The sequence below is a fragment of the Copadichromis virginalis genome, linkage group LG14 (genome assembly GCF_057382275.1).
Source record: "Copadichromis virginalis isolate Kocher_CV1m ecotype Utaka linkage group LG14, C_Virginalis_male_GT1.1, whole genome shotgun sequence".
Taxonomy (NCBI): domain Eukaryota; kingdom Metazoa; phylum Chordata; class Actinopteri; order Cichliformes; family Cichlidae; genus Copadichromis; species Copadichromis virginalis.
Window position 1 is genome coordinate 35,064,187 of NC_140631.1, and position 132,920 is coordinate 35,197,106.

At 39.5% G+C, this 132,920-nt stretch overlaps 6 protein-coding genes across 12 annotated transcripts in view; 4 read left to right on the plus strand and 2 right to left on the minus strand.

The window, feature by feature from the left end:
- gbe1b (glucan (1,4-alpha-), branching enzyme 1b) overlaps nucleotides 1–11,465 on the plus strand; it is a 104,081-nt gene extending 92,616 nt beyond the window's left edge. Inside the window, exon 16 of the mRNA XM_085430615.1 lies at nucleotides 9,445–11,465. Within this exon, the coding sequence (XP_085286741.1) occupies nucleotides 9,445–9,507 (63 nt within the window). The 3' untranslated portion in view covers nucleotides 9,508–11,465. The remainder of the gene's footprint in view (nucleotides 1–9,444) is intronic.
- Nucleotides 11,466–16,328: 4,863 nt separating this feature from the next.
- Nucleotides 16,329–35,908, plus strand: LOC146694441 (high affinity cationic amino acid transporter 1-like). 3 transcript variants are annotated; one of them, XM_085430616.1, is made up of 13 exons: nucleotides 16,329–16,417; nucleotides 16,758–16,831; nucleotides 26,132–26,538; nucleotides 26,617–26,775; nucleotides 26,860–27,031; nucleotides 27,132–27,265; nucleotides 27,345–27,567; nucleotides 28,662–28,801; nucleotides 29,383–29,485; nucleotides 30,893–31,092; nucleotides 31,193–31,344; nucleotides 31,832–31,940; nucleotides 32,045–35,908. In XM_085430616.1, the coding sequence occupies exons 3-13, from the start codon at nucleotides 26,169–26,171 to the stop codon at nucleotides 32,215–32,217; spliced, it is 1,935 nt and encodes a 644-aa protein (XP_085286742.1). In that variant the 5' UTR covers nucleotides 16,329–16,417; nucleotides 16,758–16,831; nucleotides 26,132–26,168; the 3' UTR covers nucleotides 32,218–35,908. The 3 variants fall into 3 exon arrangements, with proteins under 3 accessions (XP_085286742.1, XP_085286744.1, XP_085286743.1); XM_085430618.1 differs by lacking the exon at nucleotides 28,662–28,801 and adding an exon at nucleotides 29,066–29,202; XM_085430617.1 differs by lacking the exon at nucleotides 16,758–16,831.
- Nucleotides 35,909–37,033: 1,125 nt separating this feature from the next.
- mtus2b (microtubule associated tumor suppressor candidate 2b) lies at nucleotides 37,034–64,566 on the plus strand. 3 transcript variants are annotated; one of them, XM_085430620.1, is made up of 15 exons: nucleotides 37,034–37,179; nucleotides 42,336–44,338; nucleotides 44,704–44,890; nucleotides 45,537–45,743; nucleotides 50,050–50,196; nucleotides 51,381–51,479; nucleotides 52,036–52,232; nucleotides 57,753–57,819; nucleotides 58,277–58,491; nucleotides 58,779–58,884; nucleotides 58,971–59,044; nucleotides 59,127–59,225; nucleotides 59,340–59,459; nucleotides 59,746–59,846; nucleotides 61,129–64,566. In XM_085430620.1, exons 2-15 carry the CDS (start codon nucleotides 42,539–42,541, stop codon nucleotides 61,334–61,336), a joined length of 3,627 nt encoding a protein of 1,208 aa, XP_085286746.1. In that variant the 5' UTR covers nucleotides 37,034–37,179; nucleotides 42,336–42,538; the 3' UTR covers nucleotides 61,337–64,566. The 3 variants fall into 3 exon arrangements, with proteins under 3 accessions (XP_085286746.1, XP_085286747.1, XP_085286748.1); XM_085430621.1 differs by having other exon boundaries at nucleotides 59,749–59,846; XM_085430622.1 differs by having other exon boundaries at nucleotides 44,707–44,890.
- stoml3a (stomatin (EPB72)-like 3a) lies at nucleotides 64,072–68,452 on the minus strand. The gene is made up of 7 exons (XM_085430626.1): nucleotides 68,248–68,452; nucleotides 66,161–66,264; nucleotides 65,936–66,008; nucleotides 65,726–65,808; nucleotides 65,407–65,610; nucleotides 64,990–65,124; nucleotides 64,072–64,890 (listed from the first exon to the last, which is right to left on the minus strand). The coding sequence occupies exons 1-7, from the start codon at nucleotides 68,321–68,323 to the stop codon at nucleotides 64,696–64,698; spliced, it is 870 nt and encodes a 289-aa protein (XP_085286752.1). The 5' UTR covers nucleotides 68,324–68,452; the 3' UTR covers nucleotides 64,072–64,695.
- Nucleotides 68,453–69,278: 826 nt separating this feature from the next.
- slc25a15a (solute carrier family 25 member 15a) lies at nucleotides 69,279–75,211 on the minus strand. 3 transcript variants are annotated; one of them, XM_085430624.1, is made up of 7 exons: nucleotides 75,021–75,211; nucleotides 74,763–74,838; nucleotides 72,623–72,881; nucleotides 70,684–70,824; nucleotides 70,416–70,591; nucleotides 70,171–70,329; nucleotides 69,279–69,452 (listed from the first exon to the last, which is right to left on the minus strand). In XM_085430624.1, the coding sequence occupies exons 2-7, from the start codon at nucleotides 74,815–74,817 to the stop codon at nucleotides 69,331–69,333; spliced, it is 912 nt and encodes a 303-aa protein (XP_085286750.1). In that variant the 5' UTR covers nucleotides 74,818–74,838; nucleotides 75,021–75,211; the 3' UTR covers nucleotides 69,279–69,330. The 3 variants fall into 3 exon arrangements, with proteins under 3 accessions (XP_085286750.1, XP_085286751.1, XP_085286749.1); XM_085430625.1 differs by lacking the exon at nucleotides 75,021–75,211 and adding an exon at nucleotides 73,735–73,821 and having other exon boundaries at nucleotides 74,763–74,823; XM_085430623.1 differs by lacking the exon at nucleotides 75,021–75,211 and having other exon boundaries at nucleotides 74,763–75,009.
- A 1,821-nt stretch (nucleotides 75,212–77,032) lies between these two features.
- On the plus strand, nucleotides 77,033–102,367 carry foxo1a (forkhead box O1 a). The gene is made up of 3 exons (XM_085430627.1): nucleotides 77,033–78,001; nucleotides 97,638–97,829; nucleotides 98,204–102,367. Exons 1-3 carry the CDS (start codon nucleotides 77,378–77,380, stop codon nucleotides 99,389–99,391), a joined length of 2,004 nt encoding a protein of 667 aa, XP_085286753.1. The 5' UTR covers nucleotides 77,033–77,377; the 3' UTR covers nucleotides 99,392–102,367.
- Nucleotides 102,368–132,920: the final 30,553 nt, after the last annotated feature.

Sequence of the window (132,920 nt, forward strand, 5' to 3'; positions counted from 1 at the left end):
ATCAGTTTTTGTCATCATGAACATGCCACACAATACTGGAGCATGGGTGTGTTCTAGTTATTAAAAGATCCAGAGACATCTCTGTATTTAAGGGACAATGCTGAAAACCTGCACTGAATGTTTGAGATGTTTCGGCCCTCTCGAAAGTGGACTCAGTTGTGTTATGGAAGTCAGTGCATGGGCTCAGGAAGATTTCTGATATCCATAGAACACAGTTTTATCACCACGTTCACACACTGGCCCCACTGTAGCCACTGCAGGTGGGGCAGAGGTGAAATGCATAAATCAAAACTAAGTTGAATGAATGTGTTTTGGGTTTTTTTTTCCTTTTGCTTTTTTCGGGGGGAGATTGGGGTTTCATACCAGCTTTCAAATACATTGAATTCATCTTGGATCCTTTTATAATTAAGGTTTGATATAAAAACTAAGGTGTTAATGGCACGAGCTTTCTTCATCTTCTGAAGGGGTGTATGCACTGGGACATTGACAGCTCCAGAATGTCAAATGTCAGCTACTCCTAGAATGGTCATTGCGGTAAAATTGCTTTTGAGTGTTTGCAATAGTTTATAACATAAAAGTTATCATTAGGGTTTTTAAAAAAAACAAAAGAACTGTAAAACTATAAAGTGATATAAATTACCCGCATTGTTGGTTGTTTTTTGGTTCTCTGTCAGTTGCGTTTCTTTTTTTTCCACATTCATCACATTTTGTTAATTGCTCACAAAACGTGTTGAAAAAGCTGTCTGTGTGTTCATGTTTGGTCCTTTTATGTTTTATGTTTAATTTCACAAATCATTTTAATTAGCCTGAAATGGGTTTTGTAGTGAGAGGATCTTTCGAAGCCTTTCTAATGAGGTTTAAGTGTGCTGGGATGAAAGAGGGCTGCTTGTTCTGGCAAAAAGCCATGGTCTCCCTGGTCTGGGACTCTCAGCTTAACAACAGCAGTATAATTTAGTATCTGGTTCATTAGGATTATTATTTTTTAATACAATATTTAATACAATATCAAGAAAATATATTACAACATTAAAAAAAAACTGTGCCTCTACCAGGGGTGAGCTCCCATTGTTTGTGGCCTCCACAGTGCTACATTTTGTTTTGTGTATATCATATTTGGCTTCTATGCGTTCACTCCGCTCATGCTGGCAGTTATCCTGGAGTCATTGAACATTATGTGAATCTGATATCTACAGCTCCTTTCACATTTCACAGCAAACAATGTGCATTATTCATGGCGCTAGAACTTACCTTTTCATGTGCACACCGCTTAAGCTTGCATGGCATCATGGAGGGGAGAAAAATATCTGGGAGAATGAAGCACTGGGCTTCCATCAGGAGGACTGCTTAAGGCTAATACCATGAAATAAGTCTGTCCTTGAAATATAGAAAGAAACACTGATATGCATTTTAAGCAGAGTGCTTGAGGATCTTCCTCTTGTTTACGTCCCCCCTTTTTTCCCAGTTTATTTATTTTTTTATTAAAATGCTGAAAGCCAATAAGATGTTTATTAATAAAGTCAGGAATGAATTAGTGAGGATCAGCGCAGATGGATTGCATGCTACATCTTATGTTAATGATTTCAATTAATGCACAAGGACAGTGATGTCTCTGAGGTGGTCTGCGGAGTCATCATCTCCTGTTTTTGTTTTTCAGTGTGTTTATTGGATTAAACGTTTTGAGGCGGTACTTAAGTCGTTTCACTTGGTACCAGAGTTGACGTAGCACCTGATGAGGTGTTTGTGTATCTGAACTCAACTTGAACTTCTTCAGATCAATACTGAAAGTGTTGCAGTTAATGGATAGAGGATATTACTCGATATTAAGAGTTGGACGGCGCACTTTAATGCATCAAAAATGTGTTTGGCAAAGCTCACACTGCTATTAAGAGCATCAATTCAGCTTTATTTAAGATTCTGTCGACCCCAGTTTAAAAGCCTCTTCTTCTTTCATGCAGACACTGATCCTCCGTCGTATTAACTTAGGTTTCATCAGTTAAGGACGCAAATTCCACAATCTCTTAAATCTTTCCTAACTCTTATTAATTCAAACACTGCTGCTTCACCCACATCCCTCTTGGCCAAAATGTGAAGTTTAGTTAACAAGTCATCTGCTAATTTTGGCACCATCATAGATTAATGGGGAACGACAGGAAGTGAGAGGAATGGAGCCGACAGAGAGGGAGGAAGAAGGCAAGCGGGGACCCTTCTGTACATACTGTATATGCTTTATAGGCTTCTTCGTGGAGATTGCACAGCGAGACTGTAGTCTTGCATAAAGATGCTTTTCTCCTCCTCCTCCTCACACCTACCTGGTTATGACAAGAATAATCAGACAAGAGCCTCTGCGGGGGCTGCGAGAGGTGCCCACACCATCCATGTTTTATTTAACAACTTTTGCTTTCAAAGTCTGCACAAACTTCTTTTCTCCTGTCTTTTTAATGGGTCTGTCAGTTCTCCAGCTTCCTCGTTACAGTGTGATAATAAACTCTCATATCCTCCAAGAACGCATCACACCTCAGACTGAGAATGCACATAATTGGATTAAGCTAGCAGAGTCTTTTGCATCCTGGTAACATGTTAGGCTGTGGCAAGTACCATGTGGCTGTAATACCCTGTGTTTACAAATCTGCTCCTGGACACTTGTCATCCAGCATCTTTTTAGCGCTTTCAGTCTTGTCTGAATTATTGAATTACTTACAAAAGTGACCCCTTTTGCATTTTCATCATATACTATATTTGCAAGTGATATAGTTATATACACATGTTGAACCAAACTCATTAAGTGGAAGAAAAAAAAAAAAAAAGACCATGCATGCAAACAAATATTTTTAGGGAGAGCTTTACTGAAAGGTAATAGGAGATAAGCCATTTCTAGATGTGCTTTCCAATCTCTTCTGCTTAGGCACAAAGAAACAGGCAAGGACGGCGACCAGAACCATTAGCCATGTTAAGTGCATTTCTTTCAAAACTGTGTAAGATTGCCATCACCTCACAACTGGCAGAAGACCGAGTCTACTCCACCCATGTACAGTCAGGATCAGACCCAGTCTTTATAGGAGAATTGTTTCCAAGAGGATATTCCTCTGATGTGGAAACAAATAAATTTGCTTTGTCCACCAAAAGGCTAGAAAGTGCGCTAAAGGAGCAGTCCCTCAAGGAAACAGTGAAGCCTTTTGGCTTTTTGCAAACCAAAAATTTTGTGCAACAAGCAATACTGTGAAAGAAGTCTCTTACTGACTCTAAATTCATTCTGCAGACAGAATTTGGCAGCATCACAATAATGTCAGACAGAATCATAAAAAGCTACTTTTAGAGAAAAGACGGTACCCTGCAACGGCATGACCCACAGCACAGCTCTGATCTCAACTCATGAAAAGACATGGCACCTACATCCATCTCTATTTAGGACTTACTTGTCCTATACCATACAATACCATACATCTTGCATGAGTATAGATGAGTTTAGATGATAAACAAATACTATCCATAGCGTTTTTACATTTTAAAAGCACCATCATGTAACAAGATTTTCTTTCACAAGCTCTTAAAACCTTTCCACAGTACTGTATGTTTAAACTGTGCATATTTAAATGGCACATATTTATCACTGAATATTAAAGTACTTCTTTGTTTCACATGTGGGACATCTTTAATGTTGTGTGTGCACCCGCGTGTGTGTGTGTGTGTGTGTGTTTGTATTCAGCTGTATTTAATTTTATCCACTATGTGAAAAGAGTGAATGTTAGAACAGCTTGCCATGAAGCTGAATAAAAAATGATTTTAAAAAATGCTTTGTTCTCCTTATGTGGATTAAAAAAAAAAAATTGACACCCCGGTATCCTCGGCAGGCTTTTTATGGGAATTGCATACATCAAGAACTACTGCTGTTCAACATTTAGAGTTTATTCATTTAGCGAGACAAATTTTAAATAGTCACAGAATAAAATGTCTCAGAGAGAGGAAGCTTATTTTAGGTGGCCCCCTTTGGGTACGTGTCACACATATAGTTTTGTTTGAGTGTTATAATGTCAAATATGTAATGCTAAGAAAGGCTGGTGAATAATTAGCTGCATCAGAACCTTTTGATAAACTTCATGTGCTTCAAAGGGGATGTCTTCTTTGACAGCTTCAAAAAAAGAAATTAAGCTGAAATGAAAAAGAAAGTAAGAGAAAATAGCGAGCTTGTGGCAAATGATCAAAAGATGTACATTTCCATCAGTGAGATGTAACACCTGATGCTGATGAGCATGAAGTGTGAACTAACAGACAAAAACTGTGACATGACATAAGGGGACCCACTTAACACTTTTACATGTATATAAACTTTAAAAGACAAGCTCACACTAGTACACTTTGGTCAGTATATTTTTCTGAACTGTACCATTGAATATGTACTTTGAGACCAGACTCGAACATATTACATGAACTCTGGAGGAATTTCAGCCATCTTTACTCACAGCCATGTGTATAAAAACCTTAACCCTAAGTATCACTGGCAGCTTATCTAATCAGCCAATCACATGGCAGTAACTCGGTGGATTTAGGCATGTAGACACGTTTATTGTGGCCTGCTGAGGTTCAGAAAGGTATTGTAAGTAACTTTGAGTGTGACATGGTTGTTGGTGCCTGACGTGCTGGTTTGAGTATTTCAGAAACTGCTGATCTACCACACAATCATCTCCAGGGTTTACAGAGAATGGCTTGAAAACAGAAAATATCCAGTAAGCAGCAGTTCTCTGGGTGCAAATGCCTTGTGGATGTCAGGGGTCAGAAAAGAATGGTCTGTCAGGCTGATAAGAAGGAAACAGTAGTTCGCATAATCGGGCCCACTTTTCACATTTTAGCACCGTTTGCATCCACTAGTACCAACTAAGCACCGTTTAAACACTCCAGCCTACCTAAGTGTTGTTGCTGATCATGTCCATTACTTTACGACTGGTTTAAACTGGTTTCTTGAATGTGAAAATTAGTTCATTGTACTCAAATGGCAAAGTCACCAGCTCTCAATCCAATAGAGCATCTTTGGTATTTGGCGAAACAAGAGCTTCACATACTGTAATAGAGGTGCAGCAACTGTGTGATGCTTCTCAAAATTAACTAAGTGGCCAGTGAGTCCAGTGAGTGTGTGGTGGACAATTCATTCAAAGATTGTTTCAAGCAAATAGTTTGGCCTGCTTTTTGATATTTCAGGTAAAGGTTCTAGAGATTATCCGACGTGTGTCATTTATTTTTATTGTTATTATTATTAATCCTTTGTTTGCCCAGGTAAAAATCTCATTGAGATTTAAATCTCACATCCAGGAGACACCTGGCATTTTTTTAATCTAATAATTAGAGCCTTTCAGGTTGCAATTGTTTTGGAAATTCTAATATTATAAAATAATACAAAAGCACAAAAAACCAGAGAGAGCCTTTGTTTTGTTTTTTCTTTTTTTAACAGAGGCTTTTTGTTACTGGAAATTTTAGGAATGTAAGCTCTATGATCAAAAGGATTATATTTAATTATGAGCAGCAATATTCTTTTTTTTTTTAAAGTGATGATCTTTGAAGTACTAAAAATCAATACAACAGTCTTTCAGAAATGATGCTGCTTACTGTGAGGCTCGGCTGAAAATATTCTTTTGAAAATAATGGCCTGCAAAATCGTGTCTCAGCTGAAAACGAATCAGGTATAGTTCTTTAGGTCGTAGTTTCAATTAACCATCCAAGTCAGGTTTGTTTTGTTATCCTGTCAGATCCTTAGACTTTGCCTGAAGTACAACCAACATGTACACAAGTGTTTACAGGGAGCTGATACTTGTTAAGTGAGTAAAGTGAGCCAAACAGAGACATGTCTGGAGAGTTAAAGTGCACAGAGAGCCTATAGTCAGGCAGTGCTCTAGCCTAGGTGCTGGGGTCTGGAGACAGGGTGGATGATATGTTCCTGCGAAGCAGCTCATGAATCCTTTATCGGTGTGTTTGAACATTGATCAGATTTAGTATTAGCCCAAAAGGCTGCATTCAGTTCTGCAAGGGAGTATAAAATCTAAATTCTCATATGTGAGCTTGGTGTGAGGCGATACAGAAGAAGTCAAGAAAGGACAAACGGCTAAGCTGTTCTTCCTACTAATACAATATTTTGTATTGTGTCCTATTGTGTACCACTTTGTCCTTTTCATCACATTTTGTTTTTAATCCCTATTGTTAATACCTACAATAAATTATCAAATTAGTTATTGCATTACAGTAACCATTACCTGATCTGGCAACAACTGCTGGCTACAGCAGCGACTTTGTGGTTGTGATTCTAAGATGTGTGTTGCACACGTGGTCATATTGGCATATACATTGCTGCAATGATCTGCAACTTGCGGAAATATTGCATGTGTCGTTATTAGTTTTTATTTTTACGTGATTTTAAGTTTTTCTTTTCATTGCAGTTGAGTTCAGTTGAGTTTCAGCTAATTTCCTGAGTGGATTTGCTCATTTAGGACCATTTTTAGCTCATCCAGCAAAGAACGATGAGCTCATGCCACGGTGAGGCATCCATCCACAATTCACAAGAATCGATACTCCTCCTCATTGTGCGGAAGTTTTATTGAAACTTACACATCTAATGGATCTTCACCTAAATTGTGCTCATGGTCAAGGTCAGATTTGTCATTTTTATGGCCACTTGTCATGGGTTCACATATTTTCATGCTTTTTATGTCCATGGATAATACTGACCATGCAATGATAATACTCCTGAAAAAGCTTTCAATTGATGGTGAATGAGATTAATTTGTATTGGATATGACCGTTGGCGATCCTATTTAAATTCATAGTGGATTTTAATTCTCATTAGTTTGTGTAATACAAACAAACAGTGACATTCACAGACATTCTGGTTATTGTTTGAAAATATTTCATGTTTAGTTTTTATCAGTTTTGGTCTTAGTTGTAGTTTTCCTAATTATTTTAATATGGAGGAAATTTGTTAGGGTGTATTATTCAGAGATTTAAATGTGTACCAATACAAAGACAGCACATGTTGAAGGTCACTCAGACACAAACCAAAGCTTAATCACACTGGTTGTGGTAACAAATTTGATCACACTGACAAAGACTAAATATGTTTCCAGTAATTTCCACAATGTTTTAGCTAATTACGTGAGTACTTGATAAGTTTTCCTTTTTCACAAATTCTAATTTGTTTGTTTTATCTCACTGTTATTAAATTGTGTTTTTTCACAACTAGTTTTATTAATAACCAAATTACCTTGATTGGCAAATGCTATAACGTCTAATAACGCAAACTTGATTTTGTCCTTAAAAAAAAAAAAAGGTTCTGCTTCCATGGACAGGGTTTCACCTCATTTTGTACCTAGTAGTTTAGTTCAGCTGGCCCTGTGTTTGATGAGATAGAAATATAGATATAAATGAATAAGTCAGGAGCTGTGTATATATACTGTAAAGGGAATTATTTTTCACAATCTAGTCTCTCAGTGTTAGTGGATGGGTTCAAAACAGTATGTCAAGTATGTATGTGCCTAACGTTGCAAGGAGTAATATGTTAATTAGAATGTCTTCCACTAATTGCTGTGCCAACACTTGAGCGTATCTGCTGGTCCTTTTTTCACAGATTAATTTATAATTTGTCACTATTTCTGTCTGTTTGGTGGAAATAAAAGCTGTTGACATATTCCAGGTTAGACGCAGTGGTAGCTTTTGTCTAAACAGGTGCAGCGATTCATTCTGCCTTTCCTTCTCTCCGCGGTGCTTCTATATGGAGACTCTCCCACTGTGACTGTTTAATTAGTCACCAATGTCTGTGTCAGTGTTTCAGCGCCGGGCTGTATGACTCCCTCGGTGACAAACTGTTGCCAGAGAAGCACATCCACAGTAAGCTTAGATCCACTGATGCTGAGGGGCGACTTGAAGAGTTCAGGGAGTGATTGAATTGTTTACAGCTCTGCTGGCTTTTTTCGTTTTCTGTTGGGAAATATAGCATCATTTATGCCCGCTTGGCTTTTCCTTTGGCATAAATCTGAAATGACTAATGGTACACAGCAGCTTCCTGCTGCCAAATGACGCTGTGAGTATCAAAAGGATTGATCAAACACTTTATTAGCTACTTTTTGAACTATATATGTGTATGTATATACATAAGGAATGTGACATGCCACGTTTTTTTCTGTTTGTTGTTTTTCCCTGACTTGTTTCTTCTTTACCCCAATGAACTCAAAGATTCTTTTGAAATTACATTATATCTTTACAGAATCACACATTTCCAATTGATTCACAGTCCAGTGTTTAGAGATGATGATGAAACTCACAGCTACTGCATTGATGAGAGAGTTCAGAAATTAAAACTAGCAGCGTGCCTCCACTTCTGGCAAGTTTACTCATTTGCAGATTGTTCAGTTCACTGAACATGCTTTGAATAGATTGCAAATTTAATTATATGTTTTTAGACAGATGAAGTCCACCACTTCATGGAGATATGTTTAAGAAGTTGAAGACACCTCTCCTCATTGCAGATATGCTGACACCACTGCCACCCAGAGGTCTTTGTGCAGTTGCAATTCTGTCACACTTTAAATATTCTTAAAAGATATTATCCTCCGAGTAGTCTTAGACCACCTTTTCCCTTATATATCATTTTAAAATTGCATGTTATCCTCCTTGCATTTCTTTTTTTTTTTCTCTATCCTACTCGTCTTTTTTTAGCCATTATGTCATCCTTGATTTTGAGAGGTGACCATGTCTAGTCATGATTTCTCCCTCCTGAAAAGGATAAAACTTAACACTCATTAATCTTCAAAATTAATGATCTTATATCAGTTATATCAATGTAGTCTTTGTAGTGCTTGAAAAAAAAGGCGAAAGGACTTAAATTTGTGAAGTTGTTTCGCCTCTCATGCAAAAAGCTTCTTTAGTTCTTAAACACTGAGCCCATCCCGTGGTGGATCGATCCCAAGATACTGAACCCAGAGTTATTCCTGATGCATGCAATGGTGTTAGAAAGCAAAAAAGGCTTGTGTAAATGAGCGAATAACATGTTGTATAAATTGTTTTGAGTGCTCAAGTAGAGTAGAAACGCCATATAAGAATCAGTCCGTTAACCATTTAAACAACTGACAGAGTGCCAGATATTTAACCCCTAGTAGCAGTTGTCCCTTTGGAGGTGATTGTGTGAGTCCCCACATGGGAATAGTCCATTCTTGTGCTCATGTGTTGACTCACATAATTAATAGCGGGTCAACAACCCTCAGGGCATTTGTTTTAGAACTAGAGAAGCCTCTTGGATAGAGGCAAAATGTCTTCATGAACCTAAAGAAGTCCAGCTGCCTTCTTTCAAACACGCATGAATACTGTGACCTGGATGACTGAGACACCTTGTTAACATCATTAATCTTCAATTGTCATCTCACTTTTCTCCCCACTTTCTCCCCTGCCACTGTGTCTCTCTTTCTCTCTCAGGTCTACATCCCCTGCAGAACAGCTATTGTCTTGGCCAACGAGGAGATAGATTACTGTTATTAGAGGATGATTGTCTCCACAGAGATCGGGATTGAGAATGGATTCCAAACTCTGACTGAGTGTTAACAATCACCTTCATCTTAATGTCAACCTTGTACACCACCCAAACCTACTTTTTTTGTGTTCGAGCCTTTTTTCTAAATGGGGGGGAAAAAGCATTGCCGAGCTATGTGCTTTCAAATACCATCTGCAACCTAAGATGCTGTGTAACCCCATTTACCACAGATTGGTCCATTTGGGAAGTGTCCAACCTAACCAGCAGCTAGATGCTAAAACTCCAAACCCTGCCGAGTCCATCCACCACTAGCCAGCAGCCATTTATAGGTACTCCTGCATTTGGCATGACATCTGAAATACATGACCGGCAACTGTGGCAGAGGAAAGTGGTACCATAAAACCAGCATTCATTTATTCAAAGATAATACAAGCTCAGGAATGTTAGGCATGTTTAAATACAGCATACAAGGTTTATTATTTTGTATTTAAATATAAATAACATTGTAGTTTCACAGAGATGGCAAGCACTACAGTATTACTAGCATTTAAAATCAAAATATTCAGGTAGGCTGTTTAATCACTGGTGATGTGTCTTTGTTAATTTGCATTGCGGGACATTATAGGTGTAAAATGTATTGTAATTTGCACAAAGCATTAAACTGATTTGAATTACTGTACTTTTTAATGAGTATCTAAAACAGTTGTGTTGTAATGTTTGAATTTATGCAGCTACTGGGAGCATTTAAGTGGTTATTTATGGTTCAGTTATTAAGCTGGTAATTTGCAGCTAAAGCACTGATAAAATCACTTAATTTGGAGTGTTCACAGTGTGTTGCATAATACACAAGCAACATTTGGCTGAATTAGGCCGTTTTTACCCACTTTGTGTAAAGTATTGCATAGTTTTCTCCCACACTAGATCGCATTAGAGTAGTTTATGAATTGTATGTTACACTGTGTTACAATCGACAAGAAGAACTAAACTACTGAAGACCAGTGTGTCCTTTTGTGTTAGAAAAGACAAGGATGACTAACACACTTGACTACTAGGATATGATTTATGTGCACCCTGTTCATTAGGGATTCCCCTGGGAATATTCCAAAAAAACACCGAAACGGCCTAAATTCATGCAGAGCGCCACACGTGCCTCCTCCAATTAGCAGTGACTTTTGTGACTTTAGTCTCAACACAGTTGATGATTGAACATTTCAAAGAGCAGCCACAGTCCTCATTCTGTGTTATAGAATCCATCACAGTACCTATGTGAGGAGGTTATTAATTAGCTAAAACATCCTACCGTCATAATAGGTGACATTTGCAAAATGTCATAATGCGTTTTACAAGTGAGTGATATTTGGTCTGCTTCGAGTCTTTACGTTGTCTTGTTTTTCATCCTCCTGAAAGTTGGCATATCATCACCATTTGAAGCACTTTCTAAATGTTTTATCGAATCAGCACGAGTAAAAAGGGAAACGAGGTTGTTATGTGCATCTCAGATAAAGCTCCGAGGTTGTGCCATCCTCTAGAGCATTATTTCAGATTCGGAGTCATTTAACCACCTATTGTAGCTTATGGCAGGTTTTGATCTGTGTCCCGTGCAGCTGGAGGAGAAAAAAAAACACATTAATTTTCAGGACCACCCGTCTGTGTGCAGCCAAAAGTGTCATGAACATGTCATTTCTTTTTTTGTCTAAAAGCAAATGCGTTCAAAAAGGCCTTTTCTCTCTTTCAAGGAGTACAGAGACGATCACTCTGCATATATTCTAGACAACGAGGTTGTGAGACTAAATTGGAGGGTATAATCATCCCTCATCTGACCCAATGTCATTGTCATTTTAGCACTGCCAAAATGAATTTTCTGCAGTTGTTCTCAAAAGTAAAATTGATGTCTGATATACTGTAACAATTTCAGCATATTTCTTTCATTATTGCTAATGATAATAAATCAGTCCCTGTCAAACCACGAGAATGTGAATGAACTGAATTTGCTCTCTGACTACTGATACTGTCCTATTGCGCAGTTGGGGAAATGTGGAGGATTCCACAGCAGTATGTTGTAATGGTACTTTGTAACCTGATGCAACAAATGTGCAGTTTGGTCTTGGTAGTGTGGGAGGTCATCGTGATATTAAATGTAATTTTAAAATGTTAAAAGTTGATCTACTAATTATGTACAAAACTGCCCATACTTAATAATTTTTCTTAGTCTTCCACCTAAATCAATTTAAAATGGAATTATTGTAGCTTCCAGACACATTTCTTTTCATTTTTAAATTGTAATACTGCTTTGAATTTGGACATAATTTGAAGGTAAGTCAAGTCCCAAAATGACTAGTACCTCCCACAAATTTGTACATTTTTATATTTGCAAGTTGATACCTCACTTCTCTTCACGTTGGTCAACAAACTATGGGATTTATAATAATAGTCCCAAACTAAATAAATAACTGTCTTTTTTGAGAGCAGCTACAAACCTGGATTGCGTGTGTACTTGATACTGGACCAGGAAAGGCCCTGACATCTTTAAAACAACAAAGGAAGGAATCTACTTTTCACTCTGCGCTGCAGAACATAAAGTTTCCATTTCCATTTGGTGACTAGGGGAGCTGTGAAATCTTGTTACATGACTATACAGAGCAATCACCTCAGTGATTCCCACAACATGATGTAAGGGGGATGAAAGACATCTCATCAGACAATAATACTTCAATTTCCATTTCCTAGGCATCTGCAGTTTGTGCTACTTACACCAGATTATGTGTCTTTGTGCGTCGGTATTGATACAAGCAGTAGCTTCTTATTAGCAGCTGCACCATGAAAAGCAGTTTGGGAAGATCACAATGTGGCGTTTATTGAGGCTTTTTCACAAAGGTACTGATTCAATTATTTGTTTATTTTTGAGGCATGCGTTTTCTGGGTGTTCTCTCTGGTATTTCTGCAATTGGCTTTCTACCCCGCACATGTTGAGCCTGTCTGTCTGAGCAGCTCGCTGGTTTTGGATTCATGTTTTGAACCTGCCCGACATGTCCCATGCAGCTTTTCTGTCTCCAGTAAATTGCCAAACATAATAAGCTTTTCCTTTCTTTTCATTTTATAGTGGATGGCTTTCATAATGCTATACAATAGAATATAATAATCATGCTGATTTCAAATAACAGAAAAATGCTTTATAGACTAACGCTGTGGCACAACAAATTATGGCCTCAGGTTTGTACTGAACCCATCCTGTCATTCCACACGAGCACTGAATTTTACAAGTGACATCAAGTTCATTCATATATATGACTGCTACAAAATATACGTTTTTTTCCCGTCATGAGAACGTTTCACAAATAAACCTTGCACCAATTTGTCTTCTTGCATTTATTAGTGGTTCACAAGAAATGGATGTGTGACATTGGCTTGCACAAGGAGGGACTGGCTCAAAGCTATTGAACCAACTATCGTATTAGCCAGTATTTCGTGTTAGCAAGGAATATCTAGTTTAAAGCGATGATATATGAACGGAAGATGTTATTAAATGGCTTAATCAAAGAGCTTTGCCATTGCTTTCTTCACCTTTGAATGACAAAAGTGTTCAACACTAGGCAAACCGCTACCTGAGAATTATGCCAGTGAGTTGTATCATATTTGATTTGATAGTTTCTTAAATCAGCACGATCAGTATTGTATGTGTTGCATGACACGCCTTCTGCCCTCTAGTGAATGATCTGTGCACTACAGGCAGGAACTGGATGCCACATGCAAAATGGCTGCTGTCAGCTTTGTTTTATTTTTTGTTTTGCGTAGTATGTGTGTTTGAAGTTATCCAATAATATCTGGACAAAAATTAAAATATGTTTCTGCTGTACTGAGGCAACTTAAAATTGCTTAATATTTTATATCTCATTAGTGCATAAAAATGTGCCCAGCAAATCAATTTGGGTTATTTAATTCCTGTTTACTGTGACCGAATTTGAGTGTTGCAGTAGTCCCCTACTAAATAGAAATAGAAACACCATGTGATGCGTCTCCCTATCCTGTTGCATCCATGTTGTATTCCTTATGATAATATTTTTAAAGAGAGTGGAAATTGAGATATTTTTGTGTTTTTTTATCTATAAAAATTCCTCTTCAGTTATTTATTTACCTCAAGGCAAAATTAATTTTGTGAAAAGTTCCTGTTGGAGGGGGGAAAGAAGCAAATATTACAAGTGTCGTGAATGCAGTAAAGGAGATTTGTTTTCTGCAGCAAACTTTGCCTTGTTTGATGTGCCAGTCTTTCCAGAGCGCATCCACGCCCTCTGGAGAATTCTTGAAGGCCATCTTGTCAAGCCTTGTCAGGTTTGATCAACTGAAAAACAAACAAAACTTGAACCTACGCTGATTTTGTTGTTCTTCTGTGAACAAATTACACAATTAATGTAGAAATATCGGCGGATATAGCCTATATATATATTTTTTATTTCTAAAAATGAATAATAAATCTGAATATTTAACATATTCGTTATGACTAGTGAAGTTCAGCGTTTCCATCCTGAAAATGTGAAACAGTCGAGATCTTTGCTGCTTTTGTTCTCACCCTTGTTTTTGAAGAGAGCGAGCCTGTGGCTTTTAGGAACAATCGCCTCCTGTGGGTTTGAACACCTGTGGCACACAGTATGAGACCTGATCCCATTTAGACCAGCTAAGAGCCTTCCACAATCAAACGTGCTAGTATATGGGGGTGAAAGGCTTATTTTTTCCATTTGAGTCATTTAACAATGACAGATCATCAAGATTTAATGACTTTCTGAATTTTAGTTCAAGAGTCTAAGAAAAGAGCTAAATCAACGTTTGCAGTTGCTCCGTGTCTGTCCATGTGTTAGGCTGATTACATGTTTCAGAGCCAGGAGGCTACAGAATCCAGAGACTCTTCTAACCCCTTATTTAAAGACAAGTTGCAGCCATGGACAATATAAATTTTTTATACTGTCTGGTAATGGCCACTATAGGATGAAGAAGATTGTGCCTCCTTCTGATGATCTTAGCAGCATTTCCCGCTTTCTTGAAAGCCCTTGCTTTATGTTGTACAACCTGAACCTGGTCATACTTTCCCACTGCAGTACTTGTTTGGATTGGGAAACAGGAAATCAGGATATAGGTCAAATTTCTTCTGCATTGTGCCAAACAAATTTTTTCTAAAAAGATTATTTTAGACTAATGTATTAATGGGTATTGATTTTTTGCCTCCCCCCCCCCCCCCCCCCTTTTTTTTTTTTTTTAATATCGTGGCTCAGATATAATAGTAATGCACAAAGGATCCAAACGGGTGCTATTGGAGTTAGCGTTATCTTTTTTTTTAAGCAAGATCAAGATATTTCTGTACCGAAAGCTTAAAGACATGATTGATATCCATTTGTATTATCTAACTCTTGGCAAGAGAGCAAACCAGTGAATTTGAAGCGGCCCTCAAATGTCACTATCAAATGCTTGAAAAGGAAGGATCCGATGGTCAAACTGATTTGCATCTTTGCTTTTAATGTGACTGATATGATTGTAAAATCTTGGTGGAGCCCTCTGGCATGAGCAAGGGAGAGTGGAATATCAATGCGTGTGATGGGACTGTTGTCAGGCCCAGCAGAGAATAACAGAAAATCCGCTCAGTTTTTCATCTTTATGCAGAACGCTGACAGTGACTGGCTCCAACACAGATCTTTGGGACCCAAAGTGCCACTCGTTTTCTATTGAAGAAAGTAATTAACTACATTCTCCTGGTATCTCATGTCTATTCAATCCTCATTAAACAGCTTGAATGAAAACCATCAGTGCTCAAGCTCCTGATAACCACAGCTGGGAAACACTGGCCTATAGCAACAAACTGATTTTAATACAGATTCCAGAAGACCCTGTTTATTAACGTGGTTAAGATAAGAGGTTTGATTAATCCTGAAGAAAGGGACAAAGCTTGTATCTAAAAGGAGTAAAAGGCCGTGATAGCAGGTTGACTAAGTATTTCTTTTGAGGCACTTCCCCCTCAGTTTCCAAAAAGAACTGCATTGCTTTAAAATCGCCTAAGACCACCTACTCCCATTTATCAAGGGCAGCTACAATTGGCCCACAGGGTGAGCGGCAGTCAACCATAAATCTAGAAATGTCAGATAAGCCAGTGTATAGAGCACTTCTCTTACCAATTATGTTTTAGAGGTTTGCTACATGCAGTAGTTATAGTCAAAGCAAAGGAGGGAGTCTTAAAGCAGCTTGATTTATCAACCGATCTCAAAAACTTCTGCTGCTATTACCAGCAGGACTCCCCAAAAGATGACTGCTCTTCTTGAAAGCTCTGTGTCCCAGGGTAGTGCAGATCTGTAACTTCTTTTTTTTTTTTATTTGTTGCTTCGGCTTAAGATGCCTTTACATTGATAATCCTAAATCGCAGTGTACATTTGTATTATGTATTAACATCCAGACTAAAATAAGAGGCTCGCCACATGATACCATGGAGCAGCCTCAGCAGGAAACTCAGAGCGTGGAGTTTAACAGCTTTGTTTTCCCATTGGAGACTTTTGCAACTTCACATGCAAGCCATAATCATCTAGTGTTGATGCGAGTGTTTGTATGCATTGATGAAAGGAAGGAGGAACAGCAGGGGGGAAATGTCAATGTATGCGCACTGATATAGGGCTAATTTTAAAATTAACACATGACTGCAGGGTGTGTTGTTGTGTCTGATCACCATCAGGGATTCTTAGGGAGAAGCTGCTTAAGCTTTTACTTGTAAAGAGTGCCATCTGGTGCCTGCAAGGCTCCTTAACAATAAGTTCTCTGGGTGGAGCCAAAGTGACACATCTCTGGGGGCTCGCTCGAGTTGTTCCCCGCTGGATTGTCCGTTGTAGGCGGAACATTTTTCATTCCACGGTTGACAGAAATGGAGGGTCTGAACTCTTCCTGAACTAGGCAAGACTTCACGAGCATGCTTTTGCTTATAAATTAATTTATTAGGCTGTGAGAGAACAGCAACATTTTGTTTCTCAGCCTTGACTGTAATAGTTCACAAGGAAGCGGTGCACGTAGTGTTAAAGTCAAGGAAGGCTGATGCAACTTCCAGATGGGGGTTTTATCGGGGAGTGGGCTTTACCTTTCCGTTCATACCAGCAGACCTTAAAGTAGTCCAGTGGGCGAAGTTATGTATTGATCCGCCGTTTTAGAGTTCCGAGTGTTTGTGCGACTTTATAAAAGACTGGTCTTTGCAAGCGGAGAAACATTGCCTTTTATAGCACCGCATTGCCTTTTACAGGAGTCAGAAGTCATTTCCAGCAGTGACCTATCTGGTGTGAACCCACGCTGAAAGTAGCTCAGACACAGACACAGGTACAATGTAATCTCTTTGTATTAACATTTGTTTTAATAGCTTGTTTAAGGTTTTGGGGAAATGTTGCGATTTCACAAGGTTTAAGTAAGCATATGCTGCATTTTGTAACCATAGAAAACTGCATTTTTTTTTTACCGACTAGTTAAACTGTGATAGGATTAACAATTTAGATTTAGAAGTAAACCATACAAAACACTAAGAATCTGTTCAGATTTACTTTTCTCTTAATCAGAGGCGGAGGCAGACATTTGATACACCCGGGGCTTAGCCCTAAGGATAGTATGCGCGTTTGTGTGTGTGTGTGTGTGTGTGTGTGTGTGTGTGGGGGGGTGTTGAAATGACTGAAAGATTAATAGGCTCTGTTTTGAGTTTTGTTCAAAAAAGAATGACTTCATATAGGGAAAAATATATATCACATATGCAGGACACCTTAAACTAGTTTTTTAATTAAGCAGCAAGGCAGAACAAAGTTGGGGCTGTATCAAGACATGTGGACTAAACCCCAATTCAACCAGACCCAGAACTGATCCAGAATTAAAACAGGACTACTTAGGACTTAACCAAGACAGAATCGGAACTAGATGATAGTAGCACTAAAAATAATCATAGACCTGCACTACACTTATTTTTTAATTCTACCAAAGTCCACTATTTAGATTGAGAAAAGTTTATATAATTATTTAGCCTTGTTGTGCAAACAAGCCTGCATAACTTAATAAATGTAGAATTTGAAAAATAACAAACCTAAAAAGAAACACTAGGTATGAGATACATGAGGACCTATGATACGGTGATACTTTTGGTAAACAACCATTTGACTAACATGTGTGTCTCACCTGCTCTTGTTCCATCTCTGTTCTAACCTCTCTCTCCATCTCTGTTCCTCTCTCTCCCTCTTTGTGCTGACAATCAAACCAAACACCAACATCATCAAATATACAGTTGAAACCAGATATTTACAAACTCTTCAGATAAAAACACTTCTTTAATTGTAACATCAAATCAGACTAAATGTTTATTTTTTTAGTGTATATGTACTCCTAAATTTGATGAATGTGATAAAAAAAATAGACAGCTCTGTCTCTCTTTATTCTGACATTTAACTAATTCAAAAGATATTTCAATATTTATTCATCCAAAACAAAACAAGTTTACTCTAAATTGATGTTGTACAGTAAAAAATGTTCTTGTGTTTTCCATAAAGTGTATGTAAATATCTGGTTTAAACTGTGAATATACTGCTGTGTATTGAAATTCCTCTTGTTTTGCATAGAAATATACTGAACAACATACAAAGCATAATATATAAAATAACATCTACCTGAGTTTTTTCTTTGAAGCCCCTTATGTCCATTCTTGTATATCAGTGCATTACTGAAACCGATTTATTTAGCCGTGGAGGGAAACAACTGAAAATATGAAATAAACACACATGTAAGCTAAGACTCTCTAAAGAAACAGCATTGTTGTTGTTCGGCTTTTCATTTCGCCATTTGTTGATTCACTTGAAGAACGAGTAACCTAATATGGGTCAAGTGATCAGTTTGATATCAATCTTTCGTGATACACCGTCATATTTACATTATTTGTACAGTACGAATGATTTGCTTTGGTACCTGGTCGAACTTCAGTTCTCCTCTGTCTGCCTGGCTGCGTTTCTCCAACAGCGCACTCGCAGGCAGCAGCTCCTTCTTTTTGTTCATTTTTGTTTTAAATGTTACGCCAAGTTCCCCTTTATAGAATTTTTATCTTGCTTATTTAAAAAGTATTTACTGTACTTTATATAGACACTACAATCCAACTGAAAAGCGAACTAACCAGCAAACAGGAGTGTGTGTTTGTTTGTGTGTGTGTGTGATATCCAATGATATCTGAATTAATCATTTTTTTATAAGCCAGGACTCAAAATTTTTAATACACTTTAGCATTTATTTTCTTTTTTTTAGTGTGAAAGTTATGGTTTAAATGCTGTTTTGGTGTTTGAATAGCACACGATATATGAATTAATGAAGTAAAAAAGCATAGGGAAGGTACAGGATGTCAACAGTGAATCAGTTAAGAGTCTGTAAGCTGCGTTTTAACAAAGATAACATTTATGGTGTCAACATCACATCACATCATTTCATAGAATGTGCTGTTGTTGATTACACTGTTTGTGTGAATTGCGCATACCAAATAACAGTTCCCCAAAAGAACAATAAGTGGACTGCACCTTCAGCTTTTATAAACATTACTTGCTGAAGCTGTTTGCACGAACACAAGAATCCAAATCAGTCGTATCAGACATTAACCTCCTAGGACCTGGCGTCCACATATGTGGACATCACATTTTGGATTGTCTAGACCAAAATACAAAATCTTGCTCTACAAGAACCCTTACGAGGACATTATACTGCCACTGTTCTATCGAAATTTAAAGCTAATGTCCTCATATGTGGATCTCATTTTTCTCAGAAACAAAAATTAGGTAAAAATCTGTTAATTCTTTGTTTTTACATTCATCAGGTCCCAATAAGAGCAAATAGCAAAAAGAAATTAAAAATGCATGCCATGAAAGAGTTCACGTCTTAGGAGGTTAAATGATCTTCACCCTGTCCTCTTGCTAGCACAAGTCTGTGTAATGTCTCATTGAGCCCATGTGAACGTCTACAGAAATTTAGTTATCTTATACTCTTTATTTACACTCATGGGAATGAATTTCATGGTAATTTTGAGGGTTTACTGTTTGAAAACAAAAATAATTCTGGATGATACAGGTGCCACGATTCCCTTGAGACTGACATTCCCACATGCAACAAAGTCAAAGCAGCATAGTAAAACAAAAATGTGAAACGCAGGAATTTTTCTAAAATAGGTTCCTATAGAAATGTACGCAAGGTCAAACATGTCTTTGCAGAATTTCACAGGCATCCATTAATCCGAGAAAGTGGTAAGTCATTCCACTATTATTTTCATCTTTTAGCATCACAGGGAAGTATGATTTATTTAGGTCAAGCGTGAGTGGCGTGGGAGTTTCTCTGTTTTCTTCCACAAGGTCAAGAAAACCGTACAGCAGTGTTTAATACATACTTAAGAGCTTCATTACTTAAAGGTATGAACAGCTCAAAACAACTCAAAAAATGTGCAAACTATGTTTTAATGACTGGATGCTGTTGCTTGTTTGTCGTACCTTCAGTGTCACAAGGTCAGATTCTCCTGGAAAGGAAAGTTTGTTTGGCTTGTGCAAGAAAGACGTCTGTGTTATGAACTCGCTCATGTGCCACATCCCCACAAAGGCAGATGGGCTTGTTGTAGCGCTGCAGAATAGCAGTTTAGTGCCAGGTGTTTAGAGGTCACCTGAATTGGCTCTTATGGCTTTTGGCTACTTTCAGATTCATGCAGAAAATTTTGAAATTGAAGATGGTTAACAACGTTTCTCAAATTCGGGTTAAACAATGTCAGGTTGCGTGTTTGGATGGATAGTTTGTTTGTTTGTTTGCTTTTTTGAGAGGAACTTAGAGCTTAGGAAGTTAGGGCTGTTCGATATAACAATATATATCGGAAGACGATATGAAAACGTCTGTCGTTTCATATCGTTTGTTTCGTGGTGTCGCAGAATAAATTGTTTACGGCAGTTTTGGCGGTCACTGTGGTGGCTATAATAATTTCTTAAAGTTCGCTCTTTTTCTTATATTTAAAATAACCACACTACGGACGGACAAGCAACAGTTTTTACGTGTTGTCGTTAGCAACAACGATGGTAAACCCAGCATGTGGCTCTGCCGTCCACTTCTTTATTTTCCACATAAACCTTTCACAATAAAACTGAAGATCCTGTTGAGATTTTTCAAAATAAGAGATTCACAGAATTTAGAGAAAATGTCAAATTTTTGTGATATATATCGCTGTCGGGATGATAAATGTCTTATATCGGGATATGAGATTTCGGTCTTATCGCATAACCCTAAGCACAGTTGGGTTTGCAATAGATCTACCATTTTAAGTCAACAATGAGCCATCCTAATGTTGGACTGGGTACCAGACAAACATATTTCAAGGCTATAATTGACTATGTGCACGAGACAATGCTAACTTCCTGGTTTGAGACCGGATGTGGGGTTGTGCATTTCCGGTAGCTTTACTTTGCGGTCAATCGCTACTGCGAAGATATACTCCAAAATCATGTCCAAAACTCGAAAACGGAAAGATTGCGTTAAGTTACAAAGAGCAGAAGGTGGGAACACTCACCACTGTTGTGTCATAAAAAATCTAATGATCAATTTTGACGTTTGAAGCGTTTAGATCGATCAGTTGTTTACATCACTCAACACAAGCAGAACTCCATTACTGCAGCAGAAGACACATCGTCCACATTCAGAAGCACATCTCTGTATAGTGACTGGTCTTATGATTTAATCAGGCAAATGTTCAGCATTCGTCTCTCCTGTACAGTACAGAATCGCTGCATTGATCGCTAGCAGTGTGACTCTGAGGTGCAGTACTGTATGTCCACGATGTCCACCAAACATTTTGCACCGTCAAAAAATTAAATTGGCTACTTGATTTCACCTATCGCTGGTTATTTTTAGAACATAACACCCGCGATAAACGAGGGACAGCTGAGAAATATAACATTTGAATCCCTTTTCTCTTTTGCTCTGAGGCGCGGGGGAAAAATATCGACAAGTCGATGAACATCATTTACAGATATATTGGGTAAATGCCCAAGACATCTATAGAAATGTAAATCGCCGCTTGATTCATTCATCTGCTTAACTTGTTTTGGACCGTAAACCAGGCGCGAACAGGACACCGGAAACAAAGCTCCCCACAGGAGTTTCCGCACCGGAAGTAGCATATGCTAACGTGCACATAGTCAATACTATCTTTTAAATCAATGTACACGAAGAGAGTCTTTTGAGATGTTGTTTCTATTAAAATTGGAATACCAAGTCTTTCCCAGCACCTCAAATACCTAATCCAGTTTACCTGAGATTTTTTTTTCTTTCTTTCTTGTTTTGGTTTTGACCAGAGTTGTAGTTACTTTGTTAGCTCAGTTTTCTTTGAGTTCTCACTGTTTTCCTCCTGTCGTCCTCAAACGTATACCAGTGTCACAGCATTTATCAAAGGCATTTGAAGGAGCAATGTTTTGCCTACAGCCAAAAAGTGAGAAGCATGTGATTGACTTCTGTTCCAAATATACTTGTGTACCCCTATGTGCCATGGGCAGGTGTTGTGCTCATTGATTGGTTGAGAAGAGGGCAGTGTCCTTTCCCGCCCACCCTCTGTTTTTAGCTCAGCCGTTACACGCCACATCATGTGAACGCTTCGGAAGCTCTCTGCAGTTTGTCACTTTTTTTTTATCCCAGGAAAATGACGTTTGTTTTCCTCCAGCAGCTTATAAGGGCAAATTCTTCCATGCCTTACTTATTTTAACATTTTCCACTGATACCAGATGGACTTATTTCCTTTTTAGTTTCAGCCCTGTTTATTTTGGCAACCGCATTTTGGTGTAATCGCACAGAATTGAAATACCTAGGTGACCAGGTCACAACAACCTAGAAAGGCAACTCAGAAGTGTCAAGGTCAGACAGAGGACTTTCTGACTAGCGGTGGTGGTACCCTAACCTGACATGGCAGATGGTTTATTACACAGATCCATCTGGAATATTGTCCTTGTAAAGTGTTTGGAAAAGCACTAGCACTCTCAAAAACACTTGGCACATGGTTAGATAAACCATCTGCTTATCACCATCAACTGCAAACTAACTTCAGCTGGTCTGATCAAGAGACTAGGGGTGGGGGGGTGGAGCGTCCTGCCAGAGATGAAGAGCTAAACGCATTCTGGGGAAGTTTGAAACCCAAGTAAGGAGTCATAGCTTTACAGTTAAACAATTCATAACATCTTCGCATGGAAAATGTGCACATTTTAATCACTCACAGGTTGCCACTTTCAAAATAAGAATAAAAAAGAAATACCTGGCCTTCATTTAGCTGCAGATTTATTGAGTACTAGCTCCTTGTGCATACGTTTGGTCTAAACCTGCTTGTTTGGCTATAAACTCATAAAGTAAAGCCTGGATTGTGGATTGTCTTGTGATCATAATCTCCAAATCCAGTTTCTTCTCCAGATATTCAGTTCTCTACTGTTAATGTGTCTGCTTACCAGTCATAGAGTTCTTTTTCTTCTACATTAATTCCTAACACAAGCCAACACAAGTTTCCTTGAATAAATTGCTGTAAGAGGGTGAAGTAATATAATCAGATCATAATTTCCATAGCCTTGCTGTGTTCTTGAATTGACGAAAACCTGCAGGAGTCTGTTTGTTTAGCCCCTGAGGGATTATATCTGGCATCACAGCTGCTCCTGAGGCCATGTGATGTGTCACTGTTCTATTTGTGAGCGAGACACCTGAATGTTTTGTACACTAAGAGGCATCTGTGTCATATGTCTCAGCGGTGCTTGTAAACGTCTCCCCCAACTCTGTTCTTCTGAAACTGATTCTGGATCTAAAGAGAGAAGTTGCAACTTGGAACTAAAAGCAGAGCAGCTGAGTTCATCAGTAAAGGTAGAAGTTCCTGCTGGAAGAGCTTCATTGACACTGTGTGTTTGCGCACGTGGGTGTGTGGGTTTTTTTTTTTTTTTGTGTGTGTGGGGGTTTTTTTTAAGGCAGGGGGAGGGGGTCTTTCTGTCCTTTGATATGCAGTATATTTTGTGTATAGCAGGGATGTCAAAATCATTTTATATTGTGGGCCACATCCAGCCAGACCACATGATAAATGTGTAAAATTACCCCAAAAATCCTGGTAGTTAATTGCCCTGACTGTCCATTTAATTATAGAATGTAAAGTTTTCATTAACATGTATACATTTTATTTATTTATTTATTTATTTATTACACTGTGAAATCAATGTAAAAAACAAACAAACCAAAAAACAAAAACATTTCTATAGTAAATAATGGAAAAATCAGGAGCTTTTTTTTGTCATTTGATTGTTTATCTATTACTTAATTTGGTGGTACTTAGTTTGATGTTGTATGAATGGAAAAGGTGGGGTGGGGTCTTTAACAATAGGAAAAGCTTTAAAACATATTAAAATCCATGTAAAAATCTATTTGCTCCTTAACATTTTCCAAAGCTGTTCAGTGGGCCTGATTGGAGTGTTTGCTGGACTGATTCTGGACCCTGGGCCGACACCGCTGTGTAGTGGTAGACATCTTTGGCTAACAAGTGAACAGGGAAAGTTCCCAGTTCGATTCTGGGAGGAGAAATTGAATCCCCTTAGGATCGTGTCTGGAAGGGCATCTGTTGTAAAAACTCTGCAAAATTAAACAGAGTTACCTGTAGAGGCAACCCCTTGTGAAAAAGGGAGCAGCCAAACAGCTGTTTCTGCTTCTGCTATTTCTTTTAGTATGCTTTAAGAGCTTCATAGATTCTATACTTTAGTACAACTGAATAAATCCCAGATCTAAAGTTTCGGAAGTGCAGCCTGTACAATCACGCTGTCACTGGAATTTTCATGCATTCAGCCATTTGTTTGGTCTTTTTATATGTTATTTATCAGTAAGAATATACAGTCAGTAACATTAATTTCACTTTGATCTGCCAACAAACTTTAGTGAATTTCATGTCTCCTGTATTAAGCTATGGAAGAGTGTCATTAACAGGAAAGAGCAAAGAGGCTGAGCCTTTGTACAGATGATGAGTTCAGGTGGAGTGAAAGAAAACGTTTTTCTTACTTTCAAACAGAAGCTCATTAAAACCTTTACTAGGTAAAAGTTGTTATTAGGGCTGTTCGATATAACGATATATATCAGATGACGATATAAAAACGTCTATCGTTTCATTTTACGCAATCGTTTGTTCCGTGGTGTCGCAAAATAAACTGTTTACGGCAATATTTTTTCATGGTTTTGATGGTCACTGTAGTGGCTATATTAATTTCTTAAAGTTCTCTCTTTCTCTTATATTTTATATAATCACACTACGGACGGACAAGCGCCTGTTTTTATGCGTTGTGGTTAGCAACAAAGACGGTAACAGCATCGCGTGTCCGCTTGTTTATGTTCCACATAAAGCTTTCACAATAAGCCTCAAGATCCTGTTGAGACTTTTCAAAATAAACCGAATCAAGTAAAAGAGCACGTTTATTATTATTATTTACGGATGAGAATTAAAAAAAGAGTCATCAGGTGCTAAAAAATAAACCTTAGACTCAAACGTTAGAACAGGCTTTTTCCCGCAGCACGCCGTGTAATAAATACACACAAAGAAAACGGCGGCCGTTACAACTAAAAAAGTATAGTTTCGTGCATCGGTTAAAACACTCGACTCCAGCTACATGACGTGCAGCTGGAAACACTTCCCGCAAGACGAGCTGCCCGAGATTCACAGAATTTACAGAAAATGTTACATTTTTGTGATTTATATCGTTATCGGACGATAGATGTCTTAATATCGGGATATGAGATTTTGGTCGTATCGCACAGCCCTAGTTGTTAGGTTGCATTAACATCAATTATTGTTATGTACACCATTAGAATGTCAGTTTTCTGCTGCAGGAAACATTGCAGCAGTGCAAAGTTGTTATGCTTGCTTTTCCTCATTGCAGCCACCACAACTGCTTTAAAGGCGTACAGACACACGTACTCACTCATTCACTACCACATTCCACACGTGTTACCACACGTGCAAAAGCACTTCAACACGCAGCAAATTTTTCTCATCTAGAAGATGCAATAATGCCTGAACATTTTTTGTGCCTCTTGCTAATGTAAGAAAGCCTTCGAAGAACACAGAGTAAAGGCTGTTTTATTGTGTGCCGTAGTTCAGGTTGCAAGCATGCCTTGATGTAACTGTACTTGTGATTGTTTATTAATTTATTTTTGCATTTAAAAAATGTTTTCTGTAAAAATTTAGATTTTAATATGGCACATAAATACAATTAAACGATTTAGTTATTTAGGCATTACAATTACTAAAATTCCTACAATTTAAAAGACCTGTTTTTATTTTATTTTTTTGTCTTTTTGTATCTATTTTTGTTCATTAATAAGCAAAAGTATTTGTTATCCAATTAACTAATGGATGACAATACTGATAACTGTAGTCCTACATTAATGGCAAGAATTATGGGATAGGTTTTTTTTCTTTTCAGACTAATAACTTTATAGTTTCTTGTGTTGTAAACATACATGTTATACGTGTTACATTTAAACCAAATGTTTTTTGAATTTAGATCGTCTTCATTTGCTTATTGACAGTTGCGTAGTCTCTTTTCTTATTTTGTCATTATTTCTGTTCTGCTTTATCAACAGGAGTCTATTGACGAAATTCTCCAAACTGTAAACCAAGATGATTCTGTCTTCACTGAAAGGCATTGGGAAGAAACTTCTGAGAGTGAAGGTTGTGGACAGTAGCATAGAGGAGTCCCGCTTGGCTCGATGTCTTAACACGTTTGACCTTGTGGCCCTGGGCGTCGGCAGCACACTCGGTGCTGGCGTCTACGTGCTCGCTGGTGCCGTAGCCCGAGAAAATTCAGGACCCGCCATTGTCATCTCCTTCCTCATCGCTGCCATGGCTTCAGTCTTGGCTGGTCTGTGCTACGCCGAGTTTGGAGCGCGTGTTCCCAAAACTGGCTCGGCTTACCTCTACAGCTATGTTACGGTTGGAGAAGTATGGGCATTTATCACCGGCTGGAACCTCATTCTCGCTTATGTCATTGGTGAGACGCTTTAAATAAAGAGGGAGTTCCCTGCTACTCTTGATTCTTGTTAAGTTTACATACATACTGTTTGCACAGGAACTTCGAGCGTGGCCCGGGCATGGAGCGCAACCTTTGATGAGCTTATTGGAAGGAAGATTGAGCTGATTTGCAGACAATACATGACCATGAACGCCCCGGGAGTCTTGGCAGAATATCCAGACATATTTGCTGTCGTAATCATAATCGTTCTGACAGGTCAGAAATGGATGCATCTCTCGCTTGTTTTGTCTATTGCTTCAGATTATGTTCTTTAATCGTTCATGTTTTTACTGCTTGCAGGGCTGCTTGTATTTGGTGTAAAAGAGTCAGCCATGGTAAACAAAGTGTTTACCTGCATCAATGTACTGGTGCTGGTGTTTGTAGTCATCTCTGGCTTAGTTAAAGGAAACAAAGAAAACTGGAACCTGAACCCTGAAAAGATCCTTAATGCCACCAGAAACTCTACTTCTAAGTGCGTTTAATAAATATCTTATTCTCAAATGTCTATATCCCTAATGATACATCAGAGGTTTTTATTAAATGAGTAAATATTTTCTGTCTGTTATTTCTAGTGTGTCCGATTTCATTCCAAATGAGGATGTTCTTGGTGCTGGTGGTTTCATGCCCTTCGGTTGGACTGGAGTCCTTTCTGGTGCAGCAACCTGTTTTTATGCCTTCATAGGGTTTGACTGCATTGCCACTACAGGTGAGGGAGAATATATTAAATTGGTGACTCATAAAGGAGCTATGTTCTCTTAACATGCTGGATCATGTTCCCTCCCCAGGAGAAGAAGTAAAGAATCCACAGAGGGCCATTCCTGTTGGCATTGTGGCCTCTCTCCTCATTTGCTTTGTGGCATACTTTGGTGTATCTGCAGCCCTCACTGTGATGATGCCTTACTACTTGCTGGACAAGAGCAGCCCTCTTCCTGTGGCTTTTAAGTATGTGGGCTGGGAGGGAGCCACTTACGCAGTGGCCATTGGCTCTTTATGTGCACTGTCGACTAGGTAAGTGTGTTTCCTGCTGCCTCTCAGCATGAGCATTCATGGAGGACTTGTAATTATTTAGCACGCTTTTTTTGTTTTTTAGGAATGAATAATTCATGTCTTTTACACTTTCTATAATTTTATTATTGTCTTTTTTGCTTAGTCTAAGATTAACTAGATCTGAGATTGAATATGAGAATAAGTGGCAGAAACCATCAAAGGTATTATCTTATGGACCGAGTTGCAGAATGAATATTGATGTTAATGAAATGCATTTGCACAAGTAATATTTGATTTATTGAAAGATGCCCTGTGGTGTTTTCCTGTAACAGAAATATATTGTATACGTAGTTTTACTCACTAAAATTCATTGTGTTTATTCTTGATGTCTTACAATTATATTTGCTTGTAAAATATTAAAAGCACAAAGCATATACGTGTTAAAACAAGCCTGCAGTGGGACGTGGTTGGGCTGTATTTTTGATAAGCTGTGCCACCTGCCGATTAACTGAGTAGTGCATCTGTGTTGAAGCAAAGTCCCACACAATAAAATATTATTACATCAAGCTAATAGCAGGTAACTCCACAGGGTGACTGTAATTCAGCTTCAAATACTTTGGGAGAAAATTTTAATCTCAAGAATAATTTCCTAGAAATATTATGATGTATTGTGGATTTTTGCTTATGTCTTAATTATATATTGTTTCATGGATTAAAAAAAACATTTACTAACTGTCTTTATCCTAATTGGCACGCTCGTTCTTAGGTAGTAGTTTGGCTATTATTAAAGAGCAGCATGTTTGCTAATTTGCTAAACTTGACACTGAAATGAAAGGCCTGATATAAAAGTGTAGGGAGCCTGAAGTTCAGTGCCAATGACACCTGTGGGATGAACTGCATTAACAACAATGACCGAACGTCACACTCCACATCACTGAAACTGAATGAGAATGCGAGTAAATCTCTCAGCTGGCTCAGCAATCACGTAGACCTACAGTTTGAATGCATTTACATTAGATCCACTCACTTTTTTTGTTTTAATCTTTTGAAACTTGTTATACATTTTGTGTGGATTGACTCGCATGGCATGCTTTTCTTTTTCTCCTGTGTACTAGTTTACTAGGCTCCATGTTCCCAATGCCCAGAGTGATCTGGGCCATGGCAGAAGATGGCCTGCTCTTCAAATGCTTGGCTAAAGTCAGCACACGAACCAAAACCCCTCTAATAGCAACAATAACATCAGGTCTTGCGGCAGGTGAGGTCACAAACTAAACTAAACTGGCTGGGGTTACTTTGTTCTGATCCTAGGCGACTCTTGGTACACATGGCCTTAAACACACTAACTCAACTTTAATCAAGTTTGTAAATTTACCAGTACAATGCATGACCACAGCAACTTGCTGTCAGGGTGTTGGGCTGAAAAATGATGGTGGACTTGTGTGACACCACACTGCACACACATTCTTTCAAGTTATAAATCTGTGCCTCCTCCTCCTCCTTCCTTTTATCCTTGGCTTAGTCTCCTTGGCTCCATGTTTCCACTCCCACGCATTATCTTTGCTATGGCCCGTGATGGTCTGCTCTTCTCGTTTCTGGCGCGTGTCAGCGCGAGGAAGACTCCTATCATCTCCACCTTTGTGGCAGGGCTTTTATCTGGTAGGTAGCTGAGATGAAGCCAAAGGCAACAGTGCCCCCTTATGGAAGGAGGATGGTGGCAAGTCGTTCAAGCTTCTAAATAATTAAGCTGAAAAAATACAATGTCTGCATTGCTTTCATGCAATTAATGTTCTTTATGGCTTTTGTAACCTTCATATGGTTCACCTGTGTCTCCTGCAGCGGTGATGGCATTCCTGTTTGACTTGAAGGACCTGGTTGACCTCATGTCCATTGGGACTTTGCTGGCCTACACTCTGGTGGCAGCTTGTGTGCTGGTCCTCAGGTAGCCCTCATCACTTATTTAGTAGGCCTTAAGTGTTTTATTTTCAATTTTAATACTGCATACTGGACACTCTGGTCTGACCTGATTTCCCACAATGATATCAACAGACTAGTCTATGATGTCTGGCGAGGATAAATGTAGAAATGGACATAATGAAAATAAAAACATTAAGAGACCACTTAATCATCACAAAGGCAGTTTAACTCAGGCATATTTAAACACTCTGGTTATGAAGCGTGAACCACTGTGAATCCATTTCTCCTGCTTCGGTGCAAATATAAGTGAAGGGACGAGCAATGGAAAGGGAAAAACGAAGACACCCCCCAAAAAGGGAACGGTTTTGCACATGTTTATTATAGAGTATTGCTGTGTCGTTATCACTCATGATTGATTGATTGTAGTCTAGTTTTACTGGTTTTTATGTCAGAAAGAGTTCATGAAGGTGGAATGAGGTTAGGGCATCTTCTAGTGGGGCCTGTGCTCACACACTAGTATCGTGCTCGTATGAATACAGGATGACACGACCTCCTCCCACTGTCTCAGAGTCTCTAAAAGCTCGGTAGGAAGCACGTATGGAAGTAGCCTCTGGGGGCCTGAGCTCTGGCAGGGCTCCTGCTGTTCTTCCTAACACAAAGAGCGACAGCCTGGTCGTGCTCTTCTTGTGTAGCAGACCGTCTCCTGGTATCTCTTCCACATACTTAACTATGCTGAGAGACACAGGAATAGGAGGAGCTCAGGAGCACAAACAAAAAGAAAAAACTACAGTTTTAGAGCTGTTACATTATGAATTTTACCGTGATGATCAAGTGGTCCCTTATTTTTATTAATTTTATTGTATTTTTTTATTTTTTTATTAGAGTCGTGTAATTTTAATTACTCAGATAATTACTCGGGAATTCCTACAGTACTGTACTAAAACGACTGACCTCCACCTTTTCTAAATCGTGTCAGTGGGAATAATAAGAAAAAGAATGCACATTATTTGTATGTCATTGATTTGATAGCTGTTAGGTTATAATAATGATTTAATAATATTTAATGATGAGATTTTATTGTGTGTTGCAACATGAGCCTCTCTGTTCAGTGTTTTTGTGACCCGGCCAGTTGTGCTTGCGTGTTAGTTTCAGAGGTGAAAGGTGAAACCATCAGCTAGATGGCACAGTGCAGTCTGAGCAGATTTGTGTGTCTTTAATACTGCTTTTCTGCTCTGCTTTGATGTAGAGAGTAGAGAAAAGCAGGAAAACCAGCTGTTGGCGCATCAGAATGGTGTCTTATCTTAGCATAATGGATTTTTAAATGTGCTACTAATTATAGCTCTGTTGTATGCAGACGTTTGAGTTGTGGGAACAGTGGGATAGGGAGTCTTACACTTTCATTTTTGTAATTTTCTTTTTTTGTCTTGTGAAGGTACCAGCCTTTACAGCCCAGTGCAGCCTATGAGATGGCCAATACTCAGGATGAGTCTGAAATTACATATAGGGATGGGAGTGTTGATATTTTATCGCAACCTGATGATCACTTTACTTTCAAAAAACTTATTAACCCTCCGAACACTGAGCCGTCATCTCTCTCTGGACTCATCGTCAACATCTGCACCAGTATACTTGGTGAGAAACTGGATGAAAGTCCCAGAACTATTCATGTGATTACTGATCCAGCACATCATCTGGTGTCATCGCTTGTTAATTTTGTTTTTTTCCCCACCAGGTGTTTTGGTGTGTGTCTTCAGTGTTGTAGCTTCTCAGGGAGGGTATGCACGCTGGTCTCTGACTGCCCTCTGTGTTATAGTGGCTATCTGCCTGGTTCTAATCATTATTATATGGAGACAGCCACAGAGCAAAACCAACCTTGCCTTCAAAGTGAGTGTGTGTCCTTTTGCTAAAGGCTTTTCTCATGCTATCTCATACCCACATAGCAGTGTAAGCTTGTCACCTTTAGAAATTAATAATCAATAACACCCAGATCCTCTTTCAAAGTAACTTCCTCCATGTAAAATAAAGAGTTAAATATGAGATATAATATACTAATGTACTATGTGATGTGATTCTAGAGACAGAAAATGCCAGTTTAGATTTTATTGTAAGCAGATATTGAGAAAAAAGCATTTAGGGCTTATTGGGTAATTCCACAATAAGTCTTAATTTCTCACTCAGGAAAAAAATTATGAGAGTTTTGAATTAAAAGTGCTGCACAATTTTTCAATCGAGCGTTAAAAAAATAACACTTAATTTTGTCAGGGATTTTCCTACATTGCCCGTACGTCTAAGATTGCTTTGCAGATTGTAAAATTTGTTTTAAATGCAAAGTTTTAGCCAGTCTTATACCCAATAAATACTCTATCCACAGGTCCCATTGGTGCCACTGGTGCCGATCATTAGCATGTTTGTGAACGTGTACCTGATGATGCAGCTCGACAAAGGAACGTGGTTGCGTTTTGCCATCTGGATGACCATAGGTACTTTAGACCAGCAGTAACAATTAACGTCTCTGCTGTAATTTTATTTTTTTAAACTTGTTATTATTATTGTCCATTAATTCATGTTTCTATGTGAATTGTAGGTTTTGCCATCTACTTTGGCTATGGTATACGCAACAGTGCAGAGGAGGCGTTAGCCAAGTGTGACAATTACGAAGATAGCTGCATAATAAAGGAAGAGGCCATACAAACAGAGAAGGAAGCCTTCTTACACAATACACAAAACTCTACCCGAGAAGATGAAGATGGTTTCTGAGGAGATAGGAGGGTTTTTTAAAACGTTTATTTAAATAGGGGTACAGGAAAGAAGGTGCAAGTATGTTTCACGGAGCGGTAAGGACAACATAACAAACAAAACAGCCCTTACCTATTGTGAAAACGCCAATCAACTAACTAACTTAGACAAATGAAAAGTTACAAACCTACAATTCGCTAACAACTCAAAGAAAAACGGGGAAAAAATGTTAAAATTGCATTTGCAGCTGTCCTCTACATGTTTTCTATGTCGAGGTGGGCACAGAACAATGTCACAAAGGACCTATCAACACAAGATTATCAATTAAATTGAGCTAACATAAAATCTAACCTAAACATAACGTATTATCATGCAGTCATGACAATGAGCTTAAAAATCCAAAATGGCCAAAGACCTTGAGTCCCTGCAGACCATGCAAGTGCTCAGTCGTCAGCCAACGACAAGAAAGATGAAAACACGAGGAGCCAGTAAGAAGAAAGAGTCCATAGACCAGGAGCTGGTACAGTATATCCTTTACCCCTTTTTTCCCAAAAAGAATGTAACATCTGTGCTGTGAAATAGCTATTAAGTTTTCTGAAAGACTATCTGCAAGTTCAGGAGACACATGGAGACAGCCAATTGTACTACTAGCCAAAAATGTTGACTACATGATGATTATAAAAAGCCTAATAAGATTTAATGGCTAATTAGCCAAGTATTTTTAATTGAAGCAGTATGAAATTATGTGAAAAGAAGATTATAGTCATATTTTTTTTTTTTTTTTATTGTGCTTTGAAATGGTCAGTTTTACTAAACATAACGGAATCCATCGATTCAAAATGCTTTTGTTTTTACAAAAATATTATCCAACCATAAATGGATCTTCATAAACTTCATTTTGGGTTTTTAACAGTACATTAGAATGACCGCACATCAGATTTTCCATGAATGATGTCACATATAAAGTTCAGAATGTGTTACTGCTCACCTAGCTTCAAAGTGCTCGACATTTGTATATGTTGACCGTGTACAAAAAATACAAACACCGTCTAAGAGACTTGGACGAGGGTGAGAATTTTAATGTACCATCAGTGCCTTTTGTGAGAAAGTTGTTAGCTGAGAAATCCCTTAGTTGTAAATTTACCCTTAAGATGCAGTTTTGGGGGTTTAACCAGTGTTTCTATTACTGAAAAAATACAAGTCACAGGTCTTTGGATGTCTTGTACATTGAATGTATAGCTCATATAAAGTCAACATGGTGCTAAAAGTAGCATTTTCAGTGCATCCATGTGTTTGCAGGTCTTTCTGATTGATGGTACCAACTGCTAATCTTACCAGAGTACCAATGCTATCTGTGGGAATTTGTACTTTTTACTCAAAGAAAAAAAGCTGCTTATTTTAATCTAGTTTATATTTTAACCTTTTAAGACCCGAATTCTTCCACAGCATGCATTTTTAATTTATCTTTGATATTTGGGCATATTGGGGCCCGATGAATGTAAAAACAAAGAATTGCCAGATTTTTATTTTTTTTTTACCAAATTTTCATTTCTAAGAAAAATGAGAGCCACAAATGAGGATATTTGTTTAAAATTTCAATAGAACAGTAGCAGTATAATGTCCTCGTAAGTGGTTATCAGGCCCTTGTAAAGCAAAATTGAGTATTTTGGTCTAAATAACCCAAAATGTGATGTCCAAATATGTGGACGCCAGGTCCTAGTAGGTTAAAGTGCCTATTCCCCAATTTTTAAAGATAGGATATTCCTCTATCACGATTTGCCTTTGTGTGATACTTTATATATAAAACAAAATGTTTAAACGAAGATTGGAAAAAAAATCATATATTTATAACTACATGAAACCCAAGTGGATCCTTTTAACTTTTTAATTCACACATGCCTGAAATACAATCAGTTTGTGATTATTGCACACCTGTAGTTTACATGGTGATATAACACTTCTTTAGTTCACTTTTATTTTGAAATGCCAAAACCTACACTGTATGTTTAGAAACACAAAAATGGTGTAGGTCAAGCAGTAGAGTGTATGTATGCGTGTGTGTGTGCAGATCTTTGATGCAGCTAAAACTGAAGTACAGCAAAGTTTGTATGTCAGCAAAGGTCTGGAAATGCAACTACGTGAAAAATCTCTTCACTCAGTCCGTTTTTAAACGCTAATATATATTCAGCAGTAAATGGGTGATGGCAATGACACTGTGAGACAATTTATTTCAGCTTATGGTCCTTTTGAGGGAATCTATTAATGAAACCTGAAGCCAAAATCCATTGGATTTAACTTGATCATGCGTCAGAATAATTTCTGTAGTTTTTTAATAGTTTTAATAGTTTTTTAATAGTTCCTATAGATTATTTTTGCTGGCAATATGGAGATATCAGTGGATGTGTACCAGCTCACAAAAGTGGAGGGAATTTGGCTGGAAGTGCCTAATTAGATACTTTATAACACCTTCTCAGAAGTCTCATTATGATGATAACCCCCCTGCTTGTTGGAGGAACTGTGGAAATCAAAGTGCAAATCATTACCATATTTTCTGGGACTGCTCAATCTTGAGGGATTATTGGAGAGAAATACATAATGCCTTACAGGATATCTTTAAACGTGAAATATCTCTCGAGAGTAAGACTATGTTCTTTGGATATATACCTCAGGAATGGCCTAAATATGATAAACATTTAATAAATATTTTATTGGTGGCCTGTAAAAAGAATATCACCAGAAAATGGTTATCCCCAGAGAGCCCAAACATAAGTACATGGATGGAAATCACAATGGAAATTTATAACATGGAAAAGATAACAGCTTCTGTTAACCACAAGCTGGAGAAATTTACATCATATTGGGAAAACTGGGTTAAATATATCACGCCTCATAGGCCAGATTTTACTATTACAAACCAATAATTATGATGTATGTATATATATTTATAGGATCACCCCATACCAACACATCCGTGTTTTTTTTGTTGTTTTTTGTTTCTTTTTTTTGTTTTGGTTTTTTTTTGTTTTTTTTCTCTTTTCTTAGGTTTGTTAGTTTTGTTTTTTGTTTTTTGATTTTCGGATTATGTGATGGTTTCAATTACTTCTATCGTTGTAAGTATTCTTCCCTTATGACTTGGATGTAAATTAAAATACTATTTCAGTATTTAAGGCAGATAACCTAAGTATGAAGAATGCTTACATGATGTACATACTGTGAATGCCTGCTTTTGAAACCTTAATAAAAATATGAATTAAAAAAAAAAAAGATTATTTTTGCTGGAGTGGTATAACAATTTTTAAACACTTACCTTGTAAATAAAAGTTTTGCGCTCCAGAATGTAACCAGGCATTGTTTACCTGGCTGTTTCTAAATCAGTAAGATATCAGCACATGTTATTTTGAAACGATGCATTAATTTTAAAATGTAGAAAACATTTTAACGCTGCCTTTGTAAATAATTTTTTGATGATACTTGAGTTACTGACTGTATGCAATGTTTATGGGAGTGCTGTACTTGCTGTGGTTACATGTCAAAAGGTCACATCATGCTTCATCCGTGCTTTGCATGCTGCATAAATGCATTTTATAGTGTTGATATGTGATAATGTTCAGTGTACTGTGGGGGGGAAGGCACACTGTTCACTATATGTTGTTGTCATATTGGTTATGGTTTGTATAGTTCTCGATGTAAATAAATAATCCTGAAAGCTAAAGCTGACTTTGATTTATTTCACATAACCACCTCCCGCTGTATAGATGGTTTAGAGAATCGACATTAATTCATTAGTGTAGTTTCTTCTACTGTTACCTTTACTACTTCAAGTACAGTAATCAGAAAGATTGGAGCCAAAGAAAAATCTAAATTCCTTCAGTTTATTCTGCAGACAAACTGTTTTTAGTGTTTAACACTGTAATTAATTCATAAGACTACTGCCAAATGTAAAATGCTATAGTTACCTTAAATTAACTGTACGTTTCTGTAATGTTTAATCCAGTAATATGAGTAAGCTGTGTAATCAAAATGATCTTTTTAATGTTTGAATATAATTACTGTTATCTTTTTTTTTAATCGACTGTTTTACAAAAACAATAAATAAAGCACATGATTTTTTTTTTTTTGATTGAGGACCGATTACACTCATTTTAATTTGTTTGTATGGTTCGCCTAATAACCATTTAGCCAGACGGTCTAATAAATCTGTTAAGCACTATATTAGTCTGTGTTGCTCTTTCTCTATTCTTTGAGCTGCTCTCTTTAGAGGCCTCCACACATCTGCCGCCCTGTCTCCACCTTCCTCTGTCATGAACCCTTTGCAATGTCCTCCTCCTTTTCATGTGGCAGCTCCATGTCAACATCCTTTCAGTTGATCCACTCTCTCTCCTGCACATGCCGAACCATTTTGCCTTCTAACTTTGTCTCCAAACTGCTCGACCTGAGCGGTCCCTCTGACATATTAATTTCTGAAATTGCACCTCGTGGTCACTCTCAGTGAAAATCTGCCACCTCCGTCTCCACCCCGTCTTTGTGTCAGTGCCACTTTCTCCAAACCAAAGATCACGGCAGGACTCAGCACCTTGTAAACCTTCCCTTTCACTCGTGCAGATATCCTGTGATCGTATCCTGCACTCACTTGTTCCTCTTCTCATGTGCACTCACTGTTGCTTTGGATCATTGACCCCAGCTTTTTAAACTCCTCCATCTCCACTTCCTTTACTCCTTACATCTTCACCTTCCCATCTGCCCCGCTCTCATTCACGCATGTACTGCGTGTCGCTCTGTAGTGGGGAAGAAATGTCCTGTCTTCACCTGCAGGGGGCGACCCGAGTCCATTTTGTTCAATCTCCTCTCGTCTCCTCTCCTCCCTGTTTTCCAGCGATGATGCAGACTGTACCCTCTTCATCTCGGCTTAAACTGGATGTCTCAATCATTCTTCATCAGCTCTTCGCTGACGGGCTCTTCTCCAGATTCACCTGAATTAAACCGGTAAGAAATTTCATTTCACAAGGGGAACAGAAGGCGTTTGCTGTCTCCCTCTCAATCTCCGAACAGCGGCAGTGATAACTGCATTTATTGACCCTGCTGCATCTACTCGAGACTGCGGATGATCCTGTTGTGTTTCTAATAAGGTTGTTTTCAAGTCATTTCCTAATCGTTTCCAGGAGTGCAGATTCTAATATAGCGTTTGCATACCAAGCTTTGAAAAGGTAACCTCAGTACAATTGCTCTCACCTCAAAATGTGTATGTGGAGTCACACCATGTTTTATTTATTGTGTCAACCACATCCTATGTTTTTTGTCTTTTCTAAAATCAGCAAAGCCGGTCCTTCCTCTTTCTGTATTTTTCCCTTTGAACAAAAATAGTTTCCTAGTGTGAGGAACAAGGTACTCAGAGCAGCATGAATGTGCATTAGTAGTGAAGTGACAGATTTCTGTTGGTGTGGCTTGAGTGGTGACATTTATTGAAAAGGCCTGAGTTGTACTGGATTATGTAAGATGTGACCATAAAATGCTGAGGGCCAGTGGGCAGCATGCACAGCCAGTAAGGCCTCGATCGTCTTACCGGAAGCCTGGAGATTCTATAAACTGAACACAAAAGGTGCTGTTACTACATATTTGTTCATTTATGTAAGAAGCATTTGAATTTGCTTCCAAATGATAGAATTTTGTGGGTTTTTGCTGCCTGTGAAGCATTCATTTGTAGTTTTTCAAGGCAAACCTTTGCCATGTGTGTGAAAAAGCAAATCTTATGTGAGCTTTAGGTGGTTGCACAAAGAAGTCAGGGGCACTGAAGCATTAAATTGAGAGGGAGACTGCTGCCTCCATTTTCACTCATCTTCAATTTTTCATGAGGGATCTAGATTAAGCATCAAGTGAGGCTTGGTAAACAAATGAAGGCCCACATCTGTGAGGACCGGCAAGCAGCTGCATTAGACAGCTGACACAAAACAGAAGCTGACACAGCTTCTATTTCACAGAGCAAAACAAGCTGTGCGGGCACATCTTCACATAAGTACTCCTGCGAGGCTTGGATGCACAGATTTTCTCAGTGGCCTTGGCAAAGGTGTTGCCTGAATATGAGCAGGCAGGTGGCAGGGCAGCCAGCTGAATGATGGGAGATGGGGGAAGCATTTTAGTGCTACAACTATAAATTTCCCTGTTCTCTCTTGTACTGTTATGATGTCTGACTGACTGCCCGAGTGTTGAATAGTACTATAAGTGATACCAGGAAACGGAACAGGAAGGAAGTGGCAAATGTCCTTCAAACCCAGAAAACTTGTGAATAGAATGAAGCTGAATGAGAGACATAAAGAAGAAAGTTAGTTCATGTATGAAATCAGAAGATTTTACAGTACATCTCTTGTAACTGGATCTAATCATTTTCAAATGACCTGAACAAAGCAAACTTGAGCTCTAAAGGATTCTGGTGTTTCTTGTAAATCCAACCATTCCTTTTACTTTCACTTACCAAAGTCAGGTCACAGTTGCAGCACACACTTGTCTCTCCATTTCCTTTTCTTTCTGGGGGATCGTGCATAAGCCTCACCAATCAGTTTGTCCATTTCCAGCTCCAGTTTGCCATCACTTGTTAACAACATCCTGAAATACTTACTGACACATTACTGTTGTTCCCATTCCCAACTCCCTCCTCACACTGGCTGCATTTTCAGTGCTGGTCCATAAATATCAAAAACAGGAATGAAGACAAGAAGCAAACTTGACAGCGTCTAACCCTTGCTAAAACGATGTTGGGCCTTGTGTTTTGATTACAGTCACAGCTATTGCTTTACTTATAAAAGAATTGGATGGCTCATAGATACAAACCTTATAGTCTGCACTGCTGCAAAAGACAACAGGGTTCTCCAAACACATTTGAATACCTTCTCTAACTCTATAATTCTATACAAACATGTGTAAACTTGACGTAAAACGAAGAATTGAAAGTCTAACTCTGTAGCCTTCCTGAACTTCTCCTAAAGTTTTTGCTTTAGCAAATGCCAAAGCAACAGCCGGTCTCCTCTCCCAATATCTGTCTGTTTTTAATGCACCCCTGGATCAGGTAATCCTGAAAGGCCTCCTTCTTCCACATGATGCCCTCCTTTTGTACTTATATCTTAACAGCAAGTTCTTAGGTTGTTGAACCTTTAACTGCAAGGCCTTGAACACGGCCTACCCAGATTTAATGTCCCTAGCCAGGTGACTGTCCTGTTCCCCAAGCAGAATCCAGAAACGGGTCTCTAAGCTCGGTAGCAGGTAAAGGTAATGTGCAGTTGACCCCAAACCCATACCTGGTAGTGGTCCACTGGGTAACACTTAAATGTGTTTTTTGTGGGCTGTTAAACTCCACTCCCAGGTCTGGCTAGAGGATGAAGGCCCATTTCTCCCTTCTTTTTATAAATGCCATTTATGATTCTTTACACCTAAAATTTCCATTTACACAAGTTATCACTCCCAACATAACTTTGATCTATGATATTTCACTACTTTCTAGATCAAATATTAACAAATGCAGTTATATAAAACTCAACAAATGCACCATATCCATCATGTCACTGCTGTGCAGATAACTGTACCATAGTGTCCATGCTGAGGTCTGCACTTAACCGATTTAGAGCTGGAAATCAATTTAAGGATGATGGCTGCAGCAGAAACAGTTGTGTTAGCAGGTTGAGCCTTTCTCTTAAAAACAATATTTTATAGCACTTGTCTGGAAATATTCGAAAAGGAAAAACATTTGTTAGTAGCACCAGTGTTTTGTCTGCCTGCACTGAGAGATTTTGTGTCTCAGTGTGGTTTAACAGTAAGCACTGCAGTAGATGCAGGTGTGCTGTCTCTGTTGTGCAGAGGCATCATTTAGTGCGATGTTTTAGCTTATGTTGCAAACGGGCACTTCTGTCTGTAGACCCTCTCTGCTTTTCTTGTCAAGTTTACAAAAGTTGACTTGTTCTAAGCATACATCAAACTCTAATAACAGGCAACAGCACAGTTTTGTTTTCTTAGAAGGGAAATGACATGCTATTTCCTGCTGCGTAAGTGAATTTATTAGGACACAAATGCAGAGCAAATGCCTGAGATGGAGCAGCAGGCAGTCAGTTTTCTTCCTAGTAGGTTTTTTTTTCTTTAGTTTAATTGGAAATTTTCTTAGAATTTAATTTTTTGTGCTAGAGGAAGTTGTCAACCACAACTTGATAATGGGAAAGGCATGATGAGGTGATAACAGCATGTGCAATTTCTCTGCAAAAAAAGAGTTGCTGCTTAAGATCAAAGGGCCTGTCAGTGCTCTCTGTCCTTTCCAAAGGGTCCACACAGGACATTTCATTCACATTTCTCATATTGGATTAGTAGAAACTCTCTGAGCAATTATGGTACCTGCTGGCTGACTAAAATTGCAGGGCAATTAAAGGAAGTGGCATAGCTCTTAATCTGAGCATGCAGGTGGCAGGGCAGCCAGCTGAATGATGGGAGATGAGGGAAGCAGATTTTGCAGAACTTCCAGATTTTGGTAACATATCAACAAACTTAAAATTCATGTTGACAGTTTAAAGCTCTTCGAAATACAAAGTTTACATATAGATCTCCCTTAATGAAGGAAAGGGTTAAATATCATGAAGGCTGAAATATTGTATTTATTTATTTGTCTATTTTTGTCAGCCTTAAATAAAATCATACATCAAGCAGCCTATTAAATGATTTTAGAAGTGCAGAAGCAGACAGTTGGGTCATGAGAACTTGTAAAAGCCTCAGTAGTACTTGGCAGTTTAGAGGTGGCCCATCATAAACACTGTAAAAGTTGTGGAGGTTAAAAGTCCACAGTCACTCAGCTGATTGGACAAAAAAGAGGTTCTTGGATGTTTTTTGTTTTTGTTTTTTTGTTGTTGCAAGCAATAGATGGTGCAGAAAAGGGATAACAGAAATAATGTGTATTTTTTAATGCAAGTATCTCAAAAGTATTCACAAAAGACAATCTCAGTAACTCAAGGCACATGGATAATCAGAAATATAAAATATAAGAAAACAATTCCATTATGAAGGTCAAATGTAACACCGTCACTGTCATGCTGGTTTGCATCTGACTGTCATAAAGACAGAACAATAATGATAGTGTCCATAAACAAGAGACAGTGTCATTGTATTTTCCCTCCAAAGGCAGAATTAGCTTTTTTTGTCAGTGTACTTAAGCTTGTCTGGTTGTTATTTTTCCCCCCGGATAGTTCACTGTGACTGGAAGATAGTCATTCCTTTTTTCCCTTGTCCCTAATTGTATTTTAAACTTAGCAGTCTCTAGTTAGATCAGGGAATCATAATATCTTGTCTGCTGAATTCACTCACATTCCTAAAGCTAGAGAGAGACCGGTTGCCAGCTAATTCACTAATGTCATTTTTTTAAGAGTCAGATTTGTGAATACTGCTCTTCACAGGAGTGCTGCAAAAAATTCTGGGCCCTTGACAACATTTCAGTCAGAAACAAAATAAACAAGATGTTTGGCATGTTTAACATTTAGGAATAAATGCAGAAAAGATTCATGGTTTTCACCACTGTAGGTTTTTGCAATCCTGGGAGCCCAACAGGCCTGAGTTTATCCCACACTGGGCCTGAGGATTTTCTTACAAAAGCTGTAACTGTTAGAGCCAATCTATAGAGAAACATTTGTATGTACGAGTCAGAAATAAATCTGAACAGCTCACATTAAGAAGTGGAAGAATAATTTTTTCGAAGCTTGGGACAGAAATTCGCCACTACAGTAACCAATAAGTTATCATATGACCTCAGCTGTTTCATATACAGAAACACCCATTAAGGTTTTTTGAGCTACAAAGAAGTGTAAAAAAAGAAAAAAGAGGCCAGAAAAAAATTATACATTAATATTGTTTATGCTGGCTAAATCACTCGTTGCTGTGTTTGTAAGAGGTTAACTGTGATTTCTCCTGCTGGTCTAGCCTACATTGCCTTCGGCGCATCTACACATCTTTCACTGCCCCCACAAAAAAACTCACTTTATTTCATGGTTTTATGATGAAACAGACTGAAAGATTTAAATTATTATAAGATGGCACAGTTTTTTTAAATATACCTGTTGAATATTGTTTTTAAGTCATCTTCAATATATTTTCTTTACTTGTGATCTGCTGTTTTTATGCAGGATAAGGACCTCAGATGTTATGAAGACCCATGCTCCAAATTAGACATGACATTCAACATTCATATTTCTGACATACTGAAAATAGGCTCCTGCTCTGCCAGTAGGACAGCTTGATGGGCAGACAGACTTTTTGATGCTTGACGATGATGATGATTTATTTTAAGTGCTCTTGAGGCTGCCACAAACTCAGAGCTGATTTCATAATGTGTGAGCGAGAAGAGCCCTTTGGTGTGGGGGAGTTAAGGAATAACAACCAGCAGGGTGGCATGCTGGCTGATGGCGACGCCAATGCCAATGACATTCGGACAGAAGATGGTGGGAGAACTGGGGATACTGGCTGTCTGTCAGGATTGATAACTGAAACAGCAGAGCAAGACAAAGTCATCATCTGGGGCACAGACTCTCAGTGTGATGACCCTGAGCTGGCTGAATTTGAGATGTTAGAGTGTCAGGAGTTGGAGGCTTATCTTGTTGAGGAGGAAGAGGACTTTGTTGGGCTTGCAGAGCGGAAGGAGCTTCAAGAACAGCCGTCATCATGCAGAAAATCCACAGCAGAAGAGGCGATAGATTATAAGGGCAGGGAAGAAAGGAAGTCAATTCTGAACGGTGCCAGTGAGCAAGAATCCAATGGCTCTCATGTCTCTGAGAGCAGAGAAGCTTCCAAGACTGACTTAAGCTCTGAAACTGATGTCTTTGTATCCTGTCTGTCCACCATTTCAAGCATGGCCACTGCCATGGACACTGTTGGCAAGAACCAGATGACAGACTCCTGGCATATTGCCTCTGGTCCTCATTCAACCATCTCAGAGGACCTAACTTCCCAGATTTGCACCACTATCTCTGAGAGAGGCAAGGCCTCTCAAATAGTTGATGATTCTTCAATTTTTGCTAGAAAAAGCACAACAACCCAGAAAGATGTAGATATGAATTTGAATTCAGCAGTTCAGTCAGATGATGCTGTATCACAGGCACATGATGTCAGTGGCAAACCCGGGACAAATAATAACCATAGAAATAAAGCAAAGGGTAGTGTTTTGGAGGTAAATTGTACTGAGCACAAGGCTTTAACCTCTCCGACAAAATGTCAAAAAGAAAGCAACGCTAAAATAGATAAAAGCACACAAGCGGATGAAACCCCTGATGTGAACTACAGGGCTCTCAGAACAGGTACAAAGGGGACTCAGTCATGTGTTGAACCTAAAGCCATAAAGAAACAAGACTCATTTGATAACACACTGAAGAAACAAAGCTCTTTTGATAAGAGTCTGAAAAAGCAGCCTTCATTTGAGAATGCTTTAAAGAAGCAGCTCTCTTTTGATAACACCTTAAAAAAGCAGGGCTCCTTTGAGAACACCACCACTCCCAGCTCTTCAAGTCTGGAAAGGAGGAAGCCATGGGGAAGCCCCAGTCGACCAGCAACTCCTACATCCCCTAAAACTACCTCCTCTTCGTCACCTAAGAGACGACCTAGTGGTTCTCCAGCTAAGGTCCAGGGCATCAGGGCACCGAGCCTGGAGCACAGTGACTCCTCTCAAAGAGGAATAAGTCAAACTATCAAGCCACATGCTAAGACGAGTTTGAGCAGTGGAATCCCCAAACCTATCATGCCTCAACAGAAGGAGTCCGAACCCAGGAGATCTTCGCCCCCTCAGAAGCCCAAAAACGTGCGGCCAAAAATCATCACGTATGTTCGAAAGAATACTCAAGCAAAACCACCACTCACCGATGCACTAAATGAAGCCTCCACACACACATCAAGATTACCCTCTTACTCCAACCCACCAGCTCTCAAAGATCCAAAGGTTGCTTCTCAAACTAAATCCACACCAGTGCTCTGTTCCTCAAACCTGCTATTTGACAAATATCGACAGGAGATGCAGAAGACAGCATACTATCCTCCAGGTGTCGCTGTGACTGGAGTAAAACCTCCAAGCAGCAGTATCCCTCAAAGGAGTGGAAAGTCAGACAACTTCCAGGAGGCATCAGAGAAATATCTTCAAGAGGTGAGAAGCGGACTTTTGTTTTGATATGTTCACACAACTCAGCTTATGGTGTGGTACAAGTATTCCAATTTAGCATGATGGTGGCTCAACCTGAAAGCATTTTTAACCCTTTAATTGTTCATGCAGATTGGTCCGTTTCAGCTGCACTGCACATGCTGTGTTTTAGATTATTTTGGTCACGTACTGGCTCACATTGCACCACAAACAGTAACAGAGTGGTAATAGATTAGATGTATTATCACACAAAACCAAAGTGCCTAACTTAATAATACATGAATCAAACCTATCACATGATACCTTGCTGTCCATCAGTCTAGAATGTGAATGATGTTATAGTAACTGGTTTTGTTGGTGATGTCCTTCAGCAGCATGTTTCCCCTGAAGGAGGTAGTGTCTACCGCTCGCCAAGAACCCTGAGGCCTCAGCTTGGGCTAGGTGCAGTCACCAGGCAGCCCGCAGCCAAGCCAAGAGTTCAGCAGGCAGGTCAAAGGTCAGGTCCCTCACAATATCTGGCTGCCAAAGTGTCCACTCCAGGCCAACAAGATCTGGCAGGTGAGATTGTAACGTTTTGGCAAATTGACTCAAAAGTGAACTGAAATGTTAGTTGCATTTTTAGTATCAGAGACAGCTGCATTTTCAAAGGTTGTTTTGGGAATGTTTAAAAGTTTAACACAAGATGTATTTGTGTATGCTTACGTTAAAAAACCCTGTGTGGTTAGATGATTAGGTCAAATCTTGAGAAATCATTTCAACAGATTTCTCTCATCTCTCTCTACCTACTTCAGTATTCTCCACACTCTCCCATCCCGTAGATGTTGAGCTGTAGAGTTATTTATTCAACAAGCTTCTTGGGCTTGCTGAATGATTCACCTAATTTTTTTCCTGTCCTGCTTATGGATGAGCCTTGGCTTTTGGCACCTCAACTCTTTGAAGTGCAAAGCATTTGAAGTTAGTGTAACTTGCACATGCTACCAGCTCGCACTGCATAATTTTGCCTTCTTACATTATAAATGATACTCTTGGCTGGTTGCACATATGCTGCTTTCTTATTTATGTGGAATTTAGTCATTGAATAATGTTTATATATCTATATATATGTAATCTTCCTCTTTTATTTATTCATTTTATTTCAGTATAAACTAAATCAGGTTTTTAAAGTTTTTTTTTCTTGTTTTTTTACTTGTTTTTCTACCTTTAGGAGAGCCCAGGAGGGCAGGTCCAGAAACCACCCCAAAAAGCCTCCTGCTCAAATCAGGCCAGTCTGGCCTTCGTCCTCCAGGCTTCTCTGCCCTTCCAGCTGCCCGTCTGGCTTCTCTAGGATTTGTCCGGAGCTCCAGTGTCTCATCTGTATCCAGCAACCAGTCTAATGAAAGCACCCACAGTGACCCAGGCCGAGGTTCTCAGTGTGAGTTATGTCCACTCAACTCATTTTTTTTATGAATTAGACTAATACTGTTTTTACTGCTACTCTGCCTAAATAAAAGGTTACCCCACACCAATGTTTTACTACATCTGCATCTCCTTATTAGTTCACCAGCAGGTGTGGCTGGTCTATCCTCAGTTACTATAGTAACAGCTGCTCATTTTGTTTCATTTTCAATCATTTGTCAGAATTCTGCATTTCTAAGCCGCTGCAGCACAGAGCCTCAGAGAAGAAAGGATTTCTTTAGGAAGAAAGTTACTCTCTCTCCCTCTGCTGCCTGTGCTCAGCCTGCATACTGCAGAATTCCCAATGCATATTTCAGTACCATCACTGAAATATTCCCCAGTCTTCATCTGCATAAAGGAATGACAGCAAAATTCACCTGGCAATGCAATTATCTCTGTGTGTGAACGAGATGTCAGCAAAGTGTCAGGAAAGAAAGTGTCGGTTAACAAGACATTGTTTTATTACCAAAAACGGTTTTGCTAAATATGAGCAGGCCATGTGTGTTGTCTGCTGATTCAGAGACGTGACACAAACTGACCATTGTTTGGAAAATGTTTAGATATATGGTTATGGTCTGGGTGTAAAACCAAAGCAAATAATGCAATAGCAGCCACTGAAAGTGATTCACTAAAAGTAGTGATAAGTAATGATTCTTATATTTTAAATACAATGATTTTATTTTCTTTGTAATAATGTAGGGCAGGGGTGTCCAACTCCAGGCCTCAAGGGCCGGTGTCCTGCAGGTTTTAGATGTGTCCTCAATCCAACACAGCTGATTTAAATTGTTAAATTGCCTCTTCAACGTGTCTTGAAGTTCTCCAGAGGCCTAGTAATGAACTAATCATTTGATTCAGGTGTGCTGACCCAGGGTGAGATCTAAAGCATGCAGTACACCGGCCCTTGAAGCCTGAAGTTGGGCACCCCTGATGTAGGGTCTTTACCTTACAATATAAACCGCCTCTGGAGAAGCTGGAACCAATAGCACCCAGTTTCATAAAGGCTACCCCAGAAACCTGAAACACTGAAAAGAAACACATAAACAAAGCAACAGCTACAGACCAGTCATGGTAAAAATAATAGTAACAGTAACAGAAAATATAAAGAATATCAGAGAAAGCGGCTCTTTAAGACAAGCTTGCAAACTTCTCTGGTAAATTTAATTTAAACTGATAGACATCAGAAGTAAATAAGATTTCGCACTCTGGTAAGGTCATTAATTTTTATTCATTTTTATCTATGTATGTAATTATGACAATGATGCTCATTGTCATAATTACAGGTTAATGTTGTCCTTTGCTTAAACATCACTACATTTATTCCAGTCTTTGACAGCTGAATCCTGGCTGTCCTTAGAAATAGCAATAGTACTCTTAATTAGTTGGTGTATACAGTACCACTGATTCTCAAGAAAACAACAACAGTTCTACTCAACATTAATATGAGGATGCCCAACTTGACTGCCAGTGGCTCTGTAATCTTTTTAGATATGTAAACTGAAGCAGATTTGTGTACATTTTAACAAATTCAGTATCTGCCAGATTGTAAAATACTTGGAAGCAGCTCAGATGGCATACACAACTGTCTGCTTGCACCGCAGTGTTTCCCTTTAGGCTGTTGGCTCAGACTGCACCACGCTATAACCATAAGCCCCAAATGCAGCTACAAGCAGGAACAAGCAGCTCCTTGTCATCATGATGCTCAGGTCTGGTGAAATAATTAATTCACTGGTGTAGTTCAATCAGAAGGAACGTATTACACAGTATGCTGACTGTAAAGTAACGCAGTCCTTTCTTCTCATTTTTCTGTCACCAGTTCTTCATCACTGCCACATGGCCCAGAGGCACATTTGTTCTGAATGTTATTAGCTTGTCTATTCTCGCTGCTTGCGAGTTAGTCACAAGCAGAGTCCTCATTGGTGCTGATCAGAGGATTCTTACTACAGGGGGTGGATTTGTATTGTACATGCATGCTAGAAACAAGCATTTAGCAGTGTGAGTCAGCCTTCGGCCGTCTCCTTTAGCCAATCCCTTTCTTGGCTTCATCTCCATTTCAGTAGGTCGCCTTTGGGAAAAGGAAAAAAAAAAAGAAAGGAAAAAAATCTGCTGACTCTCCCTGGTGTATTCATGCTGCTGCTTTGGAAAGCATCACTAGATGTGTTGCACAGAGCCTTGGCATTTTTACATCAAAAGTGATTTAATGTTCTCCTTTAATCTGTTTTTATGCTATACTGTCCTTTGTATCAATAAAATGTGCTTATATATATATATATATATATATATATATATATATATATATATATATATGTATATATATATATATATATGTATATATATATATATATATATGTATATATATATATATATATGTATATATATATATATATATATGTATATATGTATATATATATATATGTATATATGTATATATATATATATGTATATATGTATATATATATGTATATATATATATATATATATATGTATATATGTATATATATATATATATGTATGTATATATATGTATATATGTATATATATATATATATATATATATATATATATATATATATATATATATATATACATACATACATACATACATACATACATACACACACACACACACACACACACACACACACACACACACACGTATGTATCACAACAGCTTAACGTTTTTTGAATGTCTGCAGCCTCCTTGGGTCACAATTTGACATTATTAGATCAGAGTGATGGTATTTTAATTCAAGGGCACAACGCTATCCTTTCCTCTTCAAAAGTGTTATATTACCAATAGTTAGAGTTTGTGTCAGCACTACCATTGACTGAGCTGCTGAATATTTTATGATTAGTAATTAGAGCTCTCTGGTTTGACTCTTCACTTATAACGACGAAGTAAATTCCATCATTTATGCACTGATGGAATTTTTTTGACTATTATAAAGTTAAAGGTTTATATCTGAGAAATGCATACAGTATACAGCATGCAAAAATATGTAAAAACTATCATAATTTCATTGTGATTATTTGGAGGATGTTTCAGCTGCACTGTTCCTCAGCCTTTCATTTCCATAAAAGCTAGAGGCATAACAGCAGCTCTTATGAATAATTACTATGTTTACAGCACCCTGTTTTTTGCGAATCTTGATGAGAGTGTGCAATTTACCAGAAAAAACAAAGCAAAGCAAAAAAGAACCAAAACTCCATTAGCAAAGAGTGTAATGATCTGAAACGTGCATGAAATTGACAGTTAAAAGCTTTAATGCCATCATTCCACAGTTTTTCATTTTCAAATGGCGCTGAGAATTCCCTCAGTATTACTAAACCAAATCAAATCTTTTGTGTTAAGAAACAAGAACATCGTTTACTATAGGCCATGGCTGGCTCTATGCCTATTAGTTTGCATAGTCAGGTATTTCCCAAAATTGTACATGTGTCTGTACCGTAATCCACTGAGACATGGAGTGAAACAAAAAGCTGGCAGTCATAAATTAGCCACAAAGATATGTCATACCTGCAAAACATGAATAATTCAGTTTTTGTAGTCAACGTCAAAATATCTACGTTGGCCAAGGTGAAATATTTGATAGCTATCTTGGCCATTTCCTCAGAATCGAATGTTTTTCTTTCTTTTTCGTCATTAGATATGCAACATAATTCTTAGCACAACTAGAAGTTATTAAAATACAGGTAAAGACAACCTTTTAAATGCTATAACTTGTTTTGTCCATGCTGACTTGCTTGGTTTTATTACAATATAGTAGACATTATATTGGGTTGAGTTTTCTTTTTAAAACTGTGATATAACCCACTGAGTAATGCTCAAAGTTATAGGGAGAAAAATAGGTAAAAAAGTAGAAAAGAATTTGTGTGGTAGCAGTGTTTAAAGTTTATTTTAGTAAGAGGGTTCAGAAAATGCTGGAAAAATATGGCGACCTGAAGAGCACCAAATTTCAAACAGCTTGAAATTTTCATAGAATGAAGGGAAATTTTTGCATGCATTACTTAAATATGAGGAAATTGTCTACAAAATCTACAAAATAAAATTCACTAATCCTGTGGCGGTCAGGTGAGACTCACTCACTGATATTCTTAGGAAATGGCCCATATATTAAGAGTCAGCGCTAGAGCGAGCACACTGACTGCCTTACATAGGCTTAATCACATTCGGGAGGTGAGAAAATTGCAGCTTTTAAATAAAAACATATTTCGTACATATATAAATAGCAACATTGTGTGATTTTTGCCACAGTCCCTGAGCATGTTTTTCTTTTCTGATGTAGATCCCAGCAGTGGCAGCGATGACACACCTCAACATAAAGCCACAGCACCAACCAGAGAAGCCTCCCCTGCTCAGAGCTGCCCTCACCCTCCTAATGCCCCCAGCCTCCAGCGGCGCAATCTGCCACCACGGCACTGCTCCCCACTAGGTACAGCACTCTTGCACAAAGCCAGAGGAACCAAACGATTGTGCTCAATTTGTGTATGTGTGTTTGATTTCATTCCTCAGTATAAGCCCCACCTATTCCCACACAGCTGCTTAGAGAAATGTCTGAGTTTTAAAAGTTATTGTGGAGTTTTAAGTAAAAGCAGGAAGACAGAACAGTTTGTATGTGACGATTTGAGCTACAGTCCTGTACATGGGCAAGAAGTTGAGTTAGAAACAATAAACACAGCTGTGCTTTTTGTACTCAAGCAATGATTTTTCTTTTGCAGTGTTGCTAATTATGATTGTAGTTGAGAGCATAATGACTACGATTGAGTGTTTACTCATTCATTTGCTTTTATTGTCCATTGTTCAGCTCAGTTTGCTTATCAAGCTTCTGATTTAGGACTAAAATGAGTAGAAAATGATAAATAGTATTTAGGATTACTTATTCATGTGCTGTGTTTCCAAACTGTTGCCTAGCATTGCATCACAGCAGGGATACAGTATCATACAGTAGCCTATACTCCCCCTCTGCTCTTGTGGGCGTCTTTATTGTTAGCTAATGCACAGTGGTGCTCATGTTGGCGTCTTTGCAGTGAATGTGGAGCATCAGCGCCATCCTGTGGCGACAGTTTGTATTTCTGGGTGAACCACCAGTCGCCCCATCTTTCCACAACAGAAACTGTGTCAACAAGTGAAGCAGTAACTCCAGCTAGTGGTCACTGTCCTACAGTGATCGCTGAGTCTTTATTCCAGCCATTTTTTATGCTTTCAGTTATTCACTGATTTGATTAATTATAAGGAAAAAACAGAACAAAGTTGTTGTTTGTTTTTACTACCAGTTTCCATGCCTAGGCATTAAATCTGTTTTTCCCAGGAACTCTGTTGGAGGGATGAACAATATTCTACAAAAAAAAATCCCTTTATATTGAGGGTTTCATTTGATCAGTCTGCGCATGTGTATCATATTTTATTCAATATAAAAAAGTGGTGTTATTTTATAATGTTATTGTTTTGTGCCAAAGTTTTGTCTGTAGTAAAAAAACAGAAGTAGTGTAGCAGAAGTACAGGTTAACCAATATTTAGGCAAATACTTCCTATGAGATAAAACAAACAACAAAAATGTCTGTCTTATGTTTTAATTCTGTGTATTACAAAGAAAATAACACCTTTTTTGTTACACAGTGACTAGGAGAGATTTACAGAAGGATGCAGAGGCTGAGCTGTCACCAAAGTCCTCCCCTAAAAGACTTGCAGTGGTTTCTCCCAAGCCACAATCCCCTGGTGAGTCAGCCCTGTCACACCGCATACATTTAAACACAAACTATAGGCACATAAGGTGTGCTTAACGTACCATGATGTGCTTAACATACCATGATGTCTCTTTGGTTTTTTTCCTAACTGGTAAAAAGAAGGGGTTTTTGTTCAGGACCATCAGCTGCTACTGTATCTTTAAAATTTGCAGTGACTTTTTCATTCCGTGTCGCTCTTGCTCTCTCGCCGCACTTCATCCCAGACTTTACCCATAGCACCATGATGTTGCCATAGCAACAAAGCACGGTAGCTCTAATGCTAGGATGGCTCCTTCAGGAGCAGTACTGCTGGCTCAGATTACAGCAGCACAAATCAGCAACTTCTGCTTTTCTCAGAGACCAAACAGGCCAAACAGTGCAGGTGATAAGGGTTTTCATACTGCACATATAATCCACTTTTACATCAGCAGCATCCACATAAATTGACTTGTTTGTTTTGTTTGTCTATATATTTCTATTTCTATAATAAGTCTGAGGAAAAGTACATCAACATACTATATTCTTCTGCCTGTTTTGCGTATCTGCAGTTCATGGTCGGACAACAGCAGTTCATGGAGCCATTCAGACCGAAAAGGCACAGGAGGTGGATCGCGCTCAGATCCAGCAGCTGCGGGAGCGATGTGAGCGGCAGGCCCTGCAGCTACAGACTCTGCAGGCTCAGTTAAAGAAAGCCTCGCTGTGCCTGGATGTTTTCAGCATCACTACCCAGCACTTCTGTCACAAGGTAAGATTTAGCAGAGTTCTGCAATCCCGGCAAGGTCGACCGCAGACTTTGAAAGCCGAGTAAGAGTGCAGTGTTCCAATTCTTTCACTCTTAATCCTAAAATAGGACTACGTGTGTATGACACATGTGATTGTGGGCGATAGTGGTTCAAGAGTTGGGAGTTCGCCTTGTAATCGGAAGGTTGCCGGTTCGAGCCCCGGCTTGGACAGTCTCGGTCGTTGTGTCCTTGGGCAAGACACTTCACCCGTTGCCTACTGGTGGTGGTCAGAGGGCCCGGTGGCGCCAGTGTCCGGCAGCCTCGCCTCTGTCAGTGCGCCCCAGGGTGGCTGTGGCTACAATGTAGCTGCCATCACCAGTGTGTGAATGTGTGAGTGAATGGGTGGATGACTGGATATGTAAAGCGCTTTGGGGTCCTTAGGGACTAGTAAAGCGCTATATAAATACAGGCCATTTACCATTTACCATTGTAATGCTGTGACTTTATTTCATTCTCGTTAAACCTCCTCCTGGGGTAAAAGAGAAAATATACAACGTCATCATTATCAAAAGGCAGCATAAATAAAAATATTTGTCAACAAATCACCCATGTCCAACTACATGTGTCCAAATGTCTGTATAAAATTTAGCAGTTTTACACTGTATAACAATATCCTTAATATTAAATATTACGCCATCCTAATAACATTTGGTCTCAACCTAAAATACACAGGCAGATATTTTTTGTCTTTGCAAATTAAAATTACTGCATTAATAATTGAAGCTAAACCAGTATTTGATGTATTTGAGGGATTTGATGTTTTCTTGCATAAAAATGTTGGAGTTTTAGTTGAGAGTTATGAAAAGAGAGCTTGCTTGTTGCTGCATGAGTCTGTAACGGTAACATATCTTGATATGTAGCAGCATTCAAACTATTCTTTTAAAATCACCCTGCAAGTTTGCTTTAATGCGACACAGAACAAGTTCCTCATTAAAGTTGCATCCTTTGCAATATGTTTGTAGATTCATTGTGTTACTGAATGGCAGTGTTTTGTAGGGTTACAGTCAAAAACTGCAATGCAAATGTTGCAGTGAGCTCCAGAATGCGATTACACACTGTGTTGGAGTCATTTGCACAAACCTGTAGCTTCTGTCTTTTGTTGTCAGGATCGCTTTGTTCACAAAGGGAGCCGCTTGCTTTAACCCTCTTGTGACATCTTTTGAATGACTCTAAAGGCAGCCTCTTTTGATAGTTGGTAGTGAAATGCTGAGGATTTCCAAAGGTGCTTTTTTCTAGTATAAAGAAAGAGAATGCTTTTGGGATGTGTTGTGAGTTTGTATACATGCAAGTATATTGACATGCATTTGATAGGGGGGTGTGGTGTATCTTGTTGTGTCTGTTCTTCTGGTGCTGCTGCTGGATGGGTGACTCGGTGGAATCGAAACACATTTGATATTTAATATTCTTTTTAATCACTCTTGCTTTTCCTGTATGCTGCTCAGATGAGACTGACAGAGTGTTTTCTGTTCTTTCAGTCTCTATTCAGCACTTGGTTTAACCTTTCCTAGTCCTCTGTTTGCATTTAATATATTTGTCAGCCCCACCCGCTGGTGGTGCTCTACAACCAAAGATTAATGAGATTAGAGCTGCCTGTATGGCCTGCCTCTGCTTTTGGTCAGACTGATTGCAAGACAGAATCCCCTCTAAATTTTAACAGTGGATCTTTCCAAGCATTTCCAAGCTATCTACACACATGGGTGCATACTCTGTTTTAGGATGCGTGACAACATGTGCTGATGTGGTTTAATTATGTTGTAATGAGTGGATTGAAGAGGTCACTAGATGGTTAATATTGGGTTAAGCTAGCTGATTTGAAGTGTTTTTGTTTTAATGAGGTATTTGTTCATATAGATATTTTTGCAGGACAGTTTTTATTCAAAGCAGTGTTTTGGTTTCTAATGAAGTGTGTTTGTTCTGTTATGCACATCGGTGTCTGTAGATATGATCTTCCAGCTGAGCATCAGAGCTTATCATTCTCTACTCACTGATCATCTCCCTCCCCATCTTCTTTTGCTAAATTTTTTTCTCATACATGCAAAAGACTGTGTGTGTGTGTGTGTGTGTGTGTGTGTGTGTTCCCTTCCATCCGTGTGAATGTGATACGGGGCGTGTTGGTGGGGGTTTAAGAGGAAGGCAGGCAGAGCTGGGCTGGGGCCGGCAGTCTTTGTTCCAGCAGGGATAAATGATGGTCACGAACCAGGAAACGAGGTGAGGCTTTGGTCTTTCCATCTCTCCTCCCCTCTCTTTCCCTCCCCCTCTGTCTCCCTTACTGTTTCTTTCTGGAACTCGCATCTGTCACTGCTGCCTCCCGAGCTGGCTAAGGGATGCTGCTGCTATCTGCTAGCCTAGTATGGGCCACTGCTGCTGTAGGCTCCATTTCTTCCGTCTGTTCTGTCTCGACCAAACGGTAAAGTCAGTCAGTCTTCTGCAGGCAGCGAGCTTGTTTGAGCACCGAGGATTCCTCTATGTATATGTGGCTGTTCGCAAGTGTTTAGTGTTTGGGGGGGTCTATTTATATGATGATTATGTTCACTTGTTTGCTAGAGACAGAGCCTGATAGACAATGTAAAGCTGTGTATGATTATGCTGAGTCAAAGCAGGCTTGTCTTTCACACTGAGCATGCTTCTTTCATTTTATAACAGTTTGCAGGGACATACAATATAAAATGCCATTGCTACTGTGCTGTATGCTGATTTTTCTTTTTTTGGTGTTTTCATTGCATCCTTTTTATATCCCTACTGGTTAACTGGGTTTATTATATGTTATTATATATTATATATACATACATATATATTATAGTTTCCTGTGTGTTAACTATGCACTCTTCTGCTTGGGACAAAGTCTAAATAAAAAAACAGCTGCACACTGAAAGCTGTTTGTGGTACCACTAATTAGATCAACTAACTTAGTAATATTTTGTACTCTAGTGAAATTATTGTAATAATAAGTTGATTTATTAGATTAAAGTAATACAGACTGAAAAAATTAATTAATACAGACATTAATAATAAACAAAACTATAGACAATTTGTTTAGGCTTCTCTAATTTGAGAACTTGGTTCTTTTTTTCCTCTTCTATATGAGTGGAAACAGGATATTGTTCATATCTGAACTTTTTGAGGGGTTTTGATTCATTATGATGGTCACTTTCTATATTTGATGATTAATAAAGGAGTTTGTAAAAATAGCAAAACAGTGTAACTGATAAAGAAAACCATCGTGATGGGCATCCTAAAGATGGATTATATGAAGATCATATGGGGAAATTAGAATGCATGTCACATAACTCCCCAGAGATTTGAATTGGATGTCTTGTGGGCAGGACCGTGGATCGATGGGTAGGAGCAGAGGTGGAGCTAAAGCGTATGAAATGAAAAAGCTGCTGACCCTCCTGAGGTCACTGCAGAGACTTCTTGATGACTTCATGTTCCCAGTAAAACCTCTTAGAGGGTGACATCATGACTGCTGTGGCATACTGTTTACTGTTTCATACATTTTTCACCTGCCTCTCTCCTTTTCGTTGTATCTCCTGTGTCCCCCCCCACCTCCTTTTTTTAAAGTCTTCTGCAGTCATTTCACATTCTGGAGAGAAAACACATGTATCACACATAGCCTGTGCAAGTGCTGTATGGTATAACTTGCTTAATTATTTAGCGTTAACCTCCTAAGACCCGAACTCTTCCACAGCATGCGTTTTTAATTTCTCTTTGATATTTGGGCATATTGGGGCCCGATGAATGTAAAAACAAAGAATTACCAGATTTATTTTTTTTTACCTGATTTTTGTTTGTAAGAAAAATGAGAGCCACAAATGAGGATATTCTTTTAAATTTTTTATAGAATAGTAGCTGTATAATGTCCTCGTAAGTGGATTTTAGGCCCCTGTAGAGCAAAATTGAGTATTTTGGTCTAAATAACCCAAAATGTGATGTCCACATATGTGGACGCCAGGTCCTAGGAGGTTAAAGCTTAATTAGAAGCAGAAATGTGAGAAAGAAAGGCCTGGTAAAAATAAATAAATAAATCAGCCTAATGTTAACTTTTCCTTCATACGAGCTGTTGTACCATTGCATATCAATTCATACATTAACTTCATTTTTTTGTTCTTTATCCCCCTAAGACCAAAGCTCTTTTTTGGGATGCATTTTTAATTTCTCCAAGCTATTGGTGAACAGTATAAGATTTTTCTTTTTCTTTTTTGGCTGCTCCCTTTAAGGGATCATCTGCCTCTAATCCTATCCCTAGCATCGTCTTCAGTCACACCAACCCTCTGTGTGTCCTCCTTGACTACATCCATGAATCTTCTCTGTGGTCTTTCTCTTTTCCTGCTACCTGGCAGCTCCATTGTCAACATCTTTTGTCCAGTATAGCCACCATCCCTCTTCTGCACATGTCCAAAGCATCTCAGCCTTACTTCTCTAACTTTGTCTTCAGTGGGACCTGATATAAACTAAGACTCTTCTTTAAACGGAAAGTTGTTACTTTGTTACATAGTTATTACTTTCTGATTTTATTTCTGAAAAAAACAACAACAAAAGTATATCTTTATATAACGAAATGTGTTTATTTTAAACCATAACACTATACAAGAAACTGTGCTTAACAAAGTACAAAACGCTGTTGAGCAAAACAAAGTATAAGGTTCTAAAGTCTCCTGTCACTGGCTGAAGTTTCTCCTTCCTGATAAAAGAAGCTAGTTTCAGGAGAACTGTTTTCAATATGTAATATACTGACATTCTGGTTCTATGTATATAGAAAATAATAACCATTTTTTTTTTTATGATTGAAGATATATTTTAGAAAATGTTATCACAGTTCCTTATGTCTTTGCTCTACCCACGTATGAGCAACAGACACCCCACTTTAGACAGTGAAATTTCTCGTCTTTAGTCTGATGTGTCGTGGCATATTTTAAGCCAATGATAGTAAATAGAAGTAGTTGGTTATGGATTTGTTACAATGTAAAATGCATACTGTTTTTTATTTATTTGTATTTATTTATTTATTTTACAACTCTGAGACGTAGCAAAAATATGCACGTCATTATCTAAGATCCCTAAATGCTGTTTTCCACACGACACATCACATCGGTGAAGTCCTGATATCCAGTAGCACTGCACTGACGCGTCCTGTTACTCTGTGTTCTTGAGTGCAATATCTACATGAAACGGTTGAGTAAATTATCTTGCATCATTTGCTGAAAAAAAAACAAATCTTCCAAAAGGGCAAATTTTTAACACATCCACATTTGATTCACCCGAGCTTCATAGCATAACAAACTGTAGTGAAATTGGTGGGAGCCGGTTTAAAAACCCGACCTGTTAGCATTGTTTGTCATGCTCTCTTACAGCCACCATTAGCATCTATGACAAAGATCTTGCATTATTAGAATTACATGCTTGATTTTTGCTGCTGCACTGACAAGAAACACCTAAATCCATTTGCACTGTCTAGAGATGTATGTCGCTGTGTGTCTTTTCAGAGTGAGAGTGCCATTGTGAAGGAGAGGGAACTGTCCCTGGAGCTTGCCAGAATCCGTGATGAAGTGGGTAAGTGGAATACGGCGTTACAGTTATGGCACCACAGGGAGGAGAGAAGGCAGTGAGTCACTCATCGCTTGCAACCCATGATGTATTACCGAGTGTTTGACCACATGGCCCATGGGAATTCACTTTGCAGACAGCAGTCTAGATTTAGTCTTAGACTGAACGTTAAGGTGTGTGTCTGGTCAATAAAGTAAAAAAACAACAACAACAACAAAAAAACTCCTATGTTGACACAGTTCAAGTCACACTTTAGAACAGACTTGTAATACAATTAAAAATATATTAAGAATTTTATAGATTTACCCTTCTTACTTTTAAAACTACCCTTGTTACATATAACACCAGAAGAGTGAAAAAAATAAAGAAAAACCAAGACTGTGTGGAGTCGAAATGACTTGCCTGTCTTTTTAGGATGTTTTTTTCTTTTGTCTGTGTCTCTTCTATTCTGTCTCTATTCCAGCTGTCAGTGTTGCACACTGGGAGCAGTTGCAGCAGGAGAAGGAGGAACTGGAGCGTCGTTTTGAGTCTGAGCTGCAGGGATTGCGGGCTCAACAGCAGAAGGAGCTGGGAGCGCTGGAGGAGCGGCTGAAAGCACAGCACGTGGATGAGACGAATAGTCTGCAGGCGCTGCAGCGAGCTGAGCTGGAAGAGCTACACTTCAAACAGCAGGAGCAGGTCTGTGCTAGGCAGCCTGGATATGAACTGCCATGTTTATCTAAATCTCATATGAGAAGTGAGAGTGCAATTTAACTAAAAACACGAGTTTATCTAAAAGACAAAAGTAAATCGCAGCGGTTATTTTTATCTATGAATTTTTTAAAATTTATAAAATATTAACAGAAACATTTATTAAAGAGAAACAAAAATGGGAGAAAATAGTGTGTTGCATGGTGTTCATATATACGCATGTATGTGAACAGCGGGTAGAAGTGATGAGTTATTTTTGTAATTGTTGCCTGCAGCTTGAGGAGATGAGTCAGAACCATGAGGCGTCCTTGATGGAGATGGAGACGGCTCACAATGATACACTGGCCACTCTGCAAGAGGAGCATGCCAGGACTGTGAAGAGTAAGCACCCCATTTAAAACCTGTTGCCACCCTGCGCTGAATCACTGCAGGTCAAGAAACATGACGGTGTGTGTTTCTCGTGTCAGATTTGAAGATGGCCCATGAACAACAGAGGAAGTCTTTGGAAGAAGAGTTTGAAAAGATCAGACTGTCACTGCAGGTTAACAGTTCTCCTTAAAAATTCATAATATGACCTAGTTAATAGTTTAAGTCACTAACAGTTTAATATCCATGGTCATCAGGATCAGGTGGACACACTGACATTTCAGAACCGTAGTCTCAGAGATCGAGCAAAACGATTTGAAGAAGCTCTCCGCAAAAGCACAGATGAGCAGATCGTGGTAAGAGCTTCACGATACACTGCTTACTGCTGATGTGACAGTAGCAACATTAACAGCATAAAACTTGTTGATTGGTTTTACAGCTTAGTGGTGTTTTTTAATGCTTTTTAAAAGGATGCTTTGGCTCCCTATAAACACATTGAGGAGGACCTGAAGAGCCTCAAAGAAGTTCTGGAGATGAAAAATCAACAAATCCATCAGCAGGAGCTGAAGATTTCAGAACTGGAGAAAATAGTAGGTTTCAAGTTTTTACCAGAGAACATCTGGAGTATGTTGCAAAATATCCAGTGCATTAAAACTTATTTTAAGTTGGTATGATTCATGGCAGCTTGCTGAGATTTATGAATGATTTCATTAGTTGTCAAGTGTATCGTTACTGCAGCCTTCCCATTTACCTCCCATCTACTTTCATTAGCGCTAATGTTTCCTTTGTAAACCCAAATCATTTAGCCTGCACCACTGTTTCACTCGTTCCACAAGTATTTTAGTGTGGTGTACTGTGTTACCTGTGTTTTTTGAGCAGGCTGCAAAGAATGTGTTCCTGGAGGAGAAACTACAAGTGTTACAACAGCAGAATGAGGACCTGAAGGAACAAATAGACAAGAATCTCGCTGTGTCCAGGTCAGAGAAAATCCATACATGTGCTGATTAAAGTTCCAACCACGAGATGTAACTGTGCTTGGTGCTTTCTTGTCTTAGAAGTGTTGCAGTTTTCTGGATACGTCATCTATGTTATACAGAATATTTTTGTTTATAGAGGTCAGTTAATCCATCCATCCATCCATTCTCATCCGCTTATCCTTTTCAAGGTCGCAGGGGGACTGTAGCCTATCCCAGCGGTGTTAGGGCGAGAGGCAGGGTACACCTTGGACAGGTCGTCAGTCTGTCGCAGGGCTAACACATAGACACAGACAAGCATTCACACCTATGGGCAATTTAGTTTCCAATTAACCTATCCCCACTAACTGCATGTCTTCTGACTGTAGGAGGAAGCACCCAGAGAGAACCCACGCGAACACGGAGAAAACATGCAAACTCTACACATAATTAATGTTTAGAAACATTTACAATAATGAAACCCATAATTCTGAATGCAAAAATTCAATACTTTATAGAACCACCACTGGTAACTTGGAATAATTGTTTTGTGCATAATATTATCAGTCTCTTGCATCATTTAGATAATCACAGCACACAGTGTTAACACTGGGTGATCCTATCTTAAGAGAGCATAAACGAATGCTGGTGAAGCTCAGTAAACTGATGCAACAGAAAAGGGATAATTCACCTAAATGATGTGATTTAGATGGGCCATTCCTTGACTGGATTCTGTGTTAACACTGAATCAAGCAGTGGCCCAACACTGGAACACCTTGACTCTTTTCTTTTTCAGCCATTCTGTTGCAGATTTGCTGCTGTGCTTGGGATCATTGTCCTGTTGCCTGACTCAATTTTGATAAAGCTTGTTTGGCTGTCAGACAGATGGTATAAGAGGAGCTCACGGTCAACTCAATGATAGCAAGGTGCCTGGGTCATGTGGTTAGAAAAATAAGCAGATATCGTCGCTCCACCACCGTCTTTGACACTTGATAGGAGGCATTGATGCTATGCTGTTATCCTGTGTTTGGTTTTCATCAAACATGGTGCTGTGCATTATGACCAGAGGACATTGTTCCAGAAGTACTTTTGAAAAGTTTGTTCAGATGGATTTTTGCAAAGTTGAACTGTGCTGCCATACTTTTTTTTTAGAGAAAAGGTTTTCTCCTGACAGTTGTTCCAAACAAGCCATACTTGTTCAGTCTTTTTCTCCTTGTGTTGTGATGAACTTTAACAGTTAACGTGCAAAAATCAGTAAGAAAAAAAAAAGTGACCACACAACGTGACCTTTTCCTTGTCACTTTAGGCAACTCTCTGAAGAGAATGCTAATCTGCAAGTGAACGTGGAGAAGGAGAGCAATGAGAAGAAGCGCCTTAGTCGCACCAATGAGGAGCTGCTGTGGCGCCTACAGACCGGAGAGCTGAGTCCTCGCATGTCCCCCAGCTCCTCCCCTATCCATCGGCCACCCTCTGGACCAGGCTCTCCTGCCCGTCCACACTCGTATCACCAGTGATGCTCTTCTGGAAGTTCTCGTCACCAAAAGCTTTTAGCTGGAATCAGAAGGCCTCATTTGTTTTAAACCTCTTGGGTGAATGTTTCTCTCAATCAGAAGAGGGATGGATGTTACACTATATAAACACAAATAGGTCTGTTTGTTGGGAAAATCCACTTGCCTATGTGATTTAAAGTTTGAACCCCACTGACCTAACCAATTGTACTGTTAATCACACCTGTTACTAAAAGAAGGAATTCTCTGCCCTCAGATTTTCCTACTCCACACGAACGCAACACACAGCAGATGCACTGAAAAACTCCCACAGATTGTAGATTGATTGGAGAGCAGAATGAAAATCACGGTGCCTCATTTCCATGTTTTCGCCTACATCTCCATCTTCTCATCCAGCGCTCAGGATGATGGATGTACAAGACATAATGATAATCAAAAGTGCAACAACAAACACAAAAAGCGCCTTTTGCCATCCATTCTCTCCCACCAGCAGCATCCACCAGGACAAGGAAAATTCTTTTTGTGAGTAAAATCACAAAACTACCTACAGTATTACTCTCAATGTTCAGATTCTTCTCTGGGGCTTATTATCCTTTTCATCCTGAAATATTGTAGGAGTTTATGAGTGAATATCAAGCCGTTTAACCTCAATCATCCATGCTACTTTAACTTGCATATTAGCATTGACCTGAAATGTGTGGCTACAACAACAACCCAACTTGTATCTTCTGAACTGCCAACACAGTCAACAGTTTTCCTGACCATACTTTGTAAAATCTGTACATGTATTGCTCTCTTTAAAGCATGATCTGTCTTCCAGTTATAATTAACTATATTGTAGGATTGCCTACAGTGTGATGAAGTGGCACGGAAGGGCAGTGGAGCATCGCGATTTAAAAGGAATTTCTTATTAACTTGAACAGGATTCATTAAAGGTAAAACATTGCGTTATACATTTCACACTAGGTGAGTTGATGCCCTTCACACCCTTCAGATGAATTAATATAATTGACTGCTCAAAAGGTTAACACTTGATCATCGCAGTATGAAGCAAAGTCAGTTAAACTTCAGGAATAGTAGTCTGTCCGGTTAGGAAGCAAAAAATTATTACTAATCAATTTAATCTGCCTTTGTGCAAATGAAACAACAAGAAAATCTCCAAGAAGGTAAAGGTTTAACACGTGTTCACATACATCTTTGCTTATTCCTGATCCTTTCAGAATGATTTTTTTACTCCAAGAGTGTGGAGAAGACCCCAGGGGTGATGGGCTGTTGTATGAGCAGACCTGGACAGGCCGTAGATCTGCTCCTTTGTGCCTTTGTGCAGATTACTAGCAAAGCCCTAGAAAATGACCTCCAGTATGCCATTGGTAACGTTGCTGCCTGTAACATCATCCAGCATGACTGGGTTGACAGTAGGTCAGTGATGGTCTGGGGAGGCAGAATTGCACAGGTCCTGCAAAAAGACATATCGAGACTGTCTTGTGACAGTATGTTCAAAAACATGTACATGAGTAAACTGCCGGAGGTCATTTTGAGGGGTTCTGGCTCCACCTGTTCTTCCTTGCACTGAGGAGCAGATACTGGTTTTGCAGCTAGGTTGATGCCCGTGCTTTAGCCCCTGTTCTCTCTTAATATGACCCCTCTTTTCCCATCTTCTGGTGCCATCCTGGAGGAGCTGGGCTACTTGTGCAGGTACAGTCTCATGCTACCAGTAGTGACAGTGACACAAGCAAAGAGCAAAACTGCAGAAAAATAAGAAAGGATAAGAGAAGACAGCAGTGTATGGTCACCACATGCAGCATCATTCAGTGTTTGGTGGATCTTCTTGATGCTTCTCCAGTGCTGCTGGTTTTGCTTCCTTACTGGACAGTCTAATTCCTGACGTCTAGCTCAGTTTGTGTTATGCTGTGATGATCAAGTGTTCACTTTTTTTTGTTGTTGAGCAGTTTATAAACATGTCCTACAAAGTGAACATGCAGACTACATAGAAACCACCAAAGAGGAAATCATTGAATACAGCAGTTCATTAAGTACTGTAGCTGTCATATGGTTGGACTTAATTGCTGCCGAATCAGCCATAAATGGTGCAGACGTTGCAAAACATTTATCTGTTTTGTTGCATTTTAAGATTATACTGTCAGGGCTCTGGCAGCTAGCTGAAACTATTGCTGTTTTCTCTGTTGATGTTTATTATTATTTTGATTGTTTGTGTGTGTTTTCACCACAGAAATCTTTATAGAGAAAGAATTAACCGCAATTGACAAAAAACCCCAAACTGATTACATTTCCATCAAAATAAGCACGAGAGTCTGATTGCAATGTTACCTCATTTCTCATTGTAGAGAATAATCTCAGGTCTTGAGGAGAATTAAGAGTCATCAAAAGGAAGCAACTGCCTTTTTTTGTATTGTATTTTTTTTCATGTTTACATATAACCACCTGTCTCAAATGTCTGTTTTGCCAGATAACATTTCTAGAAATTTTATTTGGATGTAAGCGTTCTGTAAAAAACTATTTTAAAGAGCCTAACACAGTCAGGAAACGCATAATAATTAAGTGAAATGGGATTTTATGACATTAATACATTGTAATAAAGCAGGCTTTCTTTTATCCATTCCCTCAGACATAAAGTATGGAAATCTGCTGAAATAGGGATTTGGTTCTAGGTGAGTTAAATTTATTGTTAATACAAGTTGATTATGTTTAGCTTCATCGCTGGTGGGTGTTTTGAAAGGAAGTGGAAATGATGGCTCTCTCCATCAGGTACTCTGATTGCACTGAATGCCTGTGTCCTGTGGACATGACCTTGTACTCATTTACCGAATGTTTGTCCGACACTAGAATAAGAGGTTTTGTTTACAGTTTATGTCCAATGTCAGAAAAGGTTGCTGCATCGCCTTGCTTCTGTTGTTTACATGATTTTTGTTCCTATTCAGTATTTCAGAAACTCATGCGCTGGATACGGTTGTCTGAAAGCATGCCTTTATAAGGTTTACGTGCATTGTTTTGACCTTACACTTCCTGCACATTTATTTATTGTCATCCCTCAAAACTGTAACTGTAGCTTAGCTGGTTAACATATTGTGGTGAATGATGAGAAGTATTGTCTATACTGTATATGTTGCACTTTGTATTTAAGTATTAAATCACAGCAAGTATACACAAGAAGGGAGAGCCTCTTTTTAAGGTTAATAAGTAATAATACAGAGCAGATTGCAGCAATAACCACATTAGGCCTGCATTTAAAAAAAGCTCTCACTGGAGCTTTCTAAATGTAAACATGGTAATATTGCAAAAAAACAAAACAAATCTGCGACAATCTGACTTGATTTGAATTATATGCAACTTGGTTGACATGAGATTCATGCCTTCCAATGCATGAAATGTTGTATTATATCTATTGGCAGAGGGAAGATGATGGTGGAGTTCTTCTCTGCTGCGATGGTGTTGAGAGTCTGAAGGTATCTTAGCTGGAGAGCTGAGGGTGAGTCAGCCATTACCAGAGAGGCTTCTTTCAGAGCCCTGGAAGCATTCATCTCCCCCTCTGCAGCAATGATCTGAAATATAGGCAGACGATCAGTATCTTCTGATGTTTCATTTCTGGGCCTGAATACATGAAAAGGAAATTGAATTCAGTCTTCCATTCCTCTCATTACCTTGGCCCTGGCCTCCCGGCTGGCTTCAGCCTCTGCTGCCATGGCTCGCTGCAGCTGATGAGGCAACTTCACATCTTTGATCTCTACACGCTCCACTTTGATACCCCATGGATGAGTGGCTTCATCCAGGGCTTCCTGCAGGGTAACATCCAATATCAAACACTCTAGTCACAGTTATAGTTTAATAAACAACAAATCAAATACTTTATACTCTACAGTGAGAAAACCAGTGGCTTCTACTTGTTCTAGCATTCTCCTTGTGGCCAAAAAAAAAAGTGTTCTTTGAATGGCGGGTGGGAATGAAGGAGCTCTAAAAGTATCTGTAATAAGGCTTTTCTTACCTTTTTTAAAGGGTATGCTTATATATAAATGTAAATGAAAATTTTTGTAATAGGTGTAACAGCACTTTATCCTCACTTGCATACTGAGTGAAATGCCCTCTCTGTCAGATAGAAGTTCTGCAAGGTTTTTGGTACCAAGGACATTCCTCAGAGTGGTTTGAGCAAGCAGTCGAGTAGATGAGTGCGCATTGGTCACATTAGCCACCGCTGAAATGGGGCAGTATACGCGGAAGTAAACCACACCATCCACAGACACTGTCACAGAGTCTTTCGTTAGGATCTGCAAATGTTTACAAAAATTGCAGTTTATTTACTGACAGAAACTACAAATGGCTTGTGATGCATGAGATAACAGAGACAGAGTGCTTTCATAATAAAACAAAGCAAGAATATACCTCTTGAGGAGGGATATCAAAGGACACAGTTCTCAGATCTACTTTCACAAAGTTATCGGTGCAGGGTAATATTAGGAAAAGTCCTGGAAAAAGATAAAAGGCAGTTCAGATGATAATGTGGAGTCAACTTCCAAAGCCAACCGTTTTATTTTTCCTTTTGGTTTCTGGGATGGCTTAACCAAAGTGTTTGTTGTATATTTAACCACAAACCTGGCCCTTTAGCTTTTCTGTCTGTGATCCGGCCGAGTCTAAAGATGACAGCTCGCTCATACTCCTTCACTATCTGAATGTTGGAGACAACCAATCGCACAACAGTAAATAAGAAATACAGAAATATAAATGGAGTATTTTTTTCATGGTATGTATACACATCTATGTGAAGAAATAGTGATTAAATCCTAATAAGCAGTGCTCCGCAATGAGAATATACTGTACCTTGACACACATAAATATTGTGAGTGGAAAGGTTACTATTACAAAGATGATGGATATGAAAACCAACAGCCAACCACAGCATCCCAGTTTCCCTGAGTTTTTATCTGCAAAAAGAGCAGAAGCACTTTACAAGTTTTTAAAGTGCAGGGTATGTACAATATCTTGCTTTTTTTTTTTTCATAGCTTCATTTCACATTTAAATTCAAACCATAAGTTCTTGGTGTTACTTTGATGACATAATTATCCAGTAATATGCTCCACTGGGACGCCACCTTTTATTAAAGGTGACATAGAACATTAGTGCCGAGAGATGTAATGGATCTACACTGCTGCTATTTCACTAATGATGTAAATAATTTCTAAGGGAAGGCACGTAGCTTAAAATCCACATAAGTCACAAAGTGTTGTGCAAACTCACTGAGCTATTCAGATATCATCATTAAAACACTGAGATGTCACTCTCTGTGTCATATACAGGGTGGGAGAGAAAAAAAAGTCTTTTCAGGAAGACTTTCAGGTGAATCTTTTAAACAAGACACAAAGCTAATACATAACTACGGATAATTTAATTTATTTACTTCTAATATTAAAAATACGCCAGCCAATTATGATAAATGGTGACGACTAATGCTTTTCTAATGAAAGGCCATGTTATTGAAATGCAATAAGTGATGTTAAAATAGAATGTGATTAAGATGTATATTAAATTAATATGCCAAATGATTATGTAGGTTAAGGATATTTGGGTAAATATATGGTAATTATTAATTCACTGCTTTCCTCCTTTTCACAGTTTTTGGAGCTATGATTAATGTGTTAAAATATTACTATAAAAATAGCCCAGTACAAATTATAGGCAAAAAATAAAATATTTAAATATCTATGCTGTGCACTGAAGAGCCGGTATTCTTATCAAATTTACTTACAAAAGTCTTGAGCCACCCATCATTTCTTTATATTTTGTCCTGAGAAACATTTCACCAGGCATGTGAAGGCATGTCTAAGGTTTTCTTTGGACATTGGCTGCTTTTCCTCTCATTTTCTGTCCAGTCCTCATTTTTTTTTCTTTTTTGTCATGCTACATAATGCTAATGTATGAATTATTCAAGCATAAAAAGGACCCTAACTCAAGGGATGGACCAGTGTTGTACCTACACATGAAACACAACTTAAACCAAACACTTGGCATATTTCTGCGTAGTGTGTCCTTAAAAGTGAACAAGTACAAAAGAAGAAGTGGAAAATCAGTGGCAACAGATCATATGGAGAAATGAATCCAAATTGGAAAATTGTGATTTGAATTCAGTGTCTACAGCCATCTGTTAAACATGGTGGAGACTTTGCAGTAGTTTGGGTCTGCATTTCATCTAGTGGTGTTGGAGATCTTGTCAAAACTGATGAATGCATGTGAAAAGTACTATCAGATTTTGATCTAAGCACAGTGTAAATGCACTAAACGTGTTTACAGTATGTTTGGCTTAAATAGAAAAATGCACAATTCAACCCTACTGGTGATGTATTGGCCTCCCCAAAGCCTGGACCTCAATATCACTGAAGCAGTGTAGGAATGGAACAAAAGACAGCCAGCATCCAAAGAAGGGCTTTGAATGTCCTTTACGAAGCCAGGATTCCTGAGGACTACTTAAGGAATGCTGAAGAATAATATATTTAGGGGTGGATGTTGCTCAGGATGTAGAGCGGGGACATCTGTTAATCAGAACGTTGGTGGAGCAATCCTAGCTGCTCCAGGGATGGCTCCCCCGGCACAATACTGAACCCCGAATTGCTCCCAATGTTAAATAGAAATAAATCCCTTAGATGTAGAGAAAAGTGCTTTTGCCTTACAGTATATACTATACTCCCACTGTACTTTCACACATTTTTATATCTTTTACTGTACACATTTCCCTAGCAAATTAGAAAGAAATGAAGTGAGGCACAAGACTTTTACACAGCACAGCTGTCCTATGCAACTCCTACAATTCTGGACTCTTTAACATAAGGTTTCTTGGAAGAAAAATCAGCCCTTATTTTATATCCCTTATTCTAAAAATAAACATTCAGAATGGGTTATAAAAAGTATTTACCTTCAATAATGCCATCATTTTTCTGCAGTTTATCCTGTGTGACCATCTCTGCTGTGCTGGATGTTGTAGAAATCATTGGTTGTCTGTGATCGAGCAAGCTAGAACAGTACTGCACTTGTTTACGTGTCTGTTCTCTCTGTGGGTGCGGTCTTTTTCCCTTAACACCGGTTGCTTTCTACAACAGTGAGGCACGCTTGCCCTGTAAGTCACCTTTAGGTTGCTAAGATGTAACATGAACCATTTTTGTTTAACCAGGATCTTTGTGGCTCTTGTATTGAAAAGCTATCTCAGTCCTGCTCTTGTGCTTTCGTACATTTAAGTTCAGCAGTCTGTCACCTGAGTCCGTCACATGAATAAATAATTGTTGTATCCAAGTCATGAAACATGAGAGGTGATGTTCAAAGAAGATGATACGTAGTTTTCCTCGCATTTTTCCCATGGAGTCCCCAAGTTTTTACAAAATTAAGGATTATTTATGAGGTTTAAAATTCTATTTCATGGAATATAGATTATATTGAACCTTACACGGAAAGTCATTAGTCTGGCAGTGTTGGGTCTACTGACTTTTTGGACCCTTCATGAAAAGATTCACAGGAGTTTCTGATGTGTTTATTTTTCAATGTTTCTCCTGTTTTTTGTTTTCACATGTATAACTTTATGTTCTGTTTTTTTTCTAGGAAGAGTGGGTTTTTTGGTTTGGGGGTTTTTTTGGCCGTGGAGATCCTGAAGTTTTTCACTTTTTTTACATTACATTTTTATAAAATTGTAATTTAAATGCATTTGCACTATCTTATGACACATGCTCCAATTTTATTAAAGTGAATGGGCCAAAAATACAACTGTAATTTCTTTTTTGACTTGACAAAAGAACAAGGTCATTTTCAAGTGCAGTGTTTGTACTGCCTCTTTTTTCCTTGAGATCTTAGTCCAAATAACTCACATATGATTCTGTTTTTATTATATTTATATATTACAGTGTTTCATACCACTGGGTCACACACACTAAAAATAAAAAAGAGTTGGCAAAAATAAAGGTTTTTTTTTTTATTAAAATATTTGCTTTGGTTGGAAAGATCCATTGCATCAGGCACCAGCGGCATCCATCATTAACTTGCGACTAAACTCATAAGCCAGGAAGAGGGCTCCGTTGGCAGGGAAGGTGCGCACCATTGTAGGAGTTAAGCCAGAGTACAGAGCAGTGAACCCTGTCGGGACAAAGAGGAAAAGCTGCACAGACTGTTCTCTACAGATTAAAAAAAAGAGCATGGACCAATTAGCAATATTTCAAAATGACAGTCTGTCAATATACCCTTATCACACAGATAACAGTTATTAAAGCTGCAATGTCACAGAACAGTGTTTTATAGTGCATTTATCTCTGATATGTTACATAAGGTTATAAAACATTGTCTCTCACAATAATTGTTTTCAGTTTTTACTGTTACCCACCTCCTATGAAGTGGGGAGGTTTGTCTGCTTAGATATTGTTTTCTGATTCTGAATATTACAGCCTGGCATCAAGATAAGGGCCTACTTTGAACACATGTGTGTCCTATTCTATAAGCCAGTAAAGGGTGCCAAAAGCAAGGGTTAAAGTCCCAGTTTAAAGTCCACACCCCACATTCTTTAAAGATTAGTTACATGTTGTGGGTCAGAACCATCCCCATCTTCAATTGTGGCCTTCAATCGGATCACAGCTACACACTTGTAAAGTTTTGTGACCTACTGCTGCTTACACTGCTGACACTATCATATTTTTTAACTTACGTTCACAGACATAAAGAAATATAACACATGCCAATATATTCAAAATGGCATTTGGGGTGCATCCTGCAAAAGTATGTGTTCCCAAGACTACAATCATCACACAGAGAATCAGAAAACCCACTCATATTCATCTGTGCATACATGTTCAAACCTTACCCTCAGTGCGTATAACACCCATGAAGGTCTTGATGAAGCCCTCTTGCCTCCCTGCTAAGGAGTACACCTGGATCCTGGACTTTATACAATCTATTGGATAGACCACCAACCAAAGACATCCTCCTGCAAATCCCCCACTGAACATCAGCGGAAGAATACCTGCAAAGGCAGAAACTATTTTGAGTCAAACATACTACAAACTCCAAAAATACCATAAATACAACAAGAAGATGATATAACCATACCTATACCATCTTTGCTTGTGCCCATGTGTCGCGCAAATGTGGACCGACACCACTCATAGGCTCCAAAGAAGCAGAAGTAACCAGGAAGTTCCCTCATGAAGGTGGACATCAGTCCTTGGTAGAATCCTAACGGGCCATCTGTCTTCAACACGGTCTTAACCACAGTCCACACTGTGCTGAAGACATCCCAGAAAACAAAGTCTAGCACAGCTTTGGTCAACTAAAACTTTTCTTGTCGTAACAATGTCAGGTTTTTAATTCCACTTACCTTTTCTGTCCTCTTGCCACCTTGCCAGATGCTTCCATTTCATGCATGGCCTGCAAGCGACATTTCACCAGCTCCGTGGGGCATATTGCCATGGAGGAGAAGATGGAAGCTAAAGACCCTGCAGATGCCTTCTGAAGATCACTGACGAGCAATGACAAGTACAACAAAAGATAAGAGTATGAAGAGGAAAGGGTTTTAATGTACATACATCCCCATCTTCAATTTTTAGAACTACAAAAAAGAGACTGTTTTATTTCTGCCTCATGCAGCCAGTGCTAAGGTTTGCTCTGACCGCTGATACACAAATAACTGGCATGTGTCCGACGATCAAGAGCTCTTAATGGATATCGATTTAATGACTGTTCCCAAGACGGTTTTCCAGTGTTGTGATTATATCACTCATTTGGTACGGAGATAAATGCGCTAAACCTTATGGATTTTTAATGTGATGAGTCTGCTTCTGACTCTACTATGCAAAAGGTTTGAGTCACACTCATTTCATATATTTTGCTTCCAAGGTGCCAGGCTTTTTTTGTAAATTTTAAAGTCATGTTGAGCAATAGTTTTCCAAGATTCTTGTACCTGATCAGTTTCACAGGAATGTTTTTTTTTTTATTTCCTTAACACTGAGCTATGAATCATTCAAAGATAAAAAGGTACTTAACTCAAGAGATGAACCAGTGTTGTGTCTACACATATAGCAGATATTCTTAGCAAAGAACCAATTCTAAACTGTGTCTTTAGGCAGAGAAGCAGCCTGTTACAAAAACACAATCTGTTTCAGCTTCTTTAGTTGAATTTATGAAAAATCACAAAGATAACAGAGTTTGACAACCAAAAACAATGTTTTTGTGCAGCGAAGGCGATTCCCAAAGAGCTATTAGAGGAAATGCAAAGGTTATACGCATTTAAATATGCCTTACTAAAACATATACTTTTACAGCATTACAGATTTCCTGCTTTAGGAAGCTCAAATCCAAGTTCAGGCAAGAGGCTGAAAGGTCAAATAAAGATAATGTAAGCTGTATTTCATACTTGATACAATTCCAAATTCCATTATCAAAATTAGATGAACAGCTTAGGAAGAGAGTGACCATCTGAAAATTAGTAGCTACACTCATTTGGGCCTTTTTTGCAAGGCTCAAATGAGGAAAAAGTTTTCCTTGCAGTTACATCAAAGAAATATTCTCATCATTTCTAGTTTTTTCTTATGCTAATCACTGTTTACTGTGACATAAAATAAAGATTTAGGTTGTGATAAATGCAATGTGGCACAACTGTAGAAAAAGGTATTTCTTAAAGTGATCAGACAGCTCAAAATACAAAGCTGGTTAAGGAAAGTTATTTTAAAATTGAAATTAGTTTAAAGCCCGTTTGGCTGAGCATGATTTCAGTGGGTTCAATGTGTAATATTAATGGCAGTATTTTCATTATAGTTCATTGAATGACAAAAAAAAGCTTTTTCATTAAAATCAAAATGAATATCCCAAACAACTTAAATCCTTTAAAAATGCTCCATCAATTTTAACATTTGTCTCTAAAGAGCGTCACTGAAAACCATTTCTCTTCATTTAGTTTCTATTTCTGGCTGCAATAGATAATTATTATTGTGGGGAATTTACTTAATTATTATTCACTTAATCTAAAGTTTTAAACTGTGTGAGCACACACACTTATGATTATGATGTTGCATCTCAGTACATGATGAAATGCTTTTCTGCACAGGGAGTGAAAAGAGGAGGCAGCAAATCACAGAGCGGAAAGAAAATGTGGAGGATTGAACCCCCGAAAATGTCTCAAGACACTGAAAACTGAGAGTCCTGGTTCACATGAACATTTAACATCAAATTGTGCTATACCCAGCTGCTCCTCACTGAAGTCTGTTACATATTATGCAGGTTATTATGTAAATAAATAGTCAGAAATATCTTCTTCCAACCTGAGATCAGCGCCTTTGTCCATCCTTGACATAAAGCGGACGGCATCCTGGCAGAGCCCATAACTCAAGAAGAGCACCGCGTTCTCAGCGATGTTGGCTATCAGGGCAGGCATTGTGCCTTTGTAAAGACCACGGAGTCCCACCTGCCGGAATGTTGAGATGAAGCAGTGGATGAAGCCGCGGTACATTGTGGGAAACGTCTGCATCTTCACCTTTGCTGTGTCAAATGGCTGACCGCTCAGCACGCAGGCTGTGCCACCTGAGTGGGCATCAAGACGTGAATAACTGAGAAGAACTCAGAGATTAAAAAGTATTGGAAATCAGACTATAAAAATATATGTAGATGTATTAAGATACATATGTGTGTGTGTATAATATTTGATCTTAAGAAACTGTATTTTTGAGGTTTTAATTATTTTTTAACTGTTCCTTTTTCAGGGTGGAAGAATTGTACAACATACATCATTAAAGACTTTAAAAAAACAAAAATTGGGTGCACAGGTTTGAATTTATTTTCATGTTTCTCTAATACACACAGTGTCAAAAAACATATACAAGGTCAAAATCTATACACATACCCCCATTAGTATTTGGTAAGCAAACAGTGCAAGTTACATCTCAACCAGTTACACCTTTTGGTAGCCATCAGCAAACTTCTGGCAGTTCTGGCTGAATATTTGAGCACTTTTGTTGGCACAATTTGTAGAGTTCACCTGGTTTATTGCTCTTTGTGGATTTAGCTATCTCGGATTATTTCCATTCCCTATACTGACAGTATGCAGTATGTATAACTCAGTGAATTGACCTCGCCTAACCTTGATGTAACCTAACACTGACCATAAACACCACAGCCGCTGTGCACCAGTCCAACACAGTGCTTTACTGTAAATTCACAGTATGGCAAAGCAAACTGGTTTATCCTGCATGAAACTGTGTTGTACTTTCATGCAACCTTTGAATAACACGAAGTAAAAAGTACACACTTAGCAGTGTTTTTTTTTTAAATATATAACTTCAAATCATATACAGATCCATTATCTGATTTAAAATTAAGAACATTACATCTAAGCTTTAAATTTCCAGTTTATCAAAGGCCACTGAGCAGTCCTTACCTTTAAATATAACCTGTCTTCTTCCTCTCCCTTCTTTTCTTTCTTACATCTTTCTCCATCTCCGAGTGAAGTTATCTCTCATTCTCCCTGGGAAATACAGCAGCTGTACCTTTAGCTTGCAGACACACTGTGTGACAGACTGCTCACAAACAGTTTGTGTGTTTGCTGATATTTGTTAGGCCGATTGAAACGTTGCATTTGAAGTTATCTGCCACTTAAAAAAATGTTACTCCCTTTATGATCACTAGTTAGATGCTGAAGCACACATGACATCTGCACCAATCAGTTACAGATTACTGAATCTAATGGGTGCTGTCAACGAAATCCTTTTTTATGCTGGCAAAGAGAAACAACCAGTTGTAGTCAGTCATGATCACTAATGAAAAGTTAATAGGCCATGTCCTTGTCAGGTTAAAAGACATTGTACAACCTTCAACAAGTCAGATTTTAGTGGGTGATTTAGCATATCACTCTCTATGTATACTTTTGAACCTGTGCAGATAAGAGAAACTCCAAAATAAACCCAAGCCTATCCATATAATTACTGCTTTATTAAAAAATCATTAAATACATATGTTGTGCAGTTATTTCACCCCAGAAAAAAACCCAGCTCAAATAAATCATTAAAAGCTGAAAATATCCATGGCATTCATGTCAATGATGAGTACAGCATATAAACCCTCTGACCTCTGACTAAACTTTAGATAAATAACTGGACATATACAGCAAATGGTGTTAAAGACGATCAATACTGAAATAGATGTGGCCTGCTTCCAATCTTTGAGCATATCCCAATTTTTGAATTTTGCAAAATTAACCTTCCTCACTTCTTTACGTTAATAATTGAATGACAGCTTGGACTAAACCGTTCACCCCCACACTGATGGGATCAGGTAGGTGTTATGCTGTGATCCTTTTGCTGCCAGGGTTTGGGTCACTTTTAAAGCAACACAAAGCTGGTCCAAGTGATTATCTTCAATCTGATGCGAGTGGCGTGAAATACGGCCGTGTCTTTACGTTAAACTCACCTGCAGCTCCAGCTGAGAAGTCGATGATCGCCTGAATTACAGGATGTGGAGCCATCGTGACTTTAAGGACACGAGCCTGAAAATATCCACATGGTTTTCATTCATTTCACCTTTCCCTAATCTTTTTTTCCACACGCAATCACAAAACATGACATTATTCGCAAAAGAGATTAAAAACGAGCCTTAGATGAGAAATAAGTTGTTTTAACAGAGGAAGTCAGTAAAATGAAGCACCTAGAAGGAGCCCGTGGTGCTTACCTGTAATCTCTTTAACGTAGGTTAATCCTTCGCAAAGAACAGTGGGAGCATTTAACGCGTCGCTGTACTTTCACTCCACCTTACGACACAAGTTCCCACATGATCTGACTTCGCAGAAAGGAGGTAGCTGCACATTCAAGAAACACAGGACATAACTCAGACGTAATATTATTCATCCGTGCTGTTGTCCGTGGGAGCTCAGTGTTAGTTGATGCAACAACATAAAGTATTACCGTTTTGTCGATAAGTTCATTTCATTGGCGGGTATTTGTCCCGTCCTACCGAGCGCAAAACGCTCAAGGAGTTCACGCTACAGAGAAAAAGACACACTCAGTTAAACACACGGTTTCATTCTTAAAATTAAGTAATTGGATAATAGTTTAATTATATGAGATATAGATTAGATATATGATACACTACACCGAGTTAAAGTCATATTTGGCAACAGGCTCTATTTTTTTTAACTCAGTCTTGTGACATTTCGCTGATTAGAATGAAATAGCTTTCTGCATCGTAACATCATCTGTGAATGATGTCTCGATAGATTTAACAGAGGTATGAATATGCGGACCGGCGTGTCTATTACAAGTTTTGTCGTGATATTAAGAGGAAGACATCCCAAGATTCTAGTACAGTGGAGTACTTTATGTGATAACGTAAATCCATCGTGTATTCATTCCACTCACGTACTCGAATAATTGCGCAATGTTGACGGAATTATCTCCCCCGAATTTACTCATCTTGTACTTCCGAATTTATGCCAGTAATGCCCCGTCTGACTGTAATACCCGATGAAGACCACAAGGTGTCCCCCTACTCCACAGTTGGCTTAAGACACCAGACAGCTTCTGCTCCAGCAAACAGTCTCAAAGTGGTAGAGCCACAGATCATGAAAGGAACGAGTCCATTTACTTCATTTTTTTAACCCCCAAGTTTGTATTTTCCTTTTTACCATTTGAGAACATTTTATAAAGACCTTACTTTTATTAGCATTTTTGCTCATGAAATGATAATTAAAACTATAAAATGTGTACACAGCGCAGATTCTGTGACAAATCTAGCTTATTACCAGGTCATCCAGGGAGGCATAAGTATCAAATTAATTATGGAATCTTTTTTTGGTTAATAGTAAAGTTTAGGACGAGCTTGAGCAAACAAAAGTACCGCCTGCAGCCGACAAGCATTAAAAATAGCCCTGTTTTAGCCATCAGTGCAGCCATTTATATACTATTTATATGCTAGTACAATAAACATATGCACATATTGAATTTAAAGTAAAAGTAGCTGCGATATGTGCGAAAATACGAATATGCATCAGGTAAGTAATTCCCCTGCTCCTTGTTATCACAGCTTGCACACACAGCACATGTAAAATCTACCCACGGATTCTCAGTAATGTTCAACTAATGTGACCGTCCTCGTGGATTTTTGAGGTCTGCTTCCTGACTCACTGTGTGACTTTTGGATCTAAAACTTGCGGATGCTCGGCGGAATCCATTCATTTCTCTAATCACGTTTCCCGAGCAACAGGCAACCACACAGCCCGCAAAGCGCGATATTTCCAGTTCAGTGCTTAAAAATTGGCATCGTCCAGTTTTAGTGTGAACCAAAAATGACCCCAGGTTATAAAGACGCTCTGATGGTGCGCCAGTGTAGACTCTGGCTGTATGTTACTACACACGCTACAATTACTCTTACAGAGTCTGTAGTCTGCTTTCAATACTAACAGAATATTTAGTTACCATTGCTCTTATTTAATCGTAAATAATGAATGATTTAGAGTTGCTAAGTTTTGACCTAAATACAGGATATTTAGGGGAAAGCAATGGATATAATTCTTCTGTAGAAATTACGTTAAAATTTTAAAAAAAAATCTTCCACATTTGCTCTCCACAGGTTTACTTTTTTCATTTAGTCTTTCGATGCAGTTTATTGGTGCTTTTCGGCTGTCAGTCAAATGTGGGCGGTGTCAAATGATACTTCCAGTAAGTCCTCACAAGCTGTATGTACAACAGAGTCAACAGGCTGTACGAGGAGCAGACGGAACGTCTATAGGACTGGACAAAAACAAACCAGCGGGTCAACACACTGTGACCACGTACTCGACTTTACTTGAAAGACGTTTTAGAATCATTCTTTTAATCAGCTGATTTTTTTTTACATTTATTTTTAATTTTTTATCGACTTGGGATGTAACTTTCAGTGTTGTTTCCTGCGCCCAAGCGGAGCTCTCTTTTCCCGGTCAGTTTTATCTTGCGTTCGCTCACGTCTCCGAGGCGAAGTTGCTGCTTTTGAGGAGCGACAGGTTCGTCACAATTACATGACATTGTAACACTTTTCTCACTCACCTTTCGACCATGGCGGAAGCGCCTCAGCAGCCACACCTGGTGGAAATCGACCCGGATTTTGAACCGCTGTCGCGGCCCCGGTCGTGCACTTGGCCATTGCCCCGGCCGGAGTTTATCAACCCGGGCGACTCCAACACCTCTTCACCAGTCCCATCTGTCAAGCAGGAACCCGCCAACAACACAGAGTTCATCAACAACCTGAGCTTGCTGGAGGAGACCGAGGACTTCACAGAGCAGAAACCCATCATCCTGTGCACTGATTTCCAGTGTCAGGAGAACTGCGTCCACCAGCAAGCTCCACAGCAGCAGCAGCAACATCAGCAGCATCCGCAGCAGCAGCACCCGAACCCGCAACTCCCGCATCAGCAGCAGCAGCAGGTGCCTCTGCTCTCCACCCCGGTCGGCTCGTCGTCCTCAGCGGCCGCGGCCGCCGCTGCTGCCGCTGCCCAGAGGAAGAGCAGCTCCTCCCGGCGAAACGCATGGGGGAATATGTCATATGCAGACCTCATAACCAAAGCTATCGAAAGTTCTCCCGAGAACCGACTAACTCTCTCTCAGATTTATGACTGGATGGTGAAGAGTGTGCCTTATTTCAAGGACAAAGGAGACAGCAACAGCTCTGCAGGATGGAAGGTAACTACTTGTTTTCTTATTCTTAACTGTGTGTGTGTGTGTGCGTGTGCGTGCGTGCGGGTGTGTCTGATAAAGCACTTGCTTGTGGTACTTCTTGTATAAAAGGAAAAATAAAAAATGTTATTCAGTGGGGAGTTTTGGTGTGTCTGTGGGTACTTAACAGTGGGTTCACAGGGGCTTCATTGTGCTTTATGCTATGTTTTTATCTCCTGTGGTATCACTGTAATACCCCTCCAGGGATTTCTGGCTTGTCTGTGGTGTTCAATAGTCGGTTTATTGTGACTGTATAATGCATTTGGTCAGGGTTGTTTATTTTTATCATCCATCATCATTTCGAGAGTTATCATCATCTGCAGAGACTTATGCTAATACATGATTTACTCCCTATGCATACTTTTCCCCGGGATTGACAAAAAGCGTGCACAAAGAGTTGCGTAGCTGCTATGTGTTAGTCCCATTCATGCTCACATGTCCTCTTCCATTGTTATCCATCCACTTAACGACCGTTTATGTCACTATAACTTTAGGCAGTAATCTGACTTGATGATTTATATGAATATCCTAACTAAACTGAATGTTTCTTGTCCCCAAATTAATGCTTCCCTCAGAAAATGTTTTGAGTTGTGACTTAAAATCATTTAGAAAGATCTACTCTTTCAGTTTTCTTTTTTTTTTTTAAGGCTAAATCACAGTTTTCCATAACAGAGTGTGTGAGCACTGAATGAAGCTTTATTTATACATCTGTGTTGTAAGGAGATACCAGCATTCATGTGTCCTAGGAACTGTCCCAAACATTACGCAAGAGGGGACTTAAAATTTCTGATGTGGTGTGACAGGCCCTCCCACTGAACACTAGTGAAGGGCGTAAACCTCTCTTTGGAGACACATAGTTTCATTGGTGTCTGACAATAAATTAATGACAGTCTACTCTCACAGCAGGAAATCATATTGCGCCTGTAGCCACACAGTGGCCTCTGTTGTAGTGTTGTAGGCTGTCTGGGCTGCCGATGAAATTTAAAGCTTTTGTTTTTTTGTGTTCCCGTGTCAGCAGGATCCCATGTTTGAGTCATGTGCTGAGAGATGACACATTCAGATCAGTCACAAAGGCTAAAGAGAATTTCTTTTTTTTCCTTTGGTTTGCACTGAATCGGACTTGTAGACAGATATTTTTCCCTAATTAATCATTCACACGCGACCTGCATACTTTTGCCAAAAACTACCACAATAAACTGCCTTCCGCGTATTCATCCATTCATCTGACTTTAGTGTTTGCAGAAAGGACACAAACTCATGTTAGGCTGTCAAGTGTAGTCCTGTGAAGACAAATTAAATGAGAGTGGAAAAACCCCTCCAGTGTAGTGAAATATCCCCCAGTAAACAAAGCAGGCACTGGACAGATGTGTTGCTAGGGTGGTGATATTGTCCCAGAAGCCATTTTTCCCCTTCACTTCTTCTTTGTATGCCTTCATACTCTAAAAGGTTCCAGCTTTGTGCTGCTCTCTGGCTTTGTTGTGATTTGTAGGCAAGGTGCTTTTAACATAAAATGTGTGTTTTTTTATCGGTGAGACAACAAATGAAACTTTTGAGTGCAATGTGTCGGTGTGTTTGTGAAAGAGGTTGCTTGTTGATTTCCTCCGTATTTACCATGCTTTTAAGCATGTTTTCCCAATGAGCAAGGGATGCTAGTCATCCTTAATACTCTGTAGTTTGTTTGTAAAACAAAAATCCAAATGCTGCATTTTTATGGAAATTAAAAGAAATAATCAAGTCAAGAATCTGTAGGCAGTGTGTGGTAAGCTGAAACCTCGAAGCAGAAACACCCACATGGTGTTAGTCATGTTAAGTCTCAGGTTGCAAATTATCAATAAACGCACACATAACCATTTACTTGGTTATGTGTGCGTCATCATTAGTACTAGTACTCCAGTGACCATAAAACACACCCTTTTTCTTAGAGCAAAGCACTGTATTGTAATGTCTTTAAGAAGTTGCGTAGCAGAGACTGGATATGACAAGTGACTGACTGCAGCAGAGTTGCAGTGACACAGTCTTAATACGTCCTTGTGACTTCATTAATAAAACTAAACCAAAAAAAATCAACGTTCTCACTTTTATTGCTTCCATTTAGCGTGTGACATTTTTGCGTGTGACTGGCGGCTCAGCCACCGCTTGGGCTCACGGCTTATCCTGCCATGGTGGGGGTGTAAACTGAGTAATACTGTGGGAAAGCAAAGTGCCATTCATGGCTGCGAGGGGAGTTATTCATAAAGCTCTCCTCTCACTTCCACACAGGGGGGCCATCACACATTGTCTCTCCAAAGCAACCACACTCATGAGGTGGGATAGAGAGAAAGTATCTGTGCCAAAGACGATGATGTTTAAATATAGCGTTTGAGAGTCATGCGTTTTGGGGGGGTTTTTGTTTATTTTTTTAATTTTATTTTTACATAGAATCATCTTTTAATCCACTTAATTGGTATTTATTGTCACTGTTTCCTTTTAAAATGTGCAAAATGTCTTTTTTCTGAGACCAGGCTTTGTGATCTTCAGTCCTGCTATGTATTATCTGCCAATGGGTGAAATGACCTGTTGGAAGTATGAAAATATGTAAATTGTGTGGCAGATGTCATTCCAGAAGGACTGTAGACATACAAACAAAAGCGCTCAAGCTAAATATTGGACTGTAGTTAATCAGAGAACAACTTTGCAGCTGAAACTGTGCCTAGTCTTTAAACAACTGATTCATCACAGGGCAAAACAAATCTGCCCATTGGTTTTAACGAATAATAAATAACCATAAAAAGCTTGAGTCAACCAGCGCACCTGTCTATAATTACGAGTTTTGACAATAGAGCTATATCAGCACAAAAGCTATTAGGGAATAGCTCTAATCGGCCTCGTGTCAGTGGTGCTAAATTGCATTTTTTCTTTTCTGACTACACGAGAGACCAAACACTGATGTTCTCATATGTTAACACTTAAGTGTTAAGCACGAAAGTTTGCATAAAATCTTGAGGCAGAGCTTTTAAGATACTGCTTTGGGTAATATGCCTCATTAGTCGTTGAGCTGCGAGATGCAAGCTATTTGCAAAGTCTCCACACAACTTGTGGCCATTCATTTGAACAAAACGTGGCCATAATTTGGTGCTGAGTTACATTTGTTAACATTTGTAAAGTAGACGTGGCCATCTCGATTAAGTTAGAGTTAGGTGTGTTCAGACCATTCTGTTTCTCTCAGGTAGTCTGTTCCTGTTCCTCCCCCTACCAAAAAGACTAGATTAATCCTGAATGGCTATTGATGTAGCACTTGTATCCTTGGAGAATGACACCAGCAATTGTCGAAACAATGAGAGGCTATATTGGATGAGAGCATATCAATCAACCGGTCAGTCTGATGACAACAGCGCTGCCAAATAACTTTTGATTTTTATCCTTTGAGGTTTCATGATAATATTAAAACACTCAGAATAAGAACATATTCTGCGGCTTGTGGGTTGAAACACTGGTTGACTAAGTCGTGGACTAAGCTTTTTCATGGCCTCTGACGTAGATAGATCTCAACAACAAAAGCAAAACCCGAGTTCTTTGTTTCTAGGAAGCGTTGACTGCTCAACACCTTAAAATATTAGTTGTAATTTACCTTTGGATCAGTGTCTCAGAACCTGTTAAAGATTATTCCTCAATGTTGCTGATCTTTCAGGTAACGTGGCTCCCCTAAAGTGAACTGGTTGAAGCACGTCTCTATGATTAGAGCTATCTACTCTTAATTGTTTGACGCTGAGCTTGATTCTCAGCGCTGCTGATCCTACACAGTTGGTCGTGTCTGAACTGAGTCATGACAGCCTCCACACTTCTCAGGCCGTCTGTGACAGTGTGAATTTTGAGGACAGTTGTGCCAGGTGGGACCAGCTTGGAGAAGCTCTCAGAGTGGACTGGACATTGGCCCTGGCACAGGATGCCATCCAACAGGAAGACGAACAGATGGCACAAATGATGCATCACCAAACCTCTCTGCAGAACTGCTTATTTTTTTTCCTAATATGTCCAGTTCTCCAACAGACTGCCTAACTTAAAAAAATCATGCTCCTTAAGTCACTATAAGCATAACAATCAGGATTTCATATTGCTGCACGCACACAAACATATGCATGCATTAGGTGGGCAATATTATAAACATTATGTATGCAGACACTTGCATATATGCCAAAAGTCTGTTCTTTTGTGTATTTCTCTACTATAAGTACGTCACTACAGGATAAATATTTGCTTTTCACTGATGGAGCTGGATGGCTCAGGTACACTTTGATGTCAGTTACCAGATCAGTTTGGCCATGGGTGTTCTCTGTGCTCGATGCTCTCTTGACCTGAAATTCCTCAGCCTACGCTGGTAAACACTCCCACGGGTCTCAAAGCAAACTGTGCCGAAGCAGACAAACACGTAGGTCCGAGCAGATTGTACAGCGAGCGACACGAGGGTCATTACCATGTAAATGCACCTGTTGACTCCAATCCCTCTTACCGTCTTAGTCTTACAGTAAACAAGGTTAGCACCACATAGGTTGTGTAGTAGTTAAGTAATCAAGGGTCATGGATCCCATGTACCTGTTTAGAGTAAAGAATAATGTAGATTGTGAAACTTCAAATAGCCCAGTTTGACAAAATAAACATTGTCACTTTTGCTTTTATGATCAGAGAAACTTATTCTGTCACAAAATGAACCTCAAAAATATCAAGACAAAAAAGAAACCCTCCATAAACTCTCTGGAACACGTGGAATCATTAACAGTGACACCTGGTTCTCTATACTACTTTTAAATTGTTGACATAAACAACGGCAAAGGATTCAAGAATTCTCTTGGAAAGCTCTACTTCTAGTTATTATCTGATACCTTTGCAAACTTGTATTGGCTAATCTTTAAATTATTAGTTTAATCTCATAAGTAGAATACGTAAATGAAACATAATGCTGTTGAAAGCACCTGAACAGATCAAGTATATTATGGAGCCTTTCAGTTAAAATTACTTGAGCTTGAACTACAGTGTGATCTAGAATATATGAGATATAACGATATGAATGAAATCTGATATTATCTTGTGTTTCAGCAGTCATGATATGACTGTAGTAAAAACTGCTCTGCACTCAAATTGCTAGTGTGTGTGAGTGTGTTTTATTCCAGTATAATATGAGCTCCAGCTCATTGCTAAAAATGGTTTAACCCAAAGCTGGTTTCTTAAAAGAAACGGATTACTGGTCTGAGAAATGTCTTTTGGTTTGCAGTATACAACGCCTTTAAGTTTAATTGATCAGTAATAGGATTTAGAGTCACATTGCACCCTTATTTAATGGTCTTAACTTTTGCAGATGATGCAGAGGTGAATCAGATTGCTGCTTGCTATCTAAAATGGATTTACCAGCAGTGTGGCTCAAAGAAAGGGAGAAGCTGAGAATTTAGGTATTCTAGCTGAGTGAGCAGAAAGCTGGTGGTGCTTTATCACCATTCACAGGTGGTTTGTTTCTCTGGGTCTGAATGTGTATTAGTAGGACAGATAGCTGGATAAAACAGCAGTCCTCCTGTGTTTGCTGGTTGGAAACAAACACACATGCACACACACACACACACACTTCTCACCCCCCTGAGGCAATCAGGGAGTCCAACCTTGGCATTGCCCCAAGACATGAGGGGCAGCTGTGTTTCTCAGGCATAGAGCTGAAGGAGCTCTCCTCACCCTCCTCCCCATTTCCTGACTGCGCCGCCTGCCTCTCCATTCCTGGTTTTCTGCCTCAGCACAAAGCGGGCCACACTTGGTGTTTTGAAGGGTTACTAACTTCCATCTCCCACCCCACTACCCGAGCCCTGCCATGGCAAACCCCCAAGGAGCTAACTGCTTACTGTCTTTAGGGGAAAATTAAGAAAAGGGAGAGAAAACACAGCAGAGGACCCAGAATGCTCTAAGTTCAGTCTGGGTGATACTTGTTAGGAGTTGCATAACAAGACATTTACTGGAATCAGGGAGCCGCAGGCCAAAGTCTGGTGCCACTGGTTAGTCAGCGGAACTGTGAGGCACTGTGTTAGAGATATGTGGGACGTTAGTCTACTGTGTGTGCGCACATAACCTGGGCCTCATAATTAAAGCCCTGCTGCTGGCAGATGCGCAGACATGATGGCAGACAGACAGGCTGACACAGGGAACATTCCAGCGCAGGCTTTTATATCTTTTTTTTATTGTGGCGTGATACTCTGCCTTTCCTTTTCTCCCCAGCTGATTTTAATCCAGTATCCACTTACGACCACCTCTCCCCTTCACTTTTTGTATCGCTTAGTGCTTTGAAGTTGTGAATCACCATAGCTGGCGCACCAGAGGTGTTAGAAAGTAGCTGTGAGTATTGATGATTGCTACCTGTTAGTCTTTAACCGTCTCTGCCTAGGACAGCAGTAATTATACCTGTTATCAGTTAACATATCAGTCATTTGACCCTTTAATTGCCCATTTTGTCAATTCAAATTGTCCTCCAAGATTCAAAGGTGACACTGGTGAAACCGAAAGCTGTTTAGAATATCTAATCCTGAAAAAGAATGACATTTATCACATTTCAAAGAGGCAGTAAATGTTTGTCCTTTTCGGTTGACGTAAGTAGATCCACTTGAGGTGGTTTTGGCTGTGCGTAGTATAGCAGCGTGATACACATGATGTGATGTAACTGTGCTCATCCTCTCAAACTTGATTGAGCAACAGTGTGAAACTAGTAGTTCCACACATTGTTTCACAATGCCATGTTTTCCTTCTGTCCTGCTCCATATTTGTTTTCTTCTGAGACCCGACATTAGCATTACCCTCTGTTGTCTTTTATTGTTAGTAAGAAACACTTTGTGATATTAAGGGGTCACCAGACTGAAATAACAAGCAATGTGGTGCAACGTTGCTGTCAAATGATTTTTGGATGTTTAAATCTGCACGTGGAGCACGTGTGTTTTTATTTAGGAGTTAAGTAATTCTGTTTCTATCGCATCACATCCTTTTAACCTCACATGAGTATCAACAATTGATCCTACGTGGAGCTTCTCTCTGCATTCACGTCTGTCTGTCTCAGTCCAACAGCCTTTACAGTTTGCTGCTCTCTGTAAAGCAGAAAAAAAGCAACATTTTTAAGTGTTTGGGTTGGCAAGATGTTCCAGATGGTCTGGCAAAAACTATGCAGCCAGGAATGAGCCTATAATGAGAAATTTTACTGAAAAACTTGAGAAAAAATAATCCTTCCTCAATGCATTTTATGACAGTAAGTGCAACTTTTGAATGTGAATCTACACCTACACCGGTTGGAAATGATGTTTTTGTCCTCAGTTAGTGACGTAGCCAGGACCACAACTGGTAACTTATTGCTAAGTTACTTACAGAGCCTTTATCTCGCTGGAAAGGAAACTGGAAAACCCCATAAAGAGCCCCTTTCATTTCGTGATTTCAAACAAATCATGCCAAATGTGTACACGGCTGTTTCCACCGCCTCAGACACTGGCATGACAGAGCTCCGCAGCACTCCTGCCAGAGTTTTGTTTTGTCAGTTCTTTTTCTGGCTGAGGACCAGATCATTCAGGAGAGAGATCACTCAGTGATTGTAGTGTCCAGTAACTGTGAGTAAGTAGAAGTGATATACAAAAGATACCAGTAAATACTAGAGCTTCATTCAGCCTTACAGAGGAGTGGCGCCCACGCAGGTTGCTTTACGCTAGAGTTGAAAATATGAAGTTGACATCCAGTGTCGTTGTCAGGTAAACAGTCATTTAGGATGAGTCAGAATGTTTTGTTTTTAAGATTATGGGTTTGGTAGTAGCAAGACAAAACCACGTGATCTTTTTTTCCCTCTTCTTTTCACAACTTCTCACCAGTCAGGAAAATTGAAAAAAATCCTCTGTGGGGTTACCATTAAGACCTCAGCATTGTTTTATGGTGTGAGAAGAGGAACTGTGGTATGGATTAAAAAAAATTTCACCGTAGAAATAAGAAGTGAAAACCCACGGTGCTTCTTCACACTTGCAAATTTCGCATCCCGTCCGTTTCTCATAGCTTATATATGAGTGTGAACTAGCTACAGACACACAAGGAGTGAACAGAGCAACACTTTAATGGGAAGGCTCACTGCTGAGGGCCCCAAACCACAGGCATTACCCAGACCCACATTGTTGTGCAATTCCTGCCCTGAAGCGATTATGCACGGTGCCTGTCAGGCTGGACTGGTATTATCACACCATCACACATCCATTTTGGCTTTCTGTCACATACATGAACACTCGTTGGAACTGTACAGCTGGCTGACATGGGTGGAAATTAAAATCTACACTAAAATCAGAAGTGCTGTTATGACTGTACATCTGAAGGCAGGTTTCCCGCTTCTTTGTCATAGGAACATAGGTTATTTCAAGGCCAAAGAGCACAAACCTATAACTGAACTGCCTTTGGGAGTGTTCCCTTTAGATTTGCATTGGTGTTGCAACATTGTTGCACTTTTGTCTGTTTTGTATAGAAAGGCCTTTGTCTGATCAAGTGCTTATGGGTGCAGTGGGTAGGGCAGTGGTTACTTGACCTTAACTGGAACTGGATTAAAACCTGAAATGTACCAACCAAACCCTATCAAAGAAGGATATCAGTTTGTCATTGTTGGCTTATGTGAGAGGTGCAAAATGCGTTTTCTCCTGTAACTGCCTGTATAAATAGCACGTCGTACGTCTGCTCAAAATAAACATCGGTGTTTTTTGCTTTTTTTTTGGTGGAGGTGAATATTGCTGTGCAGTCTGTGGGTAACATCGCTGCCTCCTAGTGCGGCTCAGCTTTCAGGGTTGCTGTGTTGGATTCTGGGAAATTTTGCCGTGTAAGTCGGGCCAATTTGATGTGTAATGACATGTCGACACATTCTGCTGTCAGTGATTCATTCATACTGTGGTTGATGTGATTGACAAGCAAGTTTTCATTGAAAAGAAAATGGTTTGTTTACAACACCGGCATTTGTTAGCAATTCAGAAGCGTTTTTGTTGTTTTAAAGAGGGAGCCATTGGGAAAATGGTGGGAAATGTTACGATGCTCTATGAATCAAAAGAGAGAATCCTTCCTTTGTCGTCTTTCACCATCGAGCTGCTTTTGTGATATTTTGCGCTGTACTAATATTGACGCTTTAATACTAATTGTTTGGCATACATGTCTTAGGCAGTTATTAATTTCCCCATCACTCTAAAAAGTCTGAATTGCACAATCTGCTTTGTGCAAACATTAGACTCTCAGAAAAAGTGATTAATGTATTGTTGCATAAACTTAAAGTAATAAAAGGCAGCAATGATATTATGTCAGCTGGCTGCCGTAACTATGGAAAAATAATGTTTTTTTCTAGAAACTCTTATCTCTGCTAACCTTTCTTTTTAAGAGGTGCAAACTTCAGCCTCAGACTGACAGGAAGTGGGTGGTTTGAAAGCACTACAAGGTATGCAACACGGATAGTGATGTCATCAGGAGAGGAAGCAACACTGAGAATGACGCCAGATTCAGTGGCTTCTTCCTCTTCCAGCGTTTCCTTCATTTTTCTCCTTTCTTCCGCACTGCTCAGTGCTTGGAAGTGAGTCAGTGTTATTGCTGATTATCCTTCAACACAAACTTTTTACATGTTCTTTTCAAATACTTAAATGTCGTGGTTTGTTGTGGTTTAGACTTAATATAATAATAGACACAGTATAAATGTTGACTTGCCCTGACCTGTACCGATGCCAGCTTTTTAATGATCGCCATGACTGAGTCCAGCCTAAGCTGACTTAATGTCATACTTGCCATCTCTCGCTGTACCTAACAGTGTGGGACACATCAGTCTAATTTCACTTTATACCTCATGAGAAAACAGAGCCCTTCACAAACTCTCGTTCTTTAACTCTATCTGTGGTTACCTCTGCTGTCTTCACAATGCTTTTATATAGCATAAGAAGATGCTGATATTGAAAGTATACAGTGTGTGTCTTTTAGTGGTCTCTCTGGTTTAATTTTCAGAAAAGATGGAAATAACTTTTAAGATAACCATGAAAATATTTGGCTGCTTTGGTGTCTTCTTAAAGTTGCATTGTTACAGTTTTTGCATTCCTGCTCCATTTGCATACTGTATGTGTTTATATGTTTTTTTTCATATGTGTCACTGTAATTTCCTTTTTAAAGTGAGTCCACTAAAACCCACTTTGTGACAAAAAGAATAACTGTTCCAGCGCATCTTTTAAGGTTTTTTTTAGCAATTTCCTTTCTCTGAAAACAGTCACTCGTGAATCACGCCAATTTTAGAACTAGAAAACAGGTAAGTGCATTACAGATGTACAGAGTCTGATTGATGTGCATATTGTTTTGTTTTGTTTTAGATTTTGTGTATAAAGCTAAAACAAGAAAAGCTATCAGGACCTGCGTTTTTCACCGTTAAACTGTGATCAGTTAAAAACATGTTAACGAACTGTAGTCAGCTATGTGTTCGGTACAGCAACTACATTTTCTCGACGATGGAAAGAGATCTAAGAAAAAGTTTAAAAGACTGCTACTGTGACTTTAGTTTCAGCCTAAGATGGTAGCAGTGATTTCCCACAGTAACAGTGCTGACATTATGCTCTCTTTTGCACTCTTGAAGTGTTAACCTCCAAGTGATGTCCTTTAATTTTGGTGACATTTTTAGTGCGTAACAGGAATCTCCCTGCTGCTTCAGAAGGTTACTTTTGAGAAGAGACAGTGTTCAGACAGTGTGGGCGGTCATTTTTTTTCTCAGATTTTCTGCTGATGTTTGAATTTTAGCAGATGTAGCTTTTTTTTTTTTTTTCTCCTTCCACATATTGCTAAATCTTCTGAGCGGAGACTCCAGTCCAATGTATTTGTATGCAGCCATTTTCTTAAAGACATCTTAGAAATGTATCAGTGCTTTACAGTCTGATTATGCACCACTAAGGAGACCTGTGGTAATGAGAAATCCTCTCAACTATGTCACTGACTTGAGATTTTCCACTGGAAGCCATAAAATAGCTTTGGGATATCCCTGTGTTTGCTAGTTTGAACTGGGGTAAGAAGCATATAAATATAACCCCCAAAACACTTCCCCCACCCCCTGTCAATCCAGTGGTGGGCCAGGCCCATGGAGGCAGGTCACCAAACAGGCACCCAGCAGTGGTCCACACACTGCATCTTTATCCATGCAGAGCAGGCAGCAGCCCAGCCCAGTAGTTGTGCCGATCAGAGGCAAAAAATATCCTCGCTCCACAGACACTGCTTTGTGCATTTACAGACTCGCATTGTGTTGCACATAGCAACACATGCACATATTTTAGCATGGTAAGCTTAGCCAGCACAACCTAGTCCCTGTCTATACACATGAGCAGCATGCTGCACAAGCCCGAGTCAAGAAATTAACGAGCACAAGAGAGAGCACAACATGTAAACAGAAAGCTGCCATTGCTCTTTTTGCTGCGTCATTATTTTCAAAGTGTCTTATGCCCATAAATGTCACCTAGACCCCCATCAAGTGTTGCTGCCAAGATTTATGTTGGATTTCTGCATCCTTTGAAATAATGGAATTGAGAATGCATGCTCGACTGTGCTCGTTCGATTGTTAGAGTATATAGTTTAAAGTTTGGTCACTCACTCAGATATTCCGCAAAGTTTTCTTTGGAGTAATTTGTCCAAATATGAGGCCTGTCCAAAGTAGAGGAAATGATAGATGATATGTTATTCTCTCACCAAGCTATGTGTGTTTGGCTCCTTAATGAGAGCAAATCCTAAGTTGGGAACTGCTTCTTAAATGTGCAGTAAGAGTTTTATCCACCATTGTGATCCTGTTGGAAAAGCCTACCTGGATAAGGCTCCACTCTTTCCTTTTTCCTCTTGTTTTGTGCAGTCAGACGGGAAAGTTGTGATTAGGAAGTTGTGGCTCTTGAACCCACTGTTTTCTCCAGCTGGTCCATTGCTTTTGTACCTACCAGGGTCTCATTTTGCGTTGTTTTGCATATAAACCAGAAGAATCAGTATCAGGACTGGCCAGCGCTTCCTGTGCGGATACAATGCAGCAGGAAGTTCACTAATAGCCACTCTGCCACTCATCTCACTCGCCACTTGTCTCACACTATCGGACGGTGATGAAAGATCCTCGAGTGTCAGTAGCTTTGCAGTTTCTGCCTCTATGCACAAAACCACTCACAGACTATTTATCATTTGTCTGCAGCGTCTGAGATCGATCAACCTTCAACTTAACCAATCACCATCCACTCGGGCTTCCAAGCTCTGTATATGTGCGTGTGTGTGTGTGTGTGTGTGTCTGGACGAAGGGGGGTGGTTGCATTAAGATTGCTCGCAAAGGATTGAGAAAAGGCGATCCTGCCAAAAGGCGTCAGTAAATACATTTGCAGACAGATTTTCTCCTGCGTGACTCGCGTTTTCTGCCTTTCCTTCTCCACTTTACGACATTCATATAAGTCAGCATCTGACAATGACCATTTTGAAGAGGTACTTTCCTGGAAGACATAGAGTGCTACTTGGACTCATAGAACTCTAAAGTGAATTTGAGGAGCTGCACACTGAGTGCTCTGTCTATTGGCCTTCTCACTCAGCTCTCTTTGCCAAATTGATTTATTGAAAGTTGACGTCAACGGGTGAGCAAGGGACTGTTCTTGCTGCAACATGAGTCTGCGATCAGCTGTGGCAAGTAGCATGCATGCATGATGTCCCTGGGGAGCAAGTGAAAAGGACAAGGGAGGAATAGAAGACTAGGAAGGGGGTAGGATGTTGGGAGAGGGCAAAAAAGAAGCTATTTCTAGCTAGAACCTTATCCTGGGGTCAATTTCCATTTTTAATCTGAGACTCGTTTTTTTTTTTTTTTTAACTGAATTGTGGCAAGATAGATTTCCTTTTATATCGCTAGCAACAGTAACACGTTTGTGCTTTCCTTAGCTAGTTTGACCTAAGGTGTTGTGCCGTGCCACTTGCTGCTATGCAAAATAAATGGCAACAATCATTTCCTTTTCCTTAGAATATGTTTTCTTTTTTAAAAAGCTGCTATAAATAATGAACCCAGTTCTAAGGCTTTACATTTCCTGTGCCCTGCTTTTTATTTCCACTGCCTTTTATAATCATCGCTTTATTGACTTTAGTAAATAGGTCAGTGATTATCACTGGTCAATTCAATATTGGTGCTGAAGATAACATATCAAACTGCAAATACATGAAGTCATCACGGTCTGGTCAGATTGCTCTGCAAATGTGGCAATGTGAGTTTGTATTGGTTTATTGTTGTATATGTGTGTAAGACAGAGACAAACAAATTCATTGTAAGTAGCTTGACAATTTGGGCAAAAATATTATCATATTTTTATCATCTTGATGTAAAGAATGGTCTTAATATGCATGTAATAGCTGGAATGAAACTCATTCACTGTGTTTGTTAGACCTTAAACGAGAAGACTTAAGAAGGAGCCTCCAAAATTTTAGGTTCAAGGAGTAATAGCTGACTTGGTTTAGAACTAAATCCTAAATGAATCCAATGGTGTAAACTATTCAGCACCTTAACAGAGCACCAAAACAACCACAAAGTATTACATACAACTAAATGTCTTGATAATATGCAAAGACATAGATAATGAGCTATGAGCCCAATTCTTAGGAGAGATGTGGCTGAAAAGGAAGACACAAGCATTCGATGCTGCTAAGTGGGTCATTTTGGGGACTGCAGGTTTTCTTTCTTGTACTCATGGGATGGTAACATCCCCCTTTGGAATGGTGGGAAAAATTATCTTGCGGCAGATATTGCTCTAGTGTTTATAGTTTTAGAAATCGAAACTATTTCCAGATGCTGCGAGACCACTCTTTACCACAGATACTGATGTCTGACTCTCCATTTTCACTTTGTTCCGTCTCCATGCTCTACTTTGACTGTGAGGATAAGGTTAAGCAACCCAAAACGAGCATTTATCGGTTTGATGATTGGCCCCTGCAGTGAAAAGTCTAGTCCTCCGTTCACAGGCCTCCTGCTCAGCGAAGTGAGCTATAGCAACCCAGTTTTTAAACACTTAAAAGTATTTTTCAATGATAATGATCAAGATCACTTAATTGCATAATACTAGATGGGACAAAATATAACCTTAGTAATTTATTTTCTGATATTTTAACAGTTAAAAAAAGTGATTATGAAGATGAAAAATCCTTGCATTGTTTGGAAATTTGTGACAATATTTGAGATACTTTTGGAAAAGCCTTTTGTAGGGAATGTGGCTTTTATATGCACATAAGGAAACACTGATCAGTTACAACTAGAGTAGAAATCTCCCCAGGTATTAGATGCCACCCCACCCATTCAAAGACAAAACCAAAACAAGAAAACCCAGAAACAAAACAAAAAAACAAAACAAATGAGTCAGACTCTGGACGAAAGAGTGCTAAGTGTGTCTGACACAGAGTGGAGAAAGTTATCGCAAGTATATATTTAGATGACTTCATCACAGCAAGCGAGAGTTCATTCGGTTTGTTGACCCATCACCTCACCTAGAGCTGTGTTCTCAACCCCATCCTGTTGTTAAGCGGGCAGACATGCTAAGCTGGTGTTAGGCTAATAGCTGGTTTACACATTTTCTGTCTTGACCATATTTCTCGCCCTTTGCCAGACTCAGCACAAGGCTCCAGACGTGACCCAGCTGCAGCTTTTAGGGCTACTTATCTTGGTGGTTTGAAATTGTGTGCATACTCTATAGGTTGTTGTCTCACGCACAGGTGCAGACATTACACATACAATAGGTAGTTACAGTGAAGAGCTCCTCTTAAGGCTGAAAATTGCGTAACAAAAGGTGAAAATGCACGGTAAGGACAGCACCGTTTCTCTAATGAGTTCAGTGGAAATAGTGCATGGAAACCACATTTTCACTTTCATGTGTTCCGTATCTCTGGTAAATGTGTGTGAAGCTATAGCTGCTGCGTGTGAGATCATAGATGCTGCACGCTTTCAGTCAGTGAGGTGGGAGCAATGTTGCACTTTATACGTGTAGCTATATGGCCTTTGCAGCTGAGGTTTCACTTGCGGGTTTACATTATTCAAAGCAGCACTGCATGTAGGTGGTGTTGCGCTCTTCTGGGGATTTTTTCATTAGACAAGTTGACATTTGAACGACTCTGAGAGCTTCCAGCACATTGGTCAATCGGAAACACCTGTGTGGCACAGTGTCTAGATTTTTGCAGGTATTTGGCTGCAGTTTGCAAGTAGAAGGAGAGGTAAGCAAGCAGGCTGAGAATAGGATAGGTAGGCAACAAAAGAGCAGAAATGGAAACAAGATAAAGAGGGGAGAGAATACTGGAAAAGAAGAGATGAAAGGAGTAGGAAAGAGCAGACAAGGCGAGAGGAAGAGGACATTGAGGACAGAAGCAAAGGGAGGGTGATGTACCGAACAGTGTGGCCTTTCAGTAGTGCTGCCAGAGAAGGAGTTTTTAAATCAGCACAGTTTGTTCTTTACTGATCCAAGCCCACTCTGTCACACAGCTCCTCTTTCTGCATTTCTCAACAGCCTACATTCAAAACACATTCTCCTGGACTCAAACCGCCCAGACAGCCACGCTGCAGCCTCTTGCCGAGTCGTGACGTATTCAGTCATGTAATTCAGTTTCAGCAGTCACACGACAACGTGAACTTTGCTTTCGTTTAATGACTGTGGTGTGACATCAGACATCAGGGATTATCGCCTGTTGTCAAACATAAACTCTTTTGGCAGCGGGTTTCGGGGAGGCGATTTTTGCGGTGTCCACTTGGCTCACGACTTCACATTCCATGCCTTTTTCTCTGCTTACTGACCGCCATGTTTCCTGTGAGACAGGAAGTCAGCTCTGCTTCCTGTCACAGTCCTCTTTCATGTGGTCACTTCCTTGTGTTTTGCCAGTACGGCTGTGCAGTGTTGACCGTGAATGGAGGTGGTGCTCCTCACGGCGAGCTCGGGAACAACGGAGAGAAGGCTACAGTGTGTGCGCGCATGTGTATTTCAGTCAACATTTATTATGATTACTCACTGCAAAGAAGATTTCCGCTCTTGTTAACTGTATATTAATTTCAAGCACATGTTAATGTGTTAGCATTGTAAGTGCAGATGGTGGGGTTTTTTGTGTGTGTGTGTGGCAAGAAACGGAATGTTCTGCTTTTGAAATGACAAAGTGTTATTGTCAAATTTTCATGCAACATAAGATAGGACCGTCCTCCAGCGACAGTAATCAAGAGTTCACTTCTGCGAAATTATGGGTTTTGTAACCTTGCTGAGGAATGTTGATTGTGATGGCTGCCTGGCTGGGAATCCTGCCTTTACTGTTTCCTAAGAGATACTAACAAGTTGGCTGTGATTACAATTGAACTTTGCACACAGTGATTAGCTGGAATGTTTAGATTCCTGTGTACTGCAGCCAGAGATAAACCAGTGTCGCATTCAGTCAGAGGACCCCACAGCCACCCCTCCCCTACACACACACATGGACACACACAGCTAAAAAAAACGCATACTTTTAATTAAAAAGATATTAACAAGAAAGAAATAATACTTGCCTGGTCTTAAAGAAGAAAGGCTTCATAATTATGAGAGCAAAGGGATTTCCATTTGTACATCTGCATTTCTGTCTTAGTGGATCACTGTGTGCGTGTCTGTTTGTTCCCAATAGCGTGTGTTTAAAACCAATATATCACTGGTTGCAGCGGAGTGAGCTACAAAATCAAAACCATACTGTGCTGCTGTTTGTCCTACTGCCATTCCACTAAAAACATGAGCTGGCACTCTCTCGCACACACACTCGCGCACACACACAAACACAGTGTGAGACGAGGCTTTTCCACTGGCCCCACCAGACGCACTCAGCCACACTCCCCACACGGCACACCAAGTTCTGCCGAGTTCTGGCATTTCCCATCAGAGCAGCTTTTATGACCCTTTGCTGGTACTCCCTGCCTTGCATCAATATTTTTAAACTGGGTTTTAAAATGTTTTGGATTATTACACCCCGCGTTCTAACCGTGACATTTGACAAAGCAGAAACCTGGGTCACTAAAGTAAGAGACTTTAGCTGTGACTTTCTACTTTCTGTCACCGGGATGATATAGGGCTGCAACAGGACATCCCGGCGTCGATGCACACATTGCGTTCATTCCTTGTCCCAGCAGAGCTGAAATCAGCAGCACTCGTCGCAGTCATGGGAAAGAGAGGCTCATGACCAGACATTACTCCTTGAGTTTTGTCATAGCTACCGATGTGCAGGAGGGGGAGGAGGGGGAGAAAAGCATTTACTTGGAGAATCACGGAAGGGCTGTCACGTACCTCAGATCGTGCAAACTAAACCACAACTATTGGCTGAAGCAGTTGGGTCATTTGATTCAGAGGTAATTACATTTATTGTGAAGCACCAGTGTTCATGCAGGCCCTCATGTGCCCTACAGGCTCAAGTCCTCCAGTGAGGAGGGGAAAGAGGGAAAAGTACGACACGGAACAGAAGATGTTGAAAGAAAATAAAGGACAGGGAAATAAAATATGGCGTGTTTTTTCTGAAGTTATCTGTTTTCCAATTAACATATCCAGCAACATTTATGTTATTTAAAAAAGAATCACTTCATAATGAAGCGAGTCCAGCTGTGATGGGGGAATCATACTTGTCCTGCGACTAATGTATTTTATGGCTCTAACGGTTTGAGAAAATAATCAAATTATGACTTTGCAATTTCATGAGGATGAACTCAGTCTGGGCTTCAGAGGTTGACCCATATTACCATCTCAGCGTTTGATCATTCTTTTTGTTTCAGTCTTGCAAGCATCTCAGCTTTCGCCAAAATGACCAAAAACCTTTAGTCTTTGAACCTTTTAACAACAGATAAAGACTATTGTGTGTTTCCTGCACTGTCTAAATATACATGAAAATTGGTCAAATTAGCCGGCTGACACTTGAAAAAGTGTCACATGCTTACACTTATCATTTTTACATGTGACTATGCTCAATTGCAATCCAATAGGTGATGCTGAGGCTGTAGAAAGCAAAGGACAGGTACCACTGAAACAATAGTAAGCAGGTACTACATGCTGCTTTGCAACAGGGATCATTGATAGTGATAGTCTGCTGAAAGAAACCAGTAATAGTGGCAAAGCAGAGGAAAATGCATGAAATGATAAACCTAAAATAAGCAACTGTGTAGATTGACAATGAGAAGACTGAAATACTGCAAATCCTCTAGACTGTATTAATATTTAGTCCTGCAGTCATCACCCCAGAGATCTTTAATAACTGGAATACTTTTAAAATATTAGCCAGAACTTAATTTAGACCCCGAGTTCCTCCAAGGGTTACCAGTCAGATCTGTAGTGCACTTTAATTACAGAAAAGCAACAATATGAGTCGTTTGTTTGTTTGTTTGTTTCATATCATTGTAAACTAAATGCTATGAAATCACATGTGCACTTTTTCAGTATTTCTCCAACAGATAAATTTCAATGCTGAGAAAGTCCTGTATCTCTTATTTTAAAGAAATAAAAATCACTAGCAATAAAAACTGTGTAATAGATTATACTGGTTGTAGATTTTAGTGTCCAGACTCCAAAGGGATGGTAGAAATGAGGAGAAGCGGAGGTGAAGGCAGAGCAGAGGGCAGACTGTGAACCAGATGTGAAGCGGTGACTCACAGCAGGAACAGCCTTGATGACGTTAGACACCATGCATGCTAAGCCGTGTGTGTGTGCCGGGAGTTTTAGCTTTTCTTCCAAAACAACAAGCTTTACGCATGCACAGTAATGTCTGGACAAGGCTCATTACTTCATGTTAAGACCTGGACAGAAAATGATGCAGAGCCTAGAGACTATAAATTATCATCTGAGGTTAAATGGTCACTTCAGTGACAGCTTAGGCTGATGTAGAGTTTTAAAATCATTACGGGCTGAACAGCAAATTAACTCTGTGATGTTGAAGAGCCAAGCGTCCCAGTGCACTTCCAACTTCCAATAAGGCAGGGGCGACGTGCTGTCTTACTCTCTGCGCTGTGCTTAGCAGACATTTGTTCAATATTCTCGCTCTTTTGTTTGCTCTGTTTTAACAACGCTTCACTAGCTTCCTGCACAAAAATTAGTTTTTCCACTGGTGGTGTCACTAAGCAACGTTAGAGCGCAGCATAAGTGTGTCTGTAAGGAGGAAAGATTAGTCTATTTCCTCCCTTTGATTTTGAACTGGTTTAAACAAGACACATAGTTAGGAGGAATGTGGTATAATAGCGTTTTACAATAGGCCCTTCTGTTTTTGTGAGGGAAAGCCCGCACCTACAGTGAATTTGGAGAAAAGAGTGTCTGCAGTTTAATCCCCGCTCTGTTTAGGATATTGCTCATGGAGTAAACTTACTGACATCTATTGTCTGTTTGCTTGTGCACATGTGTTTTTTGAATAGCGAGCCGCATTAGATTGTTGAGTGACATTAAAATCTCCGCTTTCTCCTTGTAAGTCGGCTGTAAAGGTGAGCGTGTTTTTACAAAGGACCACCTGTACAGATGGATTTGCACTTGTATGATGAATCAGATCTGAGGTGTTGTCGGAAAAGGGCATGCTTAAAACCCTCTGTTTGTCCGCTGCTCACCCAGCTTTTCTCTTTCTCCCTCTGCTCCAGAACTCCATTAGACACAACCTGTCCCTCCACAGCCGCTTTATTCGAGTGCAGAATGAGGGGACGGGCAAGAGCTCATGGTGGATGCTAAACCCGGAGGGCGGGAAGAGCGGCAAGTCCCCGCGACGCAGGGCAGCCTCCATGGACAACAACAGCAAGTTCACCAAGAGCAGAGGAAGAGCAGCAAAGAAAAAGGTAACTCATGCTTGCGAGGTCAGAAAGAATTCTTTATTGATTTACATACTGATTTTACTGATTTTTTTTCAATACTTGTTTACTCACTGTGTATGCAATGTGTACAGTACCTTGAGATAATGTGTTAATCTGCCATAGTTTAAATAAAGGTTAATTGAAGCTGATTAACATGAAAAATATGCTATTGATTGAAAAGTAAAGTCACATTCTTCATGTCTTTAACTTTGTTCTTATATTACAATATATGGACACTGACAGCTTAGTAATAGTCAGCCCTGTGTTCAATGGTTTCTGCCTCACTTACAAACTTAAACTGACGTCTCTGGCATGCATAATATTACTGGTTCACTGACAGTCTTCCTGTCTCCCCTCAGCTGTCCCTGCAGGGCGGCCCTGATGGAGGTGCAGACAGCCCAGGCTCCTACTCCAAGTGGCCTGGCAGCCCCAACTCCCACAGCAATGATGACTATGAGGCATGGAACAGCTTCAGGCCTCGGACCAGCTCCAACGCCAGCACTCTTAGCGGTCGCCTCTCGCCCTTTGTGCCTGAGGATGACCTTGGAGAGGCAGACGTGCATATGGGCTACCCCGGAGCCCCCGGGGCCAAGATGACAGGCACGCTGCCCAGTCTCACAGAGATGACAGGCTCTCTGGGACACAGTTCTGAGAATGTCATGGAGAACCTCCTGGACAACCTGAACTTGCTTTCTCCAAATAACTCTCAGGTTGGAGGAGGGGCGACAACCCCTGGCTCCTCCCAGTCCTCCCCTTCTCCAATGATGCAGCCGAGCCCTGGGTACCCCTCTTACAGCTCGCCCAGCATGGCTTCCCAGTCTCAGCAGGAATACCACAAGTGTGTGTATGGCCAAGCAGGAATGAACAGCCTGTCATCTATGCCACTGCAGACACTGTCAGAGAATAAATCCAGCTTCGGGCCCAGTATGAGCCAGTACTGCAGCACCGCAGGGCTTCTGAAGGAACTGTTGACATCAGATACGGACCAGCACGGGGAGCTAATGCCATCAGTGGACACTGTTGTGTCTCAGTCCAGCGGAGGCTGTATGCTGCCACCATACAACAGCAGCCAGCATGCGGCCAAACTCATGGGAGGAGGAAGCAGTCATCCACATGGTCTCCCTCACACTCATCCCCACAATGTGCACAGCCCAGCCTCAGCCACATCATCGGCTATGAATGGCCGTTTGCTCATGACCTTGAACTACAGTGGGGGCGCCGCACGTTTACCGACAGCCAAAAGCCAGATGCAGATGCCTTATGACCTCTCTGCCCACCTCGGCGGGGGAGGCATGCCCGGCAGCTTCTGTCCTCTTAACACCAACAGATACGGTCGACCGGGATTGTCAGCACCCTCGCATCAAGAAAAACTGCCCAGTGACCTGGATGATATGTCCATTGAGAAGTTTGAGTTTGACATGGAGACAGTCCTCCATGACACTCTAATGGACGGGGACTCATTGGACTTCAACTTTGAGCCAGTGGTGACCCAACAAGGTTTCCCACATGGGGTGAAGACCACCACGCATAGCTGGGTATCAGGTTAGAGACTGTGATTCACAAAAAAGTTCTTTCTACTTAAATTCCCGTTGCTGACATGGTCACAATCAGAACTGACATCGGACTAAAAATGTATCTGAAGATACATTCCTCATCTGGACATAACCTGCAGTCACTGTTCCACCATCATTTCTGTTTCAAAAAATACTTCTCAGATCACTGCAGCAGACTTGACCGGTCCTGATCTGCTGAGGACAAATGACCACCAGAGTTCTTGAAGGTGACGTCAGGATTATTTTCTGAAATAAGTCAGTGCAAACTAAGTGCCAAACATTTTGCCTTAACATATGAGCCAAACTGAAACACACGTCTCTGGTTTACTATACAGTAGTTGTAATCTTTGCAGACAATACTGCCAACTACAGTACCATCTCATCATGGTCATCTGCAGAAGCAGCAGCAGAGCAGTCTGTTTAAGAAGTTAAACTCACACCAAGCTGTTTACTGTGTCACATCAATCAAGATTTTTGTAATGGTGATCGATTACTGCTGCGGAGAAATCAAAGAAGGTAATCTGGCGAATGGGTTATGTTGACAGACATGATTTAAAACAAGAAAAAAAAAGAGAGATCTTTCTCAACGGATCCTTGAGTGATGTTACATAAAAACTTACTTCTTGAATGTAGATATTGTAATCATACAGTTTGTGAAATCATTTCTTGTCATGTATTTTTCACAATTGTAAATAGTGTTTACAGAATGGAAGCAAAAATCGAGGCAGCAGAAATGAGCCCCACAGAGAAAACTGGATCAGACTCTTTTCAACCGTGCTAAGTGGACAGATCTGCGCTTGAGATCAATCGGGCTGTAAAATGAAAACACGCGTTTTGATTTCTTGTAAATACATTAAGAATGTCTATTAAAAATGATGCAGTTAGATGTTTACTAGATTCAGCATAAATTATTTGTGGTTAATAGAGATTTATGCTGGTGCATAACCTGCACTCAGACATGAGAATTGTTCTGGGTCATTCGTCACTCTGAACCTTAATACCACAGGGGCCTATTTATTGTGCCTAACAAAGTAAATTTAGACTGCAGGCTTGAAGGGTTTTATATTGTAAATGTCTACGGTCCATACGATACTCAAATCCAGCAGTCTTGAAGAACGGTGAACTCTTTCTTGTCAGTTTCCTACTTTGACTTTTCTTTAGAAGTCGGGAAGAAATAAGTGACTGTAAATTGTTATTGTTATGGTTTCCTGAACACTTTTCGGCGCTGTGAATGTTACGAGGTCAAGACGGTTTGGATAAAAGATATTCTCAGCGCTACTGTTGTTTTCACACCAAGGCTGCATAACACCTGCAGAAGATGCCGCCAGTAACCAGCCTGTGCCCTGCTCAGTTTCACAACTTTTTTGTATTTTCTTCTGTGTCTTAAAAGGTTACTGTGACTGATTTAGATAGCACAGCGTCCAAAAGAGCCCTCTCATGCTGTCAGTAGGAACAGCCTTACTGCTTTCACTGCCCCTCCTACCTCTACATATCATCGTGTCCTTCTAAACATTTGATATTATGGTATCACGTGACTTGATAGCGCAAATTATCATTTCCGTAACAGGCCTGTTTTAAATTATTGTTCGTTTTCCAAGCAAACTGCCACTAAGTGTTACGTGTCTGATTCTTTATCTCAGCTTGTATATTTGCATTTTCAAACGGTCGTTTCCCAGTCGTTGCTGTTCTAGCAACAAACTTTTCAGCCCGTCGTTGACTTTTATTAAGCAGAATCAAAAGTAATACTCAAGATTATATCTGTAAACATAATTGGTTCTCATAAAATTGACTGGTTAGGTGGCAGAGAGACAAAGGCAAAAACTGAAAGTCACCTATTTACATTAGTCTTGATGTTATGATGGAGAAACCGCACACAGCAGCAGGCGATCCTGTGTCGCTAATGAATTTACCTTCAGCCACAAGTGAAGGTTCTTGAATTAGTTTAAAGTTTTCTCTGGTTGAAATGAAAACCTGCAAACTCCAAACCAGCAAATGATCCGACTCCAGTGACGTAGATTTTTTTCTTTTCTTTTTTGAAGCCAGGGAGTAAGCAAGTTTATGTAGAGTCAAATTAAATGCTTAACATTTCAAAAGGCAGAGGAGCCAATATAGAAGCTGCTTTTGGGCTTTATTGCCAGGTGTTGCCTTTTCTTATCCAAACATGCCATAATGTACTATAGCCAAATTTGCCTTTGAAGTCAAAGTGATATATTTAGCATTTTTATCATGTTATATGTTCAGAACTATATATATATATATATATATTTGTGCCGGTCACTCAAGTCAGGATAAACTGTAATGAATCCACATAGGTTCACTCTAAAAGTTAAAGAGTTGTACTAAGTAAATTATATCTTTACATTTTTAAATGATTTAATCTATGCATTGTATTCTTTAATTTTATGTTGCTATTGTTCTATTTTCCTTTTCTTTGAACTTTTAACAGAGATATTTTATTGTAACATAGTGCTGTGAGATGTTATGGTGTTGTCAAGACTCTATGTTTCAGATAGTCTATGGGGAAAAAAATGAAGTTTATTTAGAAAATAGAAAATGCAGTGATTGATATGTTAAGCTTTTGTAAACTGACAATGTTGTTTTTATTGTATTCAGCTACAGTTTTTAGAAAATGGCATCAAAAAGCAAATTAATGAAAAAAAATGTCAAAGATTTATCGCATTTTTAAAATGAAACACACAATATTTATTCATTAGAGAAGTCCTGCTCAAAATGCAGATCCTGGACCAATTCAGATATTGCACTTTCACTTGTATATTTAATAACTAAGGGCTCCTCGTAACAAGAGGAAGAGTTCCTATTACATATTTTAAATGAAAATCTGTTACATTTACCTTGAGCAGGTATACAGGAATAAATTGGAATTGTGCTGTGTGATATGCAATCAATACAAATATGTAACATGTTCAATATTAATGTATTAAAACCTAAATAAATGTACTTATGTGTAAAGGATGTGTCATATTTGTCATTCGTCAATATATATTCATATAAGAGAGTCTTCATGCAACTCTTTACAGTCCCACGAAAAACAACGTACACCCCAATATCCAGATGCTTTTAGACGCTTTACCGGTTTCTCAAATCACTGTGGGGGGATTTTGGACCACTCTTCTTCACAACATTACTTCAGTTCATTGAGGTTTGCAGGCATTTGTTTATGCCCAGCTCTCCTGAGAACTCGGTGCAGCGCTAAAGTCGGGTTGAGGTCTGACCCAATTTCGGCCAAGCTTTAGATGTCGGAGGGATGGCCTCACATTTGACTCAAGAATACTTAGACTATTTCATGGTCGACTCGATGACTGCACCATGCCTAGGTTCACTAGGGGGACCAAATCGTTACCCCATCCACTACTGTGCCTAAAATTTGTTTGTTCTGAAAACATGGTGCTGTGCATTATGGCCACACATCTCTGCTTTGGTTGTTCCATCGTTCCAAAAGTGTTGTGGTTTGTTCAGATGCAACGTTGCAAAGCTTTCTCCTTGTAACCCTTGCAAACAAGCCATACTTATTCAGGCATTTTCAAAACGTGGCGTCATGAACATTACCATGATGACTCAGCCTTACGGGTGCTGAGATGTAGCTCTTAAGTATTTTGGAAATTCTTGGAGCATTACATTGTCTGATTGTAAATTTGATAGGATGTCCGCTCCTGGGAAGATTGTGGCATTGTGTTAAAACACATTTGAATTCAAACGTCTGCTTTTATAGAGAAGTTATAGATGATACAAGCTGCCATTGCAATTGCTATGGAAACACTTCATTTTTTACAGGACTGTGTAGGGCCCTGCAAAAACTTTTTTTCACATGGCTGAAAATGATAATGCATGAAGCAGAATTTTTATATTTGAATCTTGGACTTTTGGTCATGAGCATGCACGCTAAACATTCACACAAACTGTCAATGTTTCTTGGTTAAATAAGGTTAAACAGCTCGAAAACCTCATGCTCAATAAAGCTCAGAATTATACATTTGACCCCACAAGACTGTTTTTTTTAATATAATTTAGGTGATTTTCTAGTAATATGCCAGGTGGATGGATGAATGGATCCCTGGTGAGGAAACTCAGATGGCAAAAACTACAGATGAAAATGTGAAAATAAGAGTTGCATTTCCCAATGCATCTATGTGCAATAATGACAAACGATCAGACTTAAAAACTGCCTACACATTGCCAAAGGAAGATAAAAGACCCTCAGAAGAGAAGATTGATGCCATACGCAGAGACTTTTATAACTAAGATTAAAAATCTCTACTCATCTTGTGCTGCACTCCCAGTTCTGGCGTCTCATTTCTTCCCTATAATGGTTCCTCCTGGCTTTTTCTTACAGCCACATTCCACACCATGCACCCCCTACCACTGAACCCAGTCACCCCAGAAAGAAAACTGCACAGCCTCTCTGCCCTTACTGTCTTTGGCTCTAAATTGTAAATAAAACATTGAATTTAACACTAATGAAAATTTCTGTGCAATAACCATCATCACCTACATAATCAGCTAGCAAAATGTTGGTTTACAAAAGACACATGTCAGGAAGAACTGGAACTAAACTTAACAGATGAAGTGGCTCTCTAAATGTCACTCCCCCTGTGTCCAGGAAAAAAAGTGTTTGCATTTCTTTACAGTGTAAACCAATGTGGGCCAAGTTTTTGGTGTCAGAGCAAAGTGGGAGGGAGATGAGAGAAAGAGAATGCCTGTGAGCACATAGCTGAAGAATGTGGGTGTGGACGTCTGCCAAAGGCATATGTGATCCTTATGTTCCCCTGGGTGCCAGAAGACAAAATGTGGTTAAATAGTTGGGGCAATGTCAGGACACAGATGTAGTGTGAGGACGTAGTAAAATGTCATTGAGTTCATTCCTATTACTGTGCATGATTTTGAATTCCCCTGCAGTTTCCACTCAGTATTTCATTGAGCCCCAGTTTTAACTTGAAGACTTGAAGGGCTTATGAATGTATTTAAAAGAAACTGTACTGTTAAAACTGAGCTGTTATTATATAGCAGGGTTGTGAGATTTGCAGTCATAAGACTCTCACAACAAAAATACCACAGCCGACATGCAACCTTTTATCGAAGCCACCTTGTGATACCTTTACATTAACAATGTCCTTGTTTGTGCTTTCAGACACTGACATTTATAATTTTGTACTATTTTACAATTCTATTAATGCGATACGGTGTGTTAAGTGTGCTGTATGCACTGATCAAACCGGATATAGAAGAAACACAAAACACTACTAACAACAAGGCTGTATCGTCTTTCATTTATCATGCTTATCCTTTCCGGCTATCAAGCCTGAACACGCAAGTGTGCGTGTGACTGTATATTAGAGGTTTGTCCTTAGGGCTCAGTAGGTGATACAAATGAGTCTCAGAGAGACTCTGGGCACAGAGCACATTGAGCAAAGGGGCATGTAACTAGTGAAGTGCCAGTGTGGATGACAGACCCATGGGCCACCAGTATCAGCTGAGCCTGTCTCCTACATGTTGAGAACTTATCGAGCAGTTGTAAAGTTACACATTATTTTCACCGAAATTTACAACCAAGGCACACTTGTTGTTCTAAGTGTCCACTGGTAGGCCCATGTGATCTCAGAGATAGATATAGCAGCCCAGCCACCTATGACAGCATCTAACTGTCAGTTAAAGCAGCCACACCCATAATAATGACTCATTTTAACCTTTATTACAGTTTATCTATCATGTTATTATTGTTTTTAAATCCACAAAGCCTGTAAAATTAAACATTTTCCTTTATTTTTCTTTGATTTCCCATCTGTCCTTATTGTTAGTTTAAATTCCTTCTAGCTAGCCCAGATCTTCTTTCTGTTCTCTTTGACCCCATCTGGCTGTCTTTGGTTTGTTCCAAATGTTTCCTTGGTAAGGGCAAGAAACTTTGTTGTTAGTGTTGTCTTGGTGACCAAAAACGATTCTGTGGTTTGTTTAAATGCTATTCTATTCTAACCTTTAGCCAAATAAAACTTACCTCCCAAGGTACATGATACAGCTGCCACTTTTTCCATCTTTGACTGAAAAAACCTGTGCATGGCATCAATTACATCACTAGTTGTATTCCTTTGCACTTCATCACATCGAACTGTATCAAAGCAGCTGTACTTTGGGGCCCATAAAAATCACTATTATAAAAAAAAGCACACTTCCATGAGTGCGAAGAGAGGCTGAGAAAGAAAGACAGGGAGACGCAGAGAGTAAAGGAGAAACAGATGTAGCTTAACTGCTGGGTAAGTTGAGAAGAGACAGCAGCCTGGGGGGTGATTTGTGTCCTGACTTGACCCTTCCATCAGCACCGATAAGATACCCAACACGAATGACACACACGCATGCTGCTTTCTTTTCTCCTTCTCTTTTTATCTTTACAGTTTCTGCCCGTGCTGCTGACCATCGCTGGTCCTCCTTTGTAATTTATGCATCGCTGGAACCGATTAAGCCCATATGACTTCAGCTTCCAGGTTAGTTACATTCCACATCAGTCTTTGCTCCCTGCGCCTTTGTACTGTCACATATTCTTGCTCATGAAGACCTCGCTAAACACCTCTGACATTATTTTCCACCTCATACTCTATTTTAGTGTCTATTATGGCAGTGCTAGATATATATTCTGGGGAGTTCTACTTATAGCAAATGATGTATGAAATCTGGAGCGTGGGCGCTAGACAGAACAGTCTGGAAGTGTTTTGTTGAAGGCCAACATGTGTCAGAGCCGGCCCACTAACATCTCAAATATGGTGTGTTTTTGGTCATGTTTTCAGTCTTGCAGGTGCTGGGAGTAACAGCCTTAAGTGAAAATTTTAAACATTTGCTTCTGGTTTGTCTGGTAATACAGCACTGTGCAAAAGTCTTGAGCCAATCCTCAGTTCTTAACATTTTACTAGGAAAATTACAAGTATGTCTGTTAAGTTGCCTGTTGTGTGCAGACAAACAGTCAACCATTGAGTTAAGGGCATTTTTATGCTTCAATGACTCATATTTAAGTGGCTTAAGAAACATGTAAAAATATTCCTCTGAATATGGTCAGGTACGGGGACTGGACTGATAATGAGCGAAAACACGGCCAACTTCCAAAGAAAAACTTTGAAAGAACTTTAAAATTACTGGAAACTATTGCCCAAGACCAGTTTAAAAATGACAAGAAAAGCTGGCCTTTTTGGAAGCAAGGTATAAAGAAATGAGGGGTGAATCAAGACTTTTGCACAGTACTGTATCTTATGACTAACCCTGCAATGCACAGAAACAATACGAGCCCTTCTTCCCAGCTATACCACAGGCAATGGTTACTACAGTCTCTCTTTGTGTTGCTCAAAGCTGTTACTACATGCAATGGGAGTCTATTTGTGGCTGTTCACTCAGCCTGCAATGGCTCGCCCACAGACATATTCCATGATTTACATGAAAAATGCCCCTCTCCACCCAGCTTGGGTTTGTGGTTAGCTGTGACTGGCACGCGACTCATGGTATTTCCTCCAGAATGATAGTAAGAGAGTCACACACCGGCACGCTCAAGAATAAACAAAGTCTTGAAAGGCACACAGGATGTAAACATGAAAGTTTCTATGGCAAAGTTGCAATAATATGAAGAAGAAGAAGAAAGAGAAAAGAGACAAAATACACGGAGTAAAACATCTACAGAAAGGAGAAAATAAGTTACATGAAAATAGAAAAAATATGCAAAAAGAAACATTTCTGACATTTAGCAGACAGAAAGACATTACAAAGCACTTTAGAATAGTTCCTTTTTAACATTTGCAGGCAAAGAAACCAGGCAAAACTCCAGACATCTTCTTCTTCATTTTGGTCTTCATCTCGTGATTCCTTAAAGGTCTTCCTCTTTTCCTTCTGCCTGAGCTCTTCGTCTCCACTTCTATTGTGCACCAATAGAAGTGGAGATGACTGAACATTGGTATTTAGACTCATCTACCTTCACTATCTCTACGCATTGCAGCTTCGTTGTTACGTGTGCCTACCTCTTAGTCACACACATGTATTCTATCTTGTGCCTACTGACTTCCATTCTACCTTCCTCTTCCTCTCCATCAGCACTGCAAACTAGAAGGGACTGATTTAATCCCAACCCCACCTTGAAACCATCTGTCACTTCTACCACACACTTCACCGCTGTCTCATTGTCCCCATGCATTCTGCATCAGCCTCACATACATCTCTGCCACTCCTGACTTCCTCATATAGTACCACATCTCCTCTCTTAGCACCTCTATCGTATGGTTTCTCTAAATCCACAATGACACAGTGCAGTTCTGTCTGATCTTCCATATACTCTTCCCACTCTCCAAGCAAACATTGCAATTCTAGTGCTCTTTCTCAAGAAGTCATTTTGCTTCTCACTAATTGTCACCTCTCTTCTTAACCATAGCCTCATGGTATGGCTCATTTCTCAGGCATCCACTCAAGATTCTGTTAAACAATTTGATTTAGAAAAAGAAAAGAAAAGAAATCTGTCCTCTCTCCACACCTCCACAGGTATCCCTTTGGATTAGCTGTCTTTCCACTCTTCTTCTGGTTCATAGGTGCCCTCACTTTATCCTTTCTAATCAACTGCACTTCTTAATTCACTTTCCTCCATTTTTCCTCCTCTTTTTCATTGTATTCATTCATCAAGAACTCCTTCAACTTTCTCAACACACTCTGCTCACTCCTTAGCACATTTCCTCTATATCATTAATCATCCTTAACTGCTGCACATCCTTTCTAGTTTGATCTCTACACCAATCAACACAAGTCCTCGTCTCCTTCCTTAGTGTCCAGTCTCACATACAATTCACTTTTCATTTGCCTTTGCTATGTCTCTCTTTGTCATACAGCTGGCCTCCCAGCACTCCTGTCTACTTTCTTCATCTTCTTAACCATCCCGCTTTTTCTTTTATAACCTTTTCCTTTGAATACTTTCCTGTACTTCCTTATTCCACCAGTATGAGGTCTGTCACACAATGAAAATAATTTGTTCAAATGTATTTTATATCAAAGAAACAAATCCTCAGTGTTACAGACAGATCAGGGCTTTGTATCTCTACACAGCTTAAAATATAAAAACCACAGGATGCTGTAACTGTATTTTTCTTGGTTGCAGTTTTCGGCATAGTACATTTTTATTGTTTTGGAATAATAGCACCAACTTGCAAGTCATAACTTCATTCCAGTGAAGCCACAAAGATCATCTGCTAGTTCTTGCGGATGCAGCACATCTGCTCCAGACTGCTCTCATCTATCAGTTATGATTCTCTGGTTTTCTCTTGTAAGTGAGCGAGATTTTCATCCTAACAGATGTTAACTGGTCAATCTAGCTAGAGGATTATACCACTTTTAAACTTGTTGTTTCATAATCTCAGATTTTATTAATAAAAGAGTTGTCTTCAGTGTACGAGCGCAGGAACAAGTGTGTTACTTTGCCATAAGTCATGAGTTTCAATGGCACGGGATAGGACAATGTATCCTGAACCTGCAGTTTCTCATTCAGTTAGCGATGCAGTTATTCATTAGCGCATTTGATTCAGTGTCCCCTTTACTCGTGCGTGTCATAAAGTGTTTCAGGCTTGTTTACGTTTTATCTAGGAACATATCGTTTACCTGAGCCCTGACCTAATAATATGCATCCAGGGTACGTGTGGGCGAGAACCTAGTATCAGCAGGACATTTGAAAACAACACCATCAACAGCACTCAGCGTGGCTGACAAACACCGATTGCTGATCCTAACAAAGCAGCATGTGTGTTTGGAAAAATCTGGCGCTGAGTTGCAGGTGGAAGCAGTCTTTCTCTGTGTTCCAACCACAGGATTTATCTCATGCTTGTTACACTCAAGTTTTGTGATTGCTCTCTGATGATACGATCAACAACATCATAGTGAGGTTTTGGGTTTCAGGATGACAGTTGGGCCTCTGAGCTGTCCCTTTGTCCACAGGCTTCATCGATTTATTTTGTATAATCCCTTTCCATTAAATTTCAGAAATTTAGATTACTGTATTGTCAATACTGCCTTGCAGAAAGAGCATATTTTGAGTTTCTGCTTTTTGGACTAATTTCTTCATCCTTCTAGTGGTGAGGACGTAACCACATGGAAAAACAATAAGCGCTAGAAAAAGTAGTGATACATGCAGCAGAGATCAAAGCAAAAGAAATGGGAGCCAAACCCGTCTTTTTCCAAATTTACAGCATTTTTTTCCAAAACTATTTTTAAAAATCTTTCGAGCAACCAAAAGTATTTTTCTTTCATGCCGCAGCTTTGTTGTGGTAACCGCTTTTGCATTTACATTTCAAGTTATCAGTTATGTAGGCTCAGACTGTAACCTCCCCATCGTCTTTCATCTGAAAATGTAAAATGCAAATCTTTATTTTTGAAAGCTTTATGTGCATAAAAGGCTATAAAAGTGCATTTGTGTAAACACGGAAACAGAATGTTTTCAATTAAGTCCAAATATTCAAAGGCTCTGTTGCGTCTTAAATATGTGGAATATATGTATCGTTTTTTTACATTGAATTTTTTCACTCGCTGCTCTCTGACTTCCTGTTATTATACTTCAACCAATTTTCTTATTCTATTATTGCCATCATTTGGAGATTACTAATAAGATTTCCAGACTTTTACTTATGCTTTAATGGACCCTTTTACAATTATGATTCAAGTATTGCTACCTATAGCGCACCATTGTTCTCTCCTATTCTCCTTTCAAAGTCTGGTTTTTGGTTTGACCAAATATAGCAACATCTATGACTGAGTCAGATCATTTGAAGCATTTCTTTGAGCATTAGAGACACATTTCATTAACTGAGCGATCTTTATACTTATCTGGTTATTACACAGGGGAGAAGAAAAAATAATTAATCTGACCAAGAGTCACTCTTTAGAACTGTGAACAACCACACAGTATACCTCATAAGGTCTCATTCTTGCTCATTGTAACACATGTTGTGGTATTAACTTGTAGTTTCATGTAAATAAGAGACAAAAAAAGCAACTCCTATCCAAGTCCTTTTGCTATTGCCTCTAACAGTGTTACAAGGTTAGCCCTCTGTGGCAGGCATTCTGTGTGTTCTGAGATACTCAGTTATTGACTTAGAGAGTTCAGGGAGGAGCTCATGTCAATAAGCAGGCCTGCCCCTCTGTTGGTCTTCCTTGGTCTCTTGTGTTCTGGGGGCCTCTGGATGTCTGGAGTTTTGATCTCCTCCACACCTGCTTCACGCCCTGGAGGACGGGGCTGTGGCCCCCCCACACCCTCTAGCAGATCATTACATGAAGGAACCTTTTAAAAAAACAAAAAACAAGCGCGTCCATGCTCACAGGTGTACACACGGGTGATCACACCCACAAACTACACCCTTTTTGGCTCCTACCTCAAAGCACACTGTGTTCTGTTGATCTTATGTGCTGCACAATAATGTTTAACATTTAGTATTTACTGTCATATTCCCATATATCATTGTGATGTTGTTTATTCTATTACTCTTGTTCTCTTCTGCTTGCTTTCTTTTTTCTTTCTCAGCAGGTGATCCAGGTGATTGATATATGCATTTTTTTTCTCTGCCCGTTCTGTTGGTTTTTGTCTTTTGCCCTTCTCCCCCGTCCCTCTTCTCAGCTGTTTCTCTTTCCCTCTTTCTTTCTCCCCTTCTTTCCCCCAGTCAAGTCTGTCCCGTATTCAGTAAGTGAAAATAAAATAAACAATAAAAGGTGAATCAAATGGACCATTACGGCAAGGCTGGGATGGTCAGTTTGGTAAAGTAAATCCGTTGGGCATCTTTCTTTGCCTTTAGACAACAATTCTGATGGCAAAAGAGCCAAACGGGACAGGCCAAAAAAAAAAAAAAAAAAAAAAAAAAAAATGTGGAATATATGTATCGTTTTTTTACATTGAATTTTTTCACTCGCTGCTCTCTGACTTCCTGTTATTATACTTCAACCAATTTTCTTATTCTATTATTGCCATCATTTGGAGATTACTAATAAGATTTCCAGACTTTTACTTATGCTTTAATGGACCCTTTTACAATTATGATTCAAATATTGCTACCTATAGCGCACCATTGTTCTCTCCTATTCTCCTTTCAAAGTCTGGTTTTTGGTTTGACCAAATATAGCAACATCTATGACTGAGTCAGATCATTTGAAGCATTTCTTTGAGCATTAGAGACACATTTCATTAACTGAGCGATCTTTATACTTATCTGGTTATTACACAGGGGAGAAGAAAAATAATTAATCTGACCAAGAGTCACTCTTTAGAACTGTGAACAACCACACAGCATACCTCATAAGGTCTCATTCTTGCTCATTGTAACACATGTTGTGGTATTAACTTGTAGTTTCATGTAAATAAGAGACAAAAAAAGCAACTCCTATCCAAGTCCTTTTGCTATTGCCTCTAACAGTGTTACAAGGTTAGCCCTCTGTGGCAGGCGTTCTGTGTGTTCTGAGATACTCAGTTATTGACTTAGAGAGTTCAGGGAGGAGCTCATGTCAATAAGCAGGCCTGCCCCATGCTGGCTCCAGCATATCGAGGTCTGGTTGTAATTCGTGGGACAGGCCAGGGCATAGTGCCAGGGAATTAGAGAGGCGGGTGGCAGGAGACATTTTAATTTGTGCTGCCATGTGCAAAGGCATGCACCTCTAGCCTGGGTCGGTTCCTGTGATTAGGCCAGCCAGCGTATTCTTAGAAGAGGGGAGGAGCACAAAAACATGGGGAAATGAAACAAGACCCAGGAAAGGCTATTGATTGCTTGACATGGTCTTTCTTAATATAATGGCGTGATATGGTCTGACAGCAACATCCAACCAAAACAAAAATACCACCGAAAAGTTTTAACCACAAATATGTCTTTTGAAATCCTTGTTTATGTTTCATCAGCTCATTATTTGATTGTCAGCAACCAAATAAAGCACTCTCATTATCGGTTTAACACAGGTAGCAATTTTCCTGAAGCAATTGGCTATTATTATAAATAACAGATAAATATAATGTAATTTGAATATCACTTTAAGCTCCATTAATCATTGTTTTTTACTGTGTCCAATTCAATTCAATTTTATTTATAAAGCGCCAAATCACAACAAAAGTCGTCTCAAGGCAGATCGCACAATAATAGATACAGTATTAAAGAGAGGTATTTATTTATTTGGTTTGTTTTTCAGTTGTTGCTAATTCATAAATGTTGGCTTACATATTTGTAGCTTTATGCTGTTTTGGAGCTGGACAGATTGGATGCAGAAAGTTTTAAAAGACACAAGGGCGAAATACATCCCAAGTACCAGAACCAGCCGCTGAGCCATGTCAATCTACAACCAGAAGCCCTTAAAAGGAAATTAAAGAACCTGAGCTAATGCTATTTCATGTTCTGTGAACTATAACACCTTCTTTCTAATGGTAAATTTATATACAGATGAAAAGCTGGTGTAGCATTTAAGTGGATTCTTAACAGTCTTATTAAACAAAGTCTTTTGTTTTTTAAACAACCAAAATTCATGTTAAGCAAATTTTGATTCAATTGTTTGAATTAAAACTTTATTCACTATGAAATATTGCAGTGCTATTTATCTGAAAATCACTGCCAAAAATGACACTAAGAGCAGTGTGTGTGAAACAATAAAAATAAGAGCTATGCAGCAGACCACATAGTTTAAAACAAGTGTAGAGTTTGGTACAGCTGAGAGTATCTGTAGATTGCACAATTACTTTGTGTACATTTATAAATATGAAGGTCAAGTTTGAGTTTGCCATTTTGTCTCCACATTGTTTTTATGTTTATAGCTTCTTCAAAGTGATAACCTAACTCATGTTTCACTACTGAAATTGGAAACAGCTTTATCAAGAGGCTGATTTAGAGTTTTGTACGTTTCTTCTTTCTGCAAACCAACATATCTAATAAAAGCTTTCAGAATAAACACAAAACCTAAAGCGAGCATTTATGGATCCATTCATGGGGGTTTAGCATGTTCTTTTTGATAATGAATGTTGGACATCTGTAAATTATTTATGTAAACATTCATTGTTATTTTTAACGATTATTTGAGTCCAGGTTTTGGTACAAATTTCTTAGAAATTCAAATTTAGATTCTGCCTCTATTTGCTTGATGTCATGAATAACAAAAAATGTACAGGATTTGTTGATGGTAAGTTAGTTTACTCATAAACTATCCCCAGCTGTTTGTTTCAATGCTTTTATTGTGGTGTTTTTGTGACTTTCTGAAATTTGCATCAGGAGAAGCATAACTACCATGTGTCACATTAAGCTCTACACCTTTGATTAACTCATCATGAAGATGAACTGGTGTAATTCTCAGGATGGATTTGGTCCAGTGGGATGTGCTGCAGTTTCTCCTGGATCTGGCAGGGTGGGAGCACCTCCACATCTCCACGGTGACAGGCTCCCATGAAAGGAGCAGAGCAGCACACCAAACAGCCGCTAAAGAAAAAGAGTTCTGTTTTACAGCACTTCAAAAACCAAAATACTTATTAAATAAATTGTGGAGCCACTTATTTTTAGGGGAGATGGAAATATTTCTTTCAGTTCCTGAACAGATGGGATCATTGACAGTATAAAATTATGTATTTTATAAAGTCTAAATGCAAAATCCTGTATATTGGCTGCAAATAAAAAAGTGTGTTTTTGTACACTAAGGTACATAATAAGTTTTTAAAACTTTTACTTCGCTCTGAGTTGAGAGCACATTCACAAGAGAGCTGTCAGGTTTTAAGCTATAAGCTTTCCTCATTTTCCTAGACAGTGGGGTTATTGGACATACAACATGAGACATGCTGGTGCTGGTGGTAGCCTGGGTATAAGGAATGGCTTTTCTCTCATTAGTGAGCTGGGAAGAGGATAGCAATTACCACTCTTGAGTCCCTCAGGAAGACAGTGGCAACTCTAAAGGGTGTTGTTAGGTGTGCTACACTGTATGTAAAGGTGAAGCTTTGTCTTCAGTGTGAAAGGTTCCTTATGTGGGTTTGGTTTGGTATTATATGCTCTATATACTAAAGGGGAATTGACCATGTTGTATTTATTGTGGCTTTTCAACATATAACCTCAAATCAGTTGATAGACAAAGCAAAATAATCCCATTTAATATTTTCTTCTTTACCTTTCAGTTTAAACGTGGTAAAGGAGAATGAAAATGGAGACTGGATTGCAGCCACATTAGAAAACCAATGATGTTAACACAAATACATACAAACACACTTACTTGACCTTATATATACTGCATATTTCAAGGGGGCAGGCTATGGAGAGTACTCATTGGTCCACTTCCATTTAATGTGCTGTGCTTTTGAGTTGAGTGCTTGAGTGGTATAACATTTATATCCAATAAATGTGAGAAATAATGCACAAAACAGGTTTTTGCACCGTTGTTTAGCAAGGACAGGACAAGCAGTGTTGGTGCTGCCATTAGAAAAGCATTTTTTTTGTTCAGTTTAAGCATCCATCCATCCTAGCTGGCATGGTGCAAAAGGTGGTATACACCCCAGGCAGGTTGCCACTCTATCACAGTGCTAACACAGAGAAACAGATAAACATTCATGCTCACATTCACACCTATAGCCATTTTAGAATTGCCAATTACCCTAAGTTATGCATGTCCTTAGGCTGTGGGAGGAAGTCAGAGAATAATCAGAGAGGACCCACAACTGTACAGGGAGGATATAATATAATTCCAAACAAAGGGCCCAGCCACCTGGATTCATGCTATGATGCAACAGTGATGACTGCTGCATCAGTTTCAAAAATGCAATATAAAATGTACTTGTTAAAAAGAAGCACCAGAAATATGTTTTATTTTAGTTGTATTTTAATTGTGATTCCAAATATTTTTAAACTAAAATTTTAAATTACAAAACAGAAATGCGGGTATTGTGATCCTGGGAGAGACCACTCATATCAGGACAGATATGTTTTCTGGGATAAAGTTTGATTTGTGCTACCCTTCCCTCTAAGGGGAGAAAAGGACTCAAATTCTCCCCCCAAAAGACCCACAACAGCACACCGTATTTTCTGCACCTTAGCACTTAAAATCCTTTAATTTTCTCAGATTGACAGCGCGCCTTATGTATGAATTCCCGGTTGTGCTTACTGACCTTGAACCGATTTTATGTGGTACACCGCGCTCAAAACTGTCAAAAAATGTTTTAGTATGACTTTGATAAGCTACGAAGCCGCACCGCTTAATGGACTGTTGGATCATTAGCCTAGCGAAGTAATCTGGGTCCAAGACTCCGTCCGCTTCAGGTCCCAAAGTCAAACAAACACTGCAGCATCACTAAGAGTTAAAAACTGTCTAAATTCTGTCATCTTTAATAAAATGATCAGAGTTGCTGCTTTACCAGGTGTAACAATTAAGTTTTACATCCATGCATCCATGAAAACAGAATTTATTAAATTTAACAGAGTTAGAAGTTAGCAGGGAATTAGCTCGCTAGTTTCCAACTAAACATGATTTGACTGAGAGATTTCTGAAACAAATTAAAACGTACAGCTCTGCTATCACTTCCAACATAAATGAAGACAGAAAACTAAACAGCAGTGATGTTTGTAGGGTTACTGAAGTTGGACTAGCTGGTATATAATGATGTGTAGCATAACATAAACACAGTGAAGCTGTAGGATGAATGCTAACTTTTTTCCACTCGATTAAAGTTAACATGAGGGTTCCCGATGGTTAGGGACAAATACAATCGCATTGCAGGATGCTGTAAACGGACCAAAATTCAGTCAGGAGAACAACTGAGATAATCCATCCACAATACGAAATTAGTCATTAATATACTGCAACAACACGGAAATAGAGCAGCTGTGAGAGAATTCAACATAATCAATGGTACAGAAGTGGAGGAAGCAAGAAGAATGAGCTGAGTAAAGTTTGACTTATCTGACTGTTTTGTTTCGCTCAATGTGCCTTATAATCCGACGCACCTTATCGTCCGAAAAATACTGTAGCAGAACCACTTGATTCACTCAGTGTAGGGCTCAAGGGTTTGGGTTTTTACTTTCATTTGTCTCCCAACAGTGTATGAGTGCTATCAGACCTACTCACATATCTTTATTATTGTTACGCAAACAGAAAAATGTTCCTGTGTGTACATTTTGAGGGAAAGAGAGAATTGCATGTGTGCGAGAGTCAATTCAGTGTCGCTAATGACTGCCTTCCCATGAGCTTAATCAAAGATTTGTACATTTAATTGCTGTCAAGTCAGCGCTCGCCACCTGCCACGGCTTGCCACACATGTTCACCCCCTCTCTGGGAGCCTTTCCAGCTCCATCTATCATCCACGGCTGAAGGCTGAGACAACACAGCCTGCTGGGCAACCTGTACTCAGTCGTCCAGCCGAGCCCAGCCAGGCCTGCACAGCATGGATCCAAAAAGTCTGCTCAGCATTGAGGGAGGTCTGTCAGCACCTGGACCGTACAGCTCCAAACCATTCCTCACATTGTTGACAACAGACTTGCCTAAACTCTCCCCAAACAAAGTGAGTAAGATACCATGTTTTTGTTTTCTTCTCTCAAAGAGACATTCACACGGCCGTGCGCAACTTAGCCGTGAAATAAGATACGTAATCAAAGCGCAGGAGTTTTGTAAGATGCTGCCGACCTTGCACCTCTGCAGGCCTCACACTTACTCTCATGCTTACAGGTATCACCATGTGTGTGAGAATTGGTGGGCTGTTGTGTCCCTCAGCAGGGCAGAGCAAGGAATGTGGAATGTGGGCCTGATCTGTTATCAGCCTCAGCTTGTTTTCCCAGCTGATGCTCACAGCCCCGGTGTATCGCGGCCACACAAAAACGAGGAACAGCTCTCATTTTTGAGGTAATATTATACAATGCATGCCCGACATTGTCAGTCCCTGTAGGCCGTGTCCTAGGAAGCAATACCATGATTTATATCATCAGGTGGATTTTGAAGGTGTGGAGAAAAGCTATTCTTTGCTGTTGGGATTTTTTTTTTTCACATTTTACATCAATTACAGTTTCATATTTACCTTTATACAATAGGACAGCCTTATAAAAAAATAAAAGTGACACTTTATTATAAAAAACAAACAATCAAACAAGACTAAAATAGTCCACCAACCCAGTCAACTGCAGACTCAGTGGATAATGAAAAAATATACATACATTCTACCAAAGTGACTGCACTTATACATCCAACCGAGCCATCTCAACTTTCCTTCCTTTTTTAAATCCCATCCGGATTCGAACTCACTGTATTCAATTCAGTTGGATTTTCACTGACAAAATCCAACTGAGGACCTCAAAAGTTGTGTAATAATGTTGTGAAAAAAGATGCTGGACTGGTTTTACACATATTCTATCCTGCACAAGATCACATATATCAAAGCAGTGGCTCAGTTGTTACAGTTAAGCCAATGTTATACACATTTGAAAGTTTGCTAATTATCCCCTACAAGGCTCCAGGCTAAGCAGAGGAAAACAGGCCTGACTTGTACTGTGGGAGTCACTTCGACTGCAAGCTGGCAAGTCTGGACAAGGTTTTCTGTATAGCGGAACATCTCCTGAGACTAGAGAGCTTCATGCAAGGCTTGATCCAAACCTGCTCCCATGGGTGCCTGTGCCAGGGAGCAGGTGGAAGGCTACAGCTACCTTTTTGACTCCCTGAGCTCATTAGTGTCCTGAGATTTTTACCGACTAGGAGATAATGGGCCTTCCAACAGGATTGTATTTCCTGCACATTCTTTAAATCAGTGCATTTCTTTGATTGAGATTTGAAGTAACAGAAAATTTATTATTCATGATAAATATTTTCGTCGCTTGAGGTTTCTAATTGAAGTTTCTTATCTTTGGAACAGGCATTCGAAACTTTTACACACCCTGCGTAGTTTATTGATATGATTTTTCAAATAATTTCTCACCTGCATGTCTGACTGGCTGAACAGATGATGCTGGAACTGGAAGTCACACTATTCCAGCCACTTGGTTTGGTGCTCAGGGCCTGTTTTTGTGCTGCCATGGTCAGTACCTCTGTGCTGTTCTTTGAGTCGGCCGTTTCAAGGCACTGGTAGGATTTAATGATGTCAGCCATTGCTTTATGTGTCAGTGGTATATCCCATGTAGGAGCTTGGTCATTTATGATAGTTCCTCTTCCTGTAGTGTCTGTCTTCAGCTGCTTGACACATACTTCATCTCAGTGGGTCATCTGATGTATTTGCAGATGCTTTGTGTTTCATCCTGGCTCTGACGCTTACTAATCTTCACCCCTGCCTATTTCCGTTGCTCCTAGAGCCTCAGGGTGCTGGATTTCGGGTGGACATCACTGTGACCTCATTGTGAGGAGTCTTCATGTCTTGACATTTCTCAGGGGCAGATATCTTGTTCTGTGGCCAGCTTATTATTTCAGCTGGAGACTTTGATATCTCGTAGTGCACATGTATTGATGGCTTGGATTCTATTTCTATTGTAAGCGCCTTGAGGCAACTGTTGTTTTGATTTGGCATTACAGAAATACAATTGAATGGAACTGAATTGAAAAACTGAAGTTCAGCTGGCTTGTCAGCACCTGTCGTTTGGATGTTTTTGGCTGTGGTTGATCTTTTTCATGGTTCCCGTTGGCCTGTGGGATACCCACGTCTAGCTGTCCACCTCTTCAGTCCATCCTTCATTTATATTCATCAATATAAATACGATATTATCATTTGCTATTGCACCTCATTGATGCAGTGTTGTCTTACCATCTTCAAAGTGACTTTGTGTAAAGACAGTAATAAAGAAAAAAAATAATGCAGAGTCAGTGTGCTGTTAGTTTGCAGGTGAATGTCATAAAGGTGGCAATTACTTGCAATCTGTGAGAAATTGGCCAAAATTGCAAAGATGCAATTTTGCAATCTGTTGCGTTTTGCATTACAGATTAACTTTACATTACAAATTAACTTAGTACTACTTAACTACTTACAGAGTCAGAATCCAACATCATTCAAAAATTCCTACACAATGGCGCTGTAGCCGTTGCAGGATATATATTATATAACCAGAATATAACCAGTTGGCAAGCAGTTGAATTGAGTCCCCTAGTACAAAGCATTATCCCAGATGGGCTATCCTCATTAGGTTAGACCAGGGGTGTCTCCAGGCCTCAAGGGCCGGTGTCCTGCAGGTTTTAGATGTGTCCTTGATCCAACACAGCTGATTTAAATGGCTAAATTACCTCCTCAACAAGTTCTCCCGAGGCCTGGTAATGAACTAGTCATTTGATTCAGGTGTGTTGACCCAGGGTGAGATCTAAAACCTGCAGGACTGAGGCCTGGAGTTGAACACCCCTGGGTTAGACTGACCTTCATTGTCTGCAATGTGTTAGCGATCTATCTGTGTTCATAAATTAGATTATATTAGATTACAAGTAGCAAGTCTTCACTGTTAACCTGAGTTAGATTGGAATTGTTTGGAGATAGGTTGTTTCCTACCAGGCAACCTGTGCAATCACTAGGTGATTGAAAGTGTGTGAAGTATGTTTCTTCTTCACTCACAGTTTTGAATCTCTGTATGTTTATACACCATTTTTAGTCATTAGCAGTTATTAAACTCTGTCTCCCACTCCTTTTCTCCTGTAGCTCTCTGCCCGCTTGTCTTTCACTTTCACCCACAACCAGTTGTGGCGGTTAGCTCAGTCTGGTTCTGTTGGAGGTTTCTTCTTGTTAAAAAGGAGTTTTTCCTTCCCACTGTTGCCTAGTGCTTGGTCATAGGCAATCAGCTGATTCATCTGAAGGTCATTAGTCTTTGGGATTCCGACACAGTGGGCATCTGCAGTAAAGATCTTGGGTTATTGATGTGGTAGGCACTGAGACACTTGTCTTTTAAAAAACATTTTTCGGCCTTTATTAAATAGGGTACAGTGATGAGTGACAGGAAAGCAGAGGGCGAGAGAGAGAGAGGCATGCGGCAAAGGGTTGCGGGTCAGATTTGAACCTGGGCTGGCTGCTCTCAGCCTCATGGAATATGGTCCCCTGCTCATCCCAGTGAGCTGAAATAGCCCCCAGTACTTAGACACTTCTGCTAAAACACTATAAACATGAGTCTACAGAAAGAAAAAAAATCTGAATTTCATGTATTTGTTTTTGTCTAAATTTTTTAAAAAAAGTTTTTTTTATAAATGACAAAAAATATGCTGTATTCACATTTGTTAATTGTAGGATCTCAAAAGATTACAAGCAAGCTGATATTAGTGTCAGGCTTGGTCTACCTTATTTAAGTTAAAGGACTCATGTGACTGAAAGCATGTAAATGTAAATTTTTGAAAATGACCCATGCACTTGAGGTTAAATGTTTTCTATACTCAGTTTTGTTTTCACTTTCTGTTATCTAGAAGTTAACAGCTGAGCTGAAAAGAGGGTAATCAGCTCCCATTGGTTGGGTCAGTCCAAGGTTATGGTCAATAAATCAACTATCAAAAGCCTATTGAGAGGAAATGAAGGAAAGGAAAATCTTTTTGTACTGGGATTCCAGTATTGAACTGCTGTCATAAAGGACACACTATAGATGATTTATATAGCTGCAATACTCACCTATTGTTCTTTCTTACTACCAAAACCCGAGCCTTACTGTGTATAATGTAAGTGCACATGCCTTTTTATGATTCATTTCACTGGGTGTTTGCTCGTCTTTGAGATGAACCTAGAGAAACCCAAACCAAGCAAAGTAATTTTGAAGGATGCACCACCCGAAAAAGAGGCTCGACCATATGGCCTCCCATCAGGGAATAAAAAAATACATAGAGTTCACAATCTCTCATATCGTGACAGCAGATGCATTGTGAGTGGTCTATTTCGCTGACTCACATGTTTGGGCCACCCACGTCTGAGCACGCCAAGCTAAAAATCACACACTGTTTCCACGACAACCATAATTTATACCCTCAAAACAATTTTTTCTTTCATGTTGAGCAAAAAAAGTGCAATTAGAAACTAACTTTCAGGCTGACATATATGGTGCAGTTTTGCTTAGTTTGAGAATGAGCATTGTTCACCTGTTATGCACAGCAGAACAGGTGAGCACCACAATGTTGCTGAACGGTGTAATAAGTTCTATCTTCAGTTAAAAATATTGAAAAGCAATTCATTTTTTCTTAATGATTTTAGAAAATAGTCTCATATGAGGTCAGTATATGTGCAGTATGTGGAATCTGTTGGAAATCAAACTGAACTTTGAAGCCTTGTGCAAAAATTATAGACCATCATCATTTTCACATTGACAGAACTATGATTTTAACATATACTGAGTATGGTTTGTCCTTTTTCTTGATGCCATGTCTTAGATACTCGACCGTCAACAACAGATAACTTAAGCAGGCTGATTGGTGAGCCAAAGCTTGTGTTGTTTTGAAAAAATGTCAGTGAGTAGTAATGACTCTACTGCAAACTAAATCTACCTAGGGGTACAAGAATAACCTTAATCTGAACCAACAAAGCCTTGTATGCCAAAACCTTTGAAAACAGATGTTTGTAATAATTTGGCATTATGCCAAAACAGATGTTGGGCCCCGACAAAGACCAGAACAGCAAAAATCCACATAAATCACACTGCAAGACATACAAAATAGTGCTTCGTGACAGTTTGATCCTCCATTCTTTCATTTTATCTGACTTCCTACTGCGATTTCCTATTTCAAGTCAAACACAGTTTCCTACTTCTTGATCAATCCGGAGAATTTCGTAGGTTGGAGCCAAGATATCATTTAAGAGAAAGTCAAGACCTTTTGGTGTATGAATGGGAGGAAATGGCTGGAGAGTTTACCCACCAAGTCAGTCATTCAATAATAACACCCTTTCTTTGCTTCTGTGCTCTCAGGTTAAATACCAAAGCTTGTTTTCTCTGTACAGACTTGATTTGCTTCCATGATATGAAAGTGACCCCCCCCCCCCTTCCCCCCCACCCCCACTCACTGCCGCCGTTGTGAAAACAGGGCCCGATCTGGCCCCAGCAGCCAGCTTGTTGGGACAGCTGCTCAGATGATCTGGACCCGCTGCAGGTTCCATGATTCATTTTCTGAGTCAACACCATGAACTTGAGCTTCAACCTCAATACAGCAGTGATTCACGCCAGATTTGTAAATTTGAATGATTACTCAGTTTTATGTGTACACCATAGATACTTTGTGCGCATCTAACATTAAAGCCGTGAAAACGTTATTTTTAAAAAAAGAGATTCAAAAGAAAAGACAAGTCAAGACTTTCCTTCCTCATTTTTTTAAACCAGACAAAAGGTATACATATTTTGCTTTCTGTTTGCTGTCACGAGCGCATGTGTCATGAGTGCTGGGTATTTATTACTGCTCTTTTCTCGCAAAGAGAAATCTGAATCAATGTTGACCACAATGCTTGTTAATTAAAAAAAGAAAAAATCCCTATAAGCTCGTTTTTTGCCTTATTCTTGGTATTGATGACAGAGAGAAGATCAGCACGTCAGAGAAAGTGTAAGTCTTTATCTTTCAGCTATTTTCCTCTTTTTTTAAAGTCTTTGTCTTTTCTTAGTCTTAGTCAGTAGGAAATTTCCCAGCTTCTTTTTCTTACCTGCTTTGTGTCTCCCTAATATCATTACATTCACAGCTTCACAGTTTACTATCATTTAGAGTCCAGTTTATGGGTCTCTGTTGGGTTTTTTGATTGGTCGATGCTATTCTTAGGACACATTCCTATGAATTTATCCCTACTAATTAAAGTCGTCACTGTCAAATGATGCGTTTGCATTTATGCCAGCTTGTGTGTTTCCTTTCTTAACTAATATTAGAAAGAATGTCTCACTACCAATGAAATGTTTTTATGTGTTCAAATTCTATATAGTGATTTTGTACTTAATAATAAAAGTTTTAAGGACCTTACAACTTCCACAAGGCTATTGAAGTTTTGGATAGAAATGCACTGATTTCACAGTCTGACTGTGCATGTTTTTTCCCCTAAATTTGCTTGGGCTATAATAAGTCATGCCATTCAGACGTCTGATTTCCATCATATTGCTGCAAAAACATAGTTACCGTTTTCCATAAAAAACAGCACATGACTCATCTGCTTGATTGACAGAGATGGAGATTTTTGGAAACTTTATTGGCCGAAATACATTCACAGGCCACTTCATTAGGTACACCTTGCTAGTGCTGGGTCGCATTCCCTTTTGCCTTCAGAACTGCCTTATTTCTTCGTGGCATAGATTAACCAGGTGCTGAAAAGATTGCTCAGAGATTCTGGTGCATGTTGGTATGATAGCATCATTCAGTTGCAGCAGATTAGTCAGCTGCACATCCATGATCTCCCGTTCCACCACATCCCAAAAGTGCTTTATTGGCTTGAGTGACTATGGAGGCCAAATTTTGATGTGCAAGGAACCAGCCTAAGATGATTTGAACTTTGTGGCATGAGCAGCTATCAGAAGATGAATACACTGTGGTCATAAAGGAATGGACATTGTGAGCAACAATAGTCAGGGAGGCTGTGGCATCTAAACCAGGCTCAGCTGGTACTAATGTCCCCACACACCCACATCATCAGACCACCAGCCTTAACCACTGATACGAGGAAGGACTGACCCATGCTTTTAGTTACTGTTGCCATCCTGTCAGGTCAAAGCTGTCTAGACATTCTCATCTGACTTCTGACATAAACAATCGATTTTCAAACTGTGAAATGCCACTTACTGGATATTTTGTCTTTTTCAGACCATTCTCTTTAAACTGTAGAGATGGTTCTTTGGAAAAATCCCAGTAAATAGTCAGACTAGTCTATAAGGCACCAACAAGCATACCATGTTATGGGCTGATTAGATATTTGTGTTAACAGACAGTTGAATAGGTGTACCTAAAAATGATATTACTACTAACATAATACCAATAAAAGTACATTTCACATGTTTCTATTGGGGTCTTTTTTGTTTTGTTCTTTAACACCAGCTCTTTTTGACTCATTCAGAAATTCAAACCATGCATGTAATGACTTTGCAGAAATCAGTCTCTGAGAACGTATACTCCTCCCCCCCCCCTGTAAAACATCACAAAAGCTCCCAGTTACCCAACACCAAAGATTTCCGTGTGGCCAATCTGGATCTTTCTGGTTCTGTTCCTTACCCTGGACTGAATTACTAGCCTGTCTTTCGGCCAGCACCTCCCTTACCAGTCTAGCGTAGAGAGTGTGTGGGTTGGGATGGATTAATGATGTCAGGCTAGCAGTTTTGTCACAGCCACTCCCAGTCTGCGTATAAAGCCACTAATCACCAATCTACCTTCGCAGACAACTTCGAGTTCATACTAAATATTATTGTTGTGAGTTGTAGGTCTAGTGACTAATACTTTCCATCGACATCTTAGTCATTCAGCCACTACAATGAGAAGGAGTGGCTTTCTGCTGACACACATTCCCACACATTGTTTCATCCAGTCATTTTCAACTGTTGTGTGTGTTCCTCAAATTTCAGATGTGTCGGGATGGGCCTCAGTGACTAATTAATAACAAAAGTAAAGTAAGCTTCAGTTCAAATTAAAAGAGTTAGGTCATTAGAAAATTAATTAGAAACAGAAAACAACATAGTTTTATGACACATTGGCACGTCATCTGGGTTGTGAACACTCATAGTTGTAATGTTTTGTGACCTCTGTGACATATAGCACTCTGTCAGTATAAAGCTGGATCCAAAGCTGAAAACAGAAGTGCCTGGAGCTGGAATGTTGAAAAATGTAACACTGACATACACCAACGGATGCATCTCTTCATGCATTCAAAAGATGCCCTTGATCTCGTTTCAAATTTATAATTTGTTTCCATGGAGGCAGACTTTTGTGTAATTATTTCTAAGTTGTCCTGAGCAATTGGCTAAAGACTAAGACTAAGCTTCAGGTCTTTATAAAGTTTTTCGTTAGACATTGGCTGCTTTTTTATTTACCCATTTTCAGTCCAATCCTTTTATCTGATCATTTTCAGAGGAATGTTTTTTTTGTTATTTGCGAAACCACTAAACACAGGCTTACAAATCATTCGAGCATGAAAAACAGCACCTAACCTAACACTAGTTCATCCCTAATCAAGGGATGAACTAGTGTTGTGTCTACACATTGCTTAGTATAAAAACTTTTTACAGTTTTTCCACCAACAAGGTAATTTTCCAAGAAATATTAAATGAAAACTTGGAATATCTTGGGATAACATGCAGTATGCGTGTCCTTAAACTGTACAAGTAGAGAACAAATATCACACTACAGGACCAAAACTCAGATAAACGGTATCTGAAACAGTCTGAAAGTAATGGGGAAAAAAATCTACAAATACCTGACACATGACAGTAGAGGTGCATCTGGGCATTCAGTTGATCCACCTCCTTTTCACTAAAGCCTTAGAAAAAGCCGTGTTAGGGAGTGATTAATCCAAAGCTTTGGTTCAAATTTCTGAAATTTATGTTTCAAACTGTCATCAAAAGATAAGAAGAAAGGTGCAATAGTATCGACAGCCATCTATAAACCAGAGTGGTGGATTTTTATGGTTTGGATCTGCATTTCAGCTGGTGGTGTTGGGGATCTTGTCCAATTTGGTGGAATTACAAATTCAGAAGTACAGTGATATTTTGATCCGCCATGCAATATCATATGGAAGGCATCATTAGCAACTACTTCCAGCATGACAATGATACCAAACACACTGCCAACGCAGTAAAAGCATACCTGGATCAAAAAACACACAGTGGAGCATTGCCAGTCATCAACTGGCCTCCCCACAGTCCAGACCGCAACATTATTAAAGCAGTGCAGGATCATCTTGACACAGAATTGAAAAAAGAGCGGTCAACATCCAAAGAAGAGCTTTGAATGACCTTCAAGAACCCTGGAGAACTATTCCTGAGGAATACTTAAAGAAATTACAAGAAAGCTTCCCTGAGAGAGTTCAGGCTGCGTTAAAGAACAAATGCGGTCATACCAAATATTGACTGCCAATCTTGTTTTTGTTTTCTGTGATTTATTTTTCATGTGTGATAGCGAATGTTTCAATAACTGCACCTATTTCCCATTTTCCCAGCAAAACATAAAGACTTTTGCATAGTACTGTACATAGAAAAAAAAACAGTTGACTATAGGTGATGTGACAGTCAGTTGAGTGTGGCCCTAATGGCACCTAACAGCTTGGTGTTTTCAGCACACTAAAGTGTGTGAACATGAGCTTTAAAACAGAAATGTCAGCACAGTGTGGCAAGCGATGAGTCATTAGTGCTGACCAACAGCCAAATTAAGACACATTACAGTACACTCTGGTCATTTTATGTTATATGGCAGCAAAAATAATGCACTCCACCTTCAAGCTATTTTGTGTGTTCTTCTGTCAAGGAAAACTACTGCCTAATGCTCTAGTGTTTTCATGTTCTGCTGTGATGCTCTCACCGGTTTAGCTTTCTTATTGAGTGAGCTGTGCGTGCGTGTGTGTGCACACTATGGGGAGTCAGCATGCAGGCTCATTTCACGTGGTTCGAAAGGTGAAGGGCTATTAGGGGAAAGGTGAGCATGGGACTGCTGCTCGGGGTTACTCAGTAACTGGAGCTCTGTTCTTTCCCTCTTAGACCTCTACTGCTGCTTGTGCACAACCACCCCCCCGCCGCAACCACATTACAGCTGTGTCACTGCTCCTTGTGATCCTTTTCTGAAAAAATGAAGCAATACTTTATTTCTAAAATTCATTTTCTTCCTGGAAAGCATGAAGGCTAATGCAAAGCTACACTATAAACTGGTGTGCAAGCGTGACTAAAAGTTACAGTGCACAAATCCAACTGTAAATAACAGATTTTGGTTTTAGGCAATCAGGAAAAGAAAAAATTTAGCAATACATTAAGAAGAACCTGAATGAGGAACATCAGGGGCAAAGCCAGGAGAAGCTAAAACATCTTCCTCTTAACAGAAAACGATGGGATTAATGGGAAATTTACTCATCTCTTCGAGAGTTTCATTTCCTTTCCCTTCAGCAGTACTGTAGCATTTATCATTCAGTGAGGCGCTCAGTCCGCTCTAGGCAGACAATTTAGATCACAAGAAATTAAATAATTTGGCAAGTGGTTCTATACATAAGTAACCTTTGAGAATTAAGTGGGTTAATTCTAAAAAACACAAGAATAAAGCAAATGAAAATTCAGCAAATGTGACATACAAGCAACCAGCTGTTGGTGTTGTTTACTAAATGTGTGTGTAACCGATCCGTAATAAGATACAGATGCTTCAAGCTTCCACGCAAGAAGCGTGGAAGCTTGGGTCACCAATGAGGATGTTGCCACTTGTCACTGGATAAAAGCCTCACGGTGCTGCATTACCGCCCAGGCGTCAAAACAGTCGCATGTAACGCAGCTCCAGCCTGTCCTTGCAGCCCTGTTTGTTTACAGTTCCTGAGCGGGAACACATGAATTTAGGTTGATTTGGTCTGTAGCCGTCACCCCAGTGACAAGAACAACCCCTGTTCATATAATCACTACTTTTTTTCCCCTCTTCTGCACACACACACACACACACACACACACACACACACACACACACACACACGAGCACAGCTTGGCCCAATTCTTTGCCTTAGGATGGGAGTCACGGGACTGTGCTTTGACAAAGCGCACAGCACGGCTGCCTGTGGACCAATGAGAGCAAAGACACTGTTCTCGGTGTGAGTAATGATTGACAGCATGTTGGATTACTCATCGAAACATTAGTCATGCTAAATTTGTTACATGTTCTTGTTCTCTATTCTGTGCGTGTGAATAGGTCTGTCTGTCTCTCAAGTCCACAGAGTTGGTCGTATGTTGGTGGCAAACCTGGTGATCTTGACAAAGTTTGGCAAAAAAGCTTCTGCTGTTCTTCAGCACATCAGTTACTTAATTCATATAAAATTCAGGTATATAAAAATACATTAAATAAATAAATGCATCACCAAAGTTTTTAAAAAAAGAAGAGCTTAGCTATTGTATCGTGCATAATTTTGCAAAATGTTCTTTGTTCGTGGAGAGGAAAAAAACAGCATGAGTGACTAAAATCCAACAACAACACAGGAAAAATCTGGTCATTAGTGACACAATTTGGAAATCACTGCCCATGCTTATGTTCAGATCAGGAGTCTGTACAAAGTGTTCATGCCGGCTAAAGCAAACATGTTTCTGCTGGGAGGGAAAGCTTACACAATGAAGTATCTCAGCCACACGCAATACTGTACAAGCATTCTGGGGCACCATCAGGGGGTCCAACCTTTTCTAACAGTGCGAGGGCAAAAGCAGCTCCATCATTGGCTAATCTTTGGATGGAGCAAGCCAGTCAGCTCTGCGCTCTCCTCTCATCCCACAACTATCCAAACACGGTGCTGTTAGCGTCTCTGATATGCTTTGTTTATCAGGCCACCTGGACATGCATCTGGTCAGCTAGGGAGCATGCCTGTCAATAGCAATAGCCAGATGGATGCGCATTAATAACCGTGCCTTGTGTGTCAAAATCACAAGTTGCAAACGCAGACTTCTGAGGTAGTTTTGAAGTTCCTGACGCCGTGTTATGTTGAGTGTAGTGAATGAAATGCTGATTAGGGTAATGGGAACAGCAGACAATCAGAAGAGAAAATTAATTACTGTGCACTCGCGTTTCAGGTCAGTACTTCACAGTGTTCCCCTTCCTGTGCTAATAGACAAATTACATAATAGCCTCCAAACAGTGAGTGAGAGAGAAGTTTGACACAAGGTAACCTCTCAAAATTACAAAAGCAAAGTAGAGAAATAATTACGAGTAGCACTAATATGAGGGAGGGCATAGTTAAGCTTCATAATAAGATGGTGATCATACCCTGGGCTTGAAGTAGCGAGGGAACAATGCTCGGAGAGCATGTTACATAATTTATGTCTTCAGTCAAATGAGCTTAATATGAGGTGAGGGGTGAGAGGCTCAATTCAAACCAAGAATTTGGCCGATGGGAGGGAATCCAGAAACAAAGCATTTTCCAAGTACTACTTATGTTAAACTATATTACTGATAATTTAGATTTCTGGATTTTAAAAAAAGGAAAAAAATGCTCCCTTTCTGCAGCCAGTTTGCATTTACTATTTAACAGGTGCACAGGACATGATGCAACTGTGTACAGGTCAGTCTGGGAAAAAAGGTGCCTGAACAGATAATTCATTAACACTGTTGTGTGCTAGCTCGGTAGTGTTGCAAAGTCCATCACTTCATCCCTGATCTCCTAACAGCTTCCAGCTGGGTGCTATGTTGTCTTTTCAAAAAGACAGTAGAAAGTGTCTTGTCTGAGCCATGCCTTTTTTCTCCTCCAAAGTTTAGTATGTTCCAAATTAAAGACTCTATATGAGGTAAAAAAGTATGGACATAATCCGTGCGTAATGGAGGTTAACTGCTGTGACAGCTGACCTAGCATTTTCTGCCTAAAGGTTAGAAAATTGAATGAAAAGCTTATGTATGGAAGTGGTATTGATTTATTATTTAACTGTTGTTGTTGCTGTGTTTTTGGAGGGACTATCTTGCTAATAGGGAGCTCACTACGACAATAAAAAAGAAAACACACATAAAAAAAGAAACTTTGGTGTAGTTGCCCCCTCATTAGAAACACAATTCCTCCAAACACGACAACAAAAGCCCCCTCCAAAATATGTAGGAACCTGGCTTCCACTTATATATTATGTAGGTGGTTTTAATTGTTCTGGCTTACTGATTCGTCTGCTTGACTGAACATTGCCTCGGTTTCCAAAAAAATCATCTGGAGCGTTTCTAACACAAGACTTTATTAATCTGTAATATTTGGTTTTATTTTATGTGAAAATTAAAAACATGAATACAGCCACATCCACCGTTGTTTCACCTTGCAAAGATATTAGTCAACATGAAAGTTGAAATCTCATGTTCAAATCTCTTCTGCATGTTTGACAGGATATATGAGAAATTTTATGAGTCTGCTTGTTCTTGCTAATAAGGAAATGGGTGAAAAAATAAAGCCATTAAGAGTTACTTGACATTTAGCTATAGGTGAGGTATGTTCTCATACATCCAGTACTGTATTTTGTTAATAAAGCAAATCATGCTGTGCATTTAGTTTTCTGAAGAAAAAGGCAGGAAGTAAGATTTTGTAAACAGCATTTATCCCCACTTTATCCTGTAATAACTTAATAGTTTTTTTCCTAAATACAGTGCATTAGAACAACATCACGACACCGTGACAACTCTCACTTCCACTATTTACTAAGCCTTGGTTGAGAAAGGTAAGTCAGTTCCTAATAAGGAAGTGACAAAATTTAGAGCACAGATTTGCAGAAGGATTTCCACAGCAGCTTGAATTTCTCATTTTCCTCTCAAAGTTCCTCCTGAGGCAATATACAACTGGTCACCTGATGTCTGTTGTTTGTTGCCAGTCACTGGAGCATGAGGAAGAAAAAACAAAAACTCCATATTGTCCTTTAACCCAGATTCTTTTATGTGTTACGCTTCAACTGGCAAAAGCTTGGTATCTGCTGCCAGTGATGCCTCTAAGTGCTGACTCATTTATTTCCAGGTGTTTCCACACAACTTTCCATTACATTTTCACTCTCAAATTTCCAGATTTCTCTGTAGATTTTTGGACACAGCATAAAATAAAACTTTCAGGTTTATTATGCAAGTAAATGTGAGTATGTTATTGCCACACGATTGCAGTTCTAGGTAGTGTAGATCATGCAGATCAACCATCTCCCAAACCGGAGAAGGCTGGGAAATTGTAAAAACAGCAAATTTTTTCACCTATGCTTGCACTACCTGATATTCAATGCTTATTATTTAACACATATTTTTACGCCCTTACGAATAACAATAAAAAAAAAAAGTTTTAAAAATCTGGTTGATAGTGTCTGTTGAGCCTTGTGAATTCACTTTCTGTAAAAACTGCAGTGAGCACGGCCATCTTTCCAACTCCAGCTGTACATGGGCCAGAGCTATTTTACCAACTATGCCACTCTTGCCTTGCTTTCTCCACCACCAAGCTTTCTCACAGACAACATCTCGCCATGAATTGTCCTGCTTACATGGTCTCTTCATTTTTGGGAATTCTGAATTTTACATTTTACAAAACAGAACAGGAGAATGGGTCTGAAAACAAATATTTCTCAATAGTACTTTTATTTCCCATGCTTACCCAGACCTAGAAATCACTAAAACGAAATGTCATCCTTTTCTATCCTGTGTAGGAACCCTGTAGCTCTCACATCTGCTTTCTCATTAATACAGCCTTTGGAAGGGCAAAGCTCTCACATGCTGAACTGTGCAGGCCCACATATATTCACATACAACTTATCTGCAGGTAAGTAAGCGAAGGCAAGCACTCAGTGTATTGCCACACACAAACAGCGATTTGTTATTCAATAACCCTGCATCTCAAACATCAGCGCACTTTCTGCCAAAGACTGCTGTGTAAAAACACTCAAGAACCCAGCTTTCTGTTGAACTGGAACAGAGAACTGGGCTATTTAAAAGGACTTAAAAACGCTGTCCAGATGCTGAACTTTGTGGTATTCCATTTATTCCCAGTACTCAATGTCCTGGCCAATGATATCTGAGTAACATCCGGTGACTGGGGAAATCCTGGGACTCAGTGCTGGCAGTGCTGCCAAGATCAGGCTTGTTGCCATGAACCCTGATGTCAGATAGCAGAAATGAAATGCTCCCTCTCAGACCACAGGCACAATCGATTGTGGAGATTATTTTTGCTGGGCGGAGTCAACGTTTTGGCGATGTGATATTATATGACGTCGCCAGCCGTGAAGTTTACTGTGGCAAGAGACTAAAAATACTACAAAGATCAACTGTGCTGTGCATGCGTTTATAAATAACTAAGACTGAAGTTAACTTAAGGACAACTCTTTTCACTTGCATAAGTCTGGCCAACCGTATTCCTTAATCCTTGGGTTTTATCAACAGAGAAATCCTTTGTTCAAAAAGTTAAATATTCTCTGTGTCAAACCAAAACCCAGTAAGCCTTTTATTTCTACATTATACTGAGAAAGGTATTGGCCACCTACACAACATTTTATGACATCTCATTCTAAACCCACTCGCATTTTTATGGAGTTGGTTCACCTTTAAAGCTACTGCAGCTTGCATGGAGTGTGTCTATGGGAATTTTCATCAAATCTCCATTCCGGTTCATCCCAAAGGTGCTCATTGAGTTTGAGGTTAGTGTTCTGTGTGGGCCAGTCTGTTCTTAAACACCAAACTCATCCAACCATGCTTTTATGAACCTTTATCCGCTGGGGCACAGTCGTGCTGGAACACAAAAGGGCCTTCCCCAAACTGTTCACAAAATTGAAAGCATAGAATTGTCCAAAATGTCTCAGTAAGATTTCCTTGGAGCTAAAAGACCCAAGACAACTCCAGAAAAAACAATCCCAAAGCATTATTAAATTCAATGATGTGTGACCTAATACGTTTGCCCATATAGTGTAACTTTAATTTAGAGGTGTATGCCTACAAATGAGGTGAAGTTATACTGCACCTTGGGCTGAAAGTCAGTCCAGTTTTATATGTAAAT

Coding starts and splice junctions, on each gene's coding strand:
- stoml3a (XM_085430626.1), bottom strand. CDS start 68,323: ATGATTTCTACAACATCCAGCACAGCAGAGATGGTCACACAGGATAAA. Junction 65,611..65,725: donor TTGATATCCCTCCTCAAGAG/GTATATTCTTGC, acceptor AAACATTTGCAG/ATCCTAACGAAAGACTCTGT. Junction 65,125..65,406: donor GCATTTCACTCAGTATGCAA/GTGAGGATAAAG, acceptor GTTACCCTGCAG/GAAGCCCTGGATGAAGCCAC.
- slc25a15a (XM_085430624.1), bottom strand. CDS start 74,817: ATGGCTCCACATCCTGTAATTCAGGCGATCATCGACTTCTCAGCTGGA. Junction 72,882..74,762: donor CTTCTCAGCTGGAGCTGCAG/GTGAGTTTAACG, acceptor ATGCCCACTCAG/GTGGCACAGCCTGCGTGCTG. Junction 70,825..72,622: donor GACAAAGGCGCTGATCTCAG/GTTGGAAGAAGA, acceptor ATTGCTCGTCAG/TGATCTTCAGAAGGCATCTG.
- foxo1a (XM_085430627.1), top strand. CDS start 77,378: ATGGCGGAAGCGCCTCAGCAGCCACACCTGGTGGAAATCGACCCGGAT. Junction 78,002..97,637: donor ACAGCTCTGCAGGATGGAAG/GTAACTACTTGT, acceptor CCTCTGCTCCAG/AACTCCATTAGACACAACCT. Junction 97,830..98,203: donor GAAGAGCAGCAAAGAAAAAG/GTAACTCATGCT, acceptor GTCTCCCCTCAG/CTGTCCCTGCAGGGCGGCCC.
- mtus2b (XM_085430620.1), top strand. CDS start 42,539: ATGTGTGAGCGAGAAGAGCCCTTTGGTGTGGGGGAGTTAAGGAATAAC. Junction 50,197..51,380: donor ACGGCACTGCTCCCCACTAG/GTACAGCACTCT, acceptor TTTGTTACACAG/TGACTAGGAGAGATTTACAG. Junction 59,847..61,128: donor AAGAATCTCGCTGTGTCCAG/GTCAGAGAAAAT, acceptor TTGTCACTTTAG/GCAACTCTCTGAAGAGAATG.
- LOC146694441 (XM_085430616.1), top strand. CDS start 26,169: ATGATTCTGTCTTCACTGAAAGGCATTGGGAAGAAACTTCTGAGAGTG. Junction 26,539..26,616: donor CATTCTCGCTTATGTCATTG/GTGAGACGCTTT, acceptor CTGTTTGCACAG/GAACTTCGAGCGTGGCCCGG. Junction 27,032..27,131: donor ACCAGAAACTCTACTTCTAA/GTGCGTTTAATA, acceptor TGTTATTTCTAG/TGTGTCCGATTTCATTCCAA.